The sequence below is a fragment of the Cherax quadricarinatus genome, chromosome 56 (genome assembly GCF_038502225.1).
Source record: "Cherax quadricarinatus isolate ZL_2023a chromosome 56, ASM3850222v1, whole genome shotgun sequence".
Taxonomy (NCBI): domain Eukaryota; kingdom Metazoa; phylum Arthropoda; class Malacostraca; order Decapoda; family Parastacidae; genus Cherax; species Cherax quadricarinatus.
Window position 1 is genome coordinate 27181423 of NC_091347.1, and position 144179 is coordinate 27325601.

At 39.4% G+C, this 144179-nt stretch overlaps 5 protein-coding genes across 15 annotated transcripts in view; 2 read left to right on the forward strand and 3 right to left on the reverse strand.

Moving 5' to 3' along the window:
• LOC128700705 (putative ATPase N2B) overlaps positions 1-18061 on the forward strand; it is a 38523-nt gene extending 20462 nt beyond the window's left edge. For 3 of the 4 annotated variants that reach the window (XM_053794036.2, XM_053794037.2, XM_053794034.2), the window contains exons 7-9: positions 2006-2131; positions 2709-2849; positions 6945-9203. In XM_053794036.2, the coding sequence (XP_053650011.1) occupies positions 2006-2131; positions 2709-2849; positions 6945-7199 (522 nt within the window). In that variant the 3' untranslated portion in view covers positions 7200-9203. Of the gene's footprint in view, positions 1-2005; positions 2132-2708; positions 2850-6944; positions 9204-17406 lie in introns of those variants that run through there. The other variant, XM_053794035.2, reaches the window with a different exon arrangement.
• Positions 18062-29760: 11699 nt separating this feature from the next.
• On the reverse strand, positions 29761-69080 carry CstF64 (cleavage stimulation factor subunit 2 CstF64). 2 transcript variants are annotated; one of them, XM_053794038.2, is made up of 11 exons: positions 68900-69080; positions 65734-65812; positions 59632-59801; positions 57699-57916; positions 54338-54626; positions 52231-52384; positions 51881-51913; positions 42574-42708; positions 41943-42145; positions 39782-39900; positions 29761-34023 (listed from the first exon to the last, which is right to left on the reverse strand). In XM_053794038.2, exons 1-11 carry the CDS (start codon positions 68946-68948, stop codon positions 33907-33909), a joined length of 1566 nt encoding a protein of 521 aa, XP_053650013.1. In that variant the 5' UTR covers positions 68949-69080; the 3' UTR covers positions 29761-33906. The 2 variants fall into 2 exon arrangements, with proteins under 2 accessions (XP_053650013.1, XP_053650014.1); XM_053794039.2 differs by lacking the exon at positions 51881-51913.
• A 2296-nt stretch (positions 69081-71376) lies between these two features.
• Yip1d1 (Yip1 domain-containing 1) lies at positions 71377-81647 on the forward strand. Of its 3 annotated transcripts, none has more exons than XM_053794042.2 (2): positions 71377-71487; positions 78845-81647. In XM_053794042.2, exons 1-2 carry the CDS (start codon positions 71422-71424, stop codon positions 79631-79633), a joined length of 855 nt encoding a protein of 284 aa, XP_053650017.1. In that variant the 5' UTR covers positions 71377-71421; the 3' UTR covers positions 79634-81647. The 3 variants fall into 3 exon arrangements, with proteins under 3 accessions (XP_053650017.1, XP_053650018.1, XP_053650019.1); XM_053794043.2 differs by having other exon boundaries at positions 71484-71614; XM_053794044.2 differs by lacking the exon at positions 71377-71487 and adding an exon at positions 71498-71554.
• A 3574-nt stretch (positions 81648-85221) lies between these two features.
• On the reverse strand, positions 85222-118909 carry Spt (Spitting Image). 2 transcript variants are annotated; one of them, XM_070097237.1, is made up of 16 exons: positions 116843-116914; positions 113262-113489; positions 112305-112514; positions 110898-111077; positions 110013-110129; positions 104519-104704; positions 103826-103975; positions 101888-102059; positions 98320-98519; positions 97258-97435; positions 96563-96781; positions 96177-96380; positions 95080-95222; positions 92287-92422; positions 89193-89381; positions 85222-87758 (listed from the first exon to the last, which is right to left on the reverse strand). In XM_070097237.1, the coding sequence occupies exons 1-16, from the start codon at positions 116909-116911 to the stop codon at positions 87103-87105; spliced, it is 3237 nt and encodes a 1078-aa protein (XP_069953338.1). In that variant the 5' UTR covers positions 116912-116914; the 3' UTR covers positions 85222-87102. The 2 variants fall into 2 exon arrangements, with proteins under 2 accessions (XP_069953338.1, XP_069953337.1); XM_070097236.1 differs by lacking the exon at positions 89193-89381 and having other exon boundaries at positions 116843-118909.
• Positions 118910-136956: 18047 nt separating this feature from the next.
• Ran (RAN, member RAS oncogene family) overlaps positions 136957-144179 on the reverse strand; it is a 39055-nt gene continuing 31832 nt past the window's right edge. For all 4 annotated transcript variants that reach the window (XM_053794047.2, XM_053794046.2, XM_053794048.2 and 1 more), the window contains 2 exons: positions 137901-138156; positions 136957-137452 (listed from right to left, as the gene is read on the reverse strand). In XM_053794047.2, the coding sequence (XP_053650022.1) occupies positions 137237-137452; positions 137901-138156 (472 nt within the window). In that variant the 3' untranslated portion in view covers positions 136957-137236. The remainder of the gene's footprint in view (positions 137453-137900; positions 138157-144179) is intronic.

A 144179-nucleotide genomic window follows, 5' to 3' on the forward strand; every position in this document is an offset into this window, starting at 1 on the left:
CCTGGACCATTATCAAGTTGACTTGTAACTTGATTGTAGTCCTGAACTCGTTGAAATCTGATTTCATGTGCAGTTTGTAGATTAGTTGTGAAATACACACAATGGAAGCTACCACTGATGTATTTTTGAACTGAGTGAGAAAGGTAATGAAGTAGAAAGGTAAGTACAGGTACCTTAGGATTTATTTATATATTGAAAGGATAGTGAGAGTAATTGAAAAGCTAGAAGGTATGAGATATTTAGATGGTGCCTGAGAATTAGTTTGTTAAGTTTAATCCACAAATTGGAGATTATACTAAACTTATTACATTTACTGTGTTTGTTGAGAGAGATTTTATTGTAAGTACATACTACTTACATACTGTATGTAGGGATTCTACTGTAGTGTAGAAGTTGAAGATAAGAAGGTAATATTAATGAAGGAATTCAGAAAAGCTTGTATGCTGGGTCTGAGTTCTAGTGAATCAACTTGTGGACTACAATCAGCCTGTGCACTACAGACCAGCAATTGTCTGACACTTGATGCTTAAGATATCAAAATTTTTGAATCTTTGATCTATTTTTGTGCCAAACATGAATAATACAGTACAAAAGTATGAATATCTCTGCATGAAAGCCTGAGCTTGCTACCATCTGCAGCTCATAAGACTGCCATCCCCACGAGCCCCTTTGAGGCGGGGTAGATGGCAGACCAGAGGACTAGCTTCTCCCTACGAGCCCCGTGAGGGCGGGGAATGTGGCTAGGCCTGGGGACACTTGGTCCCAAAGATGAGGAGGTACTTGTACCTCCTCCCATGGGAGACTTAAGTCTCGAGACACTCCCCAGATAGGGAGCCAAGGCCGGGTCACCACTACTTGGAAAAGACCCGGGCCGGGAGAATACCGGCGAATTAAAAAAAAAAAAGAAATCTCTGCATAAAGGACTTTGTAAAATATCATAGATCTAGTAAAATACCTCTGTCTTTATTATATTTACTTTAATTCCTTCCTCTTATCTCCTACCCAAAGGCTGCTGTTACCATTTTCCAAAATCGCTCAGTAATAGGCATATTTCACTTGTCTTAATTATATACTAACCAGACAAATCTCCTCACCATAATCTATTATAATGCTCAATAAGTGGTTACACAGGCTTTGTAATCTCATTTCTTTTACATCTCGCATATATATAATCGCTGCTTAATTCATCTCGTTACTTCACCTTAAAACCTAGCCCGCCATCAAATAATTATCTTTCTCCTCAGTAGTTGTCTTTAGCTTCATTCAAACTTCTCATATTGTAGAAGAATAAGTCACAATAGCATGACTGAACATTTCACAGTTAACCCACATATTGGAGAGGAAACTAGATGATGCTTTGGGCCATATGTCCACATGAATTGTCAGTGGTCTAAGATGTCATTTAGCTTCATTGAAAGTTTGTAGGTTAGTTGTGAATTCTCACATTTTACTTTCCAAATATCCTCTTGATATGCAATTTTTTGTTAAACATTTTTAACATTTGTAATGCTGCTAACAAGGAACATGTGCCAGCTTGCATCTTCAGGCAGTCTGTAAAAGCAAACAAGAGACAGGACTCTGTTTCATGCCAAGTGCTTCAGCTGTGCACTGTTGTAGCTCTCTTTTTCGGTGCAATAAGCATTGCTGAGTTATACAAAAGGGTATTACTGTATATGATTGTCCTAGATTGCCTGTCTTGAGCTTTATCTGCATCAGAGATATGGGAAAGTAGACAACTGATAGTTTAAAAAAATATGTTCTGTACTGTGTATATTTATCATTTTTAATACTGTACATATTTAGAAACAAATTCAATACAAATGTAAAAAGTTATCTTTTTTTCTTTGACACCGATAATCTCCCACCAAGGTAGAGTGACTCAAAAAAGGAAGCACATTCACCAGCATTCATTCAGTAACTGTTTTGAATGTAAAAACTGTAAAAAACACCTTTTATGATTAGTCATTTTGGAAAACAGCCGAGTATAAAAAATTTCCTTGTGCAGATCTTCAGTGCGGAGGAAACGGATATTGTCCGACCACGCACCCTCACTTACAGCGGTAGAAGTGTGACATTCCAAAAGACTTGTGGTGGAATATTAGATACCACATTTGATGAATTGTGTAACAGAGTAAGTACCATACTTTAAAGTTCTTACATGAATTTTTAATGTAATACTGTACAGTATTAATAATTCATTATCATAGGATTTTTACTTTATTTTTATGAGAATGAGGTAATAAACCTGTTAATCCTGTTTACCCATAGAATTACACTACTCTCTCAGTAATGTATTTTTGCCTGCTTTTACAGGTCTGAAGCCATCCTCAATGTGCTTGTGCATATTTACCAGTGTGAACTTGACCTGTGTTATATTCAAACCAATACGTAAAATTCTTTAACAAGTGACCATCCAAAATTACCATTGCACTATCATGTATAGTCACAATTGCAAATGTAAATTAGATGATTTTATTTGTCCTCAGCCACTGACTGAATTATCTTGGGTGATCATACATTAGTCCACCCTCAATTCTCAATACAGTATTGGAGATAACTATACAAGAGAAGGGCAGGTAAATATATTGATAATGTACTGTACTGTTTTGAAAGGTAAGATAACTTTCTGCTAGGTAAGTTATGAAGATGCTTATTAAGGTACCATACCATACTTAAGAATAATGGGCATTCCCTCATTTAATTTCTAGCCTCTAGGTGCTTCCGATTACATCCAGCTGTGTCTTGTGTTCCATACCATCATCATCAGAGACATCCCAGTCTTAAACCAGAAGTCCAGGAGCCAAGCTAGACGATTCATCACTCTCATTGATACATTTTATGATAAAAAGGTAAAGCAAGTAACCATATTTTTATCTAAAACTGTAATAGTATAGAGTTGACCCTTGAACAACACTAGGGTTAAGGCACTGACCCCCACGCAGTCAAAAATCCACGTATAACTTTTGACTCCCCAAAAGCTCTTCTAATAACAGTGAAACCTTGACTACTTAGCCAGTAGCCATTGGACTGTCACAGGGTTGTGTCCTTGGCCCTCTGCTCATTTTCATTTACATCAGTGATCTCTTTTAAAAAGTTCTGTTCACAAATGACACTACTTATAATTTCTCCCACTCATACCCAACAATGCTTTGTGACACTGTTAACAACGAGCTGCTAAAAATATCTACATGGATGATGACCAACAGGCTCTCTTTAAATTACAAGACACACTGAGGGCAAATTTTTAGATCTTCACTTTAACTGCAACCTTAAATTTCAGACCCGCATCCAACATACATGTACATATAGCCAAGAAGGTCTTCAAAACAATAGGCATCCTTTCCAAAATATGGTACTATGTACCCCCAAATACCACTACTTACACTATACCACTCTCTAATCTACCCTTACCTCAAACTATGGTATTTGTGCTTGGGGATCTACTATGTCTAATCACCTTAAACCATTAATAACCCAACAAAAAGCTGCTGTGCAGATGATCACCAACTCCCACACCAGACAACACACCCCTCTGCTCTTGAAGAGTTTGAACTTCCTTAATATAATACATAAAACATGCTCTCATATTACTGTGCCCATTATATACTATATAGAATATTAAATTCCAAACTTCTTGTTAGCTACAACAGAACACACAGGCACAAAACTCTCTGACAGCCCTCGTGTCCATCTTACCCTGTTCAAAAATAAAATGCACATAAAGGGCCCCAAGATCTGGAATTCATTGCTGGAACCAACAGAAAGTCCCCTTTAGGTGGCCCGGTGGCCTGGTGGCTAAAGCTCCCGCTTCACACACGGAGGGCCCGGGTTCGATTCCCGGCGGGTGGAAACATTTCGACACGTTTCCTTACACCTGTTGTCCTGTTCACCTAGCAGCAAATAGGTACCTGGGTGTTAGTCGACTGGTGTGGGTCGCATCCTGGGGGACAAGATTAAGGACCCCAATGGAAATAAGTTAGACAGTCCTCGATGACGCACTGACTTTCTTGGGTTATCCTGGGTGGCTAACCCTCCGGGGTTAAAAATCCGAACGAAATCTCTCTCCCTGTCTGCCACTGAGTTTAGGGCTATAATTAAAAATCATCTCATCTCCCAAACTTAACTGTACCAGCACTATTCCATATCTGAAATCATTTAACCAGTTTGGAACTACAAGAAATCCCTCTTATGACTCCTACATCAGTTTAAAATATTAATACACACTTAAAATTGTACTGTTGTAATATTGTAAATTATACTAATTGTAATATTTTTTTCTGCCTCTACTATAAATCTTATTAATTAAAAATTTTTGGCTACCTCTCTTTTTGTACTAATTCAGAAAATTCATAATTAAAATTTACCACTCATTGATCTATGTTTAGTCTTAAGTAGCCTGTAATCTTTAGGATTAGTCTCCCCGAAAAGTTCTGGTATGCTAGTGACTTTCTTTGTGCTTAACAATATCTAATAACATGTAAATCTTGTGTTGTATACTATGCAAAAGAATAAATTTTGTATTTGTATTTATTTGTATTTGTATACTGTTGACCGGAAGCCATGCTGATACCACAAACAGTTGATTAATACATATTTTGTGTGTTAAATGTAATAAATGGTTTTGAAACTGACAAATTAAATATATTTTATACTGTATTCTTACAATACAATAAGCTAGAGGAAAGAAAATGTTATTAACAAAACCATAAGGAAGAGAAAATACATTTACAGTACTGTACTGTATGTATTGATACTGTAAGTTTACGTCGTCTGTTTACAAGATGAATCGTCTGTCATCTGCTGCCTCTTGGTCAGCAGAAGCTGCTTCTCCTGTTATCTTGACATTTTTTAAGCCAGACTTCTTTCTAAAATTATCAAACCATCCCTTGCTGTCATTAAATTCTCCAGCTTTAGACCCTTCACCTTCCTTTTGCTTAATGTTATCGTATAATGACTGCTTTTTCTTAAATCATATTAGTCTATAGGTATGCCTTTTTTATAGCAATCATTCACTCACATAAAAGTTGCATTTTCAGCATGAAATAAAAAGGTATTTTACAAAAAGTGCAAGGTTTACATGCCTTCTGGCGTAGCTATAGTGACGGCTTCACGAATTTCCTTTTCTTTTTTATAATGGTCTTTATGGTGGATTCATTTATTTTGAAATGGCAGGCAACTGCAGCTGCAGACCTCAATCTACAGTACACATCAAGCAGTTCAACTTCGTAGAAACACTTCCAGCATCACTAGTGACAATTTGTATGTGTCCCATAGTGTTATTCAAGGTTAACAGTATTGCACTAAACACCATGACAAATATGTGAGAACTGCAAGAGATCACTTTTTACTGCAATAAGCAATTTACTGGAGAAATGAACTCCTCACATGGAGATGATTAGCATCACATGACATTTTAAGCAGATACTTGCAACACTTGAACTCACCGCAATAGCAACAGGAGGTGGCTACAAAATTATTACAGTAGTACGGTGTGTACTACAGTTAATTTTATGCAATTATCACTTAATATTGCAGCTTTATGTTTATTTACATTTCTCTCTGCTGTGAATGGCACCATGTACAATCTGCAAGTGTTTGTGTATGTAAGTTTTGATCAATTTTAACATTTTATAATAGATTTGGGTGTATTTTATAGTAGTAAATGATAAAATATACTAGTATCTTCACATATTTTATGCATTCATGACATATCTAACTTTTTCTTAATTTTTTAGATATTTCTAGGCTACACAGTTCGTCTGCAAATTTTTATAAATTGTTGTAAATCTAAAAAAAAAAAAAAAAAAGTGTATTTATTAAAAAAAAAATTGTGTATACATGGACCCATGCAGTTCAAACCCATGTTGTTCAAGGGTCAACTGCATTCAGGAGAACAAATTAAAGAACTTTTTTGTAAACTGTCATCTCACTTAATTTCTTATGTTTTAGAAACCATGAGTTATTTCCTGTTCATTTGTTCTCAGAAGTGATTAATAAGTAGTACAGAGTAAGCAGCTTATAGAAACATGATTTTTATTTTGATACTCAATAAACTTGTTCTTACAGAGAGTCTGCATTCATTTTTCTCTCTTTCCCAAGCTCATTGCTGCAAATTTTAAAATATTTAATTTTTGTTGGTTCTTTCTGGTAGGCAATAGACCTATTGATCTCATTCTCTGATGGAAATATTACTTAATAAATTAAATAGGGTGTCATTTAATATCTTAAACTTTCAATAAAAATCTAACTGTACAATAGGCAGAGGGATGGGTGGTGTAATATTGCTGTTATTATGTGGCACCCAGGGGCTAGATTAAAATCTTTAGGCCCTGGAGGCACACACACTCATAGGCCTCCAATATACAGTGTCTATAAAAACTATAAACATTTTCATTGTTCGTATTTAATATATAGGTCCCATTGTGATGTTTGCAAAACAAGGTAATTCTATTAAAAATTGTTGTGTGATTTAGCATTTTTATTTTCTCAGTTTTGACTAGTCAGGGAGTTTTGGGGGCTTTAAAGTTTTTCATAAGCCCTAGGGACAGTACCCACTGTACCAGTTGTAACTCAAACCTTCTGCCATCTATTTATTATATGCAGATCTGTTCTGTAGTGGAGGGAAGGTGGTGTAGGGGTAATCTTAGGAAAGAATGGAGGGAGGGGGCTTGGACATCCAGCAGGCATGTGTGAGCATGTTAGATATTAGTGAGTGGAGGCAAACGGTTTATTGGACCTGACGAGCTGTTGGAGTGTGAGCAGGGTAACATTTTGTGATTAGAGTCAAGAGAAAAACTAAGATCCTGGGAAATGGGGAACTTCCTTCTTTATTTCTCATCAGAAAAATACCATACTGTACTTTCAGGGGCAACTGAGTCATCAACAGGTCTATTACTTACAGTTGTACTTACAATACTTATACATATTTTTAAAACTGTCTTCAGGTACGGATTGTATGTACCAGTGACGTTCCTCATACTCAGATATTCAGGGGAGATGAAGGCCATTCGGAATTCATAGACAAAGAAAGTTTAATGCTAATGGATGATTTAGGGCTCAAGGAGAAAAATGAAAATACAAAGGCTATGAATATCTTCACAGGAGAAGAGGAGATGTTTGCTTTTGACCGTGCTGTATCTCGTCTCTCACAAATGATGACTCAAGAATATTGGAGAGAGTATGAATTTCAGATGCGATAAAATATTATTGTTAGTTTTGCTGTTTATTTCTCTTATTTACAGATTTATATAATGCAGGTAATACTGTACAGTAATAATATATAATACACAAATTGCTAAATACATATATTTCATATAAATTTCAATAGATTATCAGATCAATGAGGAGTAACGTGTGTACGGTTGTCCTTAGAAATTCACGGACTTCGTTATTAATGGGTTTTGATTATGAAGCATTTTAACTGATAGCCAGCCAGTGAATAGATTAAATTAACCAACATTTTTCTAACTCATTTGGTTGCCCATGCCATGTATCTTTTCATTGTGATCATTATTTTTTAGAAATGTTAATTTTAACCATATTAGTGATATATAACAGAGAAATGGTCTCTAAAATGCAAAATGGCCCCAAATCTGAACCAAAATTTTTTTATGCAGATTTAATTTTATATTGCTCACTTTTTTCAGTTTTGTGAAACATGTTCCACAAAACTGAAAAACCCTGCAAATTTCTAGGAACAAATAGATTCATTTCTTCCTCCGTAAGCCATGCGTGTCATAAGAGTTGACTAAAATGCTGGGAGCAAGGCGCTAGTAACCCCTTCTCCTGTATAAATGACTTAATTTAGAGAGAACTTTTGTTTTTCTTTTTAGGTCACCCTACCGCAGTTGAATATGGCCAGTTTGCTAAAACAATATTTTTAAAACGTGGCAATAATTTATTGTCTGTATTTTTATTAAGAAACAAAATGAGGCATATAATTGGCAATCACTTAAGAATCTGAGTTTCCATGTTTGTATGTGACCTAAGGTGTTCACAGTGGTAGTTTAGTGTGATATAAAATTTCTGTGAGTGATCTCAGTATGCTAACAATAAGGAAAACTTCAAACTTAACATGCAAACATCTTGAAAACATTGGCTTATTTTTACACCAGAGATATAAGGTCTTGACATTGTTACATTCAGTAGGGCCCTGCTTTGTGGTGTTTTGCCTTACGGCATTCTGCTAATACGGACATTTCAAATTATGTACGTATTGCCAAAACTCGCTATATGGCTTCCCCTGTCTTTCTGATACGGCGTGCCCACTGAGTTTATTTACATTCTCTGTGAACACATCTCTATTATGTCTGGAAACTTTCCAGAATTTCAAGTGTTTTAAAGTTATACTGCATGTTTTATATGTACGTACTCTGATAATTATACTTGTGTACCTGTACTTAAATATACGTACATACTGTGTTGGCATGCAGGTACACATTAAAATCACTAAGAGAGACTACTTTTGAAGATGCCATATTAAAAACAATAATCTCTTGGGCGCATTACATGTCGTATAATACGTTAATAGACATTTCCATTAATCCATCTATGATATTTTTTCAAAATTATACAAGAAACATGTTACATAACACATAAACATGATACATAAACCCATAGTATAAAAATTGACATAAATATGAGATGTGTTTACCAAGCAGCTTGTAGGAGTGTCGGAAGAATTATGTTTTCTCTAGTCCAATACCAGTTAACTGGGGGATAACTGTAAAAAAATATTCCTTTCATATGCCTTAATTCTATAGTTATTTATGACCCATGTGGGTTTAGCGCTTCCTATTTATTACGATTGTAATAATATCATCGTTCACTCTAAAAATGGTGTGTTGCATGAGAATGGGAGTATTGCTGTTTATTTATTCTACTGTACCAATGTGGAGACAACTTGTACACAGTGTAAGATGTTTGTATGAACGTGTATGAACCATAACCAGATGCGTTCGTCCGTTTGTTTACATGCTTTCTGCCTCTATCCTCTCTTTTACTTGTTCTCTCTTTCATTTACTTGTTTTTATCTTGCTTACTCATCTCTCACCCTACATTAAGATTACAAATATTTTAAGGTAATTAATGAGTGTACTGTATATGCATTTTATTGCACTAGGGTGCTTTAAATGTTGTAGTATATTGTGTGTGGTTGGGGTGGCCAGGTGAGCTACCATACCTCCCACACCTGACTTTCTACATTAAATACTTTTCACCTCTCGCCCTACATTAAGACCACAGTGGTAACCCAAGTTTCGTACAGCTCCCAACTGGAACACTTATGCAAGTGTATTATTGTAAGTGCTTTTGTAAGTGTATTTCTGGGGGTCTGAAATGGACTAATGTAATTTACATCATTCCTTATGGGAACAAATCCGTTGGGTAACGGCACTTGAACAGCCTTCTGGAACGAATTATGGCTGAAACTTGGGGTACCACTGTACAAATATTTTAAGGTAAGTTATGAGTGTACTTTATATGCATTTTATCAGTCTAGGACGCTCTAAACGTTGTAGTATATTATGTGTGGGTGGGGTGGCTAGGAGAGCTACCATACCTACCACACCTGACTTCTTACAATAAATACTATGTACTTGCCTTTTGCCCTACATTAAGGCTACAAATATCTTGAGGTAAATAATGAGTGTACTGTGTGTGTATTTTACTTTTTATTGTTTTTTTAATGCCTAGTTTTATTGCTAACTTAATATATGTTAGTGTAAACTTGTTATCTGGCATTTATAAGTGGAAAAAATGGCATTCTGCTTTCTGGTGGCAGCCTGGAACTTAATCTGCCGTATAAGTGGGGCCCTGCTGTATTTATTATGAAATCCATATTATGTTGTTGCCCCTCAGATTCTGTATATTTTCCTTAAGTATTGTGCATATGTATGTGAGTAGGAAAATCAGATTTTTATTTCTTTTAATTTTAAACCACAAAGTATTAATGAAAGTTTATTACTGTACTAAAATTAGTATTTTTCTCTAGCAGTGTGAAAATGTAAAAGTCAAATTCATCTTACTGTACATAATATCTCATTTAACTTTGTTAAATTATTCTAGAGATTGTTTAGTAATGTTTTAAATTCTAGCTAAATTTTAGCCTTAGTATCAGTGTGTATATGTATATATGTACAGTGTATATACATGTGTATATATTGAAAGCGTCTCCTAATGTTATGTGAATCTTTTGGTAGGTGACTGACCAGGGCCTTTTGCTAGCTCACTGGTCTACTTCAATAAAAATTAAATATCACGTTGTAAAATGTGTATTTATACCTCAGGTCCTCTTCAAGGGGGGCTCCTTGGCGTGGTGAAGAGGCTCTTGGTCTGAGGAATTAGACCTATCGGTCTTCTTCCTCAGACCGAACCTAATTACCCCCCAATCTCCCCTCCCCTATCCCATCCTCCCCATCCTCCCCTTTTTCCTTTCCTCCTCCTCCTCCCCACTCCTCCCTTTTGCCCTTCCTCTTTTTGTCCTTTGGGATTTCTCCCACAGGCGCGCTAGTTCCTAGGTAGGAGAAAGGACACCGGGGTCCATCCCATTCCGTTGAGGTTTCTTGGCGGTGGCGTAGTTTGCCGTGGAATCTGGATTGCCTAGGGATGTCCCGATCCCTCTCCGGTATCCCGGAGTAGCTTTGGGTGTCTTTTGGGCGACGGGTGTAGCTCTGGAAGCCACCTTTCGGATTCCGGGGGTGGTGGCTGAAGGAGGTATGCTTTGTGGCGGATATCCGGCCGCCCTCTCTTTTGTCCACCGAGGTAGCTCGGCAGATGTGAGGTTGCTATCCCAGATTGCTGGTTTACTGGCATGAAGGGTAGGGTATGGCACGGGTTCCATGCTGCATCTGCGCTACTAGCGGTGTCGAGTCCTCTTGGGCGCGGAGGGAGATTTCTGGCCCTTTCATCCCTCCTAGGAACTATCCCTCCCCGGTCCCCCCTTTTTTTTTCTTTTTTTTATTTTTATTTTCTTTTCTTCTTTCTTTTTTTTTCTTAAAAACAAAAAGAAAGAAGTAACCTAACCATGGCAGCCCTAGTCCATGAACCTGGTACCCCCGGGCCCCTTCTTGATACCGCACCCCGTTCTGACCCCGCCTCGTCTTTGGACCACTCTTCAGACATTCCTCATGCCTCTGTACCTATTGCCGGTGCTGTTTCCTCACCCGCTTCAGGTACTGAGGCCTCGACTGACTCCTTCGATTTATCAGACCTTCGCTCTCCTCTGACTATGCTTCCGGCCTCTCCCTCTACGGTGCGGCAATTTTCAAATCGCCGACCCGTTCCACGTCGGACCAACTCTGGTCCCACGCCTAAACGTCAACGACAATTACCTGCTGATGATACTTCTCCACCTTCACCTTCTCGTTCTTCTCAGAAACGATCGACACGTCCTTCACTACCTTTCCACGCTCAGTTTCAGACTGAACAGTGGACTAAATTCTTCACTTTACGACCAACTTCCTCTACTGCCTATCTTTCTGACCATAGTATTGGCAAGGCACTCCTACGCCATGTTGGTAAAGATATTTCTTTTCATGCTCTTAAGAGCGGTACGCGCATCATTACCGTACAGAATGCTACCCAGGCTCGTGAGCTCTCTCGTCTTACCCATATAGATACTGTTCCTGTCACCCTTGAAAAACATCATTCCCTCAATTCTTGTAGTGGTACCGTTATTCTGCCCCATACCATAGTTCAACAAAATTTCCAGACATGTGGCACCGACATTCTAGAACAGCTGGAACTCCAAGATCTCCCAATCCTCAAGGTAGACACTTACGTTCTTCCTGCCCGTGGGCGGAGACGATACCCTAGCAATGTGGCTCGTTTAACTTTTGACAGCCGAGAACTCCCATCCTCCGTTTATATAGCAGGACATCGGTTACAAGTTCGAAAGGTGATCCCTACACCACAACAGTGTAGAAATTGCTGGCGATTTGGCCATCCAGCGAAATATTGCAGATCTATCGCCGAATGCCCAGTCTGTGGTGCCGATGACCATTCTAATACGTCTTGCAATCGAACTCCCTCTTGCCTTAACTGTCATGAGGCTCACCCTTCGTACTCTCGCCGTTGTCAGGTCTATTTAAACGAGCGGGAAATCCGTTACCTCAAAGAGACAGAAGGTCTCCCTTATGCCATGGCAGTTTCTCATCTCCGCCTCCAAGGGAGACTCCCACGTGTTTCTTATTCCCGTGTTTCAAAACGTCCCCCCACTTCTGGTATCCCATCTTCTACACCCACCTCTGTGGTTACCTCTCCCATAATCACTCCTGTATCTAATCCTTTTGCTGTCCTCGGCTCAGACGTCCCTACTTCAACGCCTCAGTCTAATCTCGCTTCTTCGAGTTCTCTCTTACAAGCCTCAGTATCGACGAGACCTCGTACGACACCTCTTCCCAATCGTCCCTCTACTTCTCAAAAGTCAAAAAAAGGTCCGGTAACACCTCCTACCCATCTTCCACCTCCTCATTTTACCCTCCCTGTCTCTGTCCCTAGTTCTTCCCCTCTCACTGGCTCAGTTACAAGTGCAGAGGTTCACCCTCCTCCTCGTAATGTACCTTCCTCCCCTGTTCCCTCCCAAGTTTCTTCCTCTTCTGCCACCTCCCAGGTTCCTGTCTCTTCTGTCCCCTGCCACGCTTCTCCAGTTCCCTCCACCCTTTCGCCCCCCCCTACCTTGGTACAGTCCAATACAGTTCCAATCTTTACTCATCCTCCCCCTACCATTCCCAATATTGTCTCCCATACGACATCTCTGAATTCCGAAACACTTGAAGCAATCTCTGAATATATTGCAGAGACCAAACCATCAATGGACACTGATCCACCTTCCGCTCTTCCTCTCTCCTCTGCTCCATCTGCGCAACTCCTTTCTTCACAGCGCACCGTTCCTTCGCTGCTTGAACATTTTCCACTGCCTCCGCATGTGGACTTTTCTAACCCTTCTAGTCCGTAGGAACCCTTACCTGCGGATTTCAAGTATCTTTATCATTGCCAATCATGGCCTTTTTACAGTGGAATATACGCGGCCTCAGGGGTAATCGGGGTGAGCTTCAGATGTTACTCTCCCAGTTTGCCCCTGTTGGTGTTTGCTTACAGGAACCAAAATTACACTCTGCTGTTATTTCTCACATCTCAGGCTATAATTTATTGTATTCTTCAGATCCTTTTCCTGATGGGACCTTTAATGAAAGTGCCCTTCTTCTCCGCACTGATATTCCGTACCATCAGCTATTTGTTCATACTTCGCTGCATTACACAGCAGCCCGTATCCACTTACATAGGTGGTATACGCTCTGTTCTTTATATCTCTCTCCTTCTCGGGCATTATCTATTCCGGATTTTGCCTTCCTTGTTTCGTCATTACCGCCACCGATTCTGTTACTTGGTGATTTTAATGCCCACCATTTCCTCTGGGGAGGGTCTCACTGTGATTCCCGTGGAATTCAGTTAGAGGCTTTTCTTGCCACCCACCCCCTCCATGTTTTAAATACAGGTACTCACACCCATTTTGATCCTCGGACTCATACTCTCTCTTGCATCGATCTCTCAGTTTGCTCTTCCTCCGCCGCATTAGACTTTACTTGGTCTGTTCTCCCGGACTTACATGACAGTGATCATTTCCCAATCATTCTTACTTCCCCTTCATATTCGCCACCTCTTCGCACCCCACGCTGGCAATTTAATCGGGCAAATTGGAACCTTTACTCACACCTGACTGTTTTTAAAGAGGTTCCTTCTTCGTCCTCCATCGATGAGCTTTTACACCTCTTCTCGTCCTCCGTTTTCACCGCAGCTTCTCATTCTATACCCCAAACTTCGGGCAGGCATTCTCAGAAATGCGTGCCTTGGTGGTCTCCTGCTTGTGCTCGTGCAGTACGTTTGAAACGCGCTGCATGGGGCAGGTACCGGTACAATAGAACCACAGAGCGACTCCTTGATTTTAAACAGAAGCGTGCGATCGCTCGCCGTGTCATCCGTGACGCTAAACGCACTTGCTGGCGAGATTATGTCTCCACCATCACCTCTGCTTCCTCTATGAGTGCAGTCTGGAAAAAAGTACGAAAACTGAGTGGTAAATATTCTCCTGACCCGGCTCCTGTTCTGCGGGTTGCCGGTGTTGATATAGCAAACCCACTAGATGTTGCCAATGAAATTGGCAATCATCTGGTCCGTATTTCTCAGGGACTCCATCTATGCCCCTCATTTCTTTCCTCAAAGTCTGCCAGAGAGTTAGCACCCTTGGACTTTTCTTCTCTCAGAGAAGAACAGTATAATGTGCCTTTTACACTTCAAGAACTGGAGGCAACACTCTCAGCTTGTCGATCATCGGCAGCTGGGCCCGACGACATTCATATTCGTATGCTACAACATTTACATCAGTCAGCCCTTGCAGTCCTATTACACCTTTACAATCTTATTTGGTCACAAGGAGTTCTTCCACAGCTGTGGAAATCCGCCATTGTTCTCCCTTTCCGCAAACCAGGCACTACGGGACATGAAACCTCCCACTATCGTCCCATTGCTCTTACCAGTGCAGTTTGCAAAGTAATGGAACGTCTAGTAAATAGACGTTTAGTGTGGTATTTAGAGACACACAACAGTCTCTCCACTCGTCAATATGGCTTTCGTAAGGGACGTTCTACCATAGACCCCTTACTGCGCTTGGATACGTATGTTCGTAATGCCTTTGCGAATAACCACTCAGTTATTGCCATATTTTTTGACCTTGAGAAGGCATATGACACAACTTGGAGGTATAATATTTTAGCCCAAGCCCACTCCTTAGGCCTTCGAGGCAATCTACCATCCTTCCTTAAGAACTTTTTAACTGACAGGCATTTCCGTGTTCGGGTTAATAATGTGCTCTCCCCGGACTTTGTCCAAGCTGAAGGTGTCCCCCAGGGATGTGTTCTGAGCACAACACTTTTTCTCCTTGCTATTAATGATTTGGCCTCTAGTCTTCCATCAAATATTTGGTCATCACTCTATGTTGATGACTTCGCTATTGCCTGTGCAGGCGCTGACTGTCACCTCCTTACAGTTTCTCTCCAGCATGCAGTCGACCGTGTTTCCAATTGGGCCACCACACATGGGTTTAAATTTTCCAGCACTAAAACCCACCAAATCACTTTCACTAGACGCTCTGTCATCTCTGATCATCCTTTGTACCTCTATGGCTCACGTATCCCTGAACGTGATACAGTCAAGTTTCTGGGCCTCCTCTTTGATCGTAGGTTATCCTGGAAACCTCACATTACCTCTCTGAAGGCAACTTGTCACAGCCGGCTGAACCTTCTTAAAACCCTTGCTCATCTTTCGTGGGGAGCTGATCGTCGAACCCTCCTTCACCTACATTCCACCCTTATTTTATCGAAACTTGATTATGGTGACCAGATCTATTCAGCGGCATCTCCTGCTACTCTCTCTAGCCTTAACCCCATTCATCACCAAGGATTACATTTATGCCTTGGTGCTTTTCGCTCTTCCCCTGTCGAAAGCCTCTATGCAGAAGCGAACGTTCCATCCTTATCCGATCGCCGTGATGCCCATTGCCTGCGCTACTATGTACGCTCTCATGATCTCCGCAATCCTTCCATTTATAGAATGGTCACTGATATTAGTAGACATTCTTTATTTGTTCGCCGCCCCTGCTTACTCCGTCCCTTCTCTCTTCGCCTTCATTCGCTCTTGTCTTCTCTTCAACTACCACCTTTCTATGTACATGTAGCATCTCACTTTTCCCTACCCCCCTGGGAGGTCCCAGCTGTTCGAGTCTGTTCTTTCTCCCTCCCTTGCTCGAAAGCCCAACTGTCTACGGTCGCTTCCCGCTCTCTTTTTCTTGACCACTTTCACTCTCATTCTCATGCCATTGCTGTGTACACAGATGGCTCTAAGTCTTCTGACGGCGTAGTATTCGCAGCAGTGTTTCCGGACAGCGTCGTACAAGGGCATTTACTATCTTCAGCTAGTATTTTTACTGCTGAATTATATGCCATCCTTACAGCACTTATCCGTATTGCATCTATGCCTGTGTCATCATTTGTGGTTGTCTCAGACTCCCTTAGTGCTTTACAGGCTATACAAAAATTTGATACACCTCACCCCTTAGTCCTCCGTATCCAACTTTGGCTACGCCGCATCTTTACTAAGCATAAAGATATTGTTTTTTGTTGGGTCCCTGGTCATGTTGACGTACAGGGCAATGAACAGGCAGACACTGCTGCGCGGTCAGCAGTACATGACCTACCAGTTTCTTACAGAGGTATTCCATGTACGGACTATTTTGCTGTAATATCTTCCCACCTTCACACCCGTTGGCAACAACGTTGGTCTACTATGCTCGGCAACAAACTTCAGTCTATTAAACCGAGTATAGGTTACTGGCCGTCTTCTTATCACCAGTGTCGAGGTTGGGAGACTACTCTCTCCCGTCTTCGCATTGGCCATACTCGTCTTACTCATGGATATCTCATGGAGAGGCGTCTTGCTCCTCTCTGTGAGAATTGCCAAGCTCCATTATCAGTCAGCCACATTCTGTTGGACTGCCCACTTTATCAACGAGCACGCAGAATTTACCTCTGTCGTCGTCTTCGCCCCGCTGCTCTCTCTTTACCTTCCCTTCTCGCTGATGGACCCACCTTTCATCCGGACTCTCTTATTGACTTTTTGACAACGACTGACTTACTTCACAAATTCTGATACTTTCAGCCCTTTCTACTTGTATCTCTTGCTACCCTCTACCCCCGTACTATCCCCTGCCCCGCTGTTTTCTGTAACCTGCTGATCATCCCCCCTCCCTCCTGCCATCCAATTCCCTTGCTTCCTTCCCTACCCTGCAGCGCTGTATAGCCCTTGTGGCTTAGCGCTTCTTTTTGATTATAATAATAATATACCTCAGGTCTGTGTAGCTGATTTTCATGATTTCTTGGGACAGAGGTTAAGTTTTCAAGAAGAAGCAACCATTACCTGCTGCAAGCACTTGATCAATAAAGTGATAGTTGTGTAGGTCTGCAGGTCACTAGCAGTAAGAGCCATTTGGCTAGGCAGTCAAGCAGGAAGTCTAGTTGCAGGCCTGGTTACAGTGGTAGAACCCTCAAAACTAGAAAGTCATATATCATGGACCATTTGTCTTTTTATCCATGCTGATCTAACTCTTAACACTACCTCTCTCTCACTCATTGCCATCTATCTTTCACACCTTTGCCATTCATTGCTGAATGATTTGTGGCAATGATACATCCCATGAATAGAATAATCTAATTTAGCAAGATCACGTTATGTACCTTCTGGATTTTAAAAGTTTCCTACTGCTTTCCAGATCCTTCCTACTTGTTTTTTCCATCCACATTTTTTGTATATACTGTACTTTCAGCAAATACAGTTAACCATCAGCAATGCCCACAGGACTTGCTGAAGAACAAAAATGGCACTCTTCAACCAGTACAGAGAAGGTATATATGGAAGGCTATGAAATTCAAGGTATGGAATTAAACAGATCCTTATTTGTTTTATTTTTAAGAATGAGACGCAACAGATAATCATAAGGACACTTTTAGGAAATGAAAGGCTTGACACAAAAAAAGACTTGCACAGTGGAATGGCTTGACAGCCAATTCATTATGCATATCATTCAATGTTAACCACATTGGTCATAATGGATAAAATTTATTTGCAATAGATTGCTTACCCTTGCACTTGAATAATCCTTCAACTCGTTAAAACATTTAACATCAAAATAAACGTATGACATATCAATTGAAGGAAACTGCTTGATAGTGAAGATAAAATTTACTTGTTATGGTTTTTAAAATCTCTCACACTTAAACAAATTATTAACAAACTCAGTAAACAGACATACCGTTGTGTACAGGGAAATGATATACAACCACGTAAATTGTTAAGTATAATGCTGCCATTTTCTCGTAAATAAAGAATAATGGGTAAAAGATTTTGAAATTTGAAATGTATTTAAGAGACTGACTGTGATCACAGAAGCAGAGCCAGGAAGACTTTTTTGTGCCCATCACTCAGTGGGGTTAATTTTTCATCTGTGTCAAAATTTCTACAAGTAACTGAGGTGAGAAAGAATTTTGTCTAAGAAATACTTTACCCATTTTTAATAAAATTTGTACATTCCATGTCATATGTCAATAAGGAGTGCATTTTTTTAATCACTGCCACCTGTTTTCATATACAACTGAAGTTTTATACTGCACCTAAGCTTTATAATTTTTTAAAAAGTGTAATATGCAAAAGTGATAAAACATACAAATTGTTTATACAATCCTGTAAACACTTCATTAATATAAAGTAGAGGAGGTGTGTAACATTCAGTATTATAAATTAGTCCATTTTTTAAGCTCTCTATATAAGGAAAGTCAACAAAATAATAGTTTTCATGAGCTAGGCCTCCAGCAAGGCAAATTTTTCCCAGTCTAAGTGCAGTAGTACAGAATTAATCAACCCATTCCATGTAATGGGAAAGTATATAGCATTATTTTGGTTTTCTAATCCATGTGGATAAATATAATGTATTTGCAAACCAGTTTCAGTGCATACTTGTGTGGAGTGTGTCTACTTGAATGGCTCAAATTTTGAGAGTAAATGAGTAGCCAAAATTTTATTTATTTTAAAGAAAACTATTTCTTGTACTAATATCTACAGTATGTAAAATAAATTGTATACCCCTATAAATGCTATTTTATTTGCTTTTACTTTTGTTCTACAACTTGAGGGTAGGAAAGACAAGCAAGGTGCCCATGATCATCTGTCCATTGATGAATGACCATAGAAATTAAAACTTTGTGCACAAAGGTAAGATTTACTTGGAAATATAATTTGTAAAAAGCAGTTCCACATAACTTTCTGGTATGAAAAAAATGTTGTATGCAGATTGTTTGCATTGTATTGGTTGTACACACAATGTATGTGCTCTTCCAGAGTCCTTGAGGACTTCACATGGGTGCAGAGGTGCTGACAAATTGTATGACATCTGTAAGAGCAGTTGTCAAAAACCTGAGTGGTGCAAGTAAATCGTTTGTTGCTAATTCTAGATACTGTTCAATACTTTTTGTTCTCTTATACTAGCACTAATATGGCCCTATCACACAAGTCTTTAAGCTGTAAGCAACATCGTTATTGTTCCTTGCTAAGGAATTTGAGATTCCCTGCCTTTCTTTAAATCAAACCTACTGGTAAGTACCGTATCCCCACTTGTCCCTAAATAGCTTAGGACATGTCCCCATTTGTCAAAATTTGCTGTGGGTTATGATTTGCGACAAGTGAATTTTGCTGTGTGTTGCCATCTGACACTGCAGATACTCCACTGTTTATGCTGCTGCCACTGCCGTTATTTTATAACAAAATCTTATCTGATTATCCTACCAGATGGCCCGCTGATCTATCATTACAGTCTTAAAGATATTTTTAGCTATAGTAAGAGTAAAAGGAAGATGGAGTGCATATGAGGGAAGCAGAAGTTAATGGCCTAATGGAAACAGTTGTTGGGCAATAGAGAGTTATTGAAAGAAAGTTGGGCTAGGGACAATACAGGTAATGAAGAAGTTGAAGAGATATAGGGTGGATTTAAGAATACAGTGCTAGAGTATGCAACAGAGATTTGTGGTTATTGAGGTTTTGCATGTGACCTCACAAATTACTGACTCTTCATGCTGTCAGCCATATTGGATGCAAAGCTGCAGTGACAACCACGTACACACACAGTGCATACATGTGAGATTTCTCTCATTTTTTTAAGCCTATTAAGATGATAGTTATTGCTTAAGGTATTTTTAACTGTTGTAATTAACAAGATACTCAGTTGAATCTAACATTCTACAGGTTCCCTAAGGAGTCTGAAAGAATTTCTACTGCAAGTTGGAAAGAATAGAAGTCAGCGAAAATTTCTTTTCCAAGATAGGTATTTTAATACTGGTGAAGGGGTCTTGATCCAGAGACTTAGACAGTGCTGTATGACTGCTTTGGGCTTGGTGTTTCCCCATGAATATACGGTAATTTTGAAACCAGTTAACAGGGTTGCTAATTAACCTTTAACCCTTTCAGGGTCCAAGGCCAAAATCTGAAGTCACGCACCAGTGTCCAAGAATTTTCAAAAAAAAAATTTGTTATTTTTTCTTATGAAATCGTAGAGAATCTTTTTGTGAAGGTAATAATACAAAAAGTACGAAATTTGGTGGAAAATTGACGAAATTATGCTCTCGCGAATTTTGATGTGTCAGCGATATTTACTAATCGGCGATTTTGCCGACTTTGACTCCCATTTTAGGCCAATTACATTATTCCAATCAACCAAATTCTTAGCTATTTCACTAGTATTACTTCTATTCTATCGATTGAGCACAAGAAATCGCCAAGTCAACTGTTTCAACTACAAAATAAAGTGATCGGAAATTGTTAATTTGGCCAATTTAACACAAAGTTCAAAATATTCCAATTTCAAAATAGGCTCCATAATAAACAATGTAGGTATTCCTGGAACTAAACTAACATTTCCTCTGTTCATTAGTTACATTTTGAGGCTTTACAAATAAATTCCATTTTGATTTTTTATTCACATAATGAATTTTTATTCACACCAAAAAATAGAAGATTTACTGTTATGCAATACTGTAATAATTGTATAAATATCATCACCATATTTGTGAATGTATATTAGACCCACCAGCTGACGTGTATTAGATGTGTGAGGTCGTTTGTTTACTCTTGAATATTGGCAAAAATTTAACATTTCCGCTACTTTGAGCTCAGTTTCAAGCCATTTCCAGTGCTAAAACCAATCAAAATCATCTCTATTTCTGTAATATATCTTCCATTCTATCAAATGAGACCAAGAAATCGCAAATACAACTATAAAAAACATACGAAAAAACACTGCAAAGTCGCTGTTTTAATCGAAAAATCATGATTTCAGTTTTTTTCTCTCATTATACACAGTGTGCTGCAGGATCTGTTTTATGTGGTGCACACATACCACATAGATGTATTCTGTCATATCTAGGCCCAAATGTACCACTCACAGTTTATCAGAGTGAGCTGAGCTCATGACGTAGATCTACGGTTTGGACCCTGAACGTAAAGCCGTAGATCTATGGGACGGACCCTGAAAGGGTTAAACTGTCCAAACGTAGATCTACGTTTGCGTGCATAGCGCTCCAACCTTTATTTCCTCCATAAGAAAGAATGTAAAAAAAACGTAGATCTACGTTCGGAGCGCTTCGCGAGCGAACGTAGATCTACATTTGGACAGTTTAAGGGTTAAGGGTTTATTGATTTTTCTTAAAAATAAATCCATGATTTAGCAGATTTTGGAAATACAGGACAGAATTAGCGGTGTCAGTTGATTTAGAAACACTGGGCCAAGTCCATTGGTTACAGAATTATCCATTATTGTTACAATCCTCCACAGCTTCCTTTACTGATCATCTGCTCTTCCCTGTTAGTTCATTAAACCAAAGGTTCACTGAAAATAATGTTATATTCATTGGGAAGTGGCTAAACTTATAGGGGAGTCATGCAGCACCTGGAGAGTTGGAGGATATTTAATTCCTTGGATCAAGAGCCTTTCACTAGAAATTGAGTAGAGAAAATGGCCAGTCATTGTTTAGTAGGAATATTATAGGTTGTCATCTTAATGTTACCTTTTTCATATCTATAATTCCTTCAAGGGGCTAGTACCCCTTTCTCCTGTATAATTACTAAATGTAAAAAAAATAGTTTCTTTTTTGGGTTACCCTGCCTTGGTGGGAGATGGCCAGTTAAAAAAAATTATATGAACATACAAATATAAATTTGTTATATTTTTATTTCTTTATATTTTAAGATTGCCAATCTCTCACTGAGGTAGGGTGATAAAAAAAGCATTCACTTTCACCCATTCAATAGTTGTTTTGTCAGAAGTGTGTGCAGACATCACAATTCAAATGACTCTTCCTTCTGAGTACAGGCACTATACTTTCCACCTCCATGTGTACAGTATACTTTATGTACATACAGTACTGGAAAAATAAACACAAATGCAGTATAATGCGATCCTTTACTGACATTTCACCCACACAATGGGTTTTATGAAGTCACAAACAGAGATCTGTTTGTGATTTGATAAAGCCCACTAGGCAAAATGTTGTCAATAAAGGGCTGTATAAAAAAGTTTAATAATGTAATCAACTAAATTATGATGAAAGGAACACATGAAAGACCTGGGTGTAATTATGCCAGCTGAAGTTTTTTTCAGAGAGTATAAGAACAATGTCCTCTTCAAGGGGGGCTCCTTGGCGTGGTGAAGAGGCTCTTGGTCTGAGGAATTAGACCTGTCGGTCTTCTTCCTCAGACCGAACCTAATTACCCCCCATTCTCCCCTCCCCTATCCCATCCTCCCCTTTTTCCATTCCTCCTCCTCCTCCCCACCCCTCCCTTTTGCCCTTCCTCTTTTTGGCCTTTGGGATTTCTCCCACAGGCACGCTAGTTCCTAGGTAGGGGAAAGGACACCGGGGTCCATCCCATTCCGTTGAGGTTCTTGGCGGTGGCGTAGTTTGCCGTGGAATCTGGATCGCCTGGGGATGTCCTGATCCCTCTCCGATATCCCAGAGTAGCTTTGGGTGTCTTTCGGGCGACGGGTGTATCTCTGGAAGCCACCTTTCAGATTCCGGGGGTGGTGGCCGAAGGAGGTATGCTTTGTGGCAGATATCCGGCCGCCCTCTCTTTTGTCCACCGAGGTAGCTCGGCAGATGTGAGGTTGCTATCCCGGATTGCTGGTTTACTGGCATGAAGGGTAGGGTATGGCACGGGTTCCATGCTGCATCTGCGCTACTAGCGGTGCTGAGGTCCTCTTGGGCGCGGAGGGAGATTTCTGGCCCTTTCATTCCTCCTGGGAATTGTTCCTCCCCGCTCCCCCCTTTTTTTATTCTTTTTTTATTTTTATTTTCTTTTCTTCTTTCTTTTTTTTTCTTAAAAACAAAAAGCAAAGGAGTAACCTAACCATGGAGAACCCAATCCATGAACCCAATACCCCCGGGCCCCTTCTTGATACCGCACCCCATTCTGACCCTGCCTTGTGTTTAGACCACTCTTCGGACACTCCTGATGCCCCTGTACCTCTTGCTGGTGCTGTTTCCTCACCCGCTTCAGGTACCGGGGCTTCGACTGACTCCTTCGATTTGTCTGAACTCCGCTCTCCTTTGACTATGCTTCCGGCTTCTCCCTCTACGGTACGGCAATTTTCGAATCGCCCGCCCATTTCACGCCGGACCAACTCCGGTCCTACTCCTAAACACCAACGTCAATCTCCTGATGATGCTCCTTCGTTACCTTCCCATTCTACTCGGAAAAGACAGACACGTCAAGCACTCCCTCTCCACGCTCAGTTTCGGACCACACAATGGACTAAATTCTTTACTTTAAGACCGACTTCTTCTGCCTACCTTTCTGACCATAGTATTGGCAAAGCGCTCCTGCGTCATGTTGGTAGAGATATTTCATTTCATGCTCTCAAGAGCGGTACGTGCATCGTCACTGTCCAGAATGCTACCCAAGCTCATGATCTTTCTCTCCTTTCGAATATCGATACTACCCCTATCACTATTGAAAAACATCTTTCTCTCAATTCTTGTAGTGGTGTACTGTCATTCTGCCCCATACCATAGTCCAACAGAATTTCCAGTCATGTGGCAATGACATTCTTGAACAGCTGGAACTCCAGGATCTCCCAATCCTCAAAGTAGACACTTATGTCCTTCCTGCCCGGGGGCGGAGACATTACCCTTGCAATGTGGCTCGTTTAACTTTTGACAGCCGAGAACTCCCGTCCTCTGTATACGTCGCGGGACATCGGTTACAAGTTCGAAAGGTGATACCTACACCGCAACAATGTAGAAATTGCTGGCGTTTTGGTCACCCAGCGAAATATTGTAGATCTATGGCCGAATGCCCAGTCTGTGGTGCCGACGACCATTCTAATACATCTTGCAGTCAACCTCCATCTTGCCTTAATTGTAATGAAGCTCACCCTTCGTACTCCTGCCGTTGCCAGGTCTACTTAAATGAACGTGAAATCCGTTGCCTCAAAGAGGCAGAAGGTCTCCCTTATGCTATGGCAGTTACTCATCTCCGCCTCCAAGGGAGACTACCCCGTGTTTCTTATTCTCAGGTTTCCAAACATCCCCCCACTTCTGGGGTCCCATCTTCTGCAGCCTCCTCTGTTGTTACCCCTCCCAAAGCCACTCCAGCATCTAATCCTTTTGCTGTCCTTGGCTCTGACGTCCCGACTACAACTCAGTCTGTTCTCACATCTTCGCGTCCTTCCTCACAAGCCCCAATATCGACAAGACCTCGTACGACACCTAATACCAATCGCCCCTCTACTTCTCAGTAGTCCAAAAAATCCACATTGCTCAAATCTTCTTTGCCCCTTCCTTCCCTTCTTCCACCTCCACACTTTACCTTTCCAGTCTCTGTACCTAGTTCTTCCCCTCTCTCTGGCTCTATTACAAGTGTGGAGATTCACCCTCCTCCTTGTACTATGCCTTCCACCCCCGTCCCCTCCCAAGTTTCTCCCTCTTCTGCCACCTCCCAGGTTTCTGCCTCTTCTGTCCCCCCCCCCACACTTCATCTCCAGTCCCTTACACTCTTCCCTCCCCCTCTACTTTGGTACAGTCCATTACTGTCCCAATCTTTACTCACCCTCCTCCTTCTATCTCCAATATGGTCTCCCATACATCTTTGAATTCAGAAACACTTGAAGCCATTTCAGAATATATTGCAGAGACTAGACATTCAATGGACACTGATTCACTTCCTGTTCCTTCTCTTCCCTCTCCTCCATCTTCACAACCCCATACTTCGCAACGCTCCGTTCCTTCGCTGCTTGAACGTCTTCCAATGCCACCACACGTTGACTTTTCTAACCCCTCTAGTCCGTAGGTGCCTTTACCTACAGATTCCTGGTATTTTCTTCATTGCCAATCATGGCCTATTTACAGTGGAATATCCGCGGCCTCAGGGGTAATCGGGGTGAGCTTCAGATGTTGCTTTCCAGGTTTTCCCCTGTTGGTGCTTACTTACAAGAACCAAAATTACACTCGGCTCTTTTCCAACCTATCTCAGGCTATAATTTATTGTATTCTTCGGATCCTTTCTCAGATGGGACCTTTAATGAAAGTGCCCTTCTTCTATGCAATGATATTCCGTACTGTCAACTATTTGTCCATACCTCGCTGCATTACACTGCAGCCCGTATCCACTTGAATAAGTGGTTTACAGTATGTTCTTTATATCTCTCTCCTTCTCGAGCATTTTCTATCCCAGACTTTGCCTTTCTTGTTTCATCCTTACCACCACCACTTCTGTTACTTGGTGATTTTAATGCCCACCATTTCCTCTGGGGGGATGTCTCATTGTGACTCATGTGGCATCCAGTTGGAGGCTTTTCTCGCCTCTCACCCCCTCCATGTTTTAAATACGGGTACTCCCACCCATTTTGATCCTCGTACTCATACTCTCTCTTGCATCGATCTATCAGTCTGCTCTTCCTCCACTGCACTAGACTTCACCTGGTCTGTTCTACCGGACTTACATGACAGCGATCATTTTCCAATCATTCTTACTTCTCCTTCCTATTCACCACCTTTCCGTAGCCCTCGCTGGCAATTTTATCAGGCAAATTGGGATCTTTACTCACACCTCACTACTTTTAGTGAGGTTCCTTCTTCATCCTCCATTGATGAGCTCCTACACCTCTTCTCGACGTCAGTTTATACCGCAGCTTCTCATTCTATACCCCAAACCTCAGGCAGGCATTCTCAGAAGTGCGTGCCTTGGTGGTCTCCTGCTTGTGCTCGTGCAGTACGTTTGAAACGCGCTGCATGGGGCAGGTACCGGTACAATAGAACCGCTGAGAGACTTCTTGATTTTAAGCAGAAGCATGCGATCGCTCGCCGTGTCATCCGTGAAGCTAAACGCACTTGTTGGCGAGACTATGTTTCCACCATCACCTCAGCTTCTTCTATGAGTGCAGTCTGGAAAAAAGTGAGGAAATTGAGTGGTAAATACTCTCCTGACCCGGCTCCTGTTCTACGGGTCGCTGGTGTTGATGTAGCAAACCCTCTCGACGTTGCCATTGAACTTGGCACACATCTGGTCCGTATTTCCCGAGGGCTCCATCTATGCCCCTCGTTTCTTTCCTCAAAGTCTGCCAGAGAGTTAGTACCCTTGGACTTTTCTTCTCTCTGAGAAGAACAGTATAATGTGCCTTTTACACTTCAAGAACTAGAGGCAACGCTCTCAGCTTGCCGATCATCGGCAGCTGGGCCTGACGACATTCATATTCGTATGTTACAACATTTACATCGGTCAGCCCTTGTAGTCCTCTTACACCTCTTCAATCTTATTTGGGCACAAGGAGTTCTTCCCCAGCTGTGGAAATCTGCCATTGTTCTCCCTTTCCGCAAACCGGGTACTACAGGACATGATGCCTCCCATTATTGTCCCATCGCTCTTACTAGTGCAGTTTGCAAAGTGATGGAACGTCTCGTAAATCGACGTTTAATGTGGTATTTAGAGACACACAACAGTCTCTCCGCTAGTCAATATGGCTTTCGTAAGGGTCGTTCTACCATAGACCCCTTACTACGCTTGGATACGTATGTTCGTAATGCTTTTGCGAATAATCACTCAGTTATTGCCATATTTTTTGACCTTGAGAAGGCATATGACACAACTTGGAGGTATAATATTTTGACCCAGGCCCATTCCTTAGGCCTCCGAGGCAATCTACCATCCTTCCTTAAGAACTTTTTAACTGACAGACATTTCCGTGTTCGAGTCAATAATGTTCTTTCCCCGGACTTCGTCCAAGCTGAAGGTGTCCCTCAGGGATGTGTTTTAAGCACAACACTTTTTCTCCTTGCTATAAATGATTTGGCCTCTGTTCTTCCACCCAATATTTGGTCATAACTCTATGTTGATGACTTCGCTATTGCTTGTGCAGGCGCTGACTGTCATCTTATTGCAGTTTCTCTCCAGCATGAGGTCGACCGTGTTTCCACTTGGGCCACCACGCATGGGTTTAAATTTTCAAGTACCAAAACTCACCAAATTACTTTCACTAGACGCTCTGTTATCTCCGATCATCCTTTGTATCTCTATGGCTCCCTTATCCCCGAACATGATACAGTCAGGTTTCTAGGCCTTCTCTTTGACCGTAGGTTATCCTGGAAACCTCACATTACCTCTCTGAAGGCAACTTGTCACAGCCGGCTAAACCTTCTTAAAACCCTTGCTCATCTTTCCTGGGGAGCTGATCGTCGAACTCTGCTTCGCCAACATTCAGCCCTCGTTTTATCGAAACTTGATTATGGTGACCAGATGTATTCCGCGGCCTCTCCTGCTACTCTCTCTAGCCTTAACTCTATCCATCACCAAGGATTACGTTTGTGCCTTGGTGCTTTTCGCTCTTCCCCTGTTGAGAGCCTCTATGCAGAAGCGAATGTTCCATCCTTGTCTGATCGCCGTGATGCCCATTGCCTTCGCTACTATGTACGCTCTCACGATCTCCACAATCCTTCCATTTATAGAATGGTCACCGATATTAGTAGACATTCTTTATTCGTTCGCCGCCCCTGTTTGCTCCGTCCCTTTTCGCTTACATTCACTCTTGTCTTCCCTTCAGTTACCACCTTTATATGTTCATGTAGCATCTCACTTTTCCCTACCCCCCTGGGAAGTTCCAGCTGTTCGGGTCTGTTCTTTCTCACTCCCTTGCTCGAAAGCTCAACTGCCTACGATGGCTTCCCACTCTCTTTTTCTTGATCACTTCCACTCCCATTCTCATGCCACTGCTGTGTACACAGATGGCTCTAAGTCTTCAGACGGCGTCGGATTCGCAGCAGTGTTTCCGGACAGCGTCGTGCAGGGGCATTTACTATCTTCGGCTAGCATTTTTACTGCTGAACTGTATGCCATTCTTGCAGCACTTATTCGTACCGCATCTATGCCTGTGTCATCATTTGTGGTAGTCTCAGACTCCCTTAGTGCTCTACAGGCTATACGAAAATTTGATACATCTCACCCCCTAGTTCTCCGTATCCAACTTTGGCTATGCCGTATCTCTACCAAGCATAAAGATATTATTTTTTGTTGGGTCCCTGGTCATGTCGACGTACAGGGCAATGAACAGGCAGACACTGCTGCGCGGTCAGCAGTACATGACCTACCAATTTCCTATAGAGGTGTTCCATTTCTGGACTATTTTGCTACAATAGCTGCTCACCTTTGCGCCCGTTGGCAACAACGTTGGTCAACTCTGCTTGGTAACAAACTTCATTCTATTAAACCGAGCATAGGTTACTGGCCGTCTTCTTGTCATCAGTGCCGTGGTTGGGATACCACTCTCTCCCGTCTTCGCATTGGCCACACTCGTCTTACTCACGGGTATCTCATGGAGAGGCACCCTGTACCTCTCTGTGAGCAGTGTCAAGTTCCAGTATCAATTAGCCACATTCTGTTAGACTGCCCTCTCTATCAACGAGCACGCAGAATTTACCTCCAACGCCGTCTTCGTTCTACTACTCTCTCTTTACCTTCCCTTCTTGCTGATGGACCCTCCTTTAATCCTCTCTCACTGACTTCTTGACAATGACTGATTTACTCCACAAACTCTGATGATGATACCTTACGCACTCCCCTCAGCCCTTTCTAGCTCAGTCTCTTGCTACCCTTTACCCTTTCACCATCCACTGCTCCGCTGTTATCCGTAACCTATTACTCATCCACCTCCCTTTTGCCACCTGATGCCCTCGCTTCCTTCCTGCCCTGCAGTGCTGTATAGCCCTTGTGGCTTAGCGCTTCTTTTTTATTATAATAATAATAATAATAATAAGAACAATGTCATGACAGCCAGGAAGATGACAGAGTGGATAATGAGAACAAGGGAAATAGTGCCAGTGGTGACACTTTTCAAATCACTTGTATTCTATTTGAAATATGTATTGCTGTTTTGACAGCCCCATTCAAGGCAGGAGAAATAGCTACAACAGAAAGATATGGCCTGCAGAGCCAATTAAGGCATTTAAATTACTGGGACTGTCTTAAAGTCCTAAACATGCAGAGAGGAGATATATGATAATATATAGTACCTAGAAAGTATTTGAGGGCCTTGTCCCAGATTTGCACACAGTCATAAGATACTAGAGTGAGAGATATGGGAGGAAGTGCAAAATAAACCCAGTGAAAAATAGGGACACCATGGTCACATTAAGATAACACTGTATCGATGACTTGTGGCCTAAGGTTATTCAACATCTTGTCACAAGATATCAGAAACATCGCTGGGACAAATGTAGAAGTTTTAAAGAGAAAACTGGAAAAGTATCTTCACCAGGTGCCAGATCAACCAGACTACTGGATATGTGGGTCAGCAGACCACCAACAGCAACAGCCTGGTTGACTAGGCAAGCACCAGTCGAGCCTGGCCCAAGGCCGGGCTCAGGAAGTAGAAAAAAACTAGGAATTCATCAAAGGTATGACATTTTTGTTCTTATAATTTTTTTTTTATTACCACCTCAGCCCTCTCTCACGTAGGTTAGGTGACTCAAAGGAGGAAACGTTTTCACCATTACTTATTTTATAGTCTTCTTGCCAGATGTGCACTTACTTCATAATTTAAAAAAAACTCTGAACTGTACTATCTCCACCCATTCTTAAGAGTGCAAAATTAAGGAATTAAGAAATATAATTATAAATCATATGTTTAAAACTGTTGAAATTGCTTCATTCTTTATTGAAATAATTTGTACACTGGTAAGTGTTACATTTTCTCTATAAAATAATTATGCTACATGTACTGTACTGTATATGAAAAGTGGGCCAACCCTGAGTTTGCATTAACTTCTGTGAATGTAGCATAATTAAGCATAACCTCACAAAAAATATAATCAATAAAGTAGTAGTAGTATCAGAATAGCCCTAAAAAAATGGGTCATAGTGCTATGTTCTGAGGATGTGTAAGGGTTGAGTTAATGGAATCAGAGGTTAGTGCAAGTGCAAAATTTATGTCAAGGTTGGTGCCTGCTCTCTGATCACTGTCATGAAGATAGTTTTTTACTGTCCACTTGAACTCTAGCACTATGAATGAGGAACTGTTGGATATCCATACACGAGACGTGTATAAAAAAGGAGACCCCTCAAGGAAGATTAGAAAGGGACACACATGTAGTGTAATGCAATCCTTTATTAATAATGTACCACCCACACAGTGGGCTTTATAGCCACAAACAGAGCTGGCTGACTTGATAAAGTCCACTCTGTGGGTGATACATTATCAATAAAGGATCACATTGTATGGATTTGTGTCTTTTTCCATTGTGTCAGTATTTTATATCATTTTCCTCCAAGGAAGGTTACTTGATGCCAGTGAGGGATTCTAGATCGATGAAATTCAACCTAACCTCTCTTCCTTGGATCAAACCTATTTGCCTAATACCCATGGGAGTGTATGACACTACGGCTAAATTTAGTGTTCTTCATGACTGTAATGATGATATACACGAGAATGGGTTTGGTAATCTATGTGTGGGAACACCAGTATTCAAAACGTGGAGAGGCAGTCAGGAAAAAAAAAGGACTGATTTGTAAGGGAGAACAGTACAAAAGGCAGATAGATCATGTACCATTTGTCCAAATAGATGTGGGCTGCAGTGTAGCTCAGCTAAATATAAACAGAAATTAAAAGATACTGAATAGTTCATATTAGGGCACTTTCATTGTGTGATAGGCTGTATAGGACTTCCAACCTATGTAGAAGTACATAGGTTGGAAGTCCAATTGTGTTATGTAATTTAGGTTCATATCAACAAATACATACAGGAAAACTGAGAAATCAACCTTTGAAGTTCTCCTAAATTCCTGTATACTGTATTCCATTGTTATTATTACATTCGTGGGATGGGGTGGAAGAGTGCTAAAATTTGTAGAGCTCATACAGTACCTGAGGAAATGAAGGGGAGGTCAGGTGCATCTCTTTATTTTGTATTAAATTTAGGAGGAGAGCACTAAACATGTAGGGTTATAGAGTACCTGGGGAATGGGAGGCATTCAGGTTTGATCCAAGGAAGAGGACAGCAAATTCAATTCCTTGAGTCAAGAGCCCCTTACTAGCTTAGAGGATTATTATTATTTATTTATTTTATTTATTACACTGGCCGATTCCCACCAAGGCAGGGTGGCCTGAAAAAGAAAAACTTTCACCATCATTCACTCCATCACTGTCTTGCCAGAAGGATGTTTTACACTACAGTTTTTAAACTGCAACATTAACACCCCTCTACACTCACTAGGCTGGCTTAGAGGAGTCTCCCTTGAGGGTGCTAATTCTTTGGATCAAGAGCACCTCACACATCAAGGAACCTCTTTCAGGGGCAATAGTTCATTATAATACTGTATTGTCATTATCGGTTATAATACAATGGTACATAATGGTAGATGGTGGCTATGGGCAATGGTTATAAGTTAAGTCATTATGGGGTGGTATTAAGATATGATTTGCACGAGATATATTGATAGTATTAAAAATAGGGTTTGTTATAGGTAAGAGTGTAGGAGTTGTGAAGTACCTTTGTGAATACAAATGTATGAAGCTTAGATGCTGTAACATATTGTCAGTCATGTGGTATGTCTGTATGTTTTGTTTGTTGTTGGTCCTGTGGATTTTCCTTGTTTAGGATGGAGGGTTTCAAGGTCTTTTTCTGATGTTTTTTTAATTAAAGAAGATATAGCCTCAAGTGTCTCTTAGGTCAGGGAAATGTGATGCAGAAGATAACCTGCCAAAGGAGCTGCTTCCCGAGTTGGAGAAAAATAGTAGGAAAACGATGGGGGGGGGGGAAGGGTGCATGCATTTCTGCATTTCATTGATAAGGAAGAAGTCAAAGAATGAGGTTATTAAAAGTTTTAAATGAGGTCTTGTGTGGGGGTTTGTTAGGTTTCTGGGAGACAGAGGGGTGACAGCTGGTGAAGAGGTTGGAATGTCAGCAGTGAGAACATCATGTTAACCCTTAAACTGTCCAAACAGATCTACGTTCACATGCATAGTGCTCCAAAAGTAGATCTATGTTTTTATACATATTTTCAAATCTAAAAAAAAAAAAAATGTAGATCAAGGTTCTTTACACGTTTTCAAAGGTAAAAAACAAAACAAAAAAATCTCCATTTTTTACATACTTTCAAATGTTGAAAAAACGTAGATCTACGTTTGGACAGTTTAAGGGTTAAAAACTGTAGTGGTGGTTTAAGTCATAGGGTGTCAAGAATGTCAGACAACTCAGAAATATGAGCAACATGTTATCCCTTTTTGAGGTAAGTAGGTCACAGTGTGCCTATGCATACTCTCTGATGTAACTAGGTCACAGCTTGATTATACATACAAATCCTCTTTTAAATATAAATGGGTCAGTCAGATCATACAACAAACTCTTATTTTGATATAACTATATCACAGCCTGATTATACAACAATCCTTCAAATATGAAATTTCACATTCTCATAAGGAAGTGGGACACTGACTAGAATAGAGAGATGTGTTTTGCCACAATGGTCTATTGCTCCACGCCAAATATTCTTCATTCAATCTACATGTTTGCCCAGGTGGCCATATTAGCATTTTCAGCACTGTTAGGGTGATAATTTGCAGTCTCTCACTTCTGAGAGTTTACTTTCAATGTTAACCAAGGAGAGTAGGTTGCAGCAGCTGAAATAATTTTTGCCTTTGGGCATGACTAACATGAGTGATAGAGAGGTACAGTATTGTGAAGTTGCTCTTGGATATCTGAAGTGCATTATTTGATGTCTTACTGTATTAAGGTGTATGGGATGGGATGATAATGGTTTCATAGCTTGAATTGAGAAATGAATATAATGTGATGGCAGTGTTGCCAATAGTATAGAACTGTAAGTTTATTGTCTGGGTTGGTGATATGTTGATAATGTGCATCTTAAGGGCATGGTCAGTAAGGTACACCTCAGAGTTTGTATGAAAGGTAAAGAATTTTGTCCACTATCAATGTTTCAAGACCTCTTCCTGAGCTATAGGATTCAAGTGTTTCTCAAGTGTGTGTGGTATTGCTTCAGTATCATCATTCATTTGTCCAGATCTTTTGGCATGGTCAAGGTAAAGCAAAGGCCAGAGATAACAGATAGGATATGTAAAACACTGGTACTTGGTTCAGGCAACAAGGGATTGCTCAAAAGCAGTTCCAGGTTCTGAGGATGGCCCATGACTCAGTGGAGGATGTCAGTCATGGAATTTCAAGAGAATAAAGTAATGTCTCATTCATCATCATGAAGAAAATAAGGAGTACAGCTAAGATGATTATATTTAGGGGAAAGCACTAAACCCATAGGGGTCATAGTGCCTAGAATGGGAGGCAATCAGATTTGATCCAAGGGAAGAACCATTCCAATTCTATGTATCAATGAACCTCTTGAGGAAGGCTCCAAGGAAAACTATAAAAGCCACATACCCACTCTGAATTTATTTTATTTTGAATGCCTCGGAAATGGGAGGCTTTCAGGTTCAATCCAAGGCAGGGGAGGATAAGTCCTGTTCCTTGGATCAACAGACCTTCACTGGCATCAAGGTATCCCCATGAAGGGATTGTAAGAAAAAAAAGTGCAATGTACTGTATGTAGTTTACAAATACAATTAATATAAATTTGCTTTTAATTACTTTTGCATATTATATTCCACAACAAATATAAATTGGCACAAGAAATAATAGTAAATATTCAGAAAGTATTTTGTAGTTTAAAAAAAAAATAAATGGGTAGAGTTAATACCAAATAGTTTGGCTGATATCAATGTTCTTTGTGATCCATTTCATAAAATTAAAATATGAGCATATTCTAATGTTGAGAGCGCTGAATCTGTTCCTTCAATTGAAGAATGGAGGCTCGTTGCTCTGGTGGTAGCATCTTTATCTGTTCGTCCGACAGCTGCAAGACCTGCATAATCAGACTGGCCTGCAACAAAATTGCATAGAAATTAGTACTGCTTAATTTCATTCTGGCTTGTGACATTAAATGTGAGGAAAGTATACTAAATCCAGGTATAAATAGAAGGCCTACTGCTACCTATCGTAAGCGCTAAACCAACTGGGGTCATACAATGCCTGGAAAACAAGGCAAATGTTCAACCCAAGGAAAAGGAGGACACATTCAATTTCATGAATCAAGAACCCCTCTCAACTCTTGAACCTGAGCAAAAAAAAATTATAGAATGAAAGCATTTTTTTTAATTGAATGAAACTAAAATAAGTGTAATCTGATAAAAAAAAATACAGTTTTATGGCGTGTTAAATTGGCGGAGAAATAATCACTCATCAGCAACAGCTGCATAAATGCACCAGCATTAATGCCAAGATATTATAATTTTTCTGTTTTTTAATGGCTTTTACTGTTTAACACTATGTATACTTGTTTCTTAAGATATTGAATGCGTTTAACCCTTTCACTGTCCAGGCCCCCAATATTAATGTTACTCTGTGTCCACTTTTTTTTTAAATATATTTAAAATATAAAAAAATTAAATATTAAATATGTAAATATATTAATATATTATATTTTAAATGTTTTTATATTTTAAATATTAAGATTAAGGAAATGTGTGCAAAGTGGGTTGAACTGCAAACCTTTATGGATGAAAATCACCCTCACACAGCTATTGCAAGCCGTGCTGGTGACTATTACAATGACAATGTTGTGAACCACTTTAGACAAATCATAAAGGAACGAGAGGTGCAGAGCTCTATGGACAGATATATTGTGCGACAGAGGTCCACTGACAATCAAGCTGGTCCTAGTGGCATTGAAAGAAGAAGAGAAGTAACCCCGGAAAAGGACTTGATACCTCAAGTCCTAATGGAAGGGGATTCCCCTTCTAAACAATAACAACTTCCACACACTCCCCTCCTCCCATCCCATCAATCATCACCAGATCTTCAATAAAGGTAAGTGTCACGTATTCCATTCTTAGTAGAGTATTAACTGTGCATGTCTTCTTCAGTTTGTGTGTATTCAAATTAATATTTCATGTGTTAAAAAATTTTTCTTTTTCATACTTTAGGTTTCTTGCACAGATTAATTTGATTTCCATTATTTCTTATGGGGAAAATTAATTCGCCTTACGATAATTTCGGCATACGATGAGCTCTCAGGAACGGATTAATATCGTAAGGCGGGGGGTTCACCGTATATATACATGTATATATACATTTAAAATATATATATATATTTAAAATATAAAAATATTTAAAATATTTTTATATTTTAAATTTTTATATTTTAAATATTTTTATATTTTAAATATTTTTATATTTTAAATATATATATATTTTAAATATGTATATATGTATATACGGTTGACCCCCGCCTTACGATATTAATCCGTTCCTGAGAGCTCATTGTATGCCGAAATTATCGTAAGGCGAATTAATTTTCCCCATAAGAAATAATGGAAATCAAATTAATCCGTGCAAGACACCCCAAAGTATGAAAAAGAAAATTTTTTTACCACATGAAATATTAATTTTAATACATACAAACTGAAGAAGACATGCACAGTTAATACTCTACTTAGAATAGAATACATGACACTTACCTTTATTGAAGATCTGGTGATGATTGATGGGATGGGAGGAGGGGAGTGTGTGGAAGTTGTTATTGTTTAGAAGGGGAATCCCCTTCCATTAGGACTTGAGGTATCAAGTCCTTTTCCGGGGTTACTTCTCTTCTTTCAATGCCACTAGGACCAGCTTGAGAGTCAGTGGACCTGTCACACAATATATCTGTCCATAGAGCTCTGTACCTCTCGTTCCTTTATGATTTGTCTAAAGTGGTTCACAACATTGTCATTGTAATAGTCACCAGCACAGCTTGCAATAGCTGTGTGAGGGTGATTTTCATCCATAAAGGTTTGCAGTTCAACCCACTTTGCACACATTCCTTTAATCTCTTTTTTCAATTCCATACTAATTCACACCCTTTTTACCACAGGGATGGCACTAGAAGCTTTCTTGGGGTCCATGGTGACTTATTTTGCAGTTACAAGCACTAAAAACACTGGGAGAATGTGAAATGTACCGAATGTATGCGTAGATGCGACCGCACTGGCTGGCTTGTAAACACTGGTGCTGAGGCCACACGTGGGACACGTCCTGGACGAATCACGTAAGGTGAGTTTTTTAGCGTGAGGCGAGGCAAAATTTTTGCGTTAAAATGTATCGTATGGCGGATTTAACGTAACGCGATGCCATCGTAAGGTGGGGGTCCACTGTATTTTAAATATATATACATATATGATAGAGTGAGTGAGGCACTGTCAAAAATTTTTAATGAAAACAAGAAAAAATTTTGGAGTGAGATAAACAAGTTAAGAAAGCCTAGGGAACGAATGGATTTGTCAGTTAAAAACAGAGTAGGGGAGTTATAAGAAGGGGAGATGGAGGTATTGGGTAGATGGTGGGAATATTTTGAGGAACTTTTAAATTTCGATGAAGAAAGGGAGGCAGTCATTTCATGCACTGGCCAGGGAGGTATAACATCTTTTAGGAGTTAACAAGAGCAGGATGTGAGTGTGAGGAGGTGCATGAGACATTACGAAGAATGAAAAGGGGTAAAGCAGCAGGAACTGACAGAATCATGACAGAAATGTTAAAAGCAGGGGGGGGATATAATGTTGGAGTGGTTGGTATTTTTGTTTAATAAATGTCCTTGGAGGCAAAGAGGGGAATGTATGAGAGTATAGTTTTACCAACGCTCTTATAGGGGTGTGAAGCATGGGTGATGAATGTTGCAGCGAGGAGAAGGCTGGAGGCAGTGGAGATGTCATGTCTGAGGGCAATGTGTGGTGTGAATATAATGCAGAGAATTCGTAGTTTGGAAGTTAGGAGGAGGTGCGGGATTACCAAAACTGTTGTCCAGAGGGCTGAGGAAGGGTTGTTGAGGTGGTTCGGACATGTAGAGAGAATGGAGCGAAACAGAATGACTTCAAGAGTGTATCAGTCTGTAGTGGAAGGAAGGCGGGGTAGGGGTCAGCCTAGGAAAGGTTGGAGGGAGGGGGTAAAGGAGGTTTTGTGTGCGAGAGGCTTGGACTTCCAGCAGGCATGCGTGAGCGTGTTTGATAGGAGTGAATGGAGACAAATGGTTTTTAATACTTGACGTGCTGTTGGAGTGTGAGCTAAGTAACATTTATGAAGGGGTTCAGGGAAACCGGCAGGCCAGACTTGAGTCCTGGAGATGGGAAGTACAGTGCCTGCACTCTGAAGGAGGGGTGCTAATGTTGCAGTTTAAAAACTGTAGTGTAAAGCACACTTCTGGCAAGACAGTGATGGAGTGAATGATGGTGAAAGTTTTTCTTTTTCGGGCCACCCTGCCTTGGTGGGAATCGGCCAGTGTGATAATAAATAATAATAAAATGTATGGAAGAGGGGAAGGTACCTAGGGATTGGCAGAGAGCATGTATAATCCCTTTATGTAAAGGGAAGCGGGACAAAAGAGATTGTAAAAATTATAGGGGAATAAGTTCACTGAACATAACAGGAAAAGTGTACGGTAGGGTTATTATTGAAAGAATTAGAGGTAAGACAGAGAGCAGGATTGCAGATGAGCAAGGAGGCTTTAGAATGGGTAAGGGATGTGTAGATCAAGTGTTTACATTGAAGCATATATGTGAACAGTATTTAGATAAAGGTAGGGAAGTTTTCATTCCATTTATGGATTTAGAAAAGGCATATGATAGAGTGGATAGGGGAGCAATGTGGCAAATGTTGCAAGTATATGGAATAGGCAGTAAGTCACTAAATGCTGTAAAGAGTTTTTATGAGGATAATGAGGCTCAGGTTAGGGTGTGTAGAAGAGAGGGAGATTACTTCCCAGTAAAAGTAGGTCTTAGACAGGGATGTGTAATGTCACCATGGTTGTTTAATATGTTTATAGATGGGGTTGTAAAAGAGGTAAATGCTAGGGTGTTGGGGAGAGGGGTGGGATTAAATTATGGGGAATCAAATACAAAATGGGAGTTGACACAGTTACTTTTTGCTGACGATACTGTGTTTATGGGCGATTCTAAAGAAAAGTTGCAAGGTTAGTGGACGAGTTTGGGAGGGTGTGTAAAGGCAGAAAGTTGAAAGTGAACATAGATAAGAGTAAGGTGATGAGGGTATCAAATGATTTAGATAAAGAAAAATTGGATATTACACTGGAGAGGAGTATGGAACAAGTGAAGGTTTTCAGATATTTGGGAGTTGATGTGTCAGCAGATGGGTTTATGAAGGATGAGGTTAACCATAGGACTGATGAAGAAAAAAAGGTGAGCAGTGCGTTGAGGTATATGTGGAGACAAAAAAACGTTTTCAATGGAGGCAAAGCAGGGAATGTATGAAAATATAGCAGTACCAACACTCTTATATGGGTGTGAAGCTTGGGTTGTAAATGCTGCAGCGAGGAGGCAGTTGGAGGCAGTGGAGATGTCCTGTCTAAGGGCAATGTGAGGCATAAATATTATGCAGAGAATTCGAAGTGTGGAAATTAGAAGGTGTGGAGTTAATAAAAGTATTAGTCAGAGGGCTGAAGAGGGGTTGTTGAGGTGGTTTGGTCATTTAGAAAGAATGGATCAAAGTAGAATGACATAGAGAGCGTATAAATCTGTAGGGAGAAGGAAGGCAAGGTAGGGTTCGTCCTCGAAAAGGCTGGAGGGAGGGGGTAAAGGAGGTTTTGTGGGTGAGGGGCTTGGACTTCCAGCAAGTGTGCATGAGCGTGTTAGATAGGAGTGGAGACGAATGGTTTTTGGGACCTGACGAGCTGTTGGAGTGTGAGCAGGGTAATATTTAGTGAAGGGATTCAGGGAAACCGGTTGTTTTTATATAGCTGGACTTGAGTTCTGGAAATGGGAAGTACAATGTCTGCACTTTAAAGGAGGAGTTTGGGATATTGGCAGTTTGGAGGGATATGTAATAGGACGGTATATATATAATTGGGGCCCTGATACTGTAATTATTTCAGTTCACTTTTTGTATTGTATCTTTATATATGCTTCTAAACTGTTGTATCTGGGTGCCTCTGCAAAAACAGTGATTATGTATGAGTGAGGTTAAAGTGTTGAATGATGATGAAAGTATTTTTATTTTAGGGATTTTCTTTCTTTTTGGGTCACCCTGCCTAGGTGGGAGCCGGGTGACTTGTTAAAAAAAAAAAAAAATTTTTTTTTCTGAAATGGTAAACTTTTTCCAAAGTAATGACACCAAAAGTACAAAATTTGATGGAAAATTTACGGAATTAGAAGGGCACAAAGTTTGTAGTCTCGGCGCAATTAAGGAATTGGTAATTTCACCTGTTTTGTGTTGTTTTAAGCCAATTACATTTCTCCAATCGACCAAATTCTTAGTTATTTTGCTAATATGCTTTCCATTCTATCAACTGAACAAAAGAAACCGACCATTTAACTTTTACAACTACCCTCTAAATTCCACAAAAGTTGGTAATTTGGCCAATTTTACACAAAAATTAAAAAAAAAAAACACTAATCTAAAAAAAAAAAAAAAACAATGTAGACATTCCTGGCACTAAAACAACATTAATTTCTATATCTTTTTTTTTAATACAATTTCAAGGTTCCCCTTTTCACCATATGTAGTTGTTCACCTTTCGAACATCTCTTCATTTATTTGTCAGTCATCACACATAACTTTATCCAAATGCTTACAAAGTAACCATTACCACTAACCTTCTCTTGATCCTGGCCAGCAAGACTGGCTGGGAGAGTAGTGGGAGCTGCTGGTGGTGGGGGAACCACACGAGGAGGAGGTTGGGAAGGTCCACCTATGGGAGGAGGGGGGTTTCCACCTTTGTAAAGAAAAACAGATAAGCATTTGAGTTGTCCTAAACAAATTCCTATAAGGCATAGAAATACTTCACACTGTAACCAATAAAAACATAAATGAGATAAACAAGAATATAAAAACTAATACAGTACTGAGATGTACAAGAATAAAGTTGTGATTTGATAGCCTAGTATGCATCTTCCAACAATCTTTTTTTGGTTTAGAGTGGTATGAACTTATTTATGCTAGCTATGTTTGGAATACCTGGGTAGGATATTACAAATAAAATGTCATCATAAATAGGAGAAAAGGTCGCAACACCATAGCTAGAGAAATTTACTAATAATCTACTCTGGAGAAAAAACTTGAGAAGTTTCAGTCCATCCTGGAAGATCAGTCATAATTATGGATCTTTCTTTCAACACACTGGCCGTATCCCACCGAGGCGGGGTGGCCCAAAAGGAAAAACGAAAGTTTCTCCTTTTACATTTAGTAATATATACAGGAGAAGGGGTTACTAGCCCCTTGCTCCTGGCATTTTAGTCGCCTCTTACAACACGCATGGCTAACGGAGGAAGATTTCTGTTCCACATCCCCATGGAAGTAATAGGAAATAAACAAGAACAAGAACTAGAAAGAAAATAGAAGAAAACCCAGAGGGGTGTGTATATATATTTTTGTACATGTATGTGTAGTGTGACCAAAGTGTCAGTAGAAGTAGCAAGACATACCTGAAGTCTTGCATGTGTATGAGACAGAAAAAAAGACACCAGCAATCCTACCATCGTGTAAAACAATTACAAGCTTCCGTTTTACACTCACTTGGCAGGATGGTAGTACCTCCCTGGGTGGTTGCTGTCTACTAACCTACTACCTAGGATAATTATGGATATTTTTACATTAACTGTTTCAGGGTCCAGACCCCTGATCTGAAACTTGTCCACATGGTCCATGAATTTTTTTAAAACAAATTTTTGTTATTTTTTTCTTATGAAATGGTAGAGAATCTTTTTCTGAAGGTAATAAAACAAAAAGTACAAAATTTGATGGAAAATTCACGAAATTACGCTTTTGCAAATTTTGCTGCATCAACGATATTTATGCATCAGCAATTTTTTCCCAATTTGACTCCCATTTTAGGCCAATTACATTATTCCAGTTGACCAAATTCTTAGCTATTTCACTAGTATTACTTCTATTTTATCAACTGAGCACAAGAAATCACCCAATCAACTATTTTAACTACCCAATAAAGTGATCAGAAATTGGTAATTTGCCCAATTTCAAAGTTTAAAACATTCCAATTTCAAAATAGGGTCCAGAATAAACAATGCAGGCATTCCTGGCACTAAAATAAAATTTCCTCTGTTTACTAATTACATTTCCGGGCTTAAGAAATGAATTCCACTTTAATTTTTTATTCACATGAATTTTATTCACACCAAAAACTAGAAGATTTACTGTTATGCAATATTGTAATAATTGTATAAGTAGCATCAGAGCATTCATGAACACACATTAGACCCACCAGCTGACGTGTATTGGATGCATGATGTCATTTGTTTACTCTTGAACATCAGCAAAAATTGAATATTTCTACCTTGAGCTCAGTTTCGTTACTAAAAGCAATCAAAATCATCTCTATTTCTGTAATATATCTTCCATTCTATCAAATGAGATGAAGAAACTGTGAATACAACCATAAAAAACATACAAAAATACACCAAAAAGTTGCTGTTTTAATTCAAAAACACAATCTCAGATTTTTTCTCATTATGCACTGCGTGCTGCAGGATTTGTTTTATATGATGCACACTTACAACACAGATGCAGTCTCTCATATCTAGGCCCAAATTTACCGCTCACAGCTTATCTGAGTGAGCTGAGCTCATGGCGTAGAACTACAGCTTGGACCCAGGCTTCAAAGCCGTAGAACTATGGGACAGACCCTCAAAGGGTTAAAGCTTTAAGGATATGTTACTTTAGAAAGTACAGGAAAAGAAAAATTACATAAAACACATACAACATACGATATTAGACATCTATACTGACAGTCAAACTAACCACTTCTGAAGTCTTTATCCTGAGGGAAAGCTGGTCGTCCCCCTCGTGGATCACGAGTGTCGCTGGGAGGATTACTACGATAATCTCTGTCTCTGTCTGCAGCTCGAGGATCTCTGTTTTCACGCTGTTCACGCGATTCACCACTTCTCTGTTCCCGGCCTTCCCGAGAATCACGATAGCTGCGAGACTCGCGTTCACGTTCTCTGTAAAGGATAGCAATACCTCATGAATTTTAAAAATTGGGAACTTATATTTAACAAATATTTTTTCTACAATAACTTGCAAAATATTATTGCATTTGATATTTTAGGGACGATTTAGAAGGTGTTAACAGGCAAAATATCCCAAAGTTCCTCTCTCCAAATGTTTTTTCACCAAATTATTTACATTAAACAAATGATAAATTATGGAGACCAGTAACACTCATAATCTAGTAGTGACTTTTTTTTTTTTTTTAAATTATGTCACTATTATCCCTATGTTACCATCATATAACAACAATATTTGGGAAAGATCTCTATGAACTGTGTGTTAAGTTTCTTGCTGCAATGAAATGGGATTATAATGATAAGACTATAATTGGTAAATTTAAAATAACTCCATGAACAATCCTCTTAAAATATAAGCATACCTGTTATCTCGTGGATCACCACGGGTAAAGTTTTCTCGGGGTTCACGACTTGGAGGAGGTTCTCGAAACCGCTGCTCACGCTGATCTGTCCTTTGGTCTCGCTGGTCATAATCACCACGTGGATCACGGGGATACCTGCAGTAACAAATGTGAACATTAAATTTAATGTACTGTAATGTATAGTTCAGCATACAATCTGTAACTCATTATTATACAATAGTTTCATTATACAGAACCATGCTGATAAAGTGTAATACAGTATATGATGGTAATAAGGCATCATTTGAATCTTGGATTTTAATAACCAATACCAGTTATGTTTGTCAAATGCATTTCTGGATAACAAATCATAGAAAAATTGAAGTTGAAAAATATTATAAGCGTTCTTAAATTATGAGAACATAACAATATCAATATAATATTACTCTTTTTATCTGCCTTCACAGAAATTTGAGTTTCACAAAAAAATTAAATAAAATTCAAACTACTGTACCCCAAATTGTTTAAAATATATTTTCCAAAACTCAGTGACTCAAAAAGGTGGTATTATTTCACAAGAATCTTTTGATTATAAATATAAGGATATGATTTTCCAGACATTTAATTAATTCAATAAGTATCAAAATAAGGATGGCTGAATCCCATAAGTTTATATTACAAGATCTATTACTTATTTTCAAAAAAAAAAAAAAAAAAAAAAAAAAAAAAAAAAAAAAAAAAAAAAAAAAAAAAAAAAAAAAAAAAAAAAAAAAAAAAAAAAAAAAAAGGTAGGGTGGTTCGTCTCCAAAAACCTAATTTTCCCATGCTTATCTACTCATGCTAGTACTGAAAAGCAGACAGCGACTTTTAAAATATTAGATGAATTCAAGATCTCTGATTACATTTTGCATAGTTAAAGCAGATACCTTTGTTTCCACAGTATGAAGTAAGAATATATGAAAAGAATAATCTCTCCATCAGGTGAAGTAAGTCGAAAAATGATGGCTGGACTGCAAGTAGCGGAAAATAAAAATGGAGAACTGACTTAGCAGGGTTCATAAGACTAACTGAATTATGAAAATACAATGAAATTAATACAAATATGAACTATTAGCAATAAATTAAGACACTAACACAGTGTACAACTATTTTACTTTATTCATACTATACAAGAACACACTAAATGCCACAATTACAAAAAGTTCTTGTGCATAAAGAACACTGCAAGTAACGAGTCTCGTATTCCTGCAAAAATTCCCATTTCTCATTCACACATCCACTCCGTGTGTTTGTCCATTTTAACTTTCAATCTTCCATAAATTTTCTGTTTGGTGGATTATATGAATTGAGACATCCTGCACTTCCAGAAAAACAGCTTAGGCCATGAGTGACTGTAAATGTGTTTTCCTTCTTTGGGAAATCCCTTCCCAATTTGTTAAGAATTTAATCTACAATGTACTTTGTTTATAATTCTTTCTGAAGCTTCATTCCTTCTATATCTAATTATTTTCTAAAAACTTTCAGAATTAAGCAATATGTAATACAAACTGGGTTATGCATTAGAATTCAGAATCCTAGATTTTAAACTGCTGCTTTATACAACAGTAGTCTTTTTAATAAACAGTTTGTGTAATACTGCATACATTCCTCCAAACAGCCATCCCTATTTTCCAACTCATCAAAAATGTTGCAAATGTTCATTTCTAATCCCACTTTATTTTCAATAAATCTCTCCTTATAGCTTATGTAAAATATTCCCAGTACACCAGCCTCTTGTCATTTTATTTCATATACAGTGCTCTACATTTAAGTAAGATGGATGAAAGGCACCCAATGTAATTTAATGTCCAAAGTAATACCCTACCCTGGAATAGCTGATGAGACAAAAGGTTATACTGACCTGGCAAATCAAAGCAGAAAGTCTCAGGATTCCCTATGGCTACTGGCTGTCTTAAGTACCTTTTGGGACTGTGTGATATATGGTTTTGTGTTTGTGATTCCCATGCACTTTGTGGTCTTAGGATCAAGTTTGTCCAACATTTCTAGGTATTGCCAAATATGTGCAGGACTAAGTTGCTGACACAAGATAATTGCAGAGAGCATTGGATTACAAAGGCAGGACATCAAATGAAGAAAATAGTAGGAGGCAGCAATGTGTGTGAGCATCTAGTGAGGACCTAGATGTGTTGGTTCCTTGAGAACAGTGTTCATGACATGGCCACATCAAAAGCACATTCAGGGAAGCCTAGAAAAAAAGCCACCACTAATGTTAACTGTACTAGTATATCTAGAAAGTCTGTTATGTGCCCAAATCTTTTGCTCAGTGTAGTGCAAGGTTTTTACATAAAGAGTCTCCCTGCCACATAGCAAATTCTGTTTATCAATGGCTTCTTCACTGTGAAGGAGCCTTCTTCAATGATTGGCCAGGAACTTCCCAGACATGAACCCCAGTGAAAACCTCTGGTCTGAGAAGAATATCAGCCTACTCCAATGGCTTTAGGATGCAATCCGTGAATCGTGGGGAAATTTGCCTCATGAAACCCTGAAGAATGTGTTAATCACTTCCTAGATGGCTAAAGAATGTCTTAAAGTGCAAGGGACAATCTAATGTGTGGTCATGATTTTAGAGGGGGCCAACATACTTTAATGATGAGCAGTGTATACATGGAATTCCAATATAATGGTGATATATCTACTCTGGATGGTATTCACAATTATATTATACAGACATACATTAATGGTATTCAATACCAACAAGTTGATGAATAAGGCACATGTGCAACACTTACGTATCTTTATTGCTGAAACTCTCCAGTGTAAAAGTCACCTCTGCATTTGACAAAAAAAAAAGCCTACAATGCAGGAAAAACATTTTGGCAATAAAAATACCCAAATGTTGCACATGTCTCTTCATTATATTATTGTATATGCTGGTAACTAATAAGAAACAAATTATTCCCTGAAACTCTTCTACACCACACCTGTAACAAAATATTTGGAAAAGCAAGTACTAGTATATACATTTTGAGCCTATCCAGTACATCATGATTATGTAGTTCCCACATCTACACTAAATGATACAACAATGATATATTCTACAATATATTACGTTAGAACAAGGACAACCAGTACAGTACACTGAGTGGCAAACACTTTCCTTTAAGCTGTGCAACAATCAAGCATACCACTTGCAGGGAATAAAAACACTGGCAACAGAGGATCCTTGTAATACAGCATATCCCCTAAAATTGGGCTTTATCACAGGAATGAACAAATACTCTCTCTGCCTTATAAGGCAAATGAGCACCATAAGGTTACGCTCAAAGAAAGACGTGTCACACAAGGTCATTAAATTTTAAGAACAGGTCAGGCAAGGTCATTAAACTGCGAAATCGAGTCTGGTGAGGTCAGGTATTGGTAGGAACAGGGGGTGGGGAAAAGGTGATAAGTTTATGTTTATTATATGAATTGTAGATTATGTGGGCAATAGGTCCAGCAAATACATACATTCCACTGTTTTGCTTGATGGTTTTGGTGAAGTGGATCACTGCTTAACCTCATGGTGCTTGTTTGCCTTACAAGGCGATGTATTTGCTCATTCCTGTGTACTCGATAAAGCCCAGCCTTAGGCAAAAATGTTGCATTAAAAGGATCCTCTGCTACCAGTACCTTTATTTCTACTAGTCAGCTTTTGCCATTGTCTTAATTTTTTTTTTCAACAAACTGGCCATATCCCACCAAGGCAGGGTGACCTAAAAGAAAAAAGAAAAGTTTTTCTTTTTAAATTTAGCAATGTATACAAGAGAAGGGGTTACTCCAGCATTTTAGTCGCCTCTGATGACTTGTGTAGCTTATGGAGGAAGAAGTCTGTTCCACTTCCCCATGGAGCCACTGTCTAATTTTTTTTTTTTTTTCACTAAGTCGGCCGTCACTAGTAAATGATTGGAGTTGTACAAATTATCAGTGATAGCACCTTTAGTGGAGTCATTTGTTTTTATTGTGGCTCATTATTATTATTATTACTTCTTATATACCTATAAGTTATAGGAACTTTAAAAACTAAATGCTAAATGGAATGTTTGTTTCTACTGGTATTTCACATCTGTGCACTTAACAAAATTCATTCACCACATGGATGGAAAAAAAAGAGAGAGGAAGCATTAGTGGTAAGTACACTTTTTTTCAATGTACATGTACAGTATACCACAAACTTGATCAATTTTTGGCATCTGTAAGAGGGCTGAAAAGTTATATCTTTGACCACTTCTGACCCCCAACCACTCCAATATAATCATGCCAAAATCACCTCTATTTTTTAAATTTTTTAAAGAAAACATTGGCACCTACAGTCCTTAACCCTTTCTGGGTGGAGACTCCTGATCTCAAACTTGCTCTCAGGGTCAAGAATTTTCAAAATTATTTTTTCTTATGAAATGCCAAAGAATGTCTTTCCGAAGATAATGAAATCAAAAGTATGAAACTTGATGGAAAACTTACGTAATTACACCCTCACAAAGTTAGCAGTCTTGGCGATATTTATAAATCGGTGATTTTGTCCACTTTGAGCCCTATATTTGACCAATTCCATTGTTCTAGTCGACAAAACTCATGGTTATTTCACTAATATTCCTTTTATTCTATCGACTGAGCACCAGAAACTGCCCATTTACCTATTTGGCCAATTTCACACAAAATTCAAAAATTGCCAATTGAAAAATAGGGTAAAGAATAAACACTGTAGACATTTCTGGTACTAAAAAACATTTCCTCTGTACATTAGTTATGTTCCCAGGCCTCTCCTATATTACACTTGCTTTCCATTTTGAATTTTTATTCACACAAAAAATAGAAGATTTACTGTTATGCAGACTACCGCATTTTTGTAATAATTGTATAAATAATGACAGAGTATTTGTGAGCACATATTAGAACAACCACTTGGATGTGTATGGGATGAGTGACGTAATTTGTGTAATCTGGAAATATCAACAAAAATTAAAAATTTCTGCTACTTTGAGTTTAATTTCAAGCTATTTTCAGTCCTGAAACCAATCAAAAAATCTCTACTTCTCTAAATGTTTTTTATTAACACATCAGCTGTTTCCCACCAAGGCAGGGTGGCCCGAAAAAGAAAAATTTTCATCATTATTCATCATCATTCATTCATTTATGAATCCCTTCATAAATGTTACCTTGCTTACACTCTAACAGAACGTCAAGTCCTTAAAACCATTTGTCTCCATTTACTCTTAACACACTCACGCACGCTTGCTGGAAGTCCAAGCCCCTCGTACACGAAACCTCCTTTACCCCCTCCCTTCTACCTTTCCTAGGCCGACCCCTACCCTGTCTTCCCTCCACTGCAGATTTATTCACTCTTAAAGTCATTCTATTTTGTTCCACCCTCTCTACATGTCCAAACCATCTCAATAACCCCTCCTCAGCCCTCTGGATAACAGTTTTGGTAATCCCACATCTTCTCCTAATCTCCAAACTACGGATTCTCTGCATTATATTCACACTACACATTGCCCTCAGACATGACATCTCCACTGCCTCCAGCTTTCTTGCTGCAACATTCACAACCCATGCCTCACACCCATACAAGAGCGTTGGTATAACTATACTCTTCATACATTCCCCTCTTTGTTTACATGGATAAAGACTCCTCAGTGCACCACTCTCCTTTTTCCCCTAGTCAATTCTGTGATTCACCTCACCCCTCATAAACCCATCTGCTGGCACATCCACTCCCAAATATATGAACACATTCACCTCCTCCATACTCTCTCCCTCCAATCTGATATCCAATCTTCTGTTACCTAATTTTTTTTGTCATCCTCATCACCTTACTCTTTCCTATATTCACTTTTAATTTCCTTCTTTTACATACCCTACCAAACTCATCAACCAACCTCTGCAATTTCTCTTCAGAATCTCCCAAAAGCAGTGTCATCAGCAAAGAACAACTTTGACAACTCCCACTTTGTGTTAGATTCTTTATCTTTTAACCCCACACCTCTTGCCAACACCCGAGCATTCACTTCTCTTACAACTCCATCTATAAATATACTGATGTATCTTCCATTCTATCAAGTGAGACCAAGAACCAGAGAATGCAACCATAAAAACCATACGAAAATACACTGCAAATTCTCTGCTTTAAACCAAAAACACGGTCAGTTTTTTTCCCTATTATGCACAGTGTGGTGGTGGATTTTTTTATATAGTACACACTTACAGCATAGATCCATTCTCTCATATCTAGGTCCAAATTTACTCCTCACAGCTTATCTGAGAGAGCTGAGCTCATCACGTAGAACAACAGGACCAACCCGCACTACAAAGCCAATGTACAACAGGACTCACCCCAAAAGGGTTAAGGTATTAATAACACGTATTAAACCTTCACTTATAATAAACTTACAACTCTTTCTCTTCTACTTCTGTATACAGTACATTATTTATTATTGCTTCATGGCACCTGACTTTTATTTACCTTTCATTCCTATATCTGAACCCTCTATGCTCATCTATGTTAGTAGTTCCTACCTTAGATTTCTTTGTCAGATATGGTTAAAGAATTTAGTAAGAAATGAAAGAAAAAAACAGCCCTCTCTCTGGTTAACTAGCTCTTGTGCTTGTTAATCTCTCCTATGACTGCCTGTCTGATGAGCAATGAACATATGTGAATCATAACAAGAGTAATAGCAAATCAGCATTAAGCAGCAAAACACAGACTCCATATTACAAAATTACTTACATTTTTTATTTTGTACCACATCAACCATCTCCCATCAAGGTAGGATGACCCAAAAGTGGAAACATTCACCAACATTCATTCAATAGGTGTCTTGCCATAAGTGCTCAGACATCACACTTCAAACAATCCTCCAAACCATAACATCTTCACCTCTCCTCCAAAGTGCAGGCACTACATTTCCCACTTCCAGGACCCATGTCCAGTTAACTGATTTCCCTGAATCCCTTCATAAATGTTACCTCCCTTGCACTCCCAACAGAATGTCAAGACACGCAAGTCACTTGTCTCCACTCACTCTAATCAAATACATTTGCATGTCTGCTGGATACTTAAGAGACTGCATTCAAAGCTTTCTTTGTTTCACCCTAAATTAATACACCCTCTGATCATCCTATTCTGCTACATCTTCTCTAAATACCCAAACCACATCAATAGCCCCTCCTCAGCCCTCTGAATTTTCTCTGAGAACCACATTGTCTCTTAATTTCTATGCTCTGAATTCTCTGAATAATATTCACACCATAATTTGCTCTCAAATATGATATCTCAACTGTCTCTAGCATTCTCCTCACTGCAATGTGTAAAGCCCATCCCCCACACTCATATACGTGGTGGTATCATTACACTCTGATCTCTTCCCTTTTTGCCTCCATGAACTTCACCCCCCACCCAATTTGGCAATTTTAAGGAAAATTTGTTAACAATACTGCATCAATTTTATTATTTGCTTCTCTTTTGTACTCGTTTAATCTTTTTTACATAAAAGTACTACAATTTTTTATACCTTTTCAACATCCTCATCACTTTCTCTAACACTAGCCAACCATTCTTCTGATAACTGTTTATAGCTCTCACTACCATTAATTTATTTGCATTTACCTATATTTTACTTACCGACACCTTTCTCCATATAATAAGCCTTTTAGTTATTCTAGCTTGTACTATGTAGTAATAAAACATACAACTCACTCCTGGATGTACCTGGATTTCCAGCAAGCGTGCATGAGCGTGTTAGATAGGAGTGAATGGAGACGAATGGTTTTTGGGACCTGACAAGCTGTTGGAGTGTGAGCAGGGTAATATTTAGTGAAGGGATTCAGGGAAACTAGTTAGCCGGACTTGAGTTCTGGAAATGGGAAGTACAATGCCTGTACTTTAAAGGAGCGGTTTGGGATATTGGCAATTTGGTGGGATGTGTAATATTCTGTATGGAGTTTATTATATCATTTCAGGTTACTTTTTATACTGTATCTTTATATATGCTTCTAAGCTGTTGTATCTGGGCACCTCTGCAAAAACAGTGATTATGTATGGGTGAGGTGAAAGTGTTGAATGATGATGAAAGTATTTTCAATGTGGGGATTTTCTTTCTTTTTGGGTCACCCTGCCTAGGTGGGTGATGGCCGACTTGTTGAAAAAAAAAAAACGCACACACGCACACGCACGCACACGCACACACGCACACACACACACATACTCACACACACTCACACTTACACACACTCACACTTACACACACTCACACACACTCACACACACTCACACTCACTCACACACACTAACACACACTCACATACACTCACACACACTCACACACACACACACACACACACACACACACACACACACACACACACACACACACACACACACACACACACACACACACACACACACACACACTCACACTCACACACACTCACACACTCTCTCTCTCTACATTTATCCAATTCTTTCTGAAACTTGTATTACCTATTACAGTCAAATCTTTTCCATCCCTAACTAAAAGTCTCAGAGTTGTGGTGAACACATTACCACTGACCTTTATTACTATTTACACTAAGCAAACTCTTCTACACCATCTATAACAGTAGGTTCCCAATTTTTTTCTCTTTCAAGACAATTTTCATAGAATCTGAATCAAAATTTTCTAAATATTTACCACCAGAATCTTCTACACACAACTGACAGTTACCCATTTACTGCATTATACTTTCATTCCCAACCAATAATTATAGAATAAAAGCATTCATGCTCCAATATTTATACATTTTTTCATTCAACAGAATTGCCATGCCTTCTTTACAATTTTCTCAGACAATTTTCAATTCCATTAATTCTTTACCAATTAAACTATTCTAGGTAAGACACAAGAACCACGACAAGAAGTACTGGACAGTGTTTGGGAAAAGGTAGAATGCAACTGACTCCTGCACTTGCACATTTATACTGTGCTACCATTCTCTGTCAATACTGTCAACGAAATACTTTTAATATAACCAGAGTTTTTTTACATGATAAAATCCCAGGGTCATGATTCAGAATCAATAATAAATTATGCAATTATCAATGGAAATCAACTTACAAAAGATAAGTATGATGTCTACATACCCGCTATACTACTAAATATACAGTATGAAACTAAAAGATGTTAGTCACCATCATCTATAGACTGTTAATAATCTGAAAGTTAACAAGCCACTATTTCAAAAGCATAAGAAGAGGAAAAAACAAGATAACGATAAATAAAACAGGCAAAAATATATCCAGGGGAATCTGTCATACCTATCGTTGCCTTCAGATTCCTTTGATTGTCGGCTTGAACATGAAAAAAAGTGTGAGGTTACAATAAAAATAATTGGCTAAATATGCCTCGTAAAGCCTTAGTAAATGCTTTCTAATCTTTCTGACACAGAAAATGTTAACTATTTACATACATGAAGAGCATACAAAATATCTAATTAAGTGGTTGTAGTTAATATTCATCATATGTGCAACTTTGTTTAAATAAATAAATCATAAACTGAAGGCTTATTAATTTAGTAGACTAATACAAATTAATTTTTTTTAAATTACTAAAAAGCTGCTAATAAAAGCACAGCAATGATTTACTAAACACAGCTTGTTTCCTTTACCTGTTGTCAAAGTCATGATGTGATCCACCATAGTTATCATGTGGTGGAGGGGGACCTGTCAATACAGGTGGAGGTAGTCGCATGTCCTGATCATTTCCCTGGGGAGGAGGTCCCCTCGGTGCTCCACTTAACTGCCGCATATCAAAGTCACCTCCTAAATTCATAAAATTTTTATGTAATACCACATAGCATTTTCTTGTATTACTATTCTAAAATCCTTTACACTAATACCATGTCCACTCTTCCTTTGTACCAAAAATAGCAAAGGAAAACACAATTGTTTTTTTAAATCTCTGATTCCTATGCTTAATTAAAAACATTCAAATAGTACCTTATAAACAATAAAGAAATTCAAAACATTTAAAAGTTTACCTTTTCACAGTTAAGACATTAAAGTCAATTAAGTAAGACATTCCACTACAAATCTTTTCAAAAGCACACATCTTCTTTCTTTTTTTATTATCACACTGGCCGATTCCCACCAAGGCAGGGTGGCCCGAAAAAGAAAAACTTTCACCATCATTCACTCCATCACTGTCTTGCCAGAAGGGTGCTTTACACTACAGTTTTTAAACTGCAACATTAACACCCCTCCAGAGTGCAGGCACTGTACTTCCCATCTCCAGGACTCAAGTCTATCTTTTTGTTATCCTCGTAACCTTACTCTTTCCTGTATTCACTTTTAATTTTCTTCTTTTGCATACCCTACCAAATTCATCCACCAACCTCTGCAACTTCTCTTCAGAATCTCCCAAGAGCACAGTGTCATCAGCAAAGAGCAACTGTGACAACTCCCACTTTGTGTGTGATTCTTTATCTTTTAACTCCACGCCTCTTGCCAAGACCCTCGCATTTACTTCTCTTACAACCCCATCTATAAATACAGTGGACCCCCGCATAACGATCACCTCCCAATGCGACCAATTATGTAAGTGTATTTATGTAAGTGCGTTTGTACATGTATGTTTGGGGGTCTGAAATGGACTAATCTACTTCTCAATATTCCTTATGGGAACAAATTCGGTCAGTACTGGCACCTGAACATACTTCTGGAATGAAAAAATATCGTTAACCGGGGGTCCACTGTATATTAAACAACCACGGTGACATCACATATTTTTATAAAACATTCATCAAGGCACAACCACACATTACAGTATGCTTAAAAACAACTTTAACAAAGGATCTTTGTTACTGTATATGGCCACAATGCATTTAAAATATACAGAGTATTCTATCAAAAGCTGATATTAAATTAATCATTACTACATATCAAATGATTAAAATATAAGGTAATTACTTTCCAAATATGAAACTATTTGAAGCAAATGATGCAAAAGAATGGACAAGGAGAGACTAGAACTGAAATCAATGACCCTGGAGAAGAGAACCAGGGAAGACATAAAAACAACATGTAATTGATAGGATGGACAGGGATAGGCCATTTGAGAGGCGGGAAACAGGTACTCGGAGGGATGGGACAGTTGGAAGTTGAAGGAATAACAGGGATATCATAAGTATTTCCTCATCCTCAAGGTGGTCAGAAAGTGGAATGACTTCAGCAAAGAAAAAGCAGACAATGTGCAATGTGGCTATATAGTATGCAGAAAATAATTTTGTAAATCACATTTTAATTTTATCTCACTGACTGATAGCCACATACTGGGTTAAGGTGTCAATATCCCAAACTGGTAGTGATTAGTTTAATCAGGAATTTAGGATATCAAAGATTAAAATAAAAAGAAAAAACTTCTAGATGGAAGTTATAACATGAAAATGTTTTATTTCCTACTTTGAATTAAGAATATTCATGAGTATTATGTAGAATCTGGTGAGTTCTGCCTACTTATTATTGCTCTTGAAAGCTCTACAGGATACCCCATGTTTTTGTTTTACTAAGAGAGAGACATAAAAATCTGAGTTCAATCCAAATGTCATCAGAAAAAAAAAACAAGGACTGTGAAACATTATGTACGTGTATCCATTTTTTGGGGAGATGCCTAATTACATTCGGTATACTAGGCTATACTATTAGTAACTTATTGTGAAATTCAGCATTATTAGCCAAGAGCATCAATAAATACACCTTAAACTAATAAATATTTACCTGGGAAAGGCGGACCTCGATTTGGCGGTGGACCAGGCGGTGGACCCTGAAAGTTCGTAGGCCCACTTGTCATTGGTGGTGGATAACGTGTGGGTAAGTTTGAGGGTGGTGGAGGTCCACTGTTAGGGACAGGAGGTAGTCCTCCATTAAGGGTAGGTGGGGCAGATGCTGGCAGTGGTACTGAAGCAGGTGGAGCCACAGTTCCAGCAGGCATTAAAGGTTCAACCACCTCCCGCCCTCCATGAAGTATCTGAACAGCTGTCTTAGGATCAATGATCCTCATAACTACCTATAACAATAAATTAACATTTACATACACAATATAGTAATCACTGTATACATAGGAAACGACCAAGATACAAGGAGGAATCAAATGCAAACAAGACTTCCTCATTTGTTGCTATATGTGTGTGCTATCTTGTCTGCATCTACCTCCCTTTATACCTTCTCATTAATTATACCACTGTGGCTTCAAACAGTATAAGATACAATGTTGTACATATGAAATATCTAGTACACAGCTTGAAGCTTCATGGTTTGCATACAATAAAGTAAAGATAATGAATTTTCTGCCACACACGTTCAATTCACAGCAGCTGGTACAGGGGTTTCAGCTCTTTCCTACCAGAACAGTAACCTAAATAAGGAAAACATATTCACCATCACTAGTTCCCTAGCTGTCTTTCCAAGAGAAAGGGCATCACAATCTAATGAATGATCAGACTGTAACATCCCCATTTATCTTTCAGAGTGCAGACACTGTACGTCCCACCCCAGAATTCAAGTTCAGTTAACTGGTTTCCTTAAATCCCTTCACAAATATTACCTGGTTCATGTATCAAAAGCATGTAACTCCACTCACATTTTTCTTTTTAGTAGTTATTTTTTATTTTCAACACGTCGGCCGCTTCCCACCAAGGCAGGGTGCCTAAAAAGAAAGATAAACCCAAAAAGAAAGAAAAAACTTTCATCATCATTCAACACTTTCACCACCAAGCATACATAATCACTGTCTTTGCAGAGGTGCTTAGATATGACAGTTTAGACGTTCCTCCAAACTGCCAATCTCCTTAACCCTTTCTTTAACCCTTTGAGGGTTTTCGTCGTACTAGTACGTCTTACGCGTAGGGGTTTTTGACGTACTAGTACTCATAAATTCTAGCGACCTCAAATCTAGTGGGAGAAAGCTGGTAGGCCTTCATATGAAAGAATGGGTCTATGTGGTCAGTGTGCACAGTCTAAAAAAAATCCTGCAGCAAACGGTGCATAATGAGAAAAAAAAAACTTTTTCCATTTTTTTTTAATAAATCAGCGACTTTGCAGTGTATTTTCGTATAGTATTTATTGTTGTATTCTAGTTTTCTTGGTCTCATTTTATAGAATGGAAGACATATTACTGAAATTGAGATGATTTTGACTGGTTTTACAATGAAAGGTGCCTTGAAATTGAGCTCAAAGTAGCAGAAATGTTCGATTTTTACCAAACTTCAAAAGTAAACAAATCATGCCAAGCGTGCAATACACGTCAACTGGTGAGTCTAATATTCTTTCACAAGTGCACCAATAATATTTATACCATTTTTTACACTAATGCAGTAGTCTGCATAACAGTAAATCTTATATTTTTTGTGAGAATAAAAATTCAAAGTGGAAAGCAAAAGAATATAAGAGGGGCCTTGAGACGTGACTAATGACTAGAGGAAATGTCATTTTAGTGCCAGGAATGTCTTTCTTGTTTATTCTGGACCCTATTCCGAAATTGGCATCTTTTGAAATTTGTGTGAAATTGGCAAAATTGCTAAATTCTGACCACTGTACTGGATAGTTGAATTTATAAATGGGTGGTTTCTTGCACCCATTCGATAGAAAAAATGGAGTTCTAGCGAAATATTCATGTTTTTTGTCGACTAGTACAGTGAAATTGGCCGAAAATGGGGCTCAAAGTGGGCAAAATCGCCGATCCGTAAACATCGCCGAGACCGCTAACTTTGCGAGAGCATAATTCCGTAAGTTTTCTATCAAATTTCAAACTTTTGGTGTCGTTATGATCGGGAAAAGATTCTCTATCTTTTCATAAGAGAAAATAATTTTTTTTTTTTTTAAATTTGGCCGACCCTGAGAACGAGTTTCGGAGAGGGCCTGTCGACCCTCAAAGGGTTAAAGTGCAGGCATTGTACTTCCCATTTCCAGTGTGGGTAACAGGTGTCACTTTTATTACCTCCTCCCCAACAATCCTAGATCTGCACACTAGGGGTGTCAGTATTAGTGGATACTGGTTAATTTTGATGGTATCATTATCAGATAATTTTGATGGTATCAATAGTGGCCTAAAATTGAGCACTGGTATCCCAGTATCAGTACTGGCAAAAATTTTGGTATTGTCCCATCTCTACTGCACACATTTACAGACTGGCAAAAACCTAACAAACCTAATATTCCACTACACCTCTGGTATCAGTAGCACATCTTACAAACTAACTCTTTTGGAAAAATACCTTTCTTATCTCCAAAGTATTATCAGTCCTTCTCACATTACATATTCAGATCTCCTCACTTGTCTAAGTAACCATAAAGAACAAGTACCTCACCAGCTCGAATATCATTTCCTTGTTCACTCAAGTCCCCAATGAACAAATTGCTTTTAAACATTAAACTGGCACTACTTTTAGTTTCCTCTTTACTGCAACATTTAAAGCCCATGTCTCACACCCATATTTGCCTCCATAGATAAACTTTTTTCCCTCCACAGATACCTCAATACAGCACCTACCTTTTTTTCCATGTCTATTCTATGGTGCCCCTCATTGTTTATAGACCCATCTGTCAACATGTTCCCTCCCAAATATCTACATTCATTTACTTCCTCCATACCCCATCCCTCCAATATGACATCCAATCTTTCTTGGAAGACTCTTTTGCTGCTTTCATCCCCTTACTCTTTTTGAAATTCACTTTTAATTCCTACTTTTACATAACCTAACGAATATACAAATAAATCTTTTCAGAGAGGGAATGCACTCACTTTCAACTAATTATACAGCAATAAATTCAATAGTGCCTTTCTTCCGTTGGACTTGGTTTCTGATATCAGAGACCCAATCATTAACAACATCCTTATTGCCAATTACCCAAATTGTTTATACGCATCACTAATCACACACTGACATAAATTTTAATGATAAAATTAATAAGTACAGTAAATAGTCAAACTAAATACCCAACATGCTACACAAAGAGTACATTTTTATCAACAGTTGTTGCAATGCTCAACAAATCACTTGAAACCAAAACCACCATAGACATCTTCAAAACCACATTTTATAATAACTGAGTAAAGAAAAACTTAACTCTATTTGATTACCTGAGCTTGAAGAAGTGCATATGCAAGCTGAGGGTTGTTCATAAGCATAGTGCGAGCCTCAGTAGGATTGTTTCGCACACATAGCTTCATTTGACGCATCAGTTCATACATCTGTTCAGGAGGCAGAGATGCTACTGCATTACTGATTGCTTCTGGTGCTTTGCTTGGCTCAACTTCAGGACCATAAGGAGATTCCACAACTGGGCCCATCATTAAACCTGGAAAAAGCAATATATAATTAAAAACCAAAACCAAAGAGATAAACAGATTTATGAATATTTTATATACACAAAGATATACCATTGAGAATGATCTTGAACCAACTTGGAGCTAAAGTACAGTACATTATAAATGACAAGAACCCTAACACACTCTTGTTTTCTTTCCCTTTATACAAACTTATAAACCTATACCAAAATTAGTTAATTCCTTTCTGTCATACATAAGAGTACAGCCTCTCCTGACACAAACTCACTACCATTATAGCATGCTCCTCACTCAGCAACAAATTTGTTTAACAGCTTGGTCTTAGGAATGGAACTCCGTCGTTAAGTGAGGAGAGGTTATATTAATCAAATGCACCAATCATTCTAAAATTATATTTCCACTTACCTTCTGAATTTCAGTCTTAATTTCACCCATTCATGCAAAGAGCTAACCACGTGGTAGTCATTTAGCGTTGCATGGAAAACCCTAGCCAGTTAAGCCCATGGCACTGATGGAACAAGTGCTCCACACACTCAGAAAAGATAACTACCCACAAGTGGCATAGCTACAAGGATTTACTTCAAAATTTCATACTGATGTAGTACTTATGCTTTGTATAGTTTTGCCATTCCTTCCACATTCAACCCTTTCATGATTTGTTGTTCTTTAACTTTACTATGATCCATGGAGTGTTTCTTTGTCTTTGGGTAGAGGGATAGGAAGGAGAGAAAATAAACAAATTTCAGATTTTTCATGTTTATTCATCTTAAGCAGTCATCTTCAAAATCCAAGGCCACAGAACATGTGTTCCTGGCTGATAAATTATACAGGATAAAGATCACAGTCTTAGTCCCCAAGATTATTTTCCAGCTAATGGGGTATGTCTCAAATCAACTTTCTCATGGAAAATGCAGACAATGTAGTATACCGAATAAATAAATTTACATATCAGATCAAGAAGTGTCAAAAAAATATATATCTACAGAAAAGTTCAAATAGGGAATGGTGTAAATCTATCACCTCTGTCATACCATAAACTAACAAACATCCAAGCAAATATGGGAATACAGTGGTACCTAGGGATACGAATTTATTTTGTTCTAGAAGGCTGTTCGAGTGCCGATACCGAACAAATTTGTTCCCATAAGGAATAATGTAAATTAGATTAATCCGTTTCAGACCCCCAAAAATACACTTACAAAAGCACTTACATAAATACACTTACATAATTGTTCGAGTTTTGAGCTGTTCGTATCATGAGGTACCACTGTATCTTCTTCTGTGAATGATATGGCTCAAGTGCTACTTGTGCATGAGTGATGTAACTATCAATAGAGGCTATGTGCATAAGTCCCTCAGTCCTCCTACAAGAACCCCGTGCTGTTTTCGAGGACAAATTAAGCAATTATAGACAGGGCTAATGTCGACTGATTCTAACAAGATTTCGCACTGCAAACTTTTTATTTCCATTTCAAAATTTCATTCTTCTTTCTGAAATTAATTTTCTTGGCCAACTGCAATATTATTCATATTCACTTAGTCTCAATTCCATATCTATCATCATTATTTTACAGAATACTGTAGAATTATATAAATAAATGAAAAAATAATTTATAAAAATTCTGACAAGTACTTTCCACAATTTATAAAAACGTAAAAATGATGTGTGAACCTAAAATATGTAAAAAGAAATTGAAACAAGAGGCAATACTTCATTAAGACTTACTTTGCATCTCCATCCTAGATTTTTCTGTACATGCATTGTCAACCCGTAGGGGACGCCCACCAATTTCATAAGAATTAAGATTGCGCATGGCAGAAAGAGCAGTTTCTTGATCCTTATACTCGCAGAATCCATAGCCTTTTGGTTTACCAGATTCACGATCATACATAAGCCTGAACAAATAGACCATGAAAGTGTCAGTCAGTTTACCTATAAGTAATTTTATTTTAGAGTACAGAATCATTAGATTATATTGTACTGTAAATGTTCATAATTCAACATACTGTACAGTATATCCTGCTAGAAGCTATTTGTATAAAGTAAGATTCAACTGCCTGCAGAATAAAACACTATCTACAGACCTCAGTACAATAGCTACATTTTAAAATTGAGATAAACAATATAAACAAAGCTAGATATACTGACAGCACATTGAGAATTATCTGAACTATCCTCATCCTCTTTCTGCACATTTATTCAAGGTAAAACAAGAAAGGAAGAACTAAGACTTGAAGAGTACTTTAACCAACAAGATCACCCAGTGCTACTCGCAGGAAAAATAAATGCAGAATATATAAACTAACACCCAAGGTAAAACTATGTGACAAAAATAAAAACCACTAGCACCAACAAGCACACAACACAAATAAATATAGGAGGGCCCCACTTATAGAGCAGGTTAGTTTCCAGGCTACTGCTGTGATGGGAAAATTGCTGTAAAGTGAATCATAGTCTTTTTTCACTCTCAAATGCATAAAAAAAAAGGCCTGATAACATGTTTACACTATCATATATTAAGTGAGCAATATAGCTAGGCCTTAAAAATGCATATACAGTACACACATTACTAACCTTAAAATATTTTGTCCTTAGCTTATAGTGAGTGGTGAATATGTACATTTACTGTAGGAAGTCTGAATAAATAAAGAATGGGTATAAATGAAAAACTTGTATTTAGCAAAACATTGTAAACCAAAGAGCTGTAAAACAAGGTCTGCCTGTACAGCGAACCTGCAATTTGATGGATCTCAATTTAGCCGACTTCAGAAAAATAAGACAAAATTTGCTAGGTCAACTCAGAATTGTTCATTTTTGTTATGAACAAAACAGTCTCTTCTCTATCAACTACAACTGCCACTACTAACAACCCACTTCCCTTTGTTAGTCTGTTAAATCTAAAGTTGATTATAAGTGGCATAGCAGGAGGAGGGGGAGCAGAGGAGAGGGGTAGTTGCTCCAAACCACATTTGACTTCTTTGCTTGCCCTTGTCGTTTTCACCTGCTGTAACCTTCCTAATATCATTAACATTCTAAAGCACTTAAAATGTACATTTGGTGATCATGATCAATCATTGAAGTTTAAAAGACTGTCACCAGAAGTTTAAAGTCTAGTGGGACATACCGACAATATCCTTATAAGGAACTGCATATTTTTTTTTTAAACACACAAACCATCTTCCACCAAGGCAATGTGACCCGAAAAAAAAAAAACTCAAAGTTTTTCTTCCTTTTACATTTAGTAATTTATACAGGAGGGGGTTACTAGCCCCTTGCTCCAGGCATTTTAGTCGCTTCTTATGACACGTAGGGAGAATTACACACTTTTTTTTTTTCAATAAGTCAGCCGTCTCCCACTGAGGCAGGGTGACCCAAAAAGACAGAAAATCCCCAAAAAGAAAATACTTTCATCAACATTCAACACTTTCACCTCACTCACACATAATCACTGTCTTTGCAGAGGTGCCCAGATACAACAGTTTAGAAGTGGGTAAAAATGTTATAGAGGGAGTAGTAGGTAAATTTGGGGTGCCAGGGATAAATGTAAATGGGGAGCCTTTAATTGAGCTAAGTGTAGAAAGAAATTTGGTAATAAGTAATACATATTTTATGAAAAAGAGGATAAATAAATATACAAGGTATGATGTAGCACATAATGAAAGTAGTTTATTAGATTATGTATTGGTGGATAAAAGGTTGATGGGTAGGCTCCAGGATGTACATGCTTATAGAGGGGCAACTGATATATCGGATCATTATTTAGTTGTGGCTACAGTTAGAGTAAGAGGTAGATGGGAAAAGAGGAAGGTGGCAACAACAAGTAAGAGGAAGGTGAAAGTGTATAAACTAAGGGAGGAGGAAGTTCGGGTGAGATATAAGCAACTATTGGCAGAAAGGTGGGCTAGTGCAAAGATGAGTAGTGGGGGGGTTGACGAGGGTTGGAATAGTTTTAAAAATGCAGTATTAGAATGTGGGGCAGAAGTTTGTGGTTATAGGAGGGTGGGGGCAGGAGGAAAGAGGAGTGATTGGTGGAATGATGAAGTAAAGGGTGTGATAAAGGAGAAAAAGGTAGCTTATGAGAGGTTTTTACAAAGCAGAAGTGTTATAAGAAGAGCAGAGTATATGGAGAGTAAAAGAAAGGTAAAGAGAGTGGTGAGAGAGTGCAAAAGGAAAGCAGATGATAGAGTGGGAGATCGACTGTCAAGAAATTTTAATGAAAATAAGAAAAAATTTTGGAGTGAGTTAAACAAGTTAAGAAAGCCTAGGGAAAGTATGGATTTGTCAGTTAAAAACAGAGTAGGGGAGTTAGTAGATGGGGAGATGGAGGTATTAGGTAGATGGCGAGAATATTTTGAGGAACTTTTAAATGTTAAGGAAGAAAGAGAGGCAGTAATTTCATGCACTGGTCAGGGAGGTATACCATCTTTTAGGAGCGAAGAAGAGCAGAATGTAAGTGTGGGGGAGGTACGTGAGGCATTACGTAGAATGAAAGGGGGTAAAGCAGCTGGAACTGATGGGATCATGACAGAAATGTTAAAAGCAGGGGGGGATATAGTGTTGGAGTGGTTGGTACTTTTGTTTAATAAATGTATGAAAGAGGGGAAGGTACCTAGGGATTGGCAGAGAGCATGTATAGTCCCTTTATATAAAGGGAAAGGGGACAAAAGGGACTGTAAAAATTATAGAGGAATAAGTTTACTGAGTATACCAGGAAAAGTGTACAGTAGGGTTATAATTGAAAGACTTAGAGGTAAGACAGAATGTAGGATTGCGGATGAGCAAGGAGGCTTCAGAGTGGGTAGGGGATGTGTAGATCAAGTATTTACATTGAAGTATATATGTGAACAGTATTTAGATAAAGGTAGGGAAGTTTTTATTGCATTTATGGATTTAGAAAAGGCATATGATAGAGTGGATAGAGGAGCAATGTGGCAGATGTTGCAAGTATATGGAATAGGTGGTAAGTTATTAAATGCTGTAAAGAGTTTTTATGAGGATAGTGAGGCTCAGGTTAGAGTGTGTAGAAGAGAGGGAGACTACTTCCTGGTAAAAGTAGGTCTTAAACAGGGATGTGTAATGTCACCATGGTTGTTTAATATATTTATAGATGGGGTTGTAAAGGAAGTAAATGCTAGGGTGTTCAGGAGAGGGGTGGGATTAAATTTTGGGGAATCAAATTCAAAATGGGAATTGACACAGTTACTTTTTGCTGATGATACTGTGCTTATGGGAGATTCTAAAGAAAAATTGCAAAGGTTAGTGGATGAGTTTGGGAATGTGTGTAAAGGTAGAAAGTTGAAAGTGAACATAGAAAAGAGTAAGGTGATGAGGGTATCAAATGATTTAGATAAAGAAAAATTGGATATCAAATTGGGGAGGAGGAGTATGGAAGAAGTGAATGTTTTCAGTTACTTGGGAGTTGACGTGTCGGCGGATGGATATATGAAGGATGAGGTTAATCATAGAATTGATGAGGGAAAAAAGGTGAGTGGTGCGTTGAGGTATATGTGGAGTCAAAAAACGTTATCTATGGAGGCAAAGAAGGGAATGTATGAAAGTATAGTAGTACCAACACTCTTATATGGGTGTGAAGCTTGGGTGGTAAATGCAGCAGCAAGGAGACGGTTGGAGGCAGCGGAGATGTCCTGTTTAAGGGCAATGTGTGGTGTAAATATTATGCAGAAAATTCGGAGTGTGGAAATTAGGAAAAGGTGTAGAGTTAATAAAAGTATTAGTCAGAGGGCAGAAGAGGGGTTGTTGAGGTGGTTTGGTCATTTAGAGAGAATAGATCAAAGTAGAATGACATGGAAAGCATATAAATCTATAGAGGAAGGAAGGCGGGGTAGGGGTCGTCCTCGAAAGGGTTGGAGAGAGGGGGTAAAGGAGGTTTTGTGGGCAAGGGGCTTGGACTTCCAGCAAGCGTGCGTGAGCGTGTTAGATAGGAGTGAATGGAGACGAATGGTACTTGGGACCTGACGATCTGTTGGAGTGTGAGCAGGGTAATATTTAGTGAAGGGATTCAGGGAAACCGGTTATTTTCATATAGTCGGACTTGAGTCCTGGAAATGGGAAGTACAGTGCCTGCACTTTAAAGGAGGGGTTTGGGATATTGGCAGTTTGGAGGGATATGTTGTGTATCTTTATATGTGTATGCTTCTAAACTGTTGTATTCTGAGCACCTCTGCAAAAACAGTGATAATGTGTGAGTGTGGTGAAAGTGTTGAATGATGATGAAAGTATTTTCTTTTTGGGGATTTCCTTTCTTTTTTGGGTCACCCTGCCTCGATGGGAGACGGCAGACTTGTTGAAAAAAAAAAAATAACATACCCCTCCAAACTGCCAATATCCCAAACCCCTCCTTTACAGTGTAGGCATTGTACTTCCCATTTCCAGTATTCAAGTCCGGCTATATAAAAATAACTAGTTTCCCTGAATCCCTTCACTAAATATTACCCTGCTCACACTCCAACAGCTCATCAGGTCCCAAAAAACATTCATCTCCATTCACTTCCATCTAACATGCTCACACAAGCTTGCTGGAAGTCCAAGCCCCTCACCCACAAAACCTCCTTTACCCCCTTCCTCCAACCTTTTCTAGGATGATCCCTACCCTGCCTTCCTTCCCCTACAGATTTATACGCTCTCCAAGTCATTCTACTTTGATCCATTCTCTCTAAATGACCAAACCAACTTAACAACCCCTCTTCAGCCCTCTGACTAATGCTTTTAGTAACTCCACATTGCACATATCAGAACTAATTTAAATGAATATTTGCAAAGCTGAAAATTACCAAATCCCTTTAAAAGCATTCACAATCAGCTATTTTGATCACCATAAAAGGAAGTGTTCAGCTAATTTACCATAAGTTCGAAACAATTTGTTTCCATTATAACACTATACAGTAAAAGGAAATACAGTATGGTATTTAGAAAATGTGAGCTGCTAAGCTATAATCTACGAAAAATTTTCATTCCAAAGTCAAACTTTGCAACACTTGAAATCAACTTAGTTTTACCACTGTGTGCATATGGGCCAATTTTACGTTTTTTAATGAAATAATTAACAATTAGTTGTCATTATGTTTTAAAATTATTTTATGGTAGTAAATAAGTTAATACCATAAAATAAGCCTTGTTTAAGATAATAAGTGGGGCTTTAAGGTAATAAGTGGGACCTTTTAAGATAATAAGTGGTACCCTTCTTAAATGCTCTCACCCTACAAAACCAAAACACTTGGCAGGAGATGCAACATCCCCCCCCCCAATGAAAAGCAGGGGCACCACAAGTACCTGGAGTATATCTGGAGAGGGTTTTGGGGGTCAACACCCTTGCAGCCTGGTCTGAGACAACACAATAAGTGTCAGGGGCCCAAGACTGTTCAGCTGCCTCCCAGCATACCAATAGACCCCTGGCTGTCTTCAAGAAGCTGGACAGGCACCTAAAGTCAGTACTTGATAAGCTGAGTTGTGGTTCATAGGTCAGTTCATGAGCAACCAGCAGTAAAGCTTGGTTGATCAGGCCCTGATCCATCATGAGGCATAGTCATGGACTGGGCCGAAGGGGCGTTGACCCCCAAAACTCCCCTCCAGGTATACTCTAGATATACCCTAATGTTAGAATTTGACCACACCACTGAATTACACCTAGTTAAAGCAACTTGCAACCATTAAAAACTAAATTTGTCAATATTATAAAACTCCAAAAAGTTCATAAAAATCTCTTCAAGTACCCTGGTAATTAAAGTGGCCAACAATGGTTTCAATTCATGTTACAAGTAAGTGTTTCTAACTAATTTTGTGATGTTGTACAACTATGCATATACTTACTTGAATGACAGCACAGGGCCAACCTGGCTGAATATGTCACGGAGTTTCTCTTCAGTTGCTTCATATGGAATGTTACCAACTGTCAAAAAAAAAAAAAAAAATACTATCATTAAATACTGGTACCCCTTTACCCATGACATACTTGTGACTGGTTTTGAGGACTGTACCCTGACAACCTGGCCTCAGACGAGGGTTTTGCTTACATACAGTTTACTAATAATATACAATGGACCCCCGCATAACGATCACATCCGAATGCGACCAATTATGTAAGTGTATTTATGTAAGTGCGTTTGTATGTGTATGTTTGGGGGTCTGAAATGGACTAATCTACTTCACAATATTCCTTATGGGAACAAATTCGGTCATTACTTGCACCTGAACATACTTCTGGATTGAAAAAATATCGTTAACCCGGGGTCCACTGTACTGACAACTATATATTGCATCTCATGTTAATAAATTACATAGAGTATCACTCAAATTCAAATTCATTATCACAGGATACATCTTTTGTGCAAATATAAATGACATTTAATGTTGCACATGGAAAACTCGGGTTATGCAGAACATTTTGGACAAACTTAAACTTAACTTCAAGGCTAAAAGGACAATAAATATTTTATGTATACAGTATTGGTCATTAAGGTATGCCAAGTGGAAGGCACCTGGCATATAGCGCTTTAATATCCAAAGTAATGCCCTACCGTGGTATGTTTTTCTGTAAGACAAAAGTTATGTTGGCCTGGCAACTCTAGGTGGGATGTCTCAGGATTCCCTAAGGCTCCATGACATGAGCAATGGAAAGTTAATGATTATAAGAGACTCCCACCATACTGAAATAAACTGGGAAGATCTAGAGCCAAATGGAGATTGAAAATGAGAGCTAATTATGTAGTCAGAGGTGGCAATATAAAATTTTCTGGGTCAACATATGTGAGACACTGGCGGCATCCTAAGTGCCTTCTAGACTTGTGTAGCTGAATTTATGTCTGTGGTCCCCCCCCCCCATTCCATGGGGTCTTGAGTGCCGAGTTTGTCTGAAATTTTTAGGAATTAACAAATTAATGTGGAAAGAAGTCACTGACTTGAGACAATTGCACAGATCCCTGGATTACATATGGCAGGCCAACAACCAAAGCAAATATTATTATTGTTATTATAATCATGGGGGGTACTAAACCCATAGGATTATACAGAGCATGTGAGGGGGCATGGAAGGTATTCAGGCTCAATTCAGGGAACCAGAGCACAGATCCAATTCCTTAGATCAAGAGCCCCTCACCATTGTCAAGGAACTTCCCTTGAGGGGGGAAAGCAAATGACAGAAGCCATCAACGTGTGAGTGTATTCAGTGAGGACCTGGTTGTAACAGTTCCTTGAGAATGGTGATATGCCCGTGCCAAAAAAAAAAAAAAAAATCTAGGGGAAATACGAAAAACATCCCAACTAACATTGTTATTGTTCACCCGAATCTTTCACGCAATGCAGTGACTGTTATGCAAGACAATAAACACCCCCTATGAAAGCAAAAGACTCGGGAGATGATGCAACATCCCCCCAATGAAAAGCAGGGGTGCCACTAGCACGATAAGAGACAACACAAAAAGTGTCAGGGGCCCAAGACTGTTCAACTGCCTCCCAGCATACATAAGGGGGATTACCAATAGACCCCGGCTGTCTTCAAGGAGGAGCTGGACAGGCAACTCAAGTCAGTACCTGACCAGCCGGGCTGTGGTTCATATGTCGGGTTGCATGCAGCCAACACTAAGTCTGGTTGATCAAGCCCTGATCCACCATGAGGCCTGGTCACAGACTGGGCTACAGGGCTGTTGACCCCCAAAACCCTCTCTAGGTATACTCTCCAGGTATCCACAAAATCTGCTGCTCAGTGGCTTTGCAAATGTGAGGTACACTTTCTTTGATGACTGGCCAGGACACTATCCAGATATGAATCCCACAAAGAACCTCTAGATTGAGACAGAGATCTACTGGGGGTAGGATATCAGCTCACTCCAATAACTTTAAGATGACATCTGTGAATCTTGGTGAAATTTACCACATGAAACCCTGAAGAATGTACATTAATCACTCCCTAAGCAGTTGAAGGATGTCCTTAAGCAAAAAGGATGACCTATTTTGTGGTCATGGTTTAATAAGTTTATTTAGGCACAAATCTACATAAATAAAATTATCATACATAGTAAGATATGTGGAAATTACCTAGGATAACCCAAAAAAGTCAGAGACAAAATGGGGAGGGGGGCAGCACACTTTAATGATGAGCACTGTATGTATACAAAGACATTAATGATATACATGTATAGAATAAGATAGATAAGATTTTGTTCAGATTTTTAACCCCAGAGGGTTAGCACCCAGGATAACCCACGAAAGTCAGTGCGTCATCGAGGACTAACTTATTTCCATTGGGGTCCTCAATCTTGTCCCCCAGGATGCGACCCACACCAGTCGACTAACACCCGGGTACCTATTTGCTGCTAGGTGAACAGGGCAACAGGTGTAAGGAAACATGTTGAAATGTTTCCACCTGCTGGGAATCGAACCCGGGCCCTCCGCGTGTGAAGCGGGAGCTTTAGCCACCAGGCCATGTGTGCATATGACTAACATATGCACACATGTAAGTAAATAAAAGCATAGCATGGTACATGTCAGTAAAAAATATTGAGTTAAAAGTTCAATCAAATAAGTTCAGGTAACTTTTTTTTTTTTACATTAGGGGACATTCAATACAATAACTGTCTGGATACAATGATTATTCCAAATAACAGATTAGTACAGTAGCTCTATAAGTTTATTCAGGTACAGGTGCACATAAATAATTACATAAATTATCATACATAGCAGCAACTGTGCAGATTACCTAGGATAACCCAAAAAAGTCAAGTGACTTATTTCCAATGGGTCTATCACAGCATCATGACCAAAAAATCACATACCATAAAACTACAGGCAGTCTAGATATCAAAGGGTTTTAAAGATTATTACTAAGTTAAAACCTTTAGGCTCTGTAACCAGGTTCAAGTATTGGTGTGAATTCTTAATGATTTGTCTCAATGAGTCATTCAAGTTTTCATTCGTCAAACTGAGACCTGTAAATATACACAACTCTGAACCCTTATTTATTTATCAGTCTGCTACCAACCAAAGACTGAACGAAGAGATTTCTCCACGACTGCACTCGTCTCACTCATTTTGGCAGAAGGAGACGAGGAGGGCACCAAGGAAATTAAATAATTGAGGAAGACTTTCTCTGGCGTGGGTTAAGCTCCACAACAACAAGCTGCCTCCTGGGGCCTCCCACCCACTCCTTCACATCCACCACCTGCTTCTTTCTGCCTTACTTACTCTCCTCTTTACCTACCTCGCTATCCCTTATATTAGGATAGGTAAGGTTTGTCAGGAAACAGGACGAGTGTTTCCTGACACGGGTCTTAGTTAGATGATGACCCACCTTTGGAGCTTTGGTCATCTGACCGAGGCCTTCCGCTGGCTTACCGGTCCACCCCTTTAAAAATTATGGTGTTATAACCATTTTAAGTTTCGCTATCCCTTATATTAACCTCACTATCCTTTATACCAGCTTCGTTCTCCCTTATACCGACCTCACTCTCCTTTCTACCAGCCTCACTCTCTCTCATCCCAGTCTCACTCTCCTTTTTTTTTTTTTTTACACAGGGTTTGACAAGGTTAGGTTAAGGATCCCTAGCATTATTGACAAGCTATTTACAGGTTAAGGATTCCTAACTTTATTGGCAAGATAAGAGCTGTTACCTACATCAGCTCATTTGAAAGCATTTTTATTGTTATGAGACATACAAGTAGGCATCAGGATGAAGTTGGAGCCATCTGTGAGCCAGCATTTTCATTTGATCAACTGACTTTATCTCGTTGACATCATTATGCTGTACGAATGTGTTCCATACTCGAGTCATCCTGGGTATATATGATCTCAGATGGAGTGATGTTCTGGAGAAGGGTACAGCCAGAGTGAAGTTGCTGCTTTCTGCCCGTCTTGTGGCATAAAAGCTTGTTTCACGTTGTCCTCGAAGTGGATCCAAGTGTAGTACTTTGACAGTATTGGTCTTGTACATAACAGTAAGGCCACCCACATCCCTCCTGTGTTGAAAGCTCTGCTGAAATGACAGATCTATCCAGGATGAGTCCAGGCGAGAGATGAGACGTCTTGCTCTGTTCTCTACTCTGTCAAGCCTTTCTACCAGCCTCACTCTCATCCCAGCCTCACTCTCCTTTCTACCAGCTTCACTCTCTCTCATACCAGCCTCACTCTCTCTCTCATCCCAGCCTCACTCTCCTTTCTACCAGTCTCACTCTCTCTCAACCCAGCCTCACTCTCCTTTCTACCAGCCTCACTCTCTCTCACCCAGCCTCACTCTCCTTTCTACCAGCCTCACTCTCTCTCATCCCAGCCTCACTCTCTCTCATCCCAGCCTCACTATCTCTCATCCCAGCCTCACTCTCCTTTATACCAGCCTCACTCTCTCTCATCTCAGCCTCACTCTCCTTTCTACCAGCCTCACTATCTCTCATACCAGCCTCACTCTCTCTCATACCAGCCTAAGTAAGTAAGTTTATTCAGGTATACACAAATACAGTTACATAGATTATCATACATAGCAGCATATGTGTAGATTAGATTAGATTTTGCCACCGAAGTGGCTAGTTTATTGTGCACCCCATATCCATCCTGTGGACGGTAGCGCGAGAGCATATGGATACACAAAAGGCCTAGGAACTAGGCCCCAAAGGGTTAACAGGAATACATATGGATTTATATCTACATATCTATAGTTCACTTATCTGTTACAAGCAAATTTAGGAAATTTGCTTAGTATATCTGGTATCTTATTTTCATTAATAAGATATCTTGACATGTCACATAGGTTATTATACTGTCTGTCTCTGTATTCCTCAATAAGTGGACAATTAAGCACATAGTGTTCAAGAGAGTGACCATATGCCTGATCACATAATTTACATTTAGTTTGATCATCATCTGTGTGTCTCCCAAACTGCCAGAAGTACTTGTAACCAAGCCTAAGTCTGGCCATATTTCTACACCATAGGAAGGTTAGCATAAGCACCACTGTGACCTAGGAATAAGGTGGTAGGAATAGGGTGGTAGTCAAAAGGTTACAGAGGTACATAATGGGCCCAGGGACTGGGCCCCAAAGTTTTGATAGCTGAACAAGTTACAAAGGTAATGAACTCCAGGTAGATCTGGTCACAATCATGACAAGTTACAAAGGTATTTACTTTGTTTTATAATAAAATTTATGAAAGTCCTATAAGTGAACATCGTATTAAAGCGGGTCGAGACCTCGTTCACATCCACCGTGAAGCTGGGTGATATATTTTTATAGTTTATTATATTATGAAAGTAAGCAGATTGTTATAAACTACATAGATATAATATTGAATATCATTTCTGAAACACATTCCAGAATCTTTAATTAGCTGGTAGCATTTCAGTTAAGTTAGATTATATATAGTATTTAATAACTCCTCATGGGAAGTATTGTAGACTAATACAATTTATAGGCATAAGGGAATATATATTAATCAAATGAAAATAATAAAAAAGAAGAATAATGAAGCTAAAGCTAAATTAGTATTAAAAATAAGTGATTATAATTATGAAGGTGGATGACCGCAGCCAAAACAGACAACTTGGCAGAAGTTGACAAGGAGAAGCCACTAATAATATTCACGGTGAGTTTTACTTAGACTTATCACCTGCACACTTCAAGTCAGTTTAGGAATTGACACTGAAGGATGGGTATGATAAATAGTCGCCATGGATACCTTATGGCGGTTAATTTTCAATAACAGACTGTAGGTAAGGGCGGGTCTCACACAGCAACAGATACCCAAGTAGGCGAGACATTTTTAAGGAAATTACTTACAGGAGAGAGCCGGAGGGATAGAAAACTCGTATATAATACATATTCCTTTTTACCACAGGGTTACCTAAGGCTTAATCTACTAGCTATCCCCCCGTGTTATTGTCAACCTTTTAATTTGTTAATTTGTAATGACAACATCTAAGATTAAGATTTTTATTTTGACAAATTACATGATTGTACAGAGGAATATAATAGTTGGGTGTACATGCCAAAAGCTCCTTTGTATGCAGAGCATTTCGGGCAAACTTAAAGATTAACTTGAGTAAGGAAATAATACATAGTTGCAGCGCTGTATAGCCCTTGTGGTTTAGAGCTTCTTTTTTATTATAATAATACATAGTTCATATGGTCGTCAGATGAGTTACAGTGAGTACAGGAGAATTAAAAACTATATCATGTGATGCTACATGCTTTTGATAAGTCTAGTAGAGACTTGTTGCACTATTGAATTAGTTAATAAAGATTACAGTATTACAATGTAACAATTTAAAACAATTTACAATGTGATGTATTACAGTTTAGTACTATTTAAAACAATGAAATTTGGTATTACACTGGAACAGTTTACATTATGATGTACTGTATTATAATCTACTACTATTTAAAACAATGAAAAAAACAGACATCCTAATTTCAAAGTAGTAAGTGGTTGAGCATTCATCAGCACAATATGAGCAGCTGTTGAGAAGCTGGTAGTGATTAGGTATGATTTGTCTGGTTAGTTTTGGCTGATGAGGTGATTTCTTATTTGGGTCTTAAACTGATTTGCAGACAGAGGTCCTTTAGTTTGTTCTGTCAATGAATTCTAATTCTTTGGGCCTTTTACGTGCATAGCATTTTTGCATGGAGAGAGATGAACATGGGGGATATTGAAGAGTGATCTGTGTCTCGTATTATGGTTGTGTGTTCTGTTATAGTTATCAAGGAGGAGTTTGAGAGTATAGTGTTCTGTGTATATAGTAGGCACAATAATAAGTGTGAATATTTTGTATATTTAGCAAGTTAAGACTTGAAAAGAGGTGGAGTGTGTCTAATGCAGGAGTTAGTAATCAGCTTTTTTCTGAGTTATTAAAGGCTTAGGGTGATTTGCTGTGGTTGAACCCCATGCACAAATACCATAGATGTGGTAAGGGTAAATGAGAGAGTGGTACAAAGCTAGAAAAGCTGATTGGGGTACATAGTACCGTATCTTTGAAAGTATGCCTACTGTTTTGGAGACTTTCTTGGAAATTTGCTGTATTTGTGTCTGAAATTTGAGACTGCAGTCAAGGTGGAGACCTAGAAATTTGCCCTCTGCCTGTCTCAAGATAGGTGAAACATTTATCAATATGTTTACCTGTACATTTGAAGCTCTGTTTCCAAAAAGCATGAAGTAGGTTTTGTTCATGTTGAGAGTAAGTTTGTTGGTAATCGTCCAAGTAGATATTTTAAGTAGTTCAACATTTACTGTCTGTTTGTATGGTTGGGTTTGGGTGAGAAAAGACACAAGTTGTCATCTGCAAATAAAATGGGTTTAAGGGTAACCCCAAAAAAGTTAAGACAAGGTGACTTATTTCCATTTCCTACCTATATATATTTGGTCAGCCCACAGCACCTTTTAATGGGGAGGGCAATAAAACCTCAGCACATTGATTGGTAATTGTTTACATTTTCCTGGACAGAGATTCTTAATTCTTTTAAATTATAAATAACATTCCTGGGTCAATATGTACTTTACAAGGCCTGGTCACAGACTGGGCTGCAGTGGGCATTGACCCCTGAAACCCCCTCCAGGTATACTCCTGGTTGTTTTTATTTTATCTAATTTCTTCAAAATTGTGTTGTGCTATAGTGATATATATATATACAGTATAAAGTATTTAGTGCCTATTAGAAGAGATCCTTTTCTGTACAACCTAACCTAATTTGACCAAACTTAATCTAACCGACAACCTAGGACAAGTGACTGACTGACTTATTTTTTCCCCATGGAATTGATAACATGGTTGTTATTTATATCAAATAATGGATGTCTGTCCCAAGAAAAAAATGTACTTAATGACCCATCTATGCTATCCATTCCTGGGGAAAAGTCGTTTGTGGAAATTGCTTAGGTGAAAATAGGCAAATAATATAATTTATGTAATTTTTTTTTATTAACTAGGTATTGAAATGGAAATGATTGTATTTTGGACAAATAGAAAAGAAGACTTATTTTTTTTAAGTTAATTAATGTAACTGAACCTAATCTAGTCTAAACTAGCTGTAAAATTGTTGGTTAGGTTGGGTAACATTGGGTTAGGCCATATGAACAAAAAAAATTTTTTTTGTTTTGCACCTAGGTGTAAAGTAAACATTGATTCATAGATTACAAGATCAAATAGTACCCTGGGTGTTAGTAGGCTTGTTGATCACATTCTTGGGAGGATCAGTGGACCCCAGTGGAAAGATACAAGAATGACTTCAGAATTTCTATATAGGAAGGATTTGCGGGGTGGCGTTGTAGTTAGAAGGGGATCTATGAGCCTAGTCTTGAAGCTGCATTTGCAGAGCAAACCCTGTTTTTACTCCGTATATTACAAATCGGTTATAATAGCAAAGTTTTGTAAAGATGCTTTTGTTCACACTTCATGAGTGAAAGAATTTTAAACATTCTTTGCTGATTTATTATGATTACATATAACTGTTATTTATTATTGTTCCTATTAATATTTTATTTTTATTATTGGTAGTACAGTATTTATTATTTGGGGTGCCATTGGCCATGCATTGGGGCTTTCTTGGGTTATCATGGATTACTAACCCAACCCCTCGAGCTAATCTGAGTAAAATCTATAATCTCCCTATATTAAACACACGTACAGTGGTACCTCGGTATACGTCCGCTTTGGAATAAGTCCAACTTGGAATACATCCTGTTTGGACAGGGAAATTTTTGCTTGGTATATGACCTTTGTTTGGAATACGACTCGCGTGCTAGAACTTGTATGGGTCAAAATGAGTCATGATACTGCGCGCTACCCTTGGTTTACCCCTCTCTCGAGACAAAGCCACGACTGCCCACTGGCGTCAGTATGCCTGTTGCTACCATTCAGTGAACAACCCACACAAACTCCGAGAATTTTCTTGTGATTTTGTGTTTTCGTATAAATTTTTAGTAAATTCATAAACCATGCATTCTAAGAAAGTTAATGAGAAGAGCCAAGCAACGAAGAAAATGGTTAGGATCATCATGGAGGTGAAAAAAGAGGTTGTTGAAAAGTATGAAGGTGGCATGTGTATCCGGGACTTGGCTGCTGAATGCCGTATGCTGAGAACAATGGTATCTACGATTATGAAAAACAAAGATGTTATTAAATTGGCAAACGTTGCAAAGGGGGTGAAATTGATTACCAAACAAAGATCAGAGACATTAGAGCATGTTGAAAAATTGCTTTTGATCTGGATAACAGAAAAACAGTGTGCCAGTGATAGCATATCAGAGGCAGTGATTTGTTAAAAGGCAAAAACTGATGAATGCTAGTCTTTTGAAAAACAAAGCAGGGATGAGCCAAGAAAGTGAAGCGTTTAAAGCCAGCCGTGGCTGGTTTGATAATTTTAAAAAGAGGACTGGCATTCAGTGTTGTGAAGACTTTGAAGGCTTTGAGGCTGTCTATAGTGGAGGATATTGTCTCTCTGGGCAGGTCCATGGCTCTGGATGTGAGTGATGGTGATGTGGAGTTAGTGGAGGGGCACAGAGAAGAGCTGACCACTGAAGAGCTGCAGGCACTTGAGAAGGAGGAGCACAAGACTAAGATGGATGCATTCTGAAGAGATAGAAGAAGCCCCTACTTCATGAATCGAGGAAAGCTTTGTCAAATGGATGGACATCAAAAACTTTGCAGAGAAGTACCACCCCAACAAAGTCCAAACAAGCCATAATAGCGTTGTCTGGAAAGACCAGATGATGTCACATTTCCGAACATCCTGTGGAGAAGGCAGAAGCAAAGTTTTTTGGACAGATTTTTAGTAAAAGTCGAACCTGGTGAGCTTCAACCAGGTCCAAATAGGGAAAGGAGATAGAAAAGAGAAGAGGACTCTCCTTCCAAACAATAACATTTCCTCCTCCTCCTCCTCCCTTCTCAGCACTATCCTAGTAGGTACTCGATTCTTTTCAGCAAAGTCAAGTGATGTTAAATTTACATTAATTTCATCTAATTCTTTTGTATTCATGTATGTATTTTAGTATTAAGCAGTGTTTAAATTACATATTTTAGTATTAAGCAATGTTTAAATTATTTTATGCAGCCCCATCAGTGTATAATATGGGATTTTTTTTTCATGGGAATGAATTAATCGTTTTCCCTATATTTCTTACGTGAAAATTCGTTTGGTACACTTCCTGTTTGGTACAAGTCCAAGGTCCTGGAACGGATTAAGGACATATACCGAGGTACCACTGTACAGTGGACCCCCGCTTAACGATCACCTCCAAATGCAACCAATTATGTAAGTGTATTTATGTAAGTGCGTTTGTACGTGTATGTTTGGGGGTCTGAAATGGACTAATCTACTTCACAATATTCCTTATGGGAAAAAATTCGGTCAGTACTAGCACCTGAACATACTACTGGAATGAAAGTTCGTTTACCGGGGGTCCACTGTATTTGTTTTCATACATAAATGAAATTAAAATAAATTATAATTTTTTATTGCTGATCGAAGTTGCCTAATTACATTTGTGATAATCTTTCGTATTTGCTTCTGCTTTTTCTCAGCACTAAGACACTAGTTCATTGGGTTGCTATTAACAATGCCTTCTATGCAGAATAAGACATTACAAAGTCAATCTTTTTATATAGGATTGATATTATATTTATATGTACTTTGCAAATTCAATAATTAATGAAAATATAAAATTCATGAAAATGTAAAAGGCTTAAGGGCTAGGTAAGGAATTAACAGAGAAAGGGAATTTGTAGATAACAGATAGGTGTTGTTTCACCTACTCTCGTATGCTTTCCCCCCCCCCCCCTCAAGGGAGGTTCCTTGATGCTGGTAAGTGTTCTTGATCTAAGGGATTGGACCTGTGCTCCCCTTCCTTCATTTAAACTACAATGCCCTCCATTGCCCTAGGCACTGTGTGACTTTTATGGGTTTAGCACTTCCCCATGAATGTAATAACACTGTGCTTTTCATCTCTGACATTTGTTCCCTGGTTGAAAATTTTGTACAATATTACTTACTACATGTGAATAAGTAAGGCTACAAAAAAAATTCACTGCTTCAGATAGATGTGTAAATGGCCTCAATAAAACACACTTTTAAGATGTATTAAAGATGGCTGCTTATTTGGAGAAAGACATATGTATGTACATATATTCACAGGTGTCATAAAGCATCTTTGGAATGGGAAATTGTTAGGTCCAGTGAAGGGAAGCATAGCTCAAATTCTGTGAATCAAAGCCTGTTGCTGGCCTTGAGGCACTCCTTGGACAGGGTATGAATACAGTACTATATGTAAAATACAATATTTCTATTGATAATGTTAAAGCTAATGATTTACAGTATTGTCTTTGTAAAAAATAATATAACACCATAGTTTATTATATTGTACTTGAGCACCTACCTCCTATATTCCTTACTGTTATTGAATTTACAGCTTTCCAGACTATGCTTGCAGTTTACATATTTTTTCAAAATGCCACTCCTTATGTCCACTGCTAATTTGCAGCTGTTTATTACTACATTACATTTATTTTATTTCATTATTTATAATTATCAAAGCATTTGCCTGGAAATTTGCCTAGAAATATATGTCAACTGTATTGTTGACTGTTTTGGAAACCCTTTTAAGTGCTGTACCTTCACTCTTGTTCGGAATATTCTTAAATTTTCATATTTTTATTGTATGCTTTTCCACACAGATCCACTTATATAACTTTTTAAAGTTTAATTGAACCCTCAGAACTCCCCATAAGGTATGCAGTATTACTTATGAACAGAATAGAGGAGCCCTGCAGTGTGCCTATTGGCTTATGCTAGGCAGGTCTTTCTCACATACAACCATTCTTGATCATATAACTGCCATAACCTATTAAAGCTTCTCAAGATATTAGTTTCAGTGATGGTACTTCGTAACTTGTTCTACTCGTCATCTCTTTGGAGAAGACAACTTTTATTCATATTAGTAATCCTGGAAGGTTGATAATCGTGTATAACCCAAGAAAGCCAAGCAATGTGAATTATTTCTGTTGGTATCCTTTTTTGGGATCTACTCAGGATGTAACTCATAACAGTAGACTAACTCCAAGGTATCTGTTTACTGCTTGTTAACAGGCAGATGTTGGAAGACTTGCCCACATTTTCTGCCTCTCAGAATTTGGCTCTGGATACCTAAGACTGCAGGTCAAATGTGCTTCTCCTGCACTTCTGCAACAAGGTGCCTTTATCATCCCTTGATGATGATAAAGGAAATTGTTTGTTACCTTAAAGAATCTGGTTACTCCTTCTTTCAACTCGGCCAGTACACTGGTTCCCTTTCTGATGGCTTTCAGTTTATTTAAGTGATTAAGGTAGGTCTTTTGGGTAGGTAAGGTGAGAGCTCTTCAAAGTTATACTTCTCAGTAGTATCCCTTGCCACCCCAAATTGTCCGAGTACATTGTACAGTAACCGCATCTCTGGAAAAAATATTCCCTGGCGCTTGTTGATGTAGTTGGCAAGTGAAGGAAATTAGCACTCTTTGATAGTCTTCTACTCCTCGGGTAACTAATAGTTACTGCACTTTTCAAATTCCAGAACAATAAATATATCTTTTCAGAATGTGATGCTTTAAACATCTTGAAAGGCTGCTCTTAAATGCTTCTAAATTGTGAAATATATACATGTATGTGGAAAACCCTGGGCGTATGAGCTGAAGGAAAACTGTGGAAGGCTTTCTTTTATGGCATTTGTAAAACTTGTGCAGCATTTAAATTTAATTACGTATACTTTTGTTTTGACAGTTTTTCGTCTTTGAAAGTGGAATGAATACCTCTTCAAGCTCTAAATCTTTTCAGCATTTTTAATTAAAATTTCTTTGATAAGCATTTTAAATCTCTGTTGAATGAACAGTGCTTTGTGATGGTTACTTTATAAGCAAATTCTTAACGTGTGTTAAGACAATTAAGTTCTAGCTTTATTTTAAAAACGCACTTGATTGCAGATGTCATACAGCTGGGATCAACAGCAGCAGCCGTATGGGAGTGGTTGGGGAGACCAAGGAAGCTTTTCTTATGACATGGGCTCTTCAGATTTTGGACAGGAGCAACAGTTTCAAAATTTTGAATATAACAATCAACAAAATCAAGGAGTATCTAACCCATCTGCTTCTTACAATAGTGGAGGTGGCCAGCCATCCACATTCTTTACACCAGGACCTTCCATCATGACACCAGGCATGAGTCCAGAATCCCCTGTTGAAGATACTTATTCTTTGGAGGATGAACCACCATTATTAGAGGAATTAGGAATTAACCCTGATGCTATTGTGCAGAAAACTCTTACAGTTCTTAACCCAATGCGTAGAACTGATCCTACCATACTTCAAGACACAGACTTAGCTGGACCTCTGGCATTTTGTTTGGCTTTTGGTAGTTTTCTATTACTCTCTGGTAAAGCCCAGTTTGGATACATATATGGCATTGGACTGCTGGGATGCATTTCTATGTATGGACTCTTAAATATGATGTCAATGTCAGGAGTGAGCTTAGGTGTAGTTGTAAGTATATTGGGTTATTGCTTGTTACCTATGGTGGGTCTAGCTGGCATAAATGTTTTAGTGTCTTTACAAGGGCCTATGGGTATTGTACTCACTGGAGCAGCAATTTTGTGGTGTTCCATATCTGCATCAAAGTTGTTTGTAACAGGCTTATCCATGGACCACCAACAGCCTTTAGTTGCTTATCCATGTGCACTTCTCTATGCTGTATTTGCTCTCATTACCATATTTTAAGTGAATGTATGCTTATCTAATATAAGAATTTGGAACAAACTTATTTTTTCTTTCAAAAGTAACCTGACCTCGTATCCTTACCCAAATAAACGAGCTTCAACTTGTTTGAAAGATTCACAATGTGTGAATGAAATTCAATTCTGTAATTGCCCATCTTTTTATTTGTTTGTTTTACAGTAACGCTTGATAGTGATGTTTTATATACAGTAGTGCACATCATACATTAAAAACAATGAACTTTTATATGAAGTTCACATGTTTTAGAACCTTTTGTCATTTTCTGTTACGTGTGGATTATGTATAAATGTTTGCATAATGTTGCTGTTAACCTTATCCACCCTTTAAGTAGCTGCTATACTTATTCAGTAATCCCTCTCATTATTCTCACAAATAAAATTTTCTCTGAATCTGAAATTTTCTTTCAAAATTGAAGCATATATATTCTATTTTAAATCTAATTTGCCCAATAGCACAACTTTAGAAAAAGTCTGAACAAAAAGTGCTTTCTAAAATTATTGTAAGTGGTCTTTTTTTCTTCAGAAAAAATCAGCTTCATTTTGGGAATCTCTTATTTTTCATCTTAAAGTATTTACTATAAAATTATGCATGTATACCACATGATATATTTTAGATTATAACTGCCATTTCAGTATCATTCAATTTTTTTTTAATAACTATTAAAGAAACCCTTTAATCTTTATTCCCTTGAATGCTGCTACCTTGAGGTGTGTATCCTGTGGAATCTTTTGTATATACAATAAAGGATTTCATATGTTTGTCTTTAGGCATTTGAAAGAGCAATTAAAAAAATTGAGAATGCTCAAAAATCACACTCGTTAGCCAGCTGCTATAAAAGTGTAGTTTGAAATATTAGAATTAATTACACACACACACACACACACACACACACACACACACACACACACACACACACACACACACACACACACACACACACACACACACACACACACACACACACACACACACACACACACACACACACACACATACATACATATATATATATTTATATTCAGTGGAAGCACTAAACCTGTAGGAGTCATAAAGTGCCTGCAGGAAGGGAAGGAAATCAGGTTAAATCCAAGGAAGGGGAGGACATGCTCAATTCCTTGGATCAAAAGTCCCTCACCAGTGCCAGGCAAGGCTGGCAGTACGGCACAGCATTTTTTTGTTTTTTTGTTCCCATCAAATACTGTGGTGTAATTTTGTACCATACTTAACACAAATCACCTGTACTGTACCATTCTGCCAGCCTTGACATCAAGGAACCTCCCTTGATGGGAGTATTAATATCAAGGGTTTAATTTTTTAATGTAATTTGCAGATCTTTGTGGATAATGCCAATTTAGTCAGTAATTACCCCTGTTGTGAAATTTCTAGTTGTAGGGGGAGGGGGAAATGAGGTACATATTGTACTGTATATATTTTCCTTGTAAATATACTCTAAAATCAGCAGTGTACAAAAAAAAATTAAATACACAGTAGTCCCTTTATGATGAGAGTATATATAGTTAATGAATCATCATAGCTAGATTGAAATCTTGTAAGTTTTTTAAATCATGCTACCATAAAAATATATTCTTTATAATAAATTTGTTTACATTTCCAATCCTTTTTGTTGCATATAGTATACCAAATTTATAATCTCAATCACTATCTTGGTAAAAAGGTATGTGCATGGTACAGTACTAAATCTATAGGGAATCAGACCACATCTGGGAAATATGTAATTAAGAGTGGGCCAAGGGGAGAAAAGCTCCAGTTCCTTGGATCAAGAATTTCAATGACATCAAAGAACCCCTTGAAGTGTTGTTAGGCATGTTAATAATGTAAATTTATTTTAGCCCATTGATTTTTTTCAGTAAGCATTATATTTTAGAAAGTGTAATTAATGTATTTGTGTGTTGAAACTGATATACAGTGATATAAATTTTTCAAATTTAGAAGATTCCAAATACATTAAAAAAAAAAAAAAAAAAAAAAAAAAAAAGCTAATCATTCGTACAAACAATACCACTGGGAGAAAATGGAACATGGTAAGAGAAGTACAATACTGGGCTGTATATCTGAGCCTACCATTGAGATCCTCTTCAGGAAAATAAGCATGTATGTATTACAGATTATACACACATTTAGGGGGAATTACTAAACCCATAGGGGTCATACATACTTGTGGAACATGAGGCAATTACATTTGATCCAAGGAAGGGGAAAGTCTAGTTCTTGAATCAAAAGTACCTCACATGATGGCATCAGAGTTTCAGCAGATAAGTCAGGTTCAGAAACTAGGTTAACTGGAGGAATAGGTCCTTACCTTTCCTTGGGTCAAACCTGTTTGCTGCCTTCCATTCCACAAGTTCTGTATGTACCCTTGTGGTCTAGCACTTCCCTCTAAAAATAACAGTACTATGGTACTGTAATTCAGTAAATTTTTTTAGCTGGTATTGTTTTTCTATATTCCTCCACATGGCACTGTATTGTGGTCAGGAATGAGACAATGAAATCACTTGTGTTTCTGCCATTTTTCTTATTGATTGGTTCTAAATTAACCACCAGTAGTAGTGACTCTTACTTGTACCCTTTTTTGTATGAACTACTATTCTGGATAGCTCTTTCGAATTGTGCAGTGATGCTGTTTTCTTGTTCTAATGTGTTGTGGACTATCTAATCAGTGCCCATATTAAAAATCCTGAGACTACATTAATCTTAATCTTAATCTGGTTATAATGGTGGCTAAAGAAATGTAATTGACTGGATGTGTTGGTTTAAGGCATTCAAATGAATTTGGCAGCAAAAATGGAAAGTGAAGGTACTGGGAAGATGGAAGGAATATTTTGAGAGGAGCTGTTAAATATTGAAGGGATGCAGCGATTTCATTCAGGGATGTACATCTTGTAGGAATAGGAAAGGGCTAGATAGGAGTATGGGGAAGTTGCTGGAGGCAGTGTGTAAAATGAAAAGGGTAAAACAGTTGGGACAGATGGAATTAAGGCAGATATAAGAAGCATATAGTCAGACTTGAGTCCTGGAAATGGGAAGTACAATGCCTGCACTTTAAAGGAGGGGTTTGGGATATTGGCAGTTTGGAGGGATATGTTGTGTATCTTTATATGTGTATGCTTCTAAACTGTTGTATCCTGAGCACCTCTGCAAAAACAGCGATAATGTGTGAGTGTGGTGAAAGTGTTGAATGATGATGAAAGTATTTTCTTTTTGGGGATTTTCTTTCTGTTTTGGGTCACCCTGCCTCGGTGGGAGACGGCCAACTTGTTGAAAAAAAAAAAAAAAAAAAAAAAAGCAGGTGGTGAAATACTCTTGGAGTGGTTGGTATATTTGTTCGGTATACACACGAGAGGGAGGAAGGGTACAAAGGGATTGACAGAGCACAAGCATCCTTCCTTTACATAAAGGTAAAAAGGTGACAAAAAAGAAAGAGTAAGAAATATAGAGTAATAAGCCTCTTGAGTATACTGGATAAAGTGTACAATAGAATAATTATTAAAAACTAGAAGACAATAGGACTGCAGAGAAACAAAAGTTTAGGAAGGGTTGGCCCCTCAAGGAAGGTTCCTTGATGTTGGTGAGGGGCTTTTGATTTAGAGAATTGGATCTGTGCTCCAGTTCCCCGAATTAAGCCTGAATGCCTTCCACATCCCATCCCCCAGGCGCTGTATAATCCTCCGGGTTTAGCGCTTCCCCCTTGATTATAATAATAATAATAATAATAGGAAGGGTTGGGGATGTGTAGACAGTGTTAATGGTATATTGAAGCATACAACTAGACAATAGATAAAGGCATATGATAGGATAATGTTGCAAATGAATAAACCAAATAGTAGGTTATTAAAAGCAGTAGAGATTTTATGTGGATAGAGGCTCAGGTTAGGATATGCAGGAGGGGCATTATTTTCCAGTAAAAGCAGGGATTACAAGGATGTGTGATGTCACCATGGTTTAGCATATTTACAGATGGGGTTGTAAGGAGCAAGTGCTTAGGTGTTATAGAGGTGTGGGAGTAAAGGATAATGAATTTGAATGTGGGAGTTATCACATTTGCTTTTGCTGATGCTACAACTCTTGGGACATTCTGAAGTTGCAAGGTTGGTGGATGAATTTAAGAAAGTATGTAATTGAAGGAAATTAAAAGAAAAGGGCTAAGTGATGAAAGAAATAAAGAAAACCTAGGCAATGAAAGATTGGGGGAAGATTTTTTTTTTTTTTTTTTTTTTTTAACAAGTTGGCTGTCTCCCACTGAGGCAGGGTGACCCAAAAAAGAAAGAAAAAATCCCCAAAGAGAAAATACTTTCATCATCATTCAACACTTTTACCTCACTCACAGATAATCATTGTTTTTTCAGAGGTGCCTAGAATACAACAGTTAAGAAGTATATACGTATAAAGATACACAACATATCCCTCCAAAATGTCAATATCCCAAACCCCTCCATTTCCAGGACTCAAGTCCGGCTATATAAAATAACCAGTTTCCCAGAATCCCTTCACTAAATATTACCCTGCTCATACTCCAACAGCTCGTCAGGTCCCAAATACCATTCGTTTCCATTCACTCCTATGTAACACGCTCGCGCACGCTTGCTGGAAGTCCAAGCCCCTCGCCCACAAAACCTCCTTTACCCCCTCCCTCCAACCCTTTTGAGGATGACCCCTACCTCTCCTTCCTTCCCCTACAGATTTATATGCTCTCCATGCCATTCTACTTTGAGCCATTCTCTCTAAATTACCAAACCACCTCAACAAACCCTCTTCAGCCCTCTGAGTAATACTTTTATTAACTCCACACCTTCTCCTAATTTCCACACTCCGAATTTTCTGCATAATATTTACACCACACATTGCGCTTAGACAGGACATCTCCACTGCCTCCAACCACCTCCTCGCTGCAGCATTTACAACCCAAGCTTCATACCCATATGTGTTGGTACCACTATACTTTCATACATTCCCTTCTTTGCCTCCATAGATAACGTTCTTTGTCTCCACACATACCTCAATGCACCACTCACCTTTTTTCCCTCATCAATTCTATGATTAACCTCATCCTTCATATACTGTATTTAGGATCTATAAAAGATAAGGCGATTCACATTATGGATAAGGGTAAAAAAGGTACAGTGCCTGCACTAGCAGTTTGAGGATGTTGCAGTTCAGAGGGTCGTCCAAATTGTAATGCCAGCACATTTGTGGCAAGGTAGCAATTGAGTGAATTCATTTTGGGGGAGGGGGGGGGGACGTCATAACTGTAGTGGGAGATGGCTGGTTTTAAAAATTATACAATACCCCATAATCTTTTATATTGTATCTTGGATTTTTTCTCATCCATATTCTGGAATTTTCTTCTCTAACACTGTTGTAAATTATTAGAAAAAGTATTTTACTGGTATTTACAGAGTAAACAAATATATAGAAGACTGTAAAGGATAATGTCAAATTCTTAAATCATTCCTAACTAAATCACAATAAACAAGTTTAACATGCAACACTAAAAATATCTCATCACTGGTTAGGGTAGAAAAAAAAACCCGATAAAAGTTAATGTTAAGTGAGTACATTTATACATAATGAATTACATGATTAAAGGGTACAAAAAATTTAAATTGAATAAAAATACAGTGTACTGCTAAAACATAATTCCATGTCAAACCAAAACTGCATTTATTTTCTAGACCAAACGCTGTAGGTATATTTAACTAGTAAATCACTCTTACTCTTGACAGTCATGTATAAATGTTGATTAAATAATGTGCCTTCACCTATTACTTGAAATTTAAGTACAATACAATGAACAGGAAAAGCATGGGCTTTAAAAACAGACACTACAGAGGGACATCACAATTTAACATTGGCTTCTCAAGGGTTAAAGTGAATTCGCTGCCCACACAATATTTTACTAAGTTAAAATAGTCCTAATCATTTTAGATTCATATGTACAACTTTATTAAATTATTATTATTATTATAATCAAAAGGAAGCGCTAAGCCACAAGGACTATACAGCTACTTTATTAAAGAGTTTTACTCCTTGTTTAAATTTGTCTGAAAATAAAAGAATTGTTAACTCATCTTTTCAACTCTTGTACCCCCCCCCCTTTTTTTTTAATGTACATAGACAAACCCTTTCATGAAAGCTGAAGAGCGTAGACTCATCTTTGAGCTACATGGAAATCATTTAAGAGCATTCATGTAAGAAATTATTTCTCAAAGTAATATTCTCTGTATCACAATTGACTAATTTAACAAAGTGTACATTACCACTGAAGTCAAAGCAGTGCTGTATGACCCTTGTAGGTTTAGCTTTTGTTTTTAATTATTATAATACTGAAATCAAAATACTATTTCATGGGAAGTTTGTCACTATAGAATTTGAGACAATCTTGTATTGTAATTATTATTATTATTATCAGAACTAAGTGCTAAACCCACAAGCGTCATACAGTGCTGTATGTTATTCACAGAAAGCCCCTCAATGACAGTACCTGATGCTGGTGACAGGCTCTTGATCCAAGGAATTGGATCTATCATTGCTTCCCGTTCTCTAGATGCTGTGTGATCCCTATGACTTTCATGCCTTCCCTCCCCCATGAATGTAGAAATAAGATGAAAAAGCTTTTGCTACTACATGAAAACAATGAAGCCTACTTGATGTGATAGTTGTACTGCTTTAGGTCTGTCATATGTAGTGTCAGTAGTAATGCCCAAATGTTACACATTATTAGTTACCCCCTAAAAGGAGGTTCCTTGATGCTGGTGAGGGGCTCTTGATCTAGGGAATTGAATCTGTGCTCTGGTTCCCTGAATTGAGTCTGAATACCTTCTATCCCCCCTCCCAAGCGTTGTATAATCCTACGGGTTTAGCACTCTCCCATGATTATAATAATATTCTATTTACAACTTGCAGCATTTTTCAAATTGTGCATAAAACCCAGTGCTGTGATTGTATGAAAATTTTATTTCTAAGTCATATAATTCCTACCCTGTAATACCTTTTATAATTACACTTGTCCAAAATGCTGCATATAAATTAAGCTTTTAAGATACTTGAAATCAAAAGTTGTGTTTGCTAATGCACTATAAATGCCTAACACTACCACATAATACTTTTGCTACTTACAAAGACACAAATAATCTTGCCAAAGTTTGAGACAAAAATGTATTAGTAATGCCAAGGAATGATGAATGAAAAAAAAAAATATCAGTAACATCAAAGCCATACACAAGATATAATAATCAATCAAATAAGAGGATTATAAAATGAAAGTAGCTATCTCAATTTTTTCCTGGCCTCTGGTGTGTGAAGCAAGATAATTTTTTTACACTTGGGATCATGTTATTGTAGATGTATGCCACAGTGCTGTATGACTTACGGGTTTAGCACTTAGTCTTGATTATAATAATAAAGGTATGCTCAAAAATAAGAGCAGTTTAAAGTTATTTTAAAGAACGTCTAAGAGATGTAAGCCTTTGGTGAACAATCTGGAGATCCTCAAGTCTTTGTGGAGTGCTCACAGATGCACTAGATGAGCTAAAAGAGCAGCTAGAGGATGTACCTACAGAATTTGATAGGTTACAAATTCTTGAGGATGATGTTGGAATAGATACAGATGGGTTAAGAAATGGTGTGTCACTCAAATCTGCTACAGTTTTAGCTAATTTGTGCACACAGTTGGTAGAATCACTTGCTGCCATTTTCTTTCTAAATGCTGAAAATGAAATAGGTGTCTGATGATGTTGCCAACTGCTGAAATTACTACTGAAGTCAAATTTACTACTATTAACTGGTGTTTTTTTCTCCAAAATAGCTGTGAAGTCCTTCCATACTAAATGATCTTCACTGTCATTTTCAACTTCACTATAGTTCTGATCTATATATGAAGGGTGCTCATGAAAAATCTCTGCAGCTTCTCCAACTGCAATTTCTGGGAATTTTGGATTAAAAGAGGCATTCTTAAGTGTGATTCTATGAAGAATTGACTTTTCCTTGTTATCCTCAAAGTTTTCCCACTGATACTTTCTTTTTCTTCCCAATGATGGAGTTGTTAAGGTTGTAAAGTTGCTGGTTATCGATGTCAGGTCTTCCAAGATGCCTATAATAAATTTCAGGTAAAAATGTCATTACATTTTGTACATATAAGATATAATATTTATATATTTTTTAACACACTGGCCATATCCCACCAAGGTAGGGTGACCTGTAAAAGAAACAATTTCACAATCATTCACTCCACTGTCTTGCCAGAAGCACAGTTACCACAGATCAGATGCCTATCCAAACTGCAAATATCCCCACCACTCCTTCAAAGTGCAGTTCCAAACTGCAAATATCCCCACCACTCCTTCAAAGTGCAGTTCCAAACTGCAAATATCCCCACCACTCCTTCAAAGTGCAGGTGCTGTATTTCCCAACTCGGTACTCTAGTCCGGGGTAACCAGTTTTAGTAACTCTCTTCACAAAATGTTACCTTGCTCATACTCCAGCAACTTATCAAGACTCAAAAACCATTAGCCCCTTCCTCCATAAGCCATGTATGGGGCTAGTAACCTCCTCCCCTGGACTCTCAATTGAGTACATACCTCCAGAATTAAAGGGATCTAATGGAACAAGAAAAATTGCAAGATGTAATTCTAAACAGTCCATTATTTTTTACTGTATTGTTAGCAGTTTATGCTTGCATTTGTGCAATAACAGTGGCTAAATCAGGTGATAAAGTGATATTTGATATAATTTAGTGTATTATACTTAACAATTCATTAATTTTTTGCTATAAATATAGTCTAAATCTATATAATCATCCTTGTTAGTAGTAATTGCTTTTCATTTTAATTATTACAACAGCTATATTTTCTATTTACCTATTACTAGTACATACTTAAATTCTCCATTAGTCTTATGAATGCAAATATCGATCCAGATATTAATATCTTCTTATACAGCAATAATAATCCTGAAAATAATTGCCAATATTACACTGCAAGTCAGGCAAAAGTTGTATTCAGTGCCACCAAGACCATAACAATATTCAATTATAATGTTAGATCGCTAATTAAACACTATGATGACCTTTTGGCACTGCTTACTTCTCTAAATGTTAACATGTCTATCATTATTCTTACTGAAACCTGGCTCAAACATGACTTAACAGTCATCTTTGTATTAAATCTACTTGCACCAGGGACGAAAATGGTGAATATATATTTTCAAAATTCTCATCTAAAAACCTAAGAAACCCTATTACAGTTGGAGCAGTCTACAGGTTACCTCACACAAATTCTTATACATTTAGTGTGAATGTTACCATATAATGCTGATGAAATATGCATCCATCTACTGTAGAAGAAAATTAATCTAAACACAGAACATTGTGCGTGTTGGACCTAGTCTGCAGAGCTAGACTATCCTTTGAAAGGTGCATATTCAGAGAATGCCCAAGATAATTAATATGTAATTTGTTTATTATATGACTACTTGTTATCCTCATTCTTCAAATTGAAATTTTAACACATTGATCCTATTGACTAACCTGAAAGTCCTTCACCAATACTTTGTTGACAAGGTAATCTTAGAGTCTCCTCCCTGGCTATCATGTCAGATACTTCCTTCAGTCTTGAAATATTATGGTAGTCCTCCCCCATGCTATTAGAGAATCCTGCTGTACTGTTGGCAAAAATCTTGCCTCCTGTTCCCAGTGGCTTTTTTGATGTATTCATACCTATGACATGCAACAAATTTTATTATGCAGTAAATGTAACTAGTCAATAATATAACAGGCACAGCACAACACTCCTAAAAAATATTATATTTATTTCCATGCAATGACTCTTTGGCATACACAGGAATATTAAAGTTTGTTTTTATTATTATTATCACACTGGCCGATTCCCACCAAGGCAGGGTGGCCCGAAAAAGAAAAACTTTCACCATCATTCACTCCATCACTGTCTTGCCAGAAGGATGCTTTACACTACAGTTTTTAAACTGCAACATTAACAGCCCTCCTTCAGAGTGCAGGCACTGTACTTCCCATCTCCAGGACTCAAGTCCGGCCTGCCGGTTTCCCTGAACCCCTTCATAAATGTTACTTTGCTCACACTCCAACAGCACGTCAAGTATTAAAAACCATTCGTCTCCATTCACTCCTATCAAACACGCTCACACACGCCTGCTGGAAGTCCAAGCCCCTCGCACACAAAACCTCCTTTACCCCCTCCCTCCAACCTTTCCTAGGCCGACCCCTACCCCGCCTTCCTTCCACTACAGACTGATACACTCTTGAAGTCATTCTGTTTCGCTCCATTCTCTCTACATGTCCGAACCACCTCAACAACCCTTCCTCAGCCCTCTGGACAACAGTTTTCGTAATCCCGCACCTCCTCCTAACTTCCAAACTACGAATTCTCTGCATTATATTCACACCACACATTGCCCTCAGACATGACATCTCCACTGCCTCCAGCCTTCTCCTCGCTGCAACATTCATCACCCATGCTTCACACCCATATAAGAGTGTTGGTAAAACTATACTCTCATACATTCCCCTCTTTGCCTCCAAGGACAAAGTTCTTTGTCTCCACAGACTCCTAAGTGCACCACTCACCCTTTTTCCCCTCATCAATTCTATGATTCACCTCATCCTTCATAGACCCATCCGCTCACACGTCCACTCCCAAATATCTGAATACATTCACCTCCTCCATACTCTCTCCCTCCAATCTGATATCCAATCTTTCATCACCTAATATTTTTGTTATCCTCATAACCTTACTCTTTCCTGTATTCACTTTTAATTTTCTTCTTTTGCACACCCTACCAAATTCATCCACCAATCTCTGCAACTTCTCTTCAGAATCTCCCAAGAGAACAGTGTCATCAGCAAAGAGCAACTGTGACAACTCCCACTTTATGTGTGATTCTTTATCTTTTAACTCCACGCCTCTTGTCAAGACCCTCGCATTTACTTCTCTTACAACCCCATCTATAAATATATTAAACAACCACGGTGACATCACACATCCTTGTCTAAGGCCTACTTTTACTGGGAAATAATTTCCCTCTTTCCTATGTACTCTAACTTGAGCCTCACTATTCTCGTAAAAACTCTTCACTGCTTTCAGTAACCTACCTCCTACACCATACACCTGCAACATCTGCCACATTGCCCCCCTATCCACCCTGTCATACGCCTTTTCCAAATCCATAAATGCCACAAAGACCTCTTTAGCCTTATCTAAATACTGTTCACTTATATGTTTCACTGTAAACACCTGGTCCACACACCCCCTACTTTTCCTAAAGCCTCCTTGTTCATCTGCTATCCTATTCTCCGTCTTACTTTTAATTCTTTCAATAATAACTCTACCATACACTTTACCAGGTATACTCAACAGACTTATCCCCCTATAATTTTTGCACTCTCTTTTGTCCCCTTTGCCTTTATACAAAGGAACTATGCATGCTCTCTGCCAATCCCTAGGTACCTTACCCTCTTCCATACATTTATTAAATAATTGCACCAACCACTCCAAAACTATATCCCCACCTGCTTTTAACATTTCTATCTTAGTTTGTATTATATTAAATCTAATATTGTACCCAAAATATGTTCACTTAAAAAATTTACTCTTTGACGAACAGGAATAAAGATGAAGCATTCTGAGCCATGAAAGATGCATTTATACCTCTGATGCTCATGGGACCCTCATAGAATGTCTTTCACAATGGTATCTCTCTGAACTTCAGCAAAACTCATAAGAGCACCTTGTGCTCAGTAACAGCCTCCTTCACTTCCAGTCACTGGTGATGTTTGCTTATTACAATGGACATAAGCTGAGGCTCACATAATACTCCACAACTCAGTTGTTGGTTGAAATAACAGCTGTGGCAAGTGGCAGACACCACAGACTCATCATGGCTCCAAATACAGAAATGCTTCCTTCAGTGTTCAAAATTAAAGTTTTTTTGCTGTGAAGGTCCCTAGATAGGCTTCACCTAGAATCATACCACCCAGTGTCAAAACAATTCATGAAAACATCTCTCTAACCCTAATCATAGCCTGTATGAGCACACAGTAAACTAGTGTACTGGCATCCTGCAAGATGAGACGACTCAATGACTGCATGAAAACAGGATCATCATAACGAGCAACAGTAGGCTTACACACAAGTGTAATCATGGATGAGATAAAATACCTAGCTGGAAAATGCTGGGAAGCAGAGGACACCTTCACACCAAGAAGATGCAGAAATAATAAAAACAAAGATAGCCCTTGATTTAACCAGATCTGTGCAGGCAAAAAAGAAAAGTGTAAGAGCACAGAAAAATTACAGAAAGCAAAGGACACACAAAACAGAGAAGTGAGCAGATTGGCCAGACACAAATATGCTAGAATGAAGCAAAAGGCTCAATGACAATTGGAGAATGACATAGTAGCAAAGGGCAAGTCTGAACCAAAAGCATTGCACAGCCACATCAGAAAAAAAGATGACAGTAAAGAGAGATCTCATGAACAATGATAAGTCTATGAAGTATTGATCAAATGGAAGGCAATCAGATGTGATACAAGGAAGTGAAGGGGAGCCTTTCACTACCATCAAGGTACCCCTGAAGGGTTGTCTCACCTGTAATTTCTTTTTCAGGTGTAATATCCTTGGGATGTCTATTAATTAGAGCAGTCTTGGAGTGCACTGAAGGATGTGTAGAAGGGTTAGATTTTATCATCAATGCGCCATTTAAATCTAGGTTTATCTCTTTTAGCTGTAAAAAAAAATTAGAAAAAAAATTAGGACTGTGCATGAGTGTATACTATTTTTATCAAAGTATTAATATGAAATATAATTATTCTTTCATTTGAAGCAGAGTGAGACATGTAAAAACCCTCCAAACAGAATTGGTTTGAGTTGCTGGGATTTATAGTACATTTAAATTAAGAATTACGAATGCTTAAAACTCGGGGGAGATACGGCCGGTTTGTTGAAAGAAGAATGCTTAAAACTACTGAACATTATTACATGTCAAAATATGAAACCAAAACAAGTTTTATAAATTAATATGCAAGTATCATTCAAGTTAGCTTATTTTTCTGAAGAAATCTAAAAATGTTTAGCAACATACAGTAGGGCCCCACTTATATGGCAGGTTAGGTTCCAGGCTACGGCTGGAAAGCATAACGTCATTTTTTCCACTTATAAATGCATATAAATGCCAGACAACACGTTTACACTACTCATATTAATTTAGTATAGAACTAGGCATTAAGAAAAAAATAAGTAAAATACATACACAGTACATTCATTACTTACCTTAAAATATTTGTAGTCTTAATGTAGGGTGAGAGGTGAGTAGTACTTATTTGTAGGAAGTCAGGTGTAGGTAGCCCTGGCTCCCCATCCCAAACTTAATTAATATACAGTGGTACCTCGAGTTACAAACTTAATTCGTTCCAGAAGGCTGTTCGAGTGCTGATACCAAACAAATTTGTTCCCATAAGGAATAATGTAAATTAGATTAGTCCGTTTCAGACCCCCAAAAATACACTTACAAAAGCACTTACAAAAATACACTTTTTTTTTTTTTTTTAACAAGTCGGTCGTCTCCCACCGAGACAGGGTGAATACACTTACCGTACATAATTGCTTGAGTTGGGAGCTGTTCGAAACTTGAGGTACCACCGTACGATATTGAAAGCAGCCCAGAGAGATAAAATACACATACAGTACACTCATTATTTACCTTAAAATATGTGTAGTCTTAATGTAGGATGAGAGATAAGTAATATTCATTTGTAGGAAATCAGGTGTAGGTAGCTGGTAGATGCAGATATGTAGTCCTCCTGGCTACACAGCTGCACCTACCTACCTACATATCTACACGATATTTAATATGGCCCAGCGTCATATTATTACAATCGACACACCATGTTCAAAGAGTTTAATCGTTTCTAACAACTACCTCTAGATTCCATCATAAAAGTAGAGTGAAGTAATGAATAATTCATGCTGAGAATTGTAAACAAAAGCATTATATGTTAAGGGGACTGACTAGGCCAAACTCAGAGTCATACACGTTTTCTCTGGTACTGGACCAGAGAAAACATAATGTTTTCCCTTCACCCAGCTACCACACTTCCATAGCATATAAACACAGCATGTTTATTTGCTATGTAACATGTTTCTTATATAATTTTGAAGAAAATATCATAGATGGATTAATGAAAATGTCTATATTAACATAAAATAAGACATTTAACCTGCAAACGGTCCAAGCAGATCTATGTTCACATGCATAGTGCTCCAAAAGTAGATCTACATTTTTTTTACATTTTTTTTTTCAACAAGTCGGCCTTCTCCCACCGAGGCAGGGTGACCCAAAAAAGAAAGAAAATCCCCAAAAAGAAAATACTTTCATCATCATTCAACACTTTCACCACACTCCCACATTATCACTGTTTTTGCAGAGGTGCTCAGAATACAACAGTTTAGAAGCATACACATATAAAGATACACAACATATCCCTCCAAACTGCCAATATAATATTTTCAAAAAAAAAAAAAAAAAAAAAAAAAAAAAAAAAAAAAAAAAAAAAAAAAAAAAAAAAAAAAAAAAAAAAAAAAAAAAAAAAAAAAAAAAAAAAAAAAAAAAAACGTAGATCAAAGTTTTTTTACACGTTTTCAAATGTAAAAAAAAAAAAAGATCTACTTTTTTACATACTATCAAATGTTGAAAAAACGTACATATACGTTTAGACCGTTTACGGGTTAATGTGCCCAAGAGTGATTATTGTTACATATTAGTATTATTACTATGGCGTTAAGACTAGAGGGACACTCTTAGTGATTTTAATGTATACCTGTACACTAGTACAGTGTGTAAATATATTTAGGTACAGGTACACATAAGTATAATTATCAGAGTACATATAAAATATGCGGTAACTTTAAAACACTTGAAATTTTGAAAAGTTTCCAGACAAAAGAGAGATGTGCTCATAGAGAATGTAAACAAACCAAGTAGGGGGTGCCGTATTAGAAAGATGGGTTGCGGTATAAAGAGTTTTGGTCATAATTTAAAATCGCCATATTAGCGGAACGCTGTAAGGTGAAACACCATAAAGCGGGGCCCTACTGTATAAGAATTACCAACAATACCAGACTAAAACAAATCTCACCCAACCACTCTTAAAACAGTTTTCCCTTTTGAACAATAGCTGGCAAAACTAAGGAAATTTGATACTGGAAGATGGCAGTTACTGTAAGATCAGGTATAACAGTTTTCACTGTGATAGTACTGAGTACTGTAATGACAGGAATCTTTGTCCTGCATGAGATACAATGTAATGACATGAAATACAGTTAAGCAAAAAAGTACAAAATATTAGAAGCAAAACACTAACTACAACTTGAGTATTTATATACCCTCAGTGTGAAGTTTCTTCTGGATGCTCGAGTGGAAGTTGATAATGCATTGGTAGAGCGACTGAGGAACTTTGTGATATCGATGGAAGTATCACAGCCAAGAGTTTCACTGGTTAAAGCTTGTAATGAGCGAGAGTGATGACCTAGAGAATAAAATTAGGGTTAATTGTTACACTTAATTATAAAAAATACTGTATTTTTGTTCTCAATGCCCAGAAGAGCAATCCATACATCCCTGTACTGTACTTATACAACTCCTCACCCAAGATTTACTCCAACAAATGCTGTGTTTTAACTCCATACAAGATTTTCAGGATTTTTATACAAAAAATAAACAATTTAGAAATGAGTGGCCTGGGCCAACAAGTACTGGAGTATAAAGCATCTTGGTTAATGTGCATAATTAAAAAATCTCTAAATCTAGAGGGCTGACACTCTTTATAAATTCTAAAAAAAAAAAAAAGAAAAAAAAAAAAAAGATTGATAATAAATTTTTTTTTCAACATGTCAGCCACTTCCCACCGAGGCAGAGTGACCCAAAAAGAAAGAAAAACCCCAAAAAAAGAAAGAAAAAATTCAGGTCTGTGGAATGTAAGCCTAATTCCCCATGTATTCTTCTAATGCACCCCCTGAATGGGGCACAATAGCTTAGAACTAGAACATCCAACTTCTTTTCATTCATAACATTAGCAATCATCTTTCTTATCATCCACACTACATCTACACACATTCAAGCATCCCAGTTTTGTAGTTTTTCTTCTCTTTTTTAGTATTTTCTACAGGAGAAGGGGTTACTAGCCCATTGCTCCCGGCATTTTAGTCGCCTCATACGATATGATGTAGTTTTCTTCTCATATATTATGTCCCTTAATTTCTAATGTCTGGGATTACTCCACTCTCATTTTTACATAAAAAATTTACGAATGAATTTGTCTTTCCATTTCCACCTTTTCTTCCTCTTGTTTTAGTTTGGTTATGTGTGATTATCTAATTATATGCACTAGAGAAGACAAAAGGGTCAACAGTATCATAAAGCAAGGTAATGAGGGCAAACAGATGTTCCTCAATCAGTTATGAATGCAAAAATTGAAACTAACCAGACATATTAGAATTTCCAGTCTTGGTTCGGACCTCACCAAGCCTAGATATGGATCGGGAGGACCGTCTCAGTAACTTCTGCTGCTGATTTAATGGAGTATTGAGTTCTGCTGAAGGTGACTTGGAAATAGCTGGTGCTGGTGTGGCTACATCCATGTGAATATCCTTTATGTTTGATGTACACAGCTGCTCCTTTTCTGCTTCTAGAAGAACAAAACAAAGTTACTATTTTCAAGGCAGATTATAACCCATTAACTAAAAATCATTCAACATGTATACAGTAGTACCATTACATGCCTTTTAAATTTAATATATCCAACATCTATTATACAGTAAGGACAGCTCTTTTTTTTTAAATAACACTTTAAAGAAAATGTTTCCTCACTTGTAAGTTTAATGTCAGGCTTACTCTGAACCCTCTTATGGTGCTCTTCTGTGTCAGTGAAGTCCTCATCTGGCTGGATATTGTCTTCATTGAGAGAGTTTGCAAGACGAGAGAGGAGAGTAAGTGTGAGCTGCACTCTCTTGATCAGACTACGGTGGTATGACAAGTTTGTAGGAGACATTATCACTGCATCTGCACTCTGCTTCATCTCTCTTATTGCTACCATAACATAAAATAGATATATTTTTCTTTATCATTTCTGTATACAGTATTTTGAGTCATACTGTAATGTAAATTAAATAAAGCACATTAAAGAAGTCAAAATATGAAAGCTGATACGAAAAAAAAAGAGCCAACTAAATCATCAATTCACCATGCACTTATATCACTTCAGTCATAATCCTTCCCAACAGCCAAGTTGCCTTTTTCTTATTTTCAACAAAATTTGTTGATAATTTCTCACCCACTCTCTCATTTGCTCTCTTTTTACATTACTTCACCACTCTCTTAACCTCTCTTTTTCTCTCCATATACTCCTCCCTCCTTGCATTGGTACTGGCGTAAAACTGAGAATCAGTATCAGCAAAGAATTTGGCATAATCCCATCCCTACATAGAACAACACAATTTCATATGATAGCTACAATACAGTATTGTAAACTAATAGATAGCTAAATGAGAACTCTTTCAACATACCTATTTGTAAATCCTCAGCCTGTAAGTCTGTGAGAAAGTCATTCTTCTCATGTAAGGTTAAGATTCTAGATGTAAGATTTACTACTCTTGACACTTGCTTTTGAATCCAGGTTATATCTTGAGTGTAAAGTTGTTCCTTCAGTTCAGCCCAGATCTGGTGTACTTCTTGTTTTGTAACCTGTTCCATATATATGATACAGTACAAGTCTCACATAAAAACAATGTGTGCTTACAAAAAAAAAAAAAAAAAAACACTACGACTCATGAAATTGTAATGACATGATTGCAAACAAACCACAGAATGAGTGGGGTTTAAGCCCATGGCAAGTGAGCCCTAAAACTCCCAGCCAGTGCGTAAGCTACTCAAGTGGCTTTTGCACTGGCCTGGAGTTTCAGAACTCACTCACCATGGGTTCAAATCCCACTAGTTCCATGGTTTAGAATAAAACACTAATTAATGCAAATAACAAAGCATGATAAAAAATCATAAATAACTGAGTACAGCAAATATTTATCTCTATCAATTTAACACATTCCATACAAACACAGAGGTGGAACAAAGGAAAAGCCATTTCCATGTGACAACATAGTTTTGGAAATGTTTGAATAAACATTTTATCAGTAATTGGCCCAAAAGCTTATGACATAAAAGATACTGTATTATACTGCATAATAATCACAAAGCATAAGTAACAATACTGCATGTCATGACTTTTGGAAAATGTCATGTACTTTTGATGCACAGCCCTCACCAACTGGTGAGGGCTGTGCATCAAAAGTTTACATATTTTTAGATGCACAACACATATACATGACATATTTCTCATGCTCTGTCTCTCACACTCTCTTTTGCTCTCACTCTCTGTCTCACACTCTCTCACTCAAGATCTCTCACACTCACTTTCATGCTCTCTCACACTCTCACTGCCTCATTCTCACTAAAGAATTTTTGTTTTTACAAGAAAATTCAGGATTGTAGGGGCCATTCAAAACTTTGAAAAAGGCTAAATAAGAATCATACTGCAGTACAGTAGTTCTACATGAACAAGCATAAAATCTTACCAGGCTGAATGCAGATGGGTCCATGATATTATCCAGACAGTCCCAAAGCTGTGCAACACATCCTACCCAGTGTTCAGCCAGCATACTGGCCTGGGCATAAGCATTAGGGTGAGGATCAGTATAGGCAGATACTACAGACGGAACAAAGCAACTCTCCAACCACTCCAGAGTGAACAGGCTATCACGAATGAGCCGTACTCCTGAAGGCAAGGACAGAGATAAACTTATTTACTCAACTTTTTTTTTTGAACACGCTGGCCATCTCCCACCGAGACAGGGTGATCCAAAAAAGAAATTTTCACCATCATTCATACTATCACTGTCTTGCCAGCATCATGCAGATATGACAATTCAGATGTCCCTCCAAACAGCAAATATCCCAAACCCCTCCTTCAGAGTGAAAGTACTGTACTTCCCATCTCCAGTAAGTTATTGTATCAAGAACTTTGGATACTGTTTCTGAACAGGATGGTACACCTGCACTTTCATACAAGTTTAGTTCAGATTGGCTAGAATCCTAAATATGAAATGGAATGTTCAACATTAGGAAGACTGAGCTACAAAAATGTGAGGAAAAGCTGCACAGCTTGAAGGTAATTTTTATAGCTTCATTTGCTGTTAGTGTGAGCAGGACATCATTTATGAAGTTATTCATGGAAACCAGTTAACCAGACTTGAGTCCTGGAGGTGAAAAGTACAGTACCTTCATTTTGGTGTGGGGATGTAGCAGCTCGGAGGGTTATTTGAATTGCAATGTCTACAAACTTCTAGCAGGACAGCTACTGAATTAATGACAGTATTGTAGGAGTGAGGAAGAGCCAGTTGTGAGTGTGGGGGAAGTTCGTGAGGCAGTAGGTAAAATGAAAGGGGGTAAGGCAGCCGGGATTGATGGGATAAAGATAGAAATGTTAAAAGCAGGTGGGGATATAGTTTTGGAGTGGTTGGTGCAATTATTTAATAAATGTATGGAAGAGGGTAAGGTACCTAGGGATTGGCAGAGAGCATGCATAGTTCCTTTGTATAAAGGCAAAGGGGATAAAAGAGAGTGCAAAAATTATAGGGGGATAAGTCTGTTGAGTGTACCTGGTAAAGTGTATGGTAGAGTTATAATTGAAAGAATTAAGAGTAAGACGGAGAATAGGATAGCAGATGAACAAGGAGGCTTTAGGAAAGGTAGGGGGTGTGTGGACCAGGTGTTTACAGTGAAACATATAAGTGAACAGTATTTAGATAAGGCTAAAGAGGTCTTTGTGGCATTTATGGATTTGGAAAAGGCGTATGACAGGGTGGATAGGGGGGCAATGTGGCAGATGTTGCAAGTGTATGGTGTAGGAGGTAGGTTACTGAAAGCAGTGAAGAGTTTTTACGAGGATAGTGAGGCTCAAGTTAGAGTATGTAGGAAAGAGGGAAATTTTTTCCCAGTAAAAGTAGGCCTTAGACAAGGATGTGTGATGTCACCGTGGTTGTTTAATATATTTATAGATGGGGTTGTAAGAGAAGTAAATGCGAGGGTCTTGGCAAGAGGCGTGGAGTTAAAAGATAAAGAATCACACACAAAGTGGGAGTTGTCACAGCTGCTCTTTGCTGATGACACTGTGCTCTTGGGAGATTCTGAAGAGAAGTTGCAGAGATTGGTGGATGAATTTGGTAGGGTGTGCAAAAGAAGAAAATTAAAGGTGAATACAGGAAAGAGTAAGGTTATGAGGATAACAAAAAGATTAGGTGATGAAAGATTGAATATCAGATTGGAGGGAGAGAGTATGGAGGAGGTGAACGTATTCAGATATTTGGGAGTGGACGTGTCAGCGGATGGGTCTATGAAAGATGAGGTGAATCATAGAATTGATGAGGGAAAAAGAGTGAGTGGTGCACTTAGGAGTCTGTGGAGACAGAGAACTTTGTCCTTGGAGGCAAAGAGGGGAATGTATGAGAGTATAGTTTTACCAACGCTCTTATATGGGTGTGAAGCGTGGGTGATGAATGTTGCAGCGAGGAGAAGGCTGGAGGCAGTGGAGATGTCATGTCTGAGGGCAATGTGTGGTGTGAATATAATGCAGAGAATTCGTAGTTTGGAAGTTAGGAGGAGGTGCGGGATTACCAAAACTGTTGTCCAGAGGGCTGAGGAAGGGTTGTTGAGGTGGTTCGGACATGTAGAGAGAATGGAGCGAAATAGAATGACTTCAAGAGTGTATCAGTCTGTAGTGGAAGGAAGGCGGGGTAGGGGTCGGCCTAGGAAGGGTTGGAGGGAGGGGGTAAAGGAGGTTTTGTGTGCGAGGGGCTTGGACTTCCAGCAGGCATGCGTGAGCGTGTTTGATAGGAGTGAATGGAGACAAATGGTTTTTAATACTTGACGTGCTGTTGGAGTGTGAGCAAAGTAACATTTATGAAGGGATTCAGGGAAACCGGCAGGCCGGACTTGAGTCCTGGAGATGGGAAGTACAGTGCCTGCACTCTGAAGGAGGGGTGTTAATGTTGCAGTTTAAAAACTGTAGTGTAAAGCACCCTTCTGGCAAGACAGTGATGGAGTGAATGATGGTGAAAGTTTTTCCTTTTCGGGCCACCCTGCCTTGGTGGGAATCGGCCGGTGTGATAATAAAAAAAAAAAAAAATTATATGCATTTCTTTTGTTTTGGGAGAAGGGGAAGTGTTATTTTGCCTCGGTAAGAAAGGGCCAGTTTGTTAAAAAATACATATAATTTCCAGAATACAGTGGACCCCCGCATAACGATTACCTCCGAATGCGACCAATTATGTAAGTGTATTTATGTAAGTGCGTTTGTACGTGTATGTTTGGGGGTCTGAAATGGACTAATCTACTTCACAATATTCCTTATGGGAATAAATTCGGTCAGTACTGGCACCTGAACATACTTATGGAGTGAAAAAATATCGTTAACCGGGGGTCCACTGTATAACCATATTTTTCTTATACTGTATATAGAGTATTCCTCAGTTTTTAGAATGGTTTTCAGTAATCAATGCACTGTAGAAGACTTTAGAATATATATATTATAACAAGCAAATTGACAGTTTTCCCACATGATCACATACTCATATCTGCTAATGGAAATCTATAACTATTTTATATAAATTGCTTAACCCTTAAACTGTCCAAAAGTAGATCTACGTTGACATGCGTAGCGCTCCGAACGTAGATCTACATTTTTTACATGCTTTCAAATGGAGAAAATAAAGGTTGGAGTGCTACGCACGTGAACGTAGATCTACGCCTGGACAGTTTAAGGGTTAATTAGTACTTATGAGATATTACACACACACAGATTATATTCACTAAAAACAGTTCTAGATAATAATGTTGACTGCTTGGACATTTGTGACTTTCTGGAAGTTAAAAATAAGGGGCCTTACCATTTGTAGCAATGGAAGTAAACAGTAAGATGTGTCAATCCTACATATGCCAATAATCTGTCCTCCTATCTTACTTATTGCATTTTCCTCTAATCCCATTAGCATAACTTCTACTTTTTAACAAATGATATAGTGTATGCTCATTACCTCATATAAACATATTTACAAACAATTTCAGTGGCATAATACAGTATCTTACTTGTGATATCTGAAGTACATGAAGTGGCAAATCCTCCAATTTGGAAGATGCTATCCACATGAAGATCAAAGTCTGCAATGCAACTGTCAAGTGTACTGCGATCTGTCGTGTTTTCCTCAGGACTTAGCATATTCATTAAAGACTGAATGGGAGTCATTGGATCGGCAAAATTCTGTAAAGATAAGATTGTTCAATAGTGTGCAGTCATTCACCTATTACAGTACCTTAACTCCAACAGGACCTGAGGTAAGTTGGATAATCAAAAGTTCATATTCTAGGATAAACCATTCCCTCAAAACAAAAATCCATTTACCTGGTTGCATAATTATTTATATTTGACACCCAGCTCTGCATCATATCAGATATTATCTTATCTGTATTAATGTTGGTAGAATTACCGACAATGTGTAAAGTAAAAGGACACAAGTGCAGCTAATGTGACATTTTATTGTGGTAATGGCTTGATAAAGCTCCTGGAAAGTGAAACGTTGCCACAATAAAATGTCACGTTAGTTGCACTTGTGTCCTTTTACTTTAAATTATTTTATCTGACAAACAAAAAAATCCTTAGCAGAACTGGAAGGCACCTGAAAATCATTTTGAGGGTCACTGCTCCCACAGCCCAGTCCCATGGCTTCTGGTTGAAGGCCTGATCAACCAGGCTGTTGGTACTACTTGCAAGCACAGCAACATGGGCACCACAGCCCACTTGATTAGGAAGAACTTGCCAATGTATCAGTTCCCTCTTGAAGATAGTTAAGGATCTGTTGATAATTGCCTTTATGTATGAAGGGAGGGTGTCGAAAAGTCCCTTTACACTTACTGAACTATCTTTTACCTGTACTCACTGCACCCTCACTTTTCATTTGAAATATCTTGCATAGTCTGCTGAGCCTCTTGCTCTCATGGGAAGTAATTTCGGTGTGCACACAGGAGAATGAAATTTATGATGACATTTTGGTCTGACTTGGACTATTAACTAGTCACATAGAAGTGCAAAGGAAAGAGAGCCAATATATATATGAGAGGAGGGGGTGGGGCAGGGAGGAGGTAATAGTAGTATAATGGAAATACAAACTAATCAAATAGCAAATATAACCACAATGAAAACATGGTTTGCTCTATAACTGGGTAACAGAAATGTTAATGTTTTGTAATTTCACAACAAATAGACTTTTTTTTTTTTTAAATCACAAGCCAAGTGAGTCTTGAACCCACAGCAGACGAGTCCCAAAACTCAAAGGCCTGGGAGTTTATGTACTCATCTGCCATGGGTTTGAGCTCCAACCTTACCATTTTTGTGTGTATGCTGTTAGTACCTCATTACAGTGAGTGCCACAAACTTACACAAATGTAAAATTATCTTACTGACTTGATATATAAAAACAAATAATATTTAGAGTAAATAGGGGGTAGGGGTCAGCCTAGAAAAGGTTGGAGGGATGGGGTAAAAGAGGTTTTGTGTGCAAGGGGCTTGGACTTCCAGCAAGCGTACATGAGCGTGTTAGATAGGAGCAAATGAAGACAAATGGTTTTTAGGACTTGACGTGCTGTTGGAGAGTAAGCAAGGTAACATTATGAAGGGATTCAAGGAAACTGGCAAACCAGACTTGAGTCCTGGAGATGGTAAGTACAGTGCCAGTACTCTGAAGGAGGAGTGTTAATGTTGCAGTTTTATAACTGTAGTGTAAGCATGACTCTGGCAAGACAGTGATGGAGTGAATGATGGTGATTTTTTTTTTTTTCACACTACCCTGCCTTGGTGGGAAATGGCTGTGTTAATAAAATAATAAAAAAACATACACACAATTTATAATATGAAAGGCATGGTAAAATTAGTCTTAAATTAAACAATTATAACATACTTGATCACACACTAAATATTACAATAGAAAACTGAACACTGCAGTCAACAACAAGAGGTAATCATTGTCTAACCTTTGTAATGAGGCGAATAAGGGCTGTGTTGATCTTCTGTTCAAGTAACTCCACAGAATCAGCCAATATATCACAAGATATCTGCACATCTACAGCATCAGGTTCTCCATTTCGTTCTAAAGACACCACAATCTTCAGTTGTTTCAACACCTATATCATGATAGAGGTTAAAAACTACCAATTTTAAATAACTGGGTAATATATGACATGTGTTTAGCAATAAATTCTTTAAGGGTATAACTTTTTTTGGTAGCTGCTAGAAAACTTATGTGCTAAAGCTAATATATCAAAGGTGAGATACATAGTTTTCAGAAGCCAAGACTAGGGCAGCTTAGTGTGAGATGCACCCTCAATTTGTATCGAAAAGAACATACAGATAATTATGTATATATGTAAGTATGGTTATATCATTTAACAAAGCCTCAGTTTGATTTCATAATGCACAAAATTAGACTAAATAGCTATATTAACTTCAAGAAATTTACATTTGATCCCTTTTTTGTTATTCTGCTATTCAACATTTTTAGTTTTGTCAATATACCATTACTGTATGGTAAGGTCAAACCTCATTTTTTTCAAAGTTACTAACATATACCTAAAAATCTAGATTAAAAAAAAAAATAGTTACTGGGCTCCAACCCAAATGGATAAAAAAAAAAAATGGAGGAAAGAGAGAACTTTATCAGTGCTTACATTCTCACACATTGACATAATGATGTGATTATCATCAGGTGAACTGCAGTATGCCACAGCAATACCATGACGGAGCACCTCCTCCAATAGAGGTTTCACATGCTCACTTAAAGGCTGAGTGCCTTTCCCAGTAGACCTAATACTCTTATCTTGGGATTCTAACAGTAGTTCAAGCACCTTATCAACCTGCAAGAAGGTGTAAGCTTCTTAAGTACTGTTATGGTAAACAGAAAATAAATAAATAAATATGTCACCCTGCCTTGATGGGAGATGGTTGGTTTGATGAAAGAAGATATGTATATATAGTATATCCTAGGTAGTAGGTTCGTAGACAGCAACCACCTAGGGAGGTATTACGGCCTGCCAAGTGAGCATGAAATGGAAACCTGTAATTGTTTTAGATGATGGTAGGATTGCTGGTGTCTTTTTCTGTCTCATAAACAATGATAAAGTGGGTAAAAATGTTGTTGAGGGAGTAGTAGGTAAATTTGGGGTGCCAGGGGTAAATGAAAATGGGGAGCCTTTAATTGAGCTATGTGTAGAAAGAGGTTTGGTAATAAGTAATACATATTTTATGAAAAAGAGGATAAATAAATATACAAGATATGATATAGCACGTAATGAAAGTAGTTTGTTAGATTATGTATTGGTGGATAAAAGGTTAATGGGTAGGCTCCAGGATGTACACGTTTATAGAGGGGCAACTGATATATCGGATCATTATTTAGTTGTAGCTACAATTAGAGTAAGAGGTAGATGGGACAAGAGGAAAATGGCAACAACAAGTAAGAGGGAGGTGAAAGTGTATAAACTAAGGGAGAAGGAAGTTTGGATTAGATATAAGCAACTATTGTATTGGCAGAATGGTGGGCTGGTGCAGGTATGAGTAGTGGGGGGGTTGAAGAGGGTTGGATGAGTTTTAAAAAAGCAGTATTAGAATGTGGGGCAGAAGTTTGTGGTTATAGGAGGGTGGGTGCAGGAGGAAAGAGGAGTGATTAATGGAATGATGAGGTAAAGGGTGTGATAAAAGAGAAAAAGGTAGCTTATGAGAGGTTTTTACAAAGCAGAAGTGTTTAAGAAGAGTAAAGAATATGGAGAGTAAAAGAAAGGTGAAGAGAGTGGTGAGAGAGTGCAAAAGGAGAGCAGATGATAGAGTGGGAGATGCACTGTCAAGAAATTTTAATGAAAATAAGAAAAATTTTTGGAGAGAGCTAAATAAGTTAAGAAAGCCAAGGAAACGAATGGATTTGTCAGTTAAAAACAGAGTAAAGGGAGTTAGTAGATGGGGACATGGAGGTATTGGGTAGATGGCGGGAATATTTTGAGGAACTTTTAAATGGCGATGAAGAAAGGGTGGCGGTAATTTCATGCATTGGCCAGGGAGGTATACCGTCATTCAGGAGTGAAGAAGAGCAGGATGTGAGTGTGGGGGAAGTGCGTGAGGCATTATGTAGAATAACAGAGGGTAAAGCAGCTGGAACTGATGGGATCATGACAGAAATGTTAAAAGCAGGGGGAGATATATTGTTGGAGTGGTTGGTATTTTTGTTTAAAAAATGTATGAAACAGGGGAAGGTACCTAGGGATTGGCAGAGAGCATGTATAGTTCCTTTATATAAAGGGAAGGGGTACAATAGAAACTGTAAAAATTATAGAAGAATTAGTTTATTGAGTATACCAGGAAAAGTGTTGTAAGGTTATTATTGAAAGAATTAGAGGTAAGACAGAATGTAGGATTGCGATGCACAAGGAGGTTTTAGAGTGGGTAGGGGATGTGATCAAGTGTTTACATTGAAGCATATATGTGAACAGTATTTAGATAAAGGTAGGGAAGTTTTCATTGCATTTATGGATTTAGAAAAGGTATATGATAGAGTGGATAGGGGGGCAATGTGGCAGATGTTGCAAGTATATGGAATAGGTAGTAAGTTACTAAATGCTGTAAAGAGTTTTTATGAGGATAGTGAGGCTCAGGTTAGGGTGTGTAGAAGAGAGGGAGACTACTTCCCGGTAAAAGTAGGTCTTAGACAGGGATGTGTAATGTCACCATGGTTGTTTAATACATTTACAGATGGGGTTGTAAAAGAAGTAAACGGTAGGATGTTCGGGAGAGGGGTGGGATTAAATTATGGGGAATCAAATACAAAATGGGAATTGACACAGTTACTTTTTACTGATGATACTCTGCTTATGAGAGATTCTAAAGAAAAATTGCAAAGGTTAGTGGACGAGTTTGGGAGAGTGTGTAAAGGTAGAAAGTTGAAAGTGAACTTAGAAAAGGGTTAGGTGATGAGGGTATCAAATGATTTAGATAAAGAAAAATTGGATATCAAATTGGGGAGGAGTATGGAAGAAGTGAATGTTCTCAGCTATTTGGGAGTTGACGTGTCAGCGGATGGATTTATGAAAGATGAGGTTAATCATAGAATTGATGAAGGAAAAAAGGTGAGTGGTGTGTTGAGGTATATGTGGAGACAAAAAACATTATCTATGGAGGCAAAAAAGGGAATGTATGAAAGTATAGTGGTACCAACACTCTTATATGGGTGTGAAGCTTGGGTTGTAAATGTTGCAGCAAGGAGACGTTTGGAGGCAGTGGAGATGTCCTGTCTAAGGGCAATGTGTGGTGTAAATATTATGCAGAAAATTCGGAGTGTGGAAATTAGGAGAAGGTGTGGAGTTAATAAAAGCATTAGTCAGAGGGCTGAAGACGGGTTGTTGAGGAATGGATCAAAGTAGAATGACTTGGTGAGCGTATAAATCCGTAGGGGAAGGAAGGCGGGGTAGGGGTCGTCCTCGAAAAGGTTGGAGGGAGGGGGTAAAGGAGGTTTTGTGGGTGACGGGCTTGGACTTCCAGCAAGTGTGCATGAGCGTGTTAGATAGCAGTGAATAGAGATGAATGGTATTTGGGACCTGACGAGGTGTTGGAGTGTGAGCAGGGTAATATTTCGTGAAGGGATTCAGAGAAACCGGTTATTTTTATGCGGCTGGACTTGAGTCCTGGAAATGGGAAGTACAATGCCTGCACTTTAAAGGAGGGGTTTGGGATATTGCCTTGAGTCAATGTAATCAGTGCATCAATCTTGAAAAGAATACAGCATATGTGTGAAGAAGTGGCTTATATACTGTAGGCAGGAGGTGCAGCAGTCATAGGAGGTATCATATTTGTCCAATGTGGAAGTAAGTCATGCCCAAGGGTTAAGCATGACCTTAGTAAGGAGTGATGAAGCCACTGTGTGGCAAAACGTTTCCTCAATAAAGATACCCAAGTGTTGCACATGTGTCTAATTTATCAATTTGTCAGTTCTCTGAACCATTCATCTACATTAACCCTTTGACTGTCGCAAGACTGTCGTAAGACGTATATATACGTCTTACAAGGTACCGTATTTGACGTATATATACTCATAAATTCTAGCGGCTTCAAATCAAGGAGGAGAAAGCTGGTAGGCCCACATGTGAGAGAAAGGGTCTGTGTGGTCAGTGTGCACCACATAAAAAAAATCCTGGAGCACGCAGTGCATAATGAGAAAAAAAAACTTCAACCGTTTTTTTTAATTAAAATGCCGACTTTGTGGTCTATTTTCGTATAGTAATTATTATTGTATTCTCGTTTTTTTGGTCTCATTTGATAGAATGGAAAACATATTATAGAAATTGAGGTGATTTTGATTGATTCTACTATAAAAAGAACCAGGAAATGGAGCTCAAAGCAGGGGAAATGTTTGATTTTTGCCGATGTTCAAAAATAAACAAATGACATCATTGTCCAATAAATGTCCAACTAGCCATTCTAATATGCAATCATGAATGGGTTGATGTTATTTATACAATTATTACAGTATTGGAGTAGTCTGCATAATAGTAAATCTTCTATTTTTTGTTTGAATAAAAATTCACAATAAAAAGCAAGAGTAATATCAGAGGGGCCTGGAGATGTGACTGATGAACAAAGAAAATGTTATTTTAGAGCCAGGAATGTCTGCATTGTTCATTCTGGACCTTATTTTGAAATTGTCATATTTTTTAATTTTCATGAAATTGGCCAAATTGCAAATTTCTGACCACGTTATTGGGTAGTTGAAATTGGTAAAGGGGCAGTTTCTTGTACTCAATCAATAGATAAAACGGAGTTCTAAAGAAATAGCTATGAGTTTAGTTGACTGGAACAATGGAATTAGGCGAAAATAGAGCTCAAATTGGGCGAAATCGCCAATTTGTAATTATCGCCAAGGTCGCTAACTTCGCGAGAGTGTAATTCTGTCAGTTTTCCATCAAATTTCGGTTTTTTTGGTGTCATTACAATCGGGAAAAGATTCTCTATCATTTCATAAGAAAAAATAATTTTTTTTTTTTTTAAATTTTGCAACACCAGGAGACACCTTATGATTGGGGGTTGCGACAGTCAAGGGATTAAGGTACCCGGCTGGTCAGGTACCGACTTTAGGTGCTTGTCCAGTGCCTGCTTGAAGACAGCCAGGGGTCTATTGGTAATCCCCCTTATGTTCAACTGCCTCCCAGCATACAAAAGGGGGATTACCAATATACCCCTGGCTGTCTTCAAGCAGGCACTGGACAAGCACCTAAAGTCGGTACCTGACCAGCCGGGCTGTGGCTCGTACGTTGGATTGCGTGCAGCCAGCAGTAACAGCCTGGTTGATCAGGCTCTGATCCACCATGAGGCCTAGTCACAGACCGGGCCATGGGGGCATTGACCCCCAGAACTCTCTCCAGGTACCTGTGCAAACAAAAACATTATCCACAGAGGCAAAGAAGGAAATGTATGAGAGTATAGCAGTACCAACACTCATATGGATGTGAAGCATGGGTTGTAAATGCTGCAGCAGGAAGGAGACTGGAGACATTCGAGATATTGTGTCTAAGGGCAATGTGTGGTGCAGAGAATCTGTAGTGTGGAAATCAGGAGGAGGTGTGAAATTACTAAAAGTATTATTCAGAGGGCTGGAGAGGGGTTGTTGAGGCGATCTGGTCATTTAGAGAGGATGGAGCAAAATAAGATAACTTCGAGGGTATATAAATCTGTAGTGGAGGGGAGGAGGGGTAGGGGTCGTCCTAGGAAAGGATGGAGGGAGGGGGTAAAAAAAAAAAAGGTTTTGTGTGCAAGCAGCTGGATAAGCACAAGCATGTGTGAGTATGTTAGGAGTGAATGGAGACGAATAATTTTTGGGATCTGGTGAGCTGTTGGAGTGTGAGCGGGGTAATATTTTATGAAGAGATTCAGTGAAACCAGTTAGCCAGACTTGAGTCTTGGAGGTGGGAAGGACAATGCCTGCACTTTAAAGGAGGGGGTTTGGGATACTGGCTTTTTGGAGTGACATCTAAACTGTCATATTAGGGTGCCTCTGCAAAGACAGTGAATATGTGTAAATGATGGTGAAAGTGTTGAATGATGGTAAAAGTGTTTCTTTCTTTTTTGGGTCACCCTACCTCGGCGGGAGATGGCCGTTGTGTTGAAAAAAATATGTATACTTACAGAAGCTGTGAAGGAACCTGCTTCTTCCATATCATAATCAGCATCACCCAGTCCTACATGGTATTGAAGGTCAGTCAACAGCACCTGTAGTCGATTTGATATCAATTCATGACTTGCCTAGAAGGGAAAAAGATTTATGCTTGAACAGTAAATGAAAATCATTGAGAAATTTCTCAGTTATCTCTTTTCGTTTTTAGATCACAACATAAGACATAATTACCTAACCTAACCCAGTCTGTCCTTTTAATCACAGACATCATGGCACTGTTGTACACAGCCCAATGAGTGGCTACTGATGGAGCCTTCAATATGTGAAATATGACTGTTGTACATCAGTTGTGCACATAGTGAGTGCCCATTTTCTGTTTGTGTAGTAGACTTTTTTTTATCACCTTTTATCTTATATTCATAGTTTTCCATTGGAAGCAAAGAATCTGATGACCATTATCAAACAGTTATATAAAATGAAAATAGCTTAAAAAATTTAATGAAAAAAGTAGTAAATGAGGCAAGCAGTCTTGTCTAATGATGCACCAAAACTGACAGTGAGGTACCTGAAAGAGAGAACAGATATACCTCTGCATACATGATAGGGCATACAGGGACCAGCTGTTTGAGAGGTGAGAAACAGATATTTGGGGGCATAGCTGGAAATTAAAGACACATTCAAGTCACAGGGATGTCAGGAAGTATATCTTCAGTTTCAGGGTGGTCAGAAAGTGGAACCTTGACAAAGTAATTGAGGCAGGACAGGCTTCCTAAATAGTTTTAAAAGTAGGTTTATAGGCAAGGAGAGAGTGAATCTGGCAAGTGGTAAGTTAAGAAGCAGGGCCAAGAGTCAAGACTCAACCTCTGCAACTACAAACTGGTGAGGGCAGTACTTACCTTAATATGCTTACTAAGAGGCTGGGTAATAGTAGCAACACTAGTTGAGGCAAGTAGGGTAAGAGTGTGACATAACTGAAGTGCCAGTAATCTCACTCTTTCTCGCTGCGCTCTTCTGTAGAGATCTCCACAACGTACTTCCAGTAAGTTCAACAAATCTACACTTCCAGATACTACAAGCTGTATCACAGACAATCTATGAATTACATATAAGGCAATAGCAAAAAGATGATTTCTAAATTATTTAACACTTGTTTTCGTACATAAACCAGGATGATGGGTTGCATTAACAAGCTAATACATAATTATGGGAATTTTCTTTTTGAAGGTATAACTTATGTAAAATTTATTCTAAACATTTCAATTGGCAACATATGTTTAGAGCAGTACTTCAAAGTTTCACCAATAAATTATGCATGTTAGTGTGCAAAGACAAATGAGAATGCAGCGGTTCATCAATCAGTAAATGTATGTTTAAGTAGAAAAACAGGACAGAATAAAATCAAAAGACACAAGCATAAGGAAATCAAAAGAAAACAGCAAAGTAGAATTAATTAGACAGGCAATGTGAAGGTGAAGACACTGCCAACTGAAAACCAACTTTATCAACTTTAATCCAAAGACATATCATTTAATCATAATAAGGGAAGAGAAAGCTCAAAGATATTGCACTGCAAAATAAATAGGAATGTAGAGATTACTGATAAATAAAGCTTTTATAACAGTCAAATAAAATATGTAAAATAGTGCAAATAGTGGGTTCTTGTCTAGTAATAATTTTTATGAATATATTTAACTAGGCAAAGTTAATCCTTGACAATAAATTTTAAGAGGTTTCTGAAATGAATGATTTTTCTTTGGTGCCTTATTTCTTTTAGCAATCTGTTTGACTTGACAGTCCATGAAACAAATAATGCATGTGATACTATATGCTAAATTCCCTAAACTGATCAAATGCACAGCTTTCAGAACATGCCCTAATTGACACATCAAATTAGTTGCAAACTTTCAAAATGAGTATATATGAAATAATAATTTGCATAATATAATGTAGCACTGACAGCAGCAATTCTTCTAAAGAGCATTCACAAATTCAGAATGAATGGGATTAAGAATTATAAAAACTTGAATGGGATTAAGAATTATAAAAACTTGAATGGGATTAAGAATTATAAAAACTTGAATGGGATTAAGAATTATAAAAACTTGAATGGGATTAAGAATTATAAAAACTTGAATGGGATTAAGAATTATAAAAACTTGAATGGGATTAAGAATTATAAAAACTTGAATGGGATTAAGAATTATAAAAACTTGAAGTAAACTGTCTTCATCTTGAACATAAAATATGTACAGTATAACTCTGGAAACCTGCCTATCTAATTTCCTGAATAAAAAAAAAAGTACCTGGAATTTATCAGGAAGGTGTTGAATACTGCTCGTCTGCTCCAGCCGATGCAAGCACTGCTGGAGATGTGTCAGTGCTCGAGTCACTTTGCGCAACTGAGCACGATCCCAAGCCAGGAGTGCCTCTGTCAGTGTTGATAGCAGCTGCTCTGTGTCTTCCACAATACCTGCCCACACGTCCTCATTGTCTCTTACACCAACATCTCCCCGCTATAAAATGTTTGCAAGTAGTAAAAATAAAAGCTGGAAAAATGCCATTAGATAACGGCAAACTTTTTAAGTAAAATGAAAACCTAGTTGTTTCACAAATATCAATATCTTAAATGAATAATATATTGCATTTGTATATATTGTACTGTATGTTTTTATAAAAAAAAAAATTAAAGTTTTCATTATATCATGAATATGTAATAGGCTAAAAAGTACATGTATTGTAAAAACTGAGAAATTTTTAAGGCTTATGTCAAATTTATATAAAAATAGGAACAGGAATGATCATTGTAATGCTTTAACTTTTATAAATTCTAAAAGACGAGTAAGTGACCCATAATAAAGCATTCAACTGCATCACTGTTAATCTCTAATAATTACAACACAATTCTTCAAGGCAATCTTTTTTTATAACATCAGCCCTTTGCCACCAAAGTGAGGTGATAGTTGTGAGGGCTTCACCATCACCAGGGAGACGAAACAGTGTGGTGAATCTAATTTTGGAAAAAAAAAAAAAAACTACAATAGACAATTCCCCTACAAAAAATGGCAAAAGTAATGAGGCACAAATATGTACTCATTCTATATTTTTCATTCTATTTCAGTATTTTTAATTGAATACAGTTACTGTATAGCTACAGTACATTTACAGATTGTCTTTATACCATAAAATATTAATAAAGGAATGCAACTAACAGATGTTACAAATAACCAAATAAAACTGATGCTGCAATCAATTAAACTTACATGAAGATCTCTTGTGGCATCAGTGAGTGAGTCTGTCACTTTGTCTAGCTGAATTTTGATTCTTTTGATCTCGTCCAAAAGCACATCGTCCCTGCATGATTTTGCGTACAAAGCTAGACGGGACACAAGCAAAGCACAAGACGTCTCTAAGTCCTGACATTGCTTCAATAATTTGAGCACTGTTGTAGCATCACAGACAACACCCTGCCTATTCCTCAGCTCCAATACCTAAGAAATAAAATACACTAGTATTGTATGCATCTGTACTGTGCATACCAAATAGTTACATTAAGACATAGTACTGTACTCAATGTTAGCAGTACAGTATAATGGGCTCAACTGAATATGCACACATATCTGCCATATCCTGTCCAAGAAAAGCAGCAAGCTAAAGTTATGCAAATTTTTATATGTAAATTTTTAAGTCTGAACCAAAACTAACCTTCCAACTTATTATAATCATGATAAAATTTATGTAAACTACTAGTAATATAAAATGGATTAATTTACCTAACCTTTAAGAAATTTGAATTACATTTGTTAACCATTTTCTTAAGGGAATGAGGCAAATCTTCAGGGTCACACTTGTATAATTGCTAGATTATTATGTATAGTCACAAATATTATTGTTGTATTAATTTTATTGTTAATATTAATCACTTTCCCTTATTTTATTTGGTTTTGCTTTGTGTGAATTTGCTATTATATAATTTCCTATGTTGTAAAACAAAATATCAAACCATGTTAAGTAGAATGATTTACCTACAAAATATCACAGTTCATCCCTGCTCTCTAACAAAAAAAAAAAATTGATAAACAAAATACAAGTTGCCCAAAATATGAAGGTAAGATTTATCTTGGGCCTCAGTGCAAGAGAACAAACTGCAAAAATTAGAAATGCTAAAACTGGCAGAAGCAACATGACTGAAATTAAATCATATCTAGAAACCTGCTAACAGTTAAGGTCCAAACTCAAAATTGTAGTAAGGGAAGTGAACTGAAGGACCCAAGCTCAATTCTGGGCAATTAGATACATGTGAGTAAGTCTCCTCACACCTCACACCTGTGAGGAGACTTGCTAGGTAATGTGCTAAGTGAACTTTCATGCTCACCTAGCAATAAATAGATACTGTATTTGAGTGTTAGCGAACAGTTGTAGGGCGCAGTCTGGGAAAAAGACAAAAAGACCTCAATGGAAAATATGACACATAACGTGACTTTCTGGGTTATCCTTGATTACAATAATAATTGAGAAAAATTATTTTTCTTTAACCACATTTTGTAGTACCCACTGTAGGTGGCCAGGTATTAAACATCTTCAAGTTGTTGTAAGTCATCCTGGCATATATGATCTCCTGAACCCTGGTCCAGGATGAATCTTGCTATTTTGTCCTGGGTTATTTGTAGTATTTTTTTGTTTTGTGAGAGCAGGATACCATGAAGAACAAAAATTATTTATATATCACTGTATGACCTAGACAAAGGGTCCTGCAAGTTTCATTGGGTAAACAATGTGCCTGTATGTGGAGGAACTTTAACCTGGAATCTGTATTTTTTATTATATTGTTTACTACAAATTTTCTTGACATGCTTGGGTTAAAGGAAATTCCCAGGTATTTCAGTGAGGTGATAGGTATTGAGGTGATAGGTTCCCCATAATAGTATTTACCCTTTTGAGTTAACTTTTCCTGTCAAGTTATGGCTTTTGCTTTCCCATGATGTAGCAATACAGCCTCTCCTCACTTAATGATGGAGTTCCATTCCTAAGACCACATCAGTAAACGGATTCGTCGCTAAAGGAGAAGCATACTATAATGGTAGTGGGTTTGTGTCAACCATCTTTGATATTGTTTTAATGTTACCTTTGCACCATTTACAACATTTCCGGTATATTTTTAAATGTTTATACAGCACTGTACTCTATATTGTAATAAACAGAATTGAGGAAATCAGCTCTAATATACATTATTTAGGTAAGCATACCGGTCAAAGAGCCCATCATAAGTTCGAGTTGTCGGTAAACGAGTACGTCGCTAAGTGAGGAGAGGCTGTAGTTTGTTTTCTATTAGCCATTTGCTGCAGTATTCTATCACTATCACTGTTTCAGTGATAGTATATGAGCTATATCTTGTGGGTCTTTAGTAAGTTTATTTAGGCACAGGTACACACAAGTACAATTATCATACATAGCGTAAATTACCTAGGATAACACCAAAAAAGTCAAAGTGAGTTATTTAGTTTACCAGAGACTAGCATTATTATTATTCTAATTAAAACTAAGTGCTAAACTGGAAGGGTCATGCAATACCCTGATTATTATTATAATCAAGGGGAAGCACTAAACTCATAGGATAATGCAGTGCCTGTGGGGGGCATTAATATAATCATGGGGGAGTGTTAAACCCATAGGATTATACAGCACATGGGGGAGGGGATGGAAGGCATTCAGGCTCAATTCAGGGAACCAGAGCACAGATCCAATTCCCTAGATCAAGAGCCCCTCACCAGCATCAAAGGAACCTTCCTTGCGCGGATGCAGTGCCCTGAGACTAGCAGGGCAGTCATGTGCATACAACAAAGTTTACACTTGACAATGATAGGCATGCCATTCACATAAAAACAGTACTATTATTATTATTATGACAATCAGAACTTAACGCTAAGCCCACAAATAGTAAGAACCCCACACATGCTATATAGAGGCAGGGGATCTGGTTCTGTAATATCTTTATTACTAACGTATTGTTAACCTTGACGACTGTATTGAAAATAATATGGTATAAAATACCGACAATTTGAAGATTAAGACATGTACAACAACTGGGCATCTTTATTGATGAAATGTTTCGCCTACACAGTAGGCTTCTTCAGTCAAATACAGTGAGCAGTAGTAGTGAAAAAAGATTATATAATCAGTTCATCATTGGATTATTATAATCATGGGGAGCACTAAACCCGTAGGATTATACTGCGCATGTGGGGGGGGGGGGGAATGGAAGGTATTCAGACTCAATTCAGGGAACCAGATCACAGACCCAATTCCCTAGATCAAGAGCCCCCTCACCAGCGTCAAGGAACCTCCCTCGAGGGGATCAACATACAAGCTGAGCTCTTCTCCAGGCTGAGGGACTGACCACCTCAAATACTTTTTCTCCAATGTTGATGGACTGATTACATCATCTTTTTTCATTACTATTGCTCCCTCTACAATTGACTGAAGAAGCCTACAGTGTAGACGAAACGTTTCATCAATAAAGATACCCAACTGTTGCACATGTGACTTAGTCTTCAACTTTGACGATATTTCAAGTTGCTCAGGTACAACTTAAACCAGTCTACAGTATATGTAGCTTTTTTTTCTTACACAATATATTATGGTTAACTATATTTAATGCATTTTTCAGGTCTAGAATATTTTGAGTTCTCAGACAGTCTATCAGATTGATTAAGGAGGTACAAGTGAATTTATTTAGGTACTTATAGTTTAACGTGTATCGATTCATCAAGATCCGAAACCTGATTAATTGGTTTATTCAATCCAGTTGCCTATTAAAACCTAATTAAAAAAAAGGCTAACTCACTTGATTTGCAATTGGTCCAAGAACATTCAGAATTGACTTTGTCTTTGTACATTGACTTATTCTTTCCATTTCGTACAATAAGATCAAAACTTAGTTTGAACGTTGTTCTCCCGCCCCGCCAGCGCCACCTGTTGCCCATCATTATAACTACACCTGTAAATAAACTCCATTCAAATTATTATTATTATTATTATTATAATCAAGGGGAAGCGCTAAACCCGTAGGATTATACAGCGCCTGTGGGGGGGATGGAAGGTATTCAGGGTTAATTCAGGTAACTGGAGCAAACTCCAAAAATTATTGTTATACATACAGAATTTTCATGGTTGTTTTTCATGGGGCACGAATGTCATATTATTTCTTGAGAATCAGCAAATTTTTAGTGGCAATGACTTTATTAGGTTAATCTAGGTTAGATCTACACAATATACCATCGTTGTGAATAAAACACTTGAGATTATTATTATAATCAAGGGGGAAGCGCTAAACCCGGAGGATTATACAGCAAAACACTTGAGAACCATTGTATAAATTTTTATGAAATATTATGTAAATTTTCCTGAATAAAAATAGTTATTATCTCCAATCCCCCTTTTCCTAAATAATCATTATTTTTAGTCTGTAAACCAATGGAAATAAGTCACACTGACTTTTTGGGGTTTTCCTAGGTTCACTACACTTATGCTGCTATGTATGATAATCTATGTAACTGTATTTGTGTATACCTGAATAAACTTATTTACGAAGAGCAGACTGATGTCATTTGTCAAGACACGGGCTGCAGTACAGCTGTACTACTAAATATTTTGTACTTATACTTTGGGATTACTGCAGTTTGTGTACACTGAGTCCTTTTATTTTCCAGGCGATTTGATTATTATAATCAAAAAGAAGCGCTGAACCTACAAGGGTTATACAGCGCAGCAGGACAGGGAAGGGTGCAGGGGTATTGGGTAGCAAGAGGGAGAGGAATTATTATTAAGTCATGGAGTGCCTGGCAATTTGATAAGTTAGTTTTAGTTAGATTTGATCAGGTACCTTTGATCGGTTCCTGACCAGCCGGGCTGTGGCTCGTACGTTGGTTTGCGTGCAGCCAGCAGTAACAGCCTGGTTGATCAGGCTCTGATCCACCAGGAGGCCTGGTCACAGACCGGGCCGCGGGGGCGTTGATCCCCGGAACTCTCTCCAGGTAATATAAAGCCACGGTATATTATAATCAAAACTAAGCGCTAAATCCGTAAAGGTCATACAGCGTACAGGGGTATGCTTGACCTGAGACCAGCGAGGGTGAAGAATACAAGAGGCAGATAATTATAATCAAAACCAAGCGCTAAACCCATTAGGGATAACCGAGGCAGAGTTAAGTACGTATATGAATGAACAGTATGGACGAGGCTCAAACCGTGGTCCATAAACTGACCGATTCAACAACCTCCAGGTAGGTATCTCTAGGAATTAACTTAGTATGGCTTAGCTAAATCATCTGTTTAGATAAGAGCACTGAGTCTTTCAATTAATAATAGCAAAAGACTTGCCAAATAAAGACCCTGAGTCATACACTTCCAGCTGCCACTCCTAAATCCGTAGACAATCTTCATTATTATAATCAAAAAGAGTAGACAATCTTCAGTAATATTCCCATCATCAGATACCCTGTCAGATTACCTCTCAGTCTTAACAGAGGGTTATCAAATTATTTATTCACGGGGAAACTCAATCTATAAGCGCCATATAGAGCGCTTGGGGAGTGGGGGGGTCCAGACTTGCTCCTTGGATCAAAAGCCCGTCACCAGCATCAAACTAACCTGTCTCACGACGGTCTAAACCCAGCTCACGTTCCCTATTGGTGGGTGAACAATCCAACGCTTGGTGAATTCTGCTTCACAATGATAGGAAGAGCCGACATCGAAGGATCAAAAAGCGACGTCGCTATGAACGCTTGGCCGCCACAAGCCAGTTATCCCTGTGGTAACTTTTCTGACACCTCTTGCTTAAAACTCTTAAAGTCAAAAGGATCGATAGACCTTGCTTTCGCAGTCCGTATTCGTCACAGCGCAGCCTCCTTTAAGGGTATATGAGAAGCGTTAAACCCGCAGGATTATATAGCGCATGGGGGTAGGGGTTGGAAAGTATTCAGGCTCAATTCAGGGAACCGGAGCACAGATCCAATTCCCTAGATTAAGAACCCCTCACTAAGTGTCAAGGAACCTTCCTTGAGGGGCCTAAATTAAAACTATGAAAGCCGAGCGCTTCGCCCACAAAGGTGATACAGCACCTAAGTTAAAGCTTAAAATGTCAAAGCGCAGTTCTCCGAGGTTCATGTATACGTCCCGGTAATTAAAAAAGAAAATACGTAAGCAATCCAGCAGTTCCACAGCCAGTCGCTACATAATTAGCAGATATCTAGAAACATGTGGGTATGGGAGATATACATGCCTAGTGGCGGCGTCAAGGACGAGGACAAGACAGTGACCCCTAAGTCTATGTACCAGAGCCTCAATTAATGAAATGCCATCTCTGACTTACTGATGAAGGGACAAACACCCATGCAACTTTGCATGTGGGCCCACCACTTTCAAGAACAATATATATAGATGAAAATCTAGATTCTTTATACCAGAACTTCACTCCTGCCCCAGGGCGGGCGAGCATCAAGGCAGTCCCAGGGCAGACCGGCATCAAGGCATTATTATTATTATAATCAAAAAGAAGCGCTAAGCCACAAGGGCTATACAGCGCTGCAGGGCAGGAAGCGAGGGCATCAGGTGGCAAAAGGGAGGTGGATGAGTAATAGGTTACGGATAACAGCGGAGAAGTGGATGGTGAAAGGGTAAAGGGCAGCAAGAGACTGAGCTAGAAAGGGCTGAGGGGAGTGCGTAAGGTATCATCATCAGAGTTTGTGGAGTAAATCAGTCGTTGTCAAGAAGTCAATGAGAGAGTCAGGATTAAAGGAGGGTCCATCAGCAAAAAGGGAAGGTAAAGAGAGAGTAGTAGAACGAAGACGGTGTTGGAGGTAAGTTCTGCATGCTCGTTGATAGAGAGGGCAGTCTAACAGAATGTGGCTAATCGATACAGGATCTTGACACTGCTCACAGAGAGGTACAGGGTGCCTCTCCATGAGATACCCGCGAGTAAGACGAGTGTGGCCAATGCGAAGACGGGAGAGAGTGGTCTCCCAACCACGGCACTGATGACAAGAAGACGGCCAGTAACCTATGCTCGGTTTAATAGAATGAAGTTTGTTACCAAGCAGAGTTGACCAATGTTGTTGCCAACGGGCGTGAAGGTGGGTAGCTATTGCAGCAAAATAGTCCAGAAATGGAACACCTCTATAAGAAATTGGTAGGTCATGTACTGCTGACTGCGCAGCAGTGTCTGCCTGTTCATTGCCCTGTACGTCGATATGACCAGGGACCCAACAAAAAATAATATCTTTATGCTTGGTAGAGATACGGCATAGCCAAAGTTGGATACGGAGAACTAGGGGGTGAGATGTATCAAATTTTCGTATAGCCTGTGGAGCACTAAGGGAGTCTGAGACTACCACAAATGATGACACAGGCATAGATGCGATACAAATAAGTGCTGCAAGAATGGCATACAAATCAGCAGTAAAAATGCTAGCCGAAGATAGTAAATGCCCCCACACGACGCTGTCCGGAAACACTGCTGCGAATCCGACACCGTCTGAAGACTTAGAGCCATCTGTGTACACAGCAATGGCATGAGAATGGGAGTGGAAGTGATCAAGAAAAAGAGAGCGGGAAGCCACTGTAGGCAGTTGAGCTTTCGAGCATGGGAGTGAGAAAGAACAGACCCGAACAGCTGGAACTTCCCAGGGGGGTAGGGAAAAGTGAGATGCTACATGAACATATAAAGGTGGTAACTGAAGGGAAGACAAGAGTGAATGTCTACTAATATCAGTGACCATTCTATAAATGGAAGGATTGTGGAGATCGTGAGAGCGTACATAGTAGCGAAGGCAATGGGCATCACGGCGATCAGACAAGAATGGAACATTCGCTTCTGCATAGAGGCTCTCAACAGGGGAAGAGAGAAAAGCACCAAGGCACAAACGTAATCCTTGGTGATGGATAGGGTTAAGGCTAGAAAGAGTAGCAGGAGAGGCCGCTGAATAAATCTGGTCACCATAATCGAGTTTCGATAAAACGAGGGCTGAATGTAGGCGAAGCAGAGTTCGACGATCAGCTCCCCAGGAAAGATGAGCAAGGGTTTTAAGAAGGTTTAGCCGGCTGTGACAAGTTGCCTTCAGAGAGGTAATGTGAAGTTTCCAAGATAACCTACGGTCAAAGAGAAGGCCTAGAAACCTGACTGTTTCACGTTCGGGGATATGGGAGCCATAGAGATACAAAGGATGATCGGAGATAACAGAGCATCTAGTGAAAGTAATTTGGTGAATTTTGGTACTTGAAAATTTAAACCCATGCGTGGTGGCCCAAGTGGAAACACGGTCGACCGCATGCTGGAGAGAAACTGCAATGAGATGACAGTCAGCGCCTGCACAAGCAATAGCGAAGTCATCAACATAGAGTGATGACCAAATATTGGGTGGAAGAACAGAGGTCAAATCATTTATAGCAAGGAGAAAAAGTGTTGTGCTTAGAACACATCCCTGAGGGGCACCTTCAGCTTGGACGAAGTCCGGGGAAAGAACATTATTGACTCGAACACAGAAATGTCCGTCAGTTAAAAAGTTCTTAAGGAAGGATGGTAGATTGTCTCGGAGGCCTAAGGAGTGGGCCTGGGCCAAAATATTATACCTCCAAGTTGTGTCATATGCCTTCTCAAGGTCAAAAAATATGGCAATAACTGAGTGATTATTCTCAAAGGCATTATGAACATATGTATCCAAGTGTAGTAAGGGGTTTATGGTAGAACGGCCCTTACGAAAGCCATACTGACTAGTGGAGAGACTGTTGTGTGTCTCTAAATACCACATTAAACGTCGATTTACGAGACGTTCCATCACTTTGCAAACTGCACTAGTAAGAGCGATAGGACGATAGTGGGAGGCATCATGTCCTGTAGTACCCGGTTTGCGGAAAGGGAGAACAATGGCAGATTTCCACAGCTGGGGAAGAACTCCTTGTGCCCAAATAAGATTGAAGAGGTGTAAGAGGACTACAAGGGCTGACCCATGTAAATGTTGTAACATACGAATATGAATGTCGTCAGGCCCAGCTGCCGATGATCGGCAAGCTGAGAGCGTTGCCTCCAGTTCTTGAAGTGCAAAAGGCACATTATACTGTTCTTCTCTAAGAGAAGAAAAGTCCAAGGGTACTAACTCTCTGGCAGACTTTGAAGAAACGAAGGGCATAGATGGAGCCCCCGGGAAATACGGACCAGATGTGTGCCAAGTTCAATGGCAACGTCGAGAGGGTTTGCTACATCAACACCAGCGACCCGTAGAACAGGAGCCGGGTCAGGAGAGTATTTACCACTCAATTTCCTCACTTTTTTCCAGACTGCACTCATAGAAGAAGCAGAGGTGATGGTGGAAACAGTCTCGCCAGCAAGTGCGTTTAGCTTCACAGATGACACGGCGAGCGATCGCACGCTTCTGCTTAAAATCAAGAAGTCTCTCAGCGGTTCTATTGTACCGGTACCTGCCCCATGCAGCGCGTTTCAAACGTACTGCACGAGCACAAGCAGGAGACCACCAAGGCACGCACTTCTGAGAATGCCTGCCTGAGGTTTGGGGTATAGAATGAGAAGCTGCGGTATAAACTGACGTCGAGAAGAGGTGTAGGAGCTCATCAATGGAGGATGAAGAAGGAACCTCACTAAAAGCATTGAATTGCGAGTAAAGATCCCAATTTGCCCGATCAAATTGCCAGCGAGGGCTACGGAAAGGTGGTGAATAGAAAGAAGTAAGAATGATTGGAAAATGATCGCTGTCATGTAAGTCCGGTAGAACAGACCAGGTGAAGTCTAGTGCAGTGGAGGAAGAGCAGACTGATAGATCGATGCAAGAGAGTATGAGTACGAGGATCAAAATGGGTGGGAGTACCCGTATTTAAAACATGGAGGGGGTTAGAGGTGAGAAAAGCCTCCAACTGGATGCCATGTGAGTCGCAATGAGACCCCCCCAGAGGAAATGGTGGGCGTTAAAATCACCAAGTAACAGAAGTGGTGGTGGTAAGGATGAAACAAGAAAGGTAAAGTCTGGGATAGAAAATGCTCGAGAAGGAGAGAGATATAAAGAACATATTGTAAACCACTTATTTAAGTGGATACGGGCTGCAGTGTAATGCAGCGAGGTATGGACAAATAGTTGACAGTACGGAATATCATTGCGTAGAAGAAGGGCACTTTCATTAAAGGTCCCATCTGAGAAAGGATCTGAAGAATACAATAAATTATAGCCTGAGATAGGTTGGATAACAGCCGAGTTTAATTTTGGTTCTTGTAAGCAAGCACCAACAGGGGAAAACCTAGAAAGCAACATCTGAAGCTCACCCCGATTACCCCTCAGGCGGCGGATATTCCACTGTAAATAGGCCATGATTGGCGATGAAAAAAATACCAGGAATCCGTAGGGAAAGGCACCTACGAACTAGAGGGGTTAGAAAAGTCAACGTGTAGTGGCATTGGAAGACGTTCAAGCAGCGAAGGAACCGAGCGTTGCGAAGAATGGGGTTGTGAAGATGGAGGATAGGGAAGAGAAGGAACAGGAAGGGAATCAGTGTCCATTGAAGGTTTAGTCTCTGCAATATATTCTGAAATGGCTTCAAGTGTTTCTGAATTCAAAAATGTATGGGAGACCATATTGGAGATAGAAGGGGGAGGGTGAGTAAAGATTGGGACAGTAATGGACTGTCCCAAAGTAGAGGGGGAGGAAAGAGTGTAAGGGACTGGAGATGAAGTGTGGGGGGGGACAGAAGAGGCAGAAACCTGGGAGGTGGCAGAAGAGGGAGAAACGTGGGAGGGGACGGGGGTGGAAGGCATAGTACGAGGAGTAAAATCACAAGGGTATTAAAAGAGGACAACATCAAAGCTGCTTTCATAGAAAACCTGTAAGCTTTCTACAACAGATGGGAACATAAAAAGTCTGGGCTGAATGGTACTGCCCTTGATACTGGCCATGTAGTCAGAAACTGTAAGGCTGGAGGTGATGTCCTGGTAGTTAGTAAATGTGGGGCTGATAGTGCTGTCCTGGGAGACAGTAATGGTGAAGCTGGAGGTGCTGTCCTGGGAGACAGTAATGGTGAAGCTGGAGATGCTGTCCTGGGAGACAGTAATGGTGAAGCTGGAGTTTTTGTCCAGGTAGTCGGGAATTATACGCAGGAAGGAATACATATAAATGACCTCATAGGGGACAAGAGCCATAGTAGGGAAACAAGTGTAGTCAAAGATAAGATAAAACCAATATTGCAAACTAGAAATACCGCAGGAAATAGCAAACAAGAGGACTCCACTAGCAATAGTGAGGATATATTACCAAAAAACAACTGGTGGGAGCTCCATTGTTGGTGCTAGGGAGGATAGAAGTAAGACAGGGAAACATGCACCAACAGGGAATACAGTCACAGAAACCCAAGGCAAACGGAAACCAAGCCTGTGCACATACTATGCACTTGGTATCTGCTGGCATGGGAAATCTGGAAAAACAGATGGGACGTGCCATGACCATATGACAACAGGAAAATGCAAACTCCCTTCCTGTAAGCTTTTTCACCCTGAACTGTGTACCTCTTCAGTACAGGAAAGACTGTGCTATAACTTAAATTGCCAGGCATACCATCTAAAGGGAACAAAAAGATACAAAACATCCAGGCCATGGGAAAACCTGGGTAGCCACAACCACTCAAGAGGGAGAGGTTTTTTAGTGCCAGGAAGGAAAAAAAACTGGCAGGAAATGGCAGAAATCGTACACCAAATCCAGTCAATCCTGGAGTGGAACCACAGTCGATGGCCTCCACTCCAAACCAACAGATACAGATACTAATGCCGGAAAAAATCCCCCCCCCAGTACCAACAATACCACCAGTCCGATAACATTCTTCTTTGCAAATATACAGGGTCTAAAGCCAGCAACAAACAACAAAATACCTTTCATCCGTGGACTGCTTGCAGAGGCAAAGGCAATGTTCGCGGCTTTCACTGAGACCCACATAAAGGATCACTTGGACAACGAAATATGGATCCCAGGTTATAACCTATACAGATGTGACAGAGTGAACAGGCAAAAGGGGGGGGGGGGGGGTTGGCCTGTACATTGCAGAGTCACTTGTTTGCACAGAACTGCTTAATGCCTCAAATGATGTAGTGGAAGTTTTAGCAGTAAAGGTCGAGAACCATAACCTAGTCATTGTGGTAGTCTACAAGCCTCCGGATGCAACATCCCAGCAATTCCAGGAACAGCTGTTAAAAATTGACCACTGTCTGGAAAATCTTCCAGCTCCTGCACCCAACATCTTGCTCCTGGGGGATTTCAACTTAAGGCACCTAAAATGGAGGAATATAGCAAATAATATTGTTGCAGTAATAACACCAGGAGGCAGCTCTGATGAAAACTCACACTCACACGAGCTTTTAAATCTCTGCACAAAATTCAATTTAAACCAGCAAATAATAGAGCCTACTAGACTGGAGAATACACTAGACCTCATCTTCACTAACAATGATGATCTGATAAGAAATGTCACCATATCAAAAACAATATACTCAGATCACAACATAATTGAGGTTCAGACATGTATGCGTGGAGCCCCAGACCGACATAATGAGACTAGTCACGAGGGACCATTCAGCAAATTCAACTTCAATAACAAAAACATAAAGTGGGACCAAGTAAACCAAGTCCTAACCGATATAAGCTGGGAAGATATACTAAGCAACACAGACCCAAACTTATGCCTAGAACAGATTAACTCGGTGGCACTCGATGTATGCACAAGGCTTATTCCTCTAAGAAAAAGGAGTAGATGTAAAATAGAAAGAGACAGGCGCTCCCTTTACAGGCGACGGAAAAGAATAACAGAGCAGCTAAAAGAGGTCAATATATCTGAAATGCGTAGGGAGACACTGGTCAGAGAAATAGCAAGCATCGAACTTAAGCTAAAAGAATCCTTTAGGAGTCAGGAATCGCGGGAAGAACTAAAAGCCATAAAAGAAATCGAAAGAAACCCAAAGTATTTCTTCTCCTATGCCAAATCAAAATCGAGAAAAACGTCCAGTATTGGGCCCCTACTTAAACAAGATGGGTCCTACACAGATGACAGCAAGGAAATGAGTGAGCTACTCAAGTCCCAACATGACTCAGTTTTTAGCAAGCCGCTAACCAGACTGAGTCGAAGATCAAAATTAATTTTTTATGAGAGCCACAAAATTTGATTAACACAAGCCTATCCGATGTTATCCTGACGCCAAATGACTTCGAACAGGCGATAAATGACATGCCCATGCACTCTGCCCCAGGGCCAGACTCATGGAACTCTGTGTTCATCAAGAACTGCCTTTTCCATCATATGGAGAGGGAGCATGGACACGGGGGTCGTCCCACAGTTACTAAAAACAAGACATAGCCCCACTCCACAAAGGGGGCAGTAAAGCAACAGCAAAGAACTACAGACCAATAGCACTAACATCCCAAATCATAAAAATCTTTGAAAGGGTCCTAAGAAGCAAGATCACCACCCATCTAGAAACCCATCAGTTACACAACCCAGGGCAACATGGGTTTAGAACAGGTCGCTCCTGTCTGTCTCAACTATTGGATCACTACGACAAGGTCCTAAATGCACTAGAAGACAAAAAGAATGCAGATGTAATATATACAGACTTTGCAAAAGCCTTTGACAAGTGTGACCATGGCGTAATAGCGCACAAAATGCGTGCTAAAGGAATAACAGGAAAAGTCAGTCGATGGATCTATAATTTCCTCACTAACAGAACACAGAGAGTAGTCGTCAACAGAGTAAAGTCCGAGGCAGCTACGGTGAAAAGCTCTGTTCCACAAGGCACAGTACTCGCTCCCATCTTGTTCCTCATCCTCATATCCGACATAGACAAGGATGTCAGCCACAGCACCGTGTCTTCCTTTGCAGATGACACCCGAATCTGCATGACAGTGTCTTCCATTGCAGACACTGCAAGGCTCCAGGCGGACATCAACCAAATCTTTCAGTGGGCTGCAGAAAACAATATGAAGTTCAACGATGAGAAATTTCAATTACTCAGATATGGTAAACATATTTTTTTTTTTTTTTTATTATCACACCGGCCGATTCCCACCAAGGCAGGGTGGCCCGAAAAAGAAAAACTTTCACCATCATTCACTCCATCACTGTCTTGCCAGAAGGGTGCTTTACACTACAGTTTTTAAACTGCAACATTAACACCCCTCCTTCAGAGTGCAGGCACTGTACTTCCCATCTCCAGGACTCAAGTCCGGCCTGCCGGTTTCCCTGAATCCCTTCATAAATGTTACTTTGCTCACACTCCAACAGCACGTCAAGTATTAAAAACCATTTGTCTCCATTCACTCCTATCAAACACGCTCACGCATGCCTGCTGGAAGTCCAAGCCCCTCGCACACAAAACCTCCTTTACCCCCTCCCTCCAACCCTTCCTAGGGCCGACCCCTACCCCGCCTTCCTTCCACTACAGACTGATACACTCTTGAAGTCATTCTGTTTCGCTCCATTCTCTCTACATGTCCGAACCACCTCAACAACCCTTCCTCAGCCCTCTGGACAACAGTTTTGGTAATCCCGCACCTCCTCCTAACTTCCAAACTACGAATTCTCTGCATTATATTCACACCACACATTGCCCTCAGACATGACATCTCCACTGCCTCCAGCCTTCTCCTCGCTGCAACATTCATCACCCACGCTTCACACCCATATAAGAGCGTTGGTAAAACTATACTCTCATACATTCCCCTCTTTGCCTCCAAGGACAAAGTTCTTTGTCTCCACAGACTCCTAAGTGCACCACTCACTCTTTTTCCCTCATCAATTTATGATTCACCTCATCTTTCATAGACCCATCCACTGACACGTCCACTCCCAAATATCTGAATACGTTCACCTCCTCCATACTCTCTCCCTCCAATCTGATATTCAATCTTTCATCACCTAATCTTTTTGTTATCCTCATAACCTTACTCTTTCCTGTATTCACCTTTAATTTTCTTCTTTTGCACACCCTACCAAATTCATCCACCAATCTCTGCAACTTCTCTTCAGAATCTCCCAAGAGCACAGTGTCATCAGCAAAGAGCAGCTGTGACAACTCCCACTTTGTGTGTGATTCTTTATCTTTTAACTCCACGCCTCTTGCCAAGACCCTCGCATTTACTTCTCTTACAACCCCATCTATAAATATATTAAACAACCACGGTGACATCACACATCCTTGTCTAAGGCCTACTTTTACTGGGAAAAAATTTCCCTCTTTCCTACATACTCTAACTTGAGCCTCACTATCCTCGTAAAAACTCTTCACTGCTTTCAGTAACCTACCTCCTACACCATACACTTGCAACATCTGCCACATTGCCCCCCTATCCACCCTGTCATACGCCTTTTCCAAATCCATAAATGCCACAAAGACCTCTTTAGCCTTATCTAAATACTGTTCACTTATATGTTTCACTGTAAACACCTGGTCCACACACCCCCTACCTTTCCTAAAGCCTCCTTATTCATCTGCTATCCTATTCTCCGTCTTACTCTTAATTCTTTCAATTATAACTCTACCATACACTTTACCAGGTACACTCAACAGACTTATCCCCCTATAATTTTTGCACTCTCTTTTATCCCCTTTGCCTTTATACAAAGGAACTATGCATGCTCTCTGCCAATCCCTAGGTACCTTACCCTCTTCCATACATTTATTAAATAATTGCACCAACCACTCCAAAACTATATCCCCACCTGCTTTTAACATTTCTATCTTTATCCCATCAATCCCGGCTGCCTTACCCCCTTTCATTTTACCTACTGCCTCACGAACTTCCCCCACACTCACAACTGGCTCTTCCTCACTCCTACAAGATGTTATTCCTCCTTGCCCTATACACGAAATCACAGCTTCCCTATCTTCGTCAACATTTAACAATTCTTCAAAATATTCCTTCCATCTTCCCAATACCTCTAACTCTCCATTTAATAACTCTCCTCTCCTATTTTTAACTGACAAATCCATTTGTTCTCTAGGCTTTCTTAACTTGTTAATCTCACTCCAAAACTTTTTCTTATTTTCAACAAAATTTGTTGATAACATCTCACCCACTCTCTCATTTGCTCTCTTTTTACATTGCTTCACCACTCTCTTAACTTCTCTCTTTTTCTCCATATACTCTTCCCTCCTTGCATCACTTCTACTTTGTAAAAACTTCTCATATGCTAACTTTTTCTCCCTTACTTTCTAGTTGTAGCTACACTGAGAGTAAAAGGTAGATGGGATACAAGGAGAATAGAAGCATCAGGGAAGAGAGAGGTGAAGGTTTATAAACTAAAAGAGGAGGCAGTTAGGGTAAGATATAAACAGCTATTGGAGGATAGATGGGCTAATGAGAGCATAGGCAATGGGGTCGAAGAGGTATGGGGTAGGTTTAAAAATGTAGTGTTAGAGTGTTCAGCAGAAGTTTGTGGTTACAGGAAAGTGGGTGCAGGAGGGAACAGGAGCGATTGGTGGAATGATGATGTAAAGAGAGTAGTAAGGGAGAAAAAGTTAGCATATGAGAAGTTTTTACAAAGTAGAAGTGATGCAAGGAGGGAAGAGTATATGGAGAAAAAGAGAGAAGTTAAGAGAGTGGTGAAGCAATGTAAAAAGAGAGCAAATGAGAGAGTGGGTGAGATGTTATCAACAAATTTTGTTGAAAATAAGAAAAAGTTTTGGAGTGAGATTAACAAGTTAAGAAAGCCTAGAGAACAAATGGATTTGTCAGTTAAAAATAGGAGAGGAGAGTTATTAAATGGAGAGTTAGAGGTATTGGGAAGATGGAACGAATATTTTGAGGAATTGTTAAATGTTGATGAAGATAGGGAAGCTGTGATTTCGTGTATAGGGCAAGGAGGAATAACATCTTGTAGGAGTGAGGAAGAGCCAGTTGTGAGTGTGGGGGAAGTTCGTGAGGCAGTAGGTAAAATGAAAGGGGGTAAGGCAGCCGGGATTGATGGGATAAAGATAGAAATGTTAAAAGCAGGTGGGGATATAGTTTTGGAGTGGTTGGTGCAATTATTTAATAAATGTATGGAAGAGGGTAAGGTACCTAGGGATTGGCAGAGAGCATGCATAGTTCCTTTGTATAAAGGCAAAGGGGATAAAAGAGAGTGCAAAAATTATAGGGGGATAAGTCTGTTGAGTGTACCTGGTAAAGTGTATGGTAGAGTTATAATTGAAAGAATTAAGAGTAAGACGGAGAATAGGATAGCAGATGAACAAGGAGGCTTTAGGAAAGGTAGGGGGTGTGTGGACCAGGTGTTTACAGTGAAACATATAAGTGAACAGTATTTAGATAAGGCTAAAGAGGTCTTTGTGGCATTTATGGATTTGGAAAAGGCGTATGACAGGGTGGATAGGGGGGCAATGTGGCAGATGTTGCAAGTGTATGGTGTAGGAGGTAGGTAACTGAAAGCAGTGAAGAGTTTTTACGAGGATAGTGAGGCTCAAATTAGAGTATGTAGGAAAGAGGGAAATTTTTTCCCAGTAAAAGTAGGCCTTAGACAAGGATGTGTGATGTCACCGTGGTTGTTTAATATATTTATAGATGGGGTTGTAAGAGAAGTAAATGCGAGGGTCTTGGCAAGAGGCGTGGAGTTAAAAGATAAAGAATCACACACAAAGTGGGAGTTGTCACAGCTGCTCTTTGCTGATGACACTGTGCTCTTGGGAGATTCTGAAGAGAAGTTGCAGAGATTGGTGGATGAATTTGGTAGGGTGTGCAAAAGAAGAAAATTAAAGGTGAATACAGGAAAGAGTAAGGTTATGAGGATAACAAAAAGATTAGGTGATGAAAGATTGAATATCAGATTGGAGGGAGAGAGTATGGAGGAGGTGAACATATTCAGATATTTGGGAGTGGACGTGTCAGCGGATGGGTCTATGAAAGATGAGGTGAATCATAGAATTGATGAGGGAAAAAGAGTGAGTGGTGCACTTAGGAGTCTGTGGAGACAAAGAACTTTGTCCTTGGAGGCAAAGAGGGGAATGTATGAGAGTATAGTTTTACCAACGCTCTTATATGGGTGTGAAGCGTGGGTGATGAATGTTGCAGCGAGGAGGAGGCTGGAGGCAGTGGAGATGTCATGTCTGAGGGCAATGTGTGGTGTGAATATAATGCAGAGAATTCGTAGTTTGGAAGTTAGGAGGAGGTGTGGGATTACCAAAACTGTTGTTCAGAGGGCTGAGGAAGGGTTGTTGAGGTGGTTCGGACATGTAGAGAGAATGGAGCGAAACAGAATGACTTCAAGAGTGTATCAGTCTGTAGTGGAAGGAAGGCGGGGTAGGGGTCGGCCTAGGAAGGGTTGGAGGGAGGGGGTAAAGGAGGTTTTGTGTGCGAGGGGCTTGGACTTCCAGCAGGCATGCGTGAGCGTGTTTGATAGGAGTGAATGGAGACAAATGGTTTTTGATACTTGACGTGCTGTTGGAGTGTGAGCAAAGTAACATTTATGAAGGGATTCAGGGAAACCGGCAGGCCGGACTTGAGTCCTGGAGATGGGAAGTACAGTGCCTGCACTCTGAAGGAGGGGTGTTAATGTTGCAGTTTAAAAACTGTAGTGTAAAGCACCCTTCTGGCAAGACAGTGATGGAGTGAATGATGGTGAAAGTTTTTCTTTTTCGGGCCACCCTGCCTTGGTGGGAATCGGCCGCTGTGATAATAAAAAAAAAAAATACTCTCTTTACATCATCATTCCACCAATCGCTCCTCTTCCCTCCTGCACCCACTTTCCTGTAACCACAAACTTCTGCTGAACACTCTAACACTACATTTTTAAACCTACCCCATACCTCTTCGACCCCATTGCCTATGCTCTCATTAGCCCATCTATCCTCCAATAGCTGTTTATAATCTTCATCAGAGTACAAAACAAATTCTGGCCACAAAATAGAGCGAAACACCAACGTCAAAGACCTGGGAGTGATTATGTCGGAGGATCTCACCTTCAAGGACCATAACATTGTATCAATCACATCTGCTAGAAAAATGACAGGATGGATAATGAGAACCTTCAAAACTAGGGAGGTTAAGCCCATGATGACACTCTTCAGGTCACTTGTTCTATCTAGGCTGGAATATTGCTGCACACTAACAACACCTTTCAAGGCAGGTGAAATTGCCGACCTAGAAAATGTACAGAGAACTTTCACGGCGAGCATAACGGAGATAAAACACCTCAATTACTGGGAGCGCTTGAGGTTCCTAAACCTGTATTCCCTGGGACGCAGGAGGGAGAGATACATGATTATATACACCTGGAAAATCCTAGAGGGACTAGTACCGAACTTGCACACGAAAATCACTCACTACGAAAGCAAAAGACTTGGCAGACGATGCACCATCCCCCCAATGAAAAGCAGGGGTGTCACTAGCACGTTAAGAGACCATACAATAAGTGTCAGGGGCCCGAGACTGTTCAACTGCCTCCCAGCACACATAAGGGGGATTACCAACAGACCCCTGGCAGTCTTCAAGCTGGCACTGGACAAGCACCTAAAGTCAGTTCCGGATCAGCCGGGCTGTGGCTCGTACATTGGTTTGCGTGCAGCCAGCAGCAACAGCCTGGTTGATCAGGCTCTGATCCACCAGGAGGCCTGGTCACAGACCGGGCCGCGGGGGCGTTGACCCCCGGAACTCTCTCCAGGTAAACTCCAGGAGGGTGAATCTCCACACTTGTAATAGAGCCAGAGAGAGGGGAAGAACTAGGCCCAGAGACTGGAAAGGTAAAGTGTGGAGGTGGAAGAAGGGAAGGAAGGGGCAAAGAAGATTTAAGCAATGTGGATTTTTTGGACTTCTGAGAAGTAGAGGGGCGATTGGTATTAGGTGTCATACGAGGTCTTGTCGATACTGGGGCTTGTGAGGAAGGACGCAAAGATGTGAGAACAGACTGAGTTGTAGTCGGGACGTCAGAGCCAATGACAGCAAAAGGATTAGATTCCGGAGTGGCTATGGGAGGGGTAACAACAGAGGAGGCTGCAGAAGATGAGACCCCGGAAGTGGGGGGGATGTTTTGAAACACGAGAATAAGAAACACGGGGTAGTCTCCCTTGGAGGCGGAGATGAGTAACTGCCATAGCATAAGGGAGACCTCCTGCCTCTTTGAGGCAACGGATTTCACGTTCATTTAAGTAGACCTGGCAACGGCGGGAGTACCAAGGGTGAGCTTCATTACAATTAAGGCAAGATGGAGGTTGACTGCAAGATGTATTAGAATGGTGGTCAGCACCACAGACTGGGCATTCGGCCAGATCTGCAATATTTCGCTGGGTGACCAAAACGCCAGCAATTTCTACACTGTTGCAGTGTAAGTATCACCTTTCAAACTTGTAACCGATGTCCCGTGACATATACAGAGGATGGGAGTTCTCGGCTGTCAAAAGTTATTAAACGAGCTACATTGCAAGGGTAACGTCTCCGCCCACGGCAGGAAGGACATAAGTGTCTACTGTGAGGATTGGGAGATTCTGGAGTTCCAGCTGTTCAAGAATGTCATTGCCACATGACTGGAAATTCTGTTGGACTATGGTATGGGGCAGAATGACAGTACCACTACAAGAATTGAGAGAACGATGTTTTTCAATAGTGATAGTAGTAGTACCTCTATGCAAAATGAGAGAAAGATCATGAGCTTGGGTAGCATTCTGGACAGTGACGATGCGCGTACCGCTCGAGAGCATGAAATGAAATATCTCTACAACATGACGCAGGAGCGCTTTGCCAATACTATGGTCAGAAAGGTAGGCAGAAGAAGAAGTCTGTCTTAAAGTAAAGAATTTAGTCCATTGTGTGGTCGGAAACCGAGCGTGGAGAGGGAGTGCATGACGTGTCGGTATTTTCCGAGTAGAACGGGAAGGTAACGAAGGAGTATCATCAGGAGATTGACGTTGGCGTTTAGGAGTAGGACCGGAGTTGGTCCGGCATGAAATGGGCGGGCGATTCGAAAATTGCCGTACCGTAGAGGGAGAAGCCGGAAGCATAGTCAAAGGAGAGCGGAGTTCAGACAAATCGAAGGAGTCAGTCTAAGCCCCGGTAACTGAAGCGGGTGAGGAAACAGCACCAGCAAGAGGTACAGGGGCATCAGGAGTGTCCGAAGAGTGGTCTAAAAACAAGGTAGGGTCAGAATGGGGTGCGGTATCAAGAAGGGGCCCGGGGGTAGTAGGTTCATGGATTGGGTTCTCCATGGTTAGGTTACTCCTTTGCTTTTTGTTTAAGAAAAAGAAAAGAAAAAAAATAAAAAAAAAAAAAAGAAAAAAAGGGGGGAGCGGGGAGGAATAGTTCCCAGGAGGAATGAAAGGGCCGGTAATCTCCCTCCACGCCCAAGAGGACCTCAGCACCGGTAGTAGCGCAGATGCAGCATGGAACCCGTGCCATACCCTACCCCTCATGCCAGTAAACCAGCAATCCGGGATAGCAACCTCACAACTGCCGAGCTACCTTGGTGGACAAAAGAGAGGGCGGCCGGATATCCGCCACAAAGCATACCTCCTTCGGCCACCACCCCCGGAATCCGAAAGGTGGCTTCCAGAGATACACCCGTCGCCCGAGACACCCAAAGCTACTCCGGGATACTGGAGAGGGATCGGGACATCCCCAGGCGATCCAGATTCCACGGCAAACTACGCCACCGCCAAGAACCTCAACGGAATGGGATGGACCCCGGTATCCTTTCCCCTACCTAGGAACTAGCACGCCTGTGGGAGAAATCCCAAAGGCCAAAAAGAGGAAGGGCAAAAGGGAGGGGTGGGGAGGAGGAGGAGGAGGAGGAAAGGAAAAAGGGGAGGATGGGATAGGGGAGGGGAGATTGGGGGGTAATTAGGTTCGGTCTGAGGAAGACAGGCAGGTCTAATTCCTCAGACCAAGAGTCTCTTCACCACGCCAAGGAGCCCCCACCCTTGAAGAGGGGCCTCAAGGCAGTCCCAGGGTGGGCCGGCATCAAGGCACCTCCCTGAGGGGTGGTTGACAGCTAATAAATTGGATCCTTTGACCAGCACCTCCCAAGAGAAATAAACATTTTCATGGGGAAGCGCTAAACTCACAGGATCATACAGCGCCTAAGGAAATGGAAGGAACTGAGTCTATTCACCCAACTGGAGCACATATCCAATTTCTTAGATCTAAAAGTGCCTTAAGTGGAAACTAGGGAGAGAGAAAGGGGGAAGGAGAGAAGGGGAGGGAGAGAAGGGGAGAGAGGGAGAGAGGGGGAGGGATAGAGAGAGGGAGGGAGAGAGGGGGAGGGAGAGACAGAGAGAGAGGGGGAGGGAGAGGGGGAGGGAGAGAGAGGGGGAGGGAGAGAGAGGGGGGGGAGGGAGAGAGAGGGGGAGGGAGAGAGAGAGGGGGAGGGAGAGAGAGGGGGAGGGAGAGAGAGAGGGGGAGGGAGAGAGAGAGGGGGAGGGAGAGAGAGAGGGGGAGGGAGAGAGAGAGGGGGAGGGAGAGAGAGAGGGGGAGGGAGAGAGAGAGGGGGAGGGAGAGAGAGAGGGGGAGGGAGAGAGAGAGGGGGGGGGTGAGAGAGAGGGGGAGGGAGAGAGAGGGGGAGGGGGAGAGAGGGGGAGGGAGAGAGAGGGGGAGGGAGAGAGGGGGAGGGAGAGAGGGGGAGGGAGAGAGAGGGGGAGGGAGAGAGAGGGGGAGGGAGAGTGAGGGGGAGGGGGAGAGAGGGGGAGGGAGAGAGAGGGGGAGGGAGAGCGTGGGGGTGGGTGAGAGGGGGAGGGAGAGAGGGGGAGGGAGAGAGGGGGAGGGAGAGAGGGGGAGGGAGAGAGGGGGAGGGAGAGAGGGGGAGTGAGAGAGGAGGAGGGAGAGGGAGAGGGGAGGGGGGAGAGGGAGAGGGGGGGAGGGGAGGAGGGAGGGGGGGGGAGGGGAGGAGGGAGGGGGAGGGAGAGAGGAGGGAGAGAGAGGGGGAGGGAGAGAGACTTCACATTCTGTTCACGGAAAACCCTGGATCAGTCATACCAGCAAGAGGCAAATAATCGAATTACAATGAAAGCTCTGAAGATATCATGCAACGCTGTTACAAGTCATTTGTCAGGCATAAAAAAAAAAGGGGGGGGGGGGGTTAGCAACCCTGAACCTGTACAGCACCCAGGATATCATAATCATGAGGGAGTGCTAAACCCATAGGGATTATACAGCACTTATGGGAAAGGGATGTGATGGAAGGTATTCAGGCAACTGGAGCACAGATCCAATTCCCTAGTTCAAGAGCCCCTCACCAGCATCAAGGAACCTTCCCTGAGGGGTAGCACCCAGGACAATGAGAGGCAATCAGGGTCAATCCAAAGAAGGAAAGGACAAATCTAATGTAATTCCTTGGATCAAGAGTCCCCTCACTGGCAGCAAGGAACCTGCCACCAGGTGTCAGCACAAACAAAAGGCAGATTCAATCCAAGGGAGGCTGGCCAATTCCTTGGATAACAGTAAATCAAGGCACCTCCTCTGAAGTTTGTTACAATGTCAGTTCACCTGGGAATGCCTGTAGGGGGGTGGGGGCCTTTAAATAAAAACCCTAGGGTGTCAAACAGCAGTGTTGATAGCCTGGGTGCTGAAAAAACGAGATTCACAAGGAAACGGCAAATCCATCTGTGCCTAAAAATTAGACCATCAGGTTTAATCAAATAATCAATATCAATATAAATTAAGCACTAAATCTGGAAGGGTTATTAATTTGATCAAAGGCATCAATGGTGATCACGCTGGGTTTAGAGCTGCTCGACTGTAGCTCTTGCTACTATAGCTGTATTTCTAGAGGTGGCAAACCAATTTTACGAATGCAATTTCAACACTTTTTACTTAGCCATATTGATTCATGTGCTCTCTACTTCAATTTTTGTTTCATATATACCTTTAAAATTAATAAGAATTAAAAAATTGATATGTGCTGTGGGATAATTGCTGGTTTCACCAATAATGGAGTTGAAAATAAATAAGATTTTGTTATTTTATTAGAAAATTGTTTTAACAGTAAACTGCAAGCTCTTAAAAAGATTCTAAATTCTTTTCTTTATCACTAGCAGCATGCTTATGGGAATGTTTTAAACAAGCACACTTATTTGTGTGGAAACAACTTAGGCAAACCTACTTCCTGTTAATATCAGCATGAAACGGTTGCAAGAGCAATAGTTTAGGCTATATTTTTTAACAATTCCAATTTAACACAGGTATTAACAAATATAGCTTTATTTCATTGTCCAATACAATAGCTGGCTTTACAAATCTTCATCATCCTCTGGCAAAGCAGTCTGGGAAGCTTCTTGGAGATCGTTCTCTATTTGTTGCTGCCATTGGGGGTCCATCTGAACCTCTGGTGGGAGAAGTGCAGGCATAGCAACAAATTCCAGATTGGGATCACCAATCAGCTTTCGTGCAAGCCACAAGAAAGGCTTTTCGAAGTTATAGTTCGACTTTGCAGAGATGTCATAGTACTGTAAAAAGATTTTTTGGAGAGTTAATCTTCAATTATAAGAAAATTCACTAATTATTAAAAATGGCTTTCAGTAAACTATTAACCATAAAAAATCTAACTTCCTAACAAAATTTCATGAGCATTTAAGGCACAAGACTGTGCACACAACATACTTTCCTGGCAATTTCAAGCCAACATCTTCATCTTGATCAAGTGTATATCAATTTATCACTGACTTGGCCACTATTTGCTGGAAATATTCAAATGATTCAAGAAATATAGCTTGGCAACAGCACAGATCTTGTTTGATCTTAGGGTGTGAATTAAAGAAATGTTAATCCACACAGGTTATGCCATGCTTGGTACCAAGTAAAGATGAATATTCAATTACTAGCATTTACATGTTGGAACAATATACTGTATACCACTGTTACAATTTAACGAAGATGAAATCAACTTTAACTAACCTGTAGGTTTTTCTTTCGATGGAAAATGATGGACTTTGCTTTGACCTTGCGATCTTTAACATCAACCTTGTTTCCACACAAGACTATGGGAATATTCTCACACACACGAACAAGATCTCTGTGCCAGTTAGGAACATTTTTGTAAGTGACTCGGGATGTAACATCAAACATAATAATGGCACAGTGAGCTTGGATGTAGTAACCATCACGAAGGCCACCTAATTTCTCTTGACCTGCAGTATCCCAAACATTGAATCTGTAAAGAATATATACTATTTTATCATCAGGTTTCTAAATTAAATTCTTAATATTTAATAAAAGGCAAGTTCTCCATTACTATGTTAGTTACAACTCTTTCTCCAACTATTTAGTCCACACTTAAGGGAAGTCTCTCCGACCACAGTCGACCCTAGCACACTTCCTGATCCTACAGGTTCAAAGAGGGGAACCAAAAATTTTTATTTTTAGGTTGGTAGACAGCAACCACCCAGGGAAGTACTACCGTCCTACCAGACTGTGAAACAGAAACCTGTAACTGTTTTGCATAATGGTAGGATTGCTGGTTTCTTTTTCTGTCTCAAACACACTAGATAACAGGGATATCTTGCTACTCCTACTTACACTTTGGTGACACTTCACAGACACACACACACACACATATACACACAGTGAACATGTGGTTTTAAGCTTCGAATACACAGTAGAGCTACAAGTGGAGGGAGAAGCAGGAAGGCCAGGACGAATGAAGCCAAACTACAAGAAAGGGGACTACACAGGAATGAGGAACTTCCTGAATGGGGTTCAGTGGGACAGAGAACTGGCAGGGAAGCCAGTTAATGAGATGATGGAATATGTAGCAACAAAATGCAAGGAGGCCGAGGAGAGGTTTGTACCCAAGGGTAACAGGAATAATGAGAAAGCCAGGATGAGCCCATGGTTTGCCCAAAGGTGCAGAGAGGCAAAAACCAAGTGCTAGGGAATGGAAGAAATATAGAAGGCAAAGGACCCAGGAGAATAAGGAGAGCAGTCGTAGAGCCAGAAACGAATATGCACAGATAAGAAGGGAGGCCCAAAGACAATATGAAAATGACATAGCAGCGAAAGCCAAATCTGACCCGAAACTCTTGTACAGCCACATCAGGAGGAAAACAACAGTCAAGGACCAGGTAATCAGGCTAAGGAAGGAAGGAGGAGATACAACAAGAAATGACTGTGAAGTATGTGAGGAACTCAACAAGAGATTCAAAGAAGTGTTCACAGAGACAGAAGGGGCTCCAGAAAGACGGAGAGGTGGGGCACACCACCATGTGCTGGACACAGTGCACACAACCTAGGAAGAAGTGAAGAGGCTTCTGAGCGAGCTAGATACCTCAAAGGCAATGGGGCCAGATAACATCTCCCCATGGGTATTGAGAGAAGGAGCAGAGGCGCTATGTGTACCCCTAACAACAATATTCAATACATCTATCGAAACAGGGAGATTGCCCGAGGCATGGAAGACAGCAAATGTAGTCCCAATCTTTAAAAAAGGAGACAGACATGAAGCATTAAACTACAGACCAGTGTCACTGACATGTATAGTATGCAAAATCATGGAGAAGATTATCACGAGAAGAGTGGTGGAACACCTAGAAAAGAACGATCTCATCAACAGCAGCCAACATGGTTTCAGGGACGGGAAATCCTGTGTCACAAACCTACTGAAGTTCTATGACATGGTGACACCAGTAAGACGAGAGAGGGGTGGGTGGATTGCATATTCTTGGACTGCAAGAAGGCGTTTGACACAGTTCCACACAAGAGATTGGTGCAAAAACTGGAGGACCAAGCAGGGATAACAGGTAAGGCACTACAATGGATCAGGGAATACTTGTCAGGAAGACAGCAGCGAGTCATGGTACGTGGCGAGGTGTCAGAGTGGGCACCTGTGACCAGCAGGGTCCCACAAGGGTCAGTCCTAGGACCAGTGCTGTTTCTGGTATTTGTGAACGACATGACGGAAGGAATAGACACTGAGGTGTCCCTGTTTGCAGATGACGTGAAGTTGATGAGAAGAATTCACTCTATCGAAGACCAGGCAGAACTACAAAGGGATCTGGACAGGCTGCAGACCTGGTCTAGCAATTGGCTCCTGGAGTTCAATCCCACCAAGTGCAAAGTCATGAAGAATGGGGAAGGGCAAAGAAGACCGCAGACGGAGTACAGTCTAGGGGGCCAGAGACTACAAACCTCACTCAAGGAAAAAGATCTTGGGGCGAGTATAACACAAGGCACATCTCCTGAAGCGCACATGAACCAAATAGCTGCTGCAGCATATGGGCGCCTAGCAAACCTCAGAACAGCATTCCAACATCTTAATAAGGAATCATTCAGGACCCTGTACACCGTGTACGTTAGGCCCATATTGGAGTATGCGGCACCAGTTTGGAACCCACACCTAGCCAATCACGTAAAGAAACTAGAGAAAGTGCCAAGGTTTGCAACAAGCCTAGTCCCAGAGCTAAGAGGTATGTCCTACGAGGAGAGGTTAAGGGAAATCAACCTGACGACACCGGAGGACAGGAGATAGGGGAGACATGATAACGACATACAAAATACCGAGAGGAATTGACAAGGTGGACAAAGACAGGATGTTCCAGAGATTGGACACAGTAACAAGGGGACACAGTTGGAAGTTGAAGACACAGATGAATCACAGGGATGTTAGGAAGTATTTCTTCAGCCACAGAGTAGTAAGTGGAATAGTTTGGGAAGCGACGTAGTGGAGGCAGGATCCATACATAGCTTTAAGCAGAGGTATGATAAAGCTCACGGCTCAGGGAGAGTGACCTAGTAGCGATCAGTGAAGAGGCGGGGCCACGAGCTCGGACTCTACCCCCGCAACCTCAACTAGGCGAGTATGTGTGTGTGAGATAGATAGATTATATATATATATATTTTTTTTTTTTAACAAGTCGGCCGTCTCCCACCGAGGCAGGGTGACCCAAAAAAGAAAAAATCCCCAAAAAGAAAATACTTTCATCATCATTCAACACTTTCACCACACTCACACATTATCACTGCTTTTGCAGAGGTGCTCAGAATACAACAGTTTAGAAGCATATACGTATAAAGATACACAACATATCCCTCCAAACTGCCAATATCCCAAACCCCTCCTTTAAAGTGCAGGCATTGTACTTCCCATTTCCAGGACTCAAGTCCGACTATATGAAAATAACCGGTTTCCCTGAATCCCTTCACTAAATATTACCCTGCTCACACTCCAACAGATCGTCAGGTCCCAAGTATCATTCGTCTCCATTCACTCCTATCTAACACGCTCATGCACGCTTGCTGGAAGTCCAAGCCCCTTGCCCACAAAACCTCCTTTACCCCCTCTTTCCAACCCTTTCGAGGACGACCCCTACCCCTCTTTCCTTCCCCTATAGATTTATATGCTTTCCATGTCATTCTACTTTTATCCATTCTCTCTAAATGACCAAACCACCTCAACAACCCCTCTTCTGCCCTCTGACTAATGCTTTTATTAACTCCACACCTTCTCCTAATTTCCACACTTCGAATTTTCTGCATAATATTTACACCACACATTGCCCTTAGACAGGACATCTCCACTGCCTCCAACCGTCTCCTCGCTGCTGCATTTACCACCCAAGCTTCACATCCATATAAGACTGTTGGTACTACTATACTTTCATACATTCCCTTCTTTGCCTCCATAGATAACGTTTTTTGACTCCACATATACCTCAACGCACCACTCACCTTTTTTCCCTCATCAATTCTATGATTAACCTCATCCTTCATAAATCCATCCGCCGACACATCAACTCCCAAGTATCTGAAAACATTCACTTCTTCCATACTCCTCCTCCCCAATTTGATATCCATTTTTTTCTTTATCTAAATCATTTGATACCCTCATCACCTTACTCTTTTCTATGTTCACTTTCAACTTTCTACCGTTACACACATTCTCAAACTCATCCACTAACCTTTGCAATTTTTCTTTAGAATCTCCCATAAGCACAGTATCATCAGCAAAAAGTAACTGTGTTAATTCCCATTTTGAATTTGATTCCCCATAATTTAATCCCACCCCTCTCCCGAACACCCTAGCATTTACTTCTTTTACAACCCCATCTATAAATATATTAAACAACCATGGTGACATTACACATCCCTGTCTAAGACCTACTTTTACCATCTCTTCTACACACCCTAACCTGAGCCTCACTCTCCTCATAAAAGCTCTTTACAGCATTTAGTAACTTACCACATATTCCATAAACTTGCAACATCTGCCACATTGCTCCTCTATCCACTATCATATGCCTTTTCTAAATCCATAAATGCAATAAAAACTTCCCTACCTTTATCTAAATACTGTTCACATATATGCTTCAATGTAAACACTTGATCTACACATCCCCTACCCACTCTGAAACCTCCTTGTTCGTCCGCAATTCTACATTCTGTCTTACCTGTAATTCTTTCAATTATAACCCTACCGTATACTTTTCCTGGTATACTCAGTAAACTTATTCCTCTATAATTTTTACAATCTCTTTTGTCCCCTTTCCCTTTATATAAAGGGACTATACATGCTCTCCGCCAATCCCTAGGTACCTTCCCCTCTTTCACACATTTATTAAACAAAAGTACCAACCACTCCAACACTATATCCCCCCCTGCTTTTAACATTTCTGTCATGATCCCATCAGTTCCAGCTGCTTTACCCCCTTTCATTCTAAGTAATGCCTCACGTACCTCCACCACACTTACAGTCTGCTCTTCTTCACTCCTAAAAGATGGTATACCTCCCTGGCCAGTGCATGAAATTACCGCCTCCCTTTCTTCCTTAACATTTAAAAGTTCCTCAAAATATTCTCGCCATCTACCTAATACCTCCCTCTCCCCATCTACTAACTCCTGTACTCTGTTTTTAACTGAGAAATCCATATTTTCCCTAGGCTTTCTTAACTTGTTTAACTCACTCCAAAATTTTTTCTTATTTTCATTAAAATTATATATATATATATATATATATATATATATATATATATATATATATATATATATATATATATATATATATATATATATATATATATATATATATATATATATATATATATATATTTATTTTATTTTATTATCACACCGGCCGATTCCCACCAAGGCAGGGTGGCCCGAAAAAGAAAAACTTTCACCATCATTCACTCCATCACTGTCTTGCCAGAAGGGTGCTTTACACTACAGTTTTTAAACTGCAACATTAACACCCCTCCTTCAGAGTGCAGGCACTGTACTTCCCATCTCCAGGACTCAAGTCCGGCCTGCCGGTTTCCCTGAATCCCTTCATAAATGTTACTTTGCTCACACTCCAACAGCACATCAAGTATTAAAAACCATTTGTCTCCATTCACTCCTATCAAACACGCTCACGCATGCCTGCTGGAAGTCCAAGCCCCTCGCACACAAAACCTCCTTTACCCCCTCCCTCCAACCCTTCCTAGGCCGACCCCTACCCCGCCTTCCTTCCACTACAGACTGATACACTCTTGAAGTCATTCTGTTTCGCTCCATTCTCTCTACATGTCCGAACCACCTCAACAACCCTTCCTCAGCCCTCTGGACAACAGTTTTGGTAATCCCGCACCTCCTCCTAACTTCCAAACTACGAATTCTCTGCATTATATTCACACCACACATTGCCCTCAGACATGACATCTCCACTGCCTCCAGCCTTCTCCTCGCTGCAACATTCATCACCCACGCTTCACACCCATATAAGAGCGTTGGTAAAACTATACTCTCATACATTCCCCTCTTTGCCTCCAAGGACAAAGTTCTTTGTCTCCACAGACTCCTAAGTGCACCACTCACTCTTTTTCCCTCATCAATTCTATGATTCACCTCATCTTTCATAGACCCATCCGCTGACACGTCCACTCCCAAATATCTGAATACGTTCACCTCCTCCATACTCTCTCCCTCCAATCTGATATTCAATCTTTCATCACCTAATCTTTTTGTTATCCTCATAACCTTACTCTTTCCTGTATTCACCTTTAATTTTCTTCTTTTGCACACCCTACCAAATTCATCCACCAATCTCTGCAACTTCTCTTCAGAATCTCCCAAGAGCACAGTGTCATCAGCAAAGAGCAGCTGTGACAACTCCCACTTTGTGTGTGATTCTTTATCTTTTAACTCCACGCCTCTTGCCAAGACCCTCGCATTTACTTCTCTTACAACCCCATCTATAAATAT

Excerpts from the sequence above, each read along its gene's own strand:
- CstF64 (XM_053794038.2), bottom strand. The coding sequence starts at position 68,948 with ATGAGTGAGACGAGTGCAGTCGTGGAGAAATCTCTTCGTTCAGTCTTT. Across the intron at positions 42,146-42,573 it reads GGTGATCCACGAGATAACAG|AGAACGTGAACGCGAGTCTC; the intron begins GTATGCTTATAT and ends TATCCTTTACAG. Across the intron at positions 39,901-41,942 it reads GGATAAAGACTTCAGAAGTG|GTGGAAACCCCCCTCCTCCC; the intron begins GTTAGTTTGACT and ends TTCTTTACAAAG.
- Yip1d1 (XM_053794042.2), top strand. The coding sequence starts at position 71,422 with ATGACCGCAGCCAAAACAGACAACTTGGCAGAAGTTGACAAGGAGAAG. Across the intron at positions 71,488-78,844 it reads AGCCACTAATAATATTCACG|ATGTCATACAGCTGGGATCA; the intron begins GTGAGTTTTACT and ends ACTTGATTGCAG.
- Spt (XM_070097237.1), bottom strand. The coding sequence starts at position 116,911 with ATGGAAAGAATAAGTCAATGTACAAAGACAAAGTCAATTCTGAATGTT. Across the intron at positions 113,490-116,842 it reads TTGGACCAATTGCAAATCAA|GTATTGGAGCTGAGGAATAG; the intron begins GTGAGTTAGCCT and ends TTTATTTCTTAG. Across the intron at positions 103,976-104,518 it reads TTATGTCAATGTGTGAGAAT|GTGTTGAAACAACTGAAGAT; the intron begins GTAAGCACTGAT and ends ATCATGATATAG.